At 41.9% G+C, this 123877-nt stretch overlaps 3 protein-coding genes across 4 annotated transcripts; 1 reads left to right on the forward strand and 2 right to left on the reverse strand.

Moving 5' to 3' along the window:
- Positions 1-53832: 53832 nt before the first annotated feature.
- On the reverse strand, positions 53833-56844 carry LOC146649443 (uncharacterized). Its single transcript, XM_085387231.1, has one exon. The coding sequence runs from the start codon at positions 55299-55301 to the stop codon at positions 54513-54515; it is 789 nt and encodes a 262-aa protein (XP_085243357.1). The 5' UTR covers positions 55302-56844; the 3' UTR covers positions 53833-54512.
- Positions 56845-66317: 9473 nt separating this feature from the next.
- gpx7 (glutathione peroxidase 7) lies at positions 66318-72517 on the reverse strand. Its single transcript, XM_085386602.1, has 3 exons — positions 72290-72517; positions 67539-67800; positions 66318-67346 (listed from the first exon to the last, which is right to left on the reverse strand). Exons 1-3 carry the CDS (start codon positions 72419-72421, stop codon positions 67183-67185), a joined length of 558 nt encoding a protein of 185 aa, XP_085242728.1. The 5' UTR covers positions 72422-72517; the 3' UTR covers positions 66318-67182.
- Positions 72518-75044: 2527 nt separating this feature from the next.
- tut4 (terminal uridylyl transferase 4) lies at positions 75045-116714 on the forward strand. Of its 2 annotated transcripts, XM_085387879.1 has the most exons (31): positions 75045-75181; positions 75293-75438; positions 76477-77039; positions 77131-77282; positions 78396-78512; positions 78602-78779; positions 78906-78994; positions 79082-79133; positions 79343-79412; positions 83261-83387; positions 83790-83909; positions 96886-97074; positions 97167-97341; positions 97420-97952; positions 98666-98816; positions 100247-100333; positions 105776-105879; positions 105981-106038; positions 106141-106244; positions 106356-106445; positions 107059-107172; positions 107298-107375; positions 107633-107810; positions 107899-107946; positions 109498-109580; positions 109689-109804; positions 110893-111047; positions 113761-113858; positions 114540-115104; positions 115932-116102; positions 116190-116714. In XM_085387879.1, the coding sequence occupies exons 3-31, from the start codon at positions 76556-76558 to the stop codon at positions 116276-116278; spliced, it is 4575 nt and encodes a 1524-aa protein (XP_085244005.1). In that variant the 5' UTR covers positions 75045-75181; positions 75293-75438; positions 76477-76555; the 3' UTR covers positions 116279-116714. The 2 variants fall into 2 exon arrangements, with proteins under 2 accessions (XP_085244005.1, XP_085244006.1); XM_085387880.1 differs by lacking the exon at positions 75293-75438 and having other exon boundaries at positions 75075-75181.
- Positions 116715-123877: the final 7163 nt, after the last annotated feature.

Consider the following 123877-nt stretch of genomic DNA (forward strand, 5'->3'; position numbering starts at 1 on the left):
GTAACCATTTTCCTTGAATAGCGCAAAATGGCTCCACAGCGCCCCCTACAATATTTCAAAACATCAGCCCCTGCTCTGTGTTTCATCTATGAGTCTGACACTTGGTAAGCTTATGTAAGATATCAAGATGTACAAAAAAGTCTCTTGGAGCAATATCCCAAATCCAACAGGAAGTCAGCCATTTTAAAATTAATGTGTAATTTTGATGACATTTTCCCCCCTTTTCAGGCCTCATACTTTGACGAACTCCTCCAAGGGATTTCATCATATTGAAGCATTCTTCAGTGTGTAGAATCTAAAGACCTTTGTGATGTTAAATTGCGAAGCTTTTTCCGTTCAGGGAAACGGGGTGGTCATGGCGGCACGTAGAGTTTCAATCACTCGCAAAAAGCAGTAATCTGCTGTCACTAAAAAACACAATGTCCAATCTCTCCCAAAGGTCGCAGGTGTGATGAGACTCGAGCTTGGAAATGTTTGTTATGCTATTTGTCAATAATGGTTAGAGCGCCACCTAGTGGCATGACTATAATCCTGGTTGAATAAGATGAAATGTTAGCTGGTGATTAAAAGCATGAATTCCATCAATGTGACATCACATCGGACGTGCCGGTTTGAGGTGTTGGCAGTGGCTCGACGTGCCGGGGGTGCGAGGGCCCTCATAACGCTGCTTGCAGCTTTAATTATTATTATTATTATTATTCAGGCAAAACAAGGGCCTTTTTGAGGGCCTAAACATGCTCAAAAACTCATGAAATTTTGCACACATGCCAGGTCTGGTGAAAAATTTTGTATTTTAATGGTTTTACATATGAGCACTGGGAAATGGCTCTAGAGCGCCACCTATGCCTTGTTAAATGCAGCCCTACGACCACATCGTTTGAGCTACATGTATGAAATTTGGCACACATGTGTATCATGACAAGACGAACAAAAAAGTCAGTGGGCCCATTGACGCAAACCCAACAGGAAGTCCGCCATTTGGAAGAGAAGGTGACATTTTGGCTCTAATTTTGCCATTTCCATGCCTCGAACTTTTGCGAACTCCTCCTTGGGGTTTGATTTCATAACCTTCATATTTGGTCAGTGTCAACTACACCCTTGTGCCATGTTAAATTGCGGAGCTTTTGAGTTTTCACAATACTATGAGGCCGTGGCGCCATGGCGAATTTCGATGACTCGCCATGAAAATCTTATTGCCTCTCATTTTGTCATACATTTTCTGACCTTGACCAAAGTGAACACATATGATAAGGCTCCACCCCTGAACATATTTCAACTGCCATATTTGACCTCAAGGACAGCGCCACCTAGTGGGAACAGGAAATGTCATGTTTTACACTTTGGGGTACAGTATTGTGATGGGTGACATCTGCAGCCTCATATTTCTCCAGGAAAGCCTTAAGGAGTTGGTCTTGGGGTACAGTGAAAACTGTGAGTTTTCGTGAAAGGGTGTGACCCCAGCAGCATGGCGAACTTTGATGTCTCGCCATGAAGAAACAAATTAGTATAACTCAATGAAATCCAGTCTGATCAGTACCAGACTTTACAGGCATGATATCAGACCCGCCCTGAACAGATTGATGTGCCCATTGTCAGGAATATGAAGAGCGCCACCTAGTGGGAACAGGAAATGTCATGTCTTACACTTTGTTGTACTGATTTTCACAGGTTCATCGTGGCCACCTCAAAAGCGGTGAATATCAACATCAGTCCCTCGTGATGTTTCAGTGCAAAAATTGTGACTTTAAACTGAACGGCGCACCCTGGTGGCAACGCTGTTCACCATGAAAGATGAAGTGGCTTTTGAGGGTCTTGGCAAGTTTATAGAGGCTTGAAATTTGGCACACACCTCCAATGTGATGAAGGCTTTGTTGTCATGTGATCATTTTCATTGAATAGCGCGAAATGGCTCCACAGCGCCCCCTACAATATTTCAAAACATCAGCCCCAGCTCTGTGTTTTATGTATGAGTCTGAAACCTGGTAAGCTTATAGGAGATAATAAGATGTACAAAAAAGTCTCTTGGAGCAATATCCCAAATCCAACAGGAAGTCAGCCATTTTAAAATTAATGTGTAATTTTGGCGACATTTTCCCCTCTTTTCAGGCTTCATACTTTGACGAACTCCTCCAAGGGATTTCATCAGATTGGACCGATCTGAAGTTTGTGGAATCTAAAGACCTTTGTGATGTTAAATTGCGAAGCTTTTTACATTCAGGGAAACGGGGTTGTCATGGCGGCACGTGGAGTTTCAATCACTCGCCAAAAAGCAGTAATCTGCTGTCACTCAAAAACACAATGTCCAATCTCTCCCAAACGTCGCAGGTGTGATGAGACTCGAGCTCGGAAATGTTTGTTATGCCATTTGTCAGTAATAGTTAGAGCGCCACCTAGTGGGACGACTATAATCATGGTTCAATGAGATGAAATGTTAGCTGGTGGTTAAATGCATGAATCCATCAATGTGACATCACATCGGACGTGCTGGTTTTAGGTGTTGGGCATGGCTCGACACGCCAGGGTGCGAGGGCCCTCATAACGCTGCTTGCAGCTTTAATTAGGGCCCGAGCACCGAGAGTGCGAAGGCCCTATTGTATCTGCTCCGTTTCTTATTAGGGCCCGAGCACTGAGAGTGCGAAGGCCCTATTGTATCTGCTCCGTTTCTTATTATTAGGGCCCGAGCACCGAGAGTGCGAAGGCCCTATTGTATCTGCTCCGTTTCTTATTATTATTATTATTATTATTATTATTATTATTATTATTATTATTCAGGCAAAACAAGGGCCTTTTTGAGGGCCTAAACATGCTCAAAAACTCATGAAACTTTGCACACATGCCAGGTCTGGTGAAAAATTTTGTATTTTAATGGTTTTATATATGAGCACTGGGAAATGGCTCTAGAGCGCCACCTATGCCTTGTTAAATGCAGCCCTACGACCACATCGTTTGAGCTACATGTATGAAATTTGGCACACATGTGTATCATGCCAAGACGAACAAAAAAGTCTGTGGGCCCATTGACGCAAACCCAACAGGAAGTCCGCCATTTGGAAGAGAAGGTGACATTTTGGCTCTAATTTTGCCATTTCCATGCCTCGAACTTTTGCGAACTCCTCCTTGGGGTTTGATTTCATAACCTTCATATTTGGTCAGTGTCAACTACACCCTTGTGCCATGTTAAATTGCGGAGCTTTTGAGTTTTCACAATACGGTGAGGCCGTGGCGCCATGGCGAATTTCGATGACTCGCCATGAAAATCTTATTGCCTCTCATTTTGTCATACATTTTCTGACCTTGACCAAAGAGCACACATATGATAAGGCTCCACCCCTGAACATATTTCAAGTGCCATATTTGACATAAGGGCCAGCGCCACCTAGTGGGAACAGGAAATGTCATGTTTTACACTTTGGGGTACAGTATTGTGATGGGTGACATCTGCAGCCTCATATTTCTCCAGGAAAGCCTTAAGGAGTTGGTCTTGGGGTACAGTGAAAACTGTGAGTTTTCGCGAAAGGGTGTGACCCCAGCAGCATGGCGAACTTTGATGTCTCGCCATGAAGAAACAAATTAGTATAACTCAATGAAATCCAGTCTGATCAGTACCAGACTTTACAGGCATGATGTCAGACCCGCCCTGAACAGATTGATGTGCCCATTGTCAGGAATATGAAGAGCGCCACCTAGTGGGAACAGGAAATGTCATGTCTTACACTTTGTTGTACTGATTTTCACAGGTTCATCGTGGCCACCTCAAAAGCGGTGAATATCAACATCAGTCCCTCGTGATGTTTCAGTGCAAAAATTGTGACTTTAAACTGAACGGCGCACCCTGGTGGCAACGCGGTTCAACATGAAAGATGAAGTGGCTTTTGAGGGTCTTGGAAAGTTTATAGAGGCTTGAAATTTGGCACACACCTCCAAATGGATGTAGGCTTTGTTGTCATGTGATCATTTTCATTGAATAGCGCGAAATTGCTCCACAGCGCCCCCTACAAAATTTCAAAACATCAGCCCCAGCTCTGTGTTTCATCTATGAGTCTGAAACCTGGTAAGCTTATGGAAAATATCAAGATGTACAAAAAAGTCTCTTGGAGCAATATCCCAAATCCAACAGGAAGTCAGCCATTTTAAAATTAATGTGTAATTTTGGTGGCATTTTCCCCTCTTTTCAGGCTTCATACTTTGACGAACTCCTCCAAGGGATTTCATCATATTGAACCATTCTCCAGTGTGTGGAATCTAAAGACCTTTGTGATGTTAAATTGCGAAGCTTTTTACGTTCAAGGAAACGGGGTGGTCATGGCGGCACGTGGACTTTCAATCACTCGCCAAAAAGCAGTAATATGCTGTCACTCAAAGACACAAAGTCCAATCTCTCCCAAAGGTCGCAGGCGTGATGAGACTCGAGCTCGGAAATGTTTGTTATGCCCTTTGTCTATAATGGTTAGAGCGCCACCTAGTGGGACGACTATACTCATGGTTGAACCAAATGAAATGTTAACTGGTGGTTAAATGCATGAATTCCATCAATGTGACATCAGATCGGACGTGCTGGTTTCAGGTGTTGGGCATGGCTCGACACGCCGGGGGTGCGAGGGCCCTCATAACGCTGCTTGCAGCTTTAATTAGGGCCCGAGCACTGACTGTGCGAAGGCCCTATTGTATCTGCTCTGTTTCTTATTATTAGGGCCCGAGCACTGACAGTGCGAAGGCCCTATTGTAATTGCTCTGTTTATTATTATTATTAGGGCCCGAGCACTGACAGTGCGAAGGCCCTATTGTAATTGCTCTGTTTATTATTATTATTATTATTATTATTTCGGCAAATGAATTGGCCGTTTGAGGGCCTAAACATGCTCGAAAACTCATGAAATTTTGCACACGCGTCAGGTCTGGTGAAAATTTACGTATTTTAATGTTCTCAGACATGGCCAGGGAAAATTAGCTCAGTAGCGCCACCTAGAAAAATGAAAAACGCGAGCCCCCGATATGGGTATGACCTACATGTTTGAAAGTCGGTACACCTATATAACGTTCAGAGTCGAACAAAAAAGTCTATTATGGCAATGTCCTAAACCCAACAGGAAGTCCGACATTTTGGATTGAAGGTGACATTTTGGCTCTGATTTTACCGTTTCCATGCCTCGAACTTTAACGAACTCCTCCTTGGGGTTTGATTTCATAACCTTCATATTTGGTCAGTGCCAACTACACCCTTGTGCCATGTTAAATTGCGGAGCTTTTGAGTTTTCACAATACCATGAGTCCGTGGCGCCACGGCGAATTTCGATGACTCGCCATGAAAATCTTATTGCCTCTCATTTTGTCATACATTTTCTGACCTTGACCAAAGTGAACACATATGATAAGGCTCCACCCCTGAACATATTTCAACTGCCATATTTGACATCAAGGACAGCGCCACCTAGTGGGAACAGGAAATGTCATGTTTTACACTTTGGGGTACAGTATAGTGATGGGTGACATCTGCAGCCTCAAATTTCTCCAGGAAAGCCTTAAGGAGTTGGTCTTGGGGTACAGTGAAAACTGTGAGTTTTCGCAAAAGGGTGTGACCCCAGCAGCATGGCGAACTTTGATGTCACGCCATGAAGAAACAAATTAGTATAACTCCATGAAATCCAGTCTGATTAGTACCAGACTTTACAGGCATGATGTCACACCCGCCCTGAACAGATTGATGTGCCCATTGTCGGAAATACGGACAGCGCCACCTAGTGGCAACAGGAAATGTCATGGCTTTAACTTTGTTGTACTGATTTTCACAGGTTGATCGTGGCCACCTCAAAAGCGGTGAATATCACCATCAGTCCCTCGTGATGCTTCAGTGCAAAAATTGTGACTTTAAACTGAACGGCGCACCCTAGTGGCAACGCGGTTCATCATGAAAGATGAAGTGGCTTTTGAGGGGCTTGGAAAGTTTATAGAGGCTTGAAATTTGGCACACACCTCCAAATGGATGAAGGCATTGTTGTTATGTAACCATTTTCCTTGAATAGCGCAAAATGGCTCCACAGCGCCCCCTACAATATTTCAAAACATCAGCCCCTGCTCTGTGTTTCATCTATGAGTCTGACACTTGGTAAGCTTGTGTAAGATATCAAGATGTACAAAAAAGTCTCTTGGAGCAATATCCCAAATCCAACAGGAAGTCAGCCATTTTAAAATTAATGTGTAATTTTGATGACATTTTCCCCCCTTTTCAGGCCTCATACTTTGACGATCTCCTCCAAGGGATTTCATCATATTGAAGCATTCTTCAGTGTGTAGAATCTAAAGACCTTTGTGATGTTAAATTGCGAAGCTTTTTCCGTTCAGGGAAACGGGGTGGTCATGGCGGCACGTAGAGTTTCAATCACTCGCAAAAAGCAGTAATCTGCTGTCACTAAAAACACAATGTCCAATCTCTCCCAAAGGTCGCAGGTGTGATGAGACTCGAGCTTGGAAATGTTTGTTATGCTATTTGTCAATAATGGTTAGAGCGCCACCTAGTGGCATGACTATAATCCTGGTTGAATAAGATGAAATGTTAGCTGGTGATTAAAAGCATGAAATCCATCAATGTGACATCACATCGGACGTGCCGGTTTGAGGTGTTGGCAGTGGCTCGACGTGCCGGGGGTGCGAGGGCCCTCATAACGCTGCTTGCAGCTTTAATTATTATTATTATTATTTCGGCAAATGAATTGGCCGTTTGAGGGCCTAAACATGCTCGAAAACTCATGAAATTTTGCACACGCGTCAGGTCTGGTGAAAATTTACGTATTTTAATGTTCCCAGACATGGCCAGGGAAAATTAGCTCAGTAGCGCCACCTAGAAAAATGAAAAACGCGAGCCCCCGATATGGGTATGACCTACATGTTTGAAAGTCGGCACACCTATATAACGTTCAGAGTCGAACAAAAAAGTCTATTATGGCAATGTCCTAAACCCAACAGGAAGTCCGCCATTTTGGATTGAAGGTGACATTTTGGCTCTGATTTTACCGTTTCCATGCCTCGAACTTTAACGAACTCCTCCTTGGGGTTTGATTTCATAACCTTCATATTTGGTCAGTGCCAACTACACCCTTGTGCCATGTTAAATTGCGGAGCTTTTGAGTTTTCACAATACCATGAGGCCGTGGCGCCACGGCGAATTTCGATGACTCGCCATGAAAATCTTATTGCCTCTCATTTTGTCATACATTTTCTGACCTTGACCAAAGTGAACACATATGATAAGGCTCCACCCCTGAACATATTTCAACTGCCATATTTGACATCAAGGACAGCGCCACCTAGTGGGAACAGGAAATGTCATGTTTTACACTTTGGGGTACAGTATAGTGATGGGTGACATCTGCAGCCTCAAATTTCTCCAGGAAAGCCTTAAGGAGTTGGTCTTGGGGTACAGTGAAAACTGTGGCTTTTCACGAAAGGGTGTGACCTCAGCAGCATGGCGAACTTTGATATCTCGCCATGAAGAAACAAATTAGTATAACTCCATGAAATCCAGTCTGATTAGTACCAGACTTTACAGGCATGATGTCACACCCGCCCTGAACAGATTGATGTGCCCATTGTCAGGAATATGAAGAGCGCCACCTAGTGGGAACAGGAAATGTCATGTCTTACACTTTGTTGTACTGATTTTCACAGGTTCATAGTGGCCACCTCAAAAGCGGTGAATATCACCATCAGTCCTTGATGATGCTTTAGTGCAAAAATTGTGACTTTAAACTGAACGGCGCACCCTGGTGGCAACGCTGTTCACCATGAAAAATGAAGTGGCTTTTGAGGGGCTTGGAAAGTTTATAGAGGCTTGAAATTTGGCGCACACCTCCATTGTGATGAATGCTTTGTTGTTATGTGATCATTTTTATTGAATAGCGCGAAATGGCTCCACAGCGCCCCCTACAAAATTTCAAAACCACAGCCCCAGCTCTGTGTTTTATGTATGAGTCTGAAACCTGGTAAGCTTATAGGAGATATCAAGATGTACAAAAAAGTCTCTTGGAGCAATATCCCAAATCCAACAGGAAGTCAGCCATTTTAAAATTAATGTGCAATTTTGGCAACATTTTCCCCTCTTTTCAGGCTTCATACTTTGACGAACTCCTCCAAGGGATTTCATCATATTGAACCATTCTCCAGTGTGTGGAATCTAAAGACCTTTGTGATGTTAAATTGCGAAGCTTTTTACATTCAGGGAAACGGGGTGGTCATGGCGGCACGTAGAGTTTCAGTCACTCGCCAAAAAGCACTAATCTGCTGTCACTCAAAAACACAATGTCCAATCTCTCCCAAAGCTCATAGGCGTGATGAGACTCGAGCTCGGAAATGTTTGTTATGCCATTTGTACATAATGGTTACAGCACCACCTAGTGGAATGATTAATTAATCACGGATGAATGAGTTGAAATGTTAGCTGGTGGTTAAATGCATGAATTCCATCAATGTGACATCAGATCGGACGTGCTGGTTTTAGGTGTTGGGCGTGGCTCGACGCGCCGGGGGTGCGAGGGCCCTCATAACGCTGCTTGCAGCTTTAATTATTATTATTATTCAGGCAAAACAAGGGCCTTTTTGAGGGCCTAAACATGCTCAAAAACTCATGAAATTTTGCACACATGCCAGATCTGGTGAAAAATTTTGTATTTTAATGGTTTTACATATGAGCACTGGGAAATGGCTCTACAGCGCCACCTATGCCTTGTTAAATGCAGCCCTACGACCACATCGTTTGAGCTACATGTATGAAATTTGGCACACATGTGTATCATGCCAAGACGAACAAAAAAGTCTGGGGGCCCATTGACGCAAACCCAACAGGAAGTCCGCCATTTGGAAGAGAAGGTGACATTTTGCCTCTAATTTTGCCATTTCCATGCCTCGAACTTTGACGAACTCCTCCTTGGGGTTTGATTTCATAACCTTCATATTTGGTCAGTGTCAACTACACCCTTGTGCCATGTTAAATTGCGGAGCTTTTGAGTTTTCACAATACCATGAGGCCGTGGCGCCACGGCGAATTTCGATGACTCGCCATGAAAATCTTATTGCCTCTCATTCTGTCATAGATTTTCTGACCTTGACCAAAGTGAACACATATGATAAGGCTCCACCCATGAACATATTTCAACTGCCATATTTTACATCAGGGACAGCGCCACCTAGTGGGAACAGGAAATGTCATGTTTTACACTTTGGGGTACAGTATTGTGATGGGTGACATCTGCAGCCTCAAATTTCTCCAGGAAAGCCTTAAGGAGTTGGTCTTGGGTTACAGTGAAAACTGTGACTTTTCGCAAAAGGGTGTGACCCCAGCGGCATGGCGAACTTTGATGTCACGCCATGAAGAAACAAATTAGTCTAACTCAATGAAATCCAGTCTGATCAGTACCAGACTTTACAGGCATGATGTCAGACCCACCCTGAACAGATTGATGTGCCCATTGTCGGAAATACGGACAGCGCCACCTAGTGGCAACAGGAAATGTCATGGCTTTAATTTTGTTGTACTGATTTTCACAGGTTCATCGTGGCCACCTCAAAAGCGGTGAATATCAACATCAGTCCCTCGTGATGCTTCAGTGCAAAAATTGTGACTTTAAACTGAACGGCGCACCCTGGTGGCAACGCGGTTCACCATGAAAGATGAAGTGGCTTTTGAGGGGCTTGGAAAGTTTATAGAGGCTTGAAATTTGGCACACACCTCCCAATGGATGTAGGCTTTGTTGTCATGTGATCATTTTCATTGAATAGCGCGAAATTGCTCCACAGCGCCCCCTTCAAAATTTCAAAACAACAGCCCCTGCTCTGTGTTTCATCTATGAGTCTGAAACCTGGTAAGCTTATGGAAAATATCAAGATGTACAAAAAAGTCTCTTGGAGCAATATCCCAAATCCAACAGGAAGTCAGCCATTTTAAAATTAATGTGCAATTTTGGCGACATTTTCCCCTCTTTTCAGGCTTCATACTTTGACGAACTCCTCCAAGGGATTTCATCATATTGAACCATTCTCCAGTGTGTGGAATCTAAAGACCTTTGTGATGTTAAATTGCGAAGCTTTTTACGTTCAAGGAAACGGGGTGGTCATGGCGGCACGTGGAGTTTCAATCACTCGCCAAAAAGCAGTAATATGCTGTCACTCAAAGACACAACGTCCAATCTCTCCCAAAGGTCGCAGGCGTGATGAGACTCGAGCTCGGAAATGTTTGTTATGCCCTTTGTCTATAATGGTTAGAGCGCCACCTAGTGGGACGACTATACTCATGGTTCAATGAGATGAAATGTTAGCTGGTGGTTAAATGCATGAATCCATCAATGTGACATCACATCGGACGTGCTGGTTTTAGTTGTTGGGCATGGCTCGCCACGCCAGGGTGCGAGGGCCCTCATAACGCTGCTTGCAGCTTTAATTATTATTATTATTATTCAGGCGAAACAAGGGCCTTTTTGAGGGCCTAAACATGCTCAAAAACTCATGAAATTTTGCACACATGCCAGGTCTGGTGAAAAATTTTGTATTTTAATGGTTTTACATATGAGCACTGGGAAATGGCTCTAGAGCGCCACCTATGCCTTGTTAAATGCAGCCCTACGACCACATCGTTTGAGCTACATGTATGAAATTTGGCACACATGTGTATCATGCCAAGACGAACAAAAAAGTCTGTGGGCCCATTGACGCAAACCCAACAGGAAGTCCGCCATTTGGAAGAGAAGGTGACATTTTGGCTCTAATTTTGCCATTTCCATGCCTCGAACTTTTGCGAACTCCTCCTTGGGGTTTCATTTCATAACCTTCAAATTTGGACAGTGTCAACTACACCCTTGTGCCATGTTAAATTGCGGAGCTTTTGAGTTTTCACAATACTATGAGGCCGTGGCGCCATGGCGAATTTCGATGACTCGCCATGAAAATCTTATTGCCTCTCATTTTGTCATACATGTTCCGATCTGGACCAAAGAGCACACATATGATAAGGCTCCACCCCTGAACATATTTCAACTGCCATATTTGACATCAAGGACAGCGCCACCTAGTGGGAACAGGAAATGTCATGTTTTACACTTTGGGGTACAGTATAGTGATGGGTGACATCTGCAGCCTCAAATTTCTCCAGGAAAGCCTTAAGGAGTTGGTCTTGGGTTACAGTGAAAACTGTGAGTTTTCGCGAAAGGGTGTGACCCCAGCAGCATGGCGAACTTTGATGTCACGCCATGAAGAAACAAATTAGTATAACTCAATGAAATCCAGTCTGATCAGTACCAGACTTTACAGGCATGATGTCAGACCCACCCTGAACAGATTGATGTGTCCATTGTCGGAAATACGGACAGCGCCACCTAGTGGCAACAGGAAATGTCATGGCTTTAATTTTGTTGTACTGATTTTCACAGGTTCATCGTGACCACCTCAAAAGCGGTGAATATCAACATCAGTCCCTCGTGATGCTTCAGTGCAAAAATTGTGACTTTAAACTGAACGGCGCACCCTGGTGGCAACGCGGTTCACCATGAAAGATGAAGTGGCTTTTGAGGGGCTTGGAAAGTTTATAGAGGCTTGAAATTTGGCACACACCTCCAAATGGATGTAGGCTTTGTTGTCATGTGATCATTTTCATTGAATAGCGCGAAATTGCTCCACAGCGCCCCCTACAAAATTTCAAAACAACAGCCCCTGCTCTGTGTTTCATCTATGAGTCTGAAACCTGGTAAGCTTATGGAAAATATCAAGATGTACAAAAAAGTCTCTTGGAGCAATATCCCAAATCCAACAGGAAGTCAGCCATTTTAAAATTAATGTGTAATTTTGGCGACATTTTCCCCTCTTTTCAGGCTTCATACTTTGACGAACTCCTCCAAGGGATTTCATCATATTGAACCATTCTCCAGGGTGTGGAATCTAAAGACCTTTGTGATGTTAAATTGCGAAGCTTTTTACGTTCAAGGAAACGGGGTGGTCATGGCGGCACGTGGAGTTTCAATCACTGGCCAAAAAGCAGTAATATGCTGTCACTCAAAGACACAAAGTCCAATCTCTCCCAAAGGTCGCAGGCGTGATGAGACTCGAGCTCGGAAATGTTTGTTATTCCCTTTGTCTATAATGGTTAGAGCGCCACCTAGTGGGACGACTATAATGATGACTGAATGAGATGAAATGTTAGCTGGTGGTTAAATGCATGAATTCCATCAATGTGACATCAGATCGGACGTGCTGGTTTCAGGTGTTGGGCGTGGCTCGACACGCCGGGGGTGCGAGGGCCCTCATAACGCTGCTTGCAGCTTTAATTATTAGGGCCCGAGCACTGATAGTGCGAAGGCCCTATTGTATCTGCTCTGTTTATTATTATTATTATTATTATTATTATTATTATTATTATTATTATTCCGGCAAATGAATTGGCCGTTTGAGGGCCTAAACATACTCGAAAACTCATGAAATTTTGCACACGCGTCAGGTCTGGTGAAAATTTACGTATTTTAATGTTCTCAGACATGGCCAGGGAAAATTAGCTCAGTAGCGCCACCTAGAAAAATGAAAAGCGCGAGCCCCCGGTATGGGTATGACCTACAAGTTTGAAAGTCGGTACACCTATATAACGTTCAGAGTCGAACAAAAAAGTCTATTATGGCAATGTCCTAAACCCAACAGGAAGTCCGCCATTTGGAAGAGAAGGTGACATTTTGGCTCTAATTTTGCCATTTCCATGCCTCGAACTTTAACGAACTCCTCCTTGGGATTTGGTCCTATAAACTTCAAATTTGGACAGTGTCAACTACACCCTTGTGCCATGTTAAATTGCGGAGCTTTTGAGTTTTCACAATACCATGAGGCCGTGGCGCCATGGCGAATTTCGATGACTCGCCAAGAAAATCTTATTGCCTCTCATTTTGTCATACATTTTCTGACCTTGACCAAAGAGCACACATATGATAAGGCTCCACCCCTGAACATATTTCAAGTGCCATATTTGACATAAGGGCCAGCGCCACCTAGTGGGAACAGGAAATGTCATGTTTTACACTTTGGGGTACAGTATTGTGATGGGTGACATCTGCAGCCTCATATTTCTCCAGGAAAGCCTTAAGGAGTTGGTCTTGGGGTACAGTGAAAACTGTGAGTTTTCGCGAAAGGGTGTGACCCCAGCAGCATGGCGAACTTTGATGTCTCGCCATGAAGAAACAAATTAGTATAACTCAATGAAATCCAGTCTGATCAGTACCAGACTTTACAGGCGTGATGTCAGACCCGCCCTGAACAGATTGATGTGCCCATTGTCAGGAATATGAAGAGCGCCACCTAGTGGGAACAGGAAATGTCATGTCTTACACTTTGTTGTACTGATTTTCACAGGTTCATCGTGGCCACCTCAAAAGCGGTGAATATCAACATCAGTCCCTCGTGATGTTTCAGTGCAAAAATTGTGAGTTTAAACTGAACGGCGCACCCTGGTGGCAACGCGATCCACCATGAAAGATGAAGTGGCTTTTGAGGGGCTTGGAAAGTATATAGAGGCCTTAAATTTAGCACACACCTCCAAACGGATGAAGGCTTTGTTGTCATGTGATCATTTTCATTGAATAGCGCGAAATGGCTCCACAGCGCCCCCTACAAACTTTCAAAACCACAGCCCCTGCTCTGTGTTTTATGTATGAGTCTGAAACCTGGTAAGCTTATAGGAGATATCAAGATGTACAAAAAAGTCTCTTGGAGCAATATCCCAAATCCAACAGGAAGTCAGCCATTTTAAAATTAATGTGTAATTTTGGCAACATTTTCCCATCTTTTCAGGCACCGTACTTTGACGAACTCCTCCAAGGGATTTCATCAGATTGAACCAATCTCCAGTGTGAGGAATCTAAAGACCTTTGTGATGTTAAATTGCGAAGGTTTTTACGTTCAGGGAAACGGGGTTGTCATGGCGGCACGTGGAGTTTCAATCACTCGCCAAAAAGCAGTAATCTGCTGTCACTCAAAGACACAATGTCCAATCTCTCCCAAAGCTCATAGGAGTGATGAGACTCGAGCTCAGAAATGTTTATTATGTCATTTGTACATAATGGTTAGAGCGCCACCTAGTGGAACGACTAACTAATCATGAATGAATGAGTTGAAATGTTAGCTGGTGGTTAAATGCATGAATTCCATCAATGTGACATCAGATCAGATGAGCTGGTTTTAGGTGTTGGGCGTGGCTCGACGCGCTGGGGGTGCGAGGGCCCTCATAACGCTGCTTGCAGCTTTAATTATTAGGGCCCGAGCACTGACAGTGCGAAGGCCCTATTGTAATTGCTCTGTTTATTATTATTATTAGGGCCCGAGCACTGACAGTGCGAAGGCCCTATTGTAATTGCTCCGTTTATTATTATTATTATTATTATTATTAGGGCCCGAGCACTGACAGTGCGAAGGCCCTATTGTAATTGCTCTGTTTATTATTATTATTATTATTATTTCGGCAAATGAATTGGCCGTTTGAGGGCCTAAACATGCTCGAAAACTCATGAAATTTTGCACACGCGTCAGGTCTGGTGAAAATTTACGTATTTTAATGTTCCCAGACATGGCCAGGGAAAATTAGCTCAGTAGCGCCACCTAGAAAAATGAAAAACGCGAGCCCCCGGTATGGGTATGACCTACATGTTTGAAAGTCGGTACACCTATATAACTTTCAGAGTCGAACAAAAAAGTCTATTATGGCAATGTCCTAAACCCAACAGGAAGTCCGCCATTTTGGATTGAAGGTGACATTTTGGCTCTGATTTTACCGTTTCCATGCCTCGAACTTTAACGAACTCCTCCTTGGGATTTGGTCCTATAAGCTTCAAATTTGGACAGTGTCAACTACACCCTTGTGCCATGTTAAATTGCGGAGCTTTTGAGTTTTCACAATACTATGAGGCCGTGGCGCCATGGCGAATTTCGATGACTCGCCATGAAAATCTTATTGCCTCTCATTTTGTCATACATTTTCTGACCTTGACCAAAGAGCACACATATGATAAGGCTCCACCCCTGAACATATTTCAACTGCCATATTTGACATAAGGGACAGCGCCACCTAGTGGGAACAGGAAATGTCATGTTTTACACTTTGGGGTACAGTATAGTGATGGGTGACATCTGCAGCCTCAAATTTCTCCAGAAAAGCCTTAAGGAGTTGGTCTTGGGTTACAGTGAAAACTGTGACTTTTCGCAAAAGGGTGTGACCCCAGCGGCGTGGCGAACTTTAATGTCACGCCATGAAGAAACAAATTAGTATAACTCAATGAAATCCAGTCTGATCAGTACCAGACTTTACAGGCATGATGTCAGACCCGCCCTGAACAGATTGATGTGCCCATTGTCGGAAATACGGACAGCGCCACCTAGTGGCAACAGGAAATGTCATGGCTTTAATTTTGTTGTACTGATTTTCACAGATTCATCTTGGCCACCTCAAAAGCGGTGAATATCACCATCAGTCCCTCGTGATGCTTCAGTGCAAAAATTGTGACTTTAAACTGAACGGCGCACCCTGGTGGCAACGCGGTTCACCATGAAAGATGAAGTGGCTTTTGAGGGGCTTGGAAAGTTTATAGAGGCTTGAAATTTGGCACACACCTCCAAATGGATGTAGGCTTTGTTGTCATGTGATCATTTTCATTGAATAGCGCGAAATTGCTCCACAGCGCCCCCTACAAAATTTCAAAACATCAGCCCCAGCTCTGTGTTTCATTTATGAGTCTGAAACCTGGTAAGCTTATGGAAAATATCAAGATGTACAAAAAAGTCTCTTGGAGCAATATCCCAAATCCAACAGGAAGTCAGCCATTTTAAAATTAATGTGTAATTTTGGCGACATTTTCCCCTCTTTTCAGGCTTCATACTTTGACGAACTCCTCCAAGGGATTTCATCATATTGAACCATTCTCCAGTGTGTGGAATCTAAAGACCTTTGTGATGTTAAATTGCGAAGCTTTTTACGTCCAGGGAAACGGGGTGGTTATGGTGGCACTTAGAGTTTGAATCACTCGCCAAAAAGCAGTAATCTGCTGTCACTCAAAAACACAATGTCCAATCTCTCCCAAACGTCTCAGGTGTGATGAGACTCGAGCTTGGAAGTGTTTGTTATGCCATTTGTACATAATGGTTAGAGCGCCACCTAGTGGAACGACTAACTAATCATGAATGAATGAGTTGAATTGTTAGCTGGTGGTTAAATGCATGAATTCCATCAATGTGACATCACATCGGACGTGCTGGTTTTAGGTGTTGGGCGTGGCTCGACACGCCGGGGTGCGAGGGCCCTCATAACGCTGCTTGCAGCTTTAATTAGGGCCCGAGCACTGATAGTGCGAAGGCCCTATTGTAATTGCTCTGTTTATTATTATTATTATTATTATTATTATTATTATTTCGGCAAATGAATTGGCCGTTTGAGGGCCTAAACATGCTCGAAAACTCATGAAATTTTGCACACGCGTCAGGTCTGGTGAAAATTTACGTATTTTAATGTTCTCAGACATGGCCAGGGAAAATTAGCTCAGTAGCGCCACCTAGAAAAATGAAAAACGCGACCCCCGGTATGGGTATGACCTACATGTTTGAAAGTCGGTACACCTATATAATGTTCAGAGTCGAACAAAAAAGTCTATTATGGCAATGTCCTAAACCCAACAGGAAGTCCGCCATTTTGGATTGAAGGTGACATTTTGGCTCTGATTTTACCATTTCCATGCCTCGAACTTTGACGAACTCCTCCTTGGGGTTTGATTTCATAACCTTCATATTTGGTCAGTGCCAACTACACCCTTGTGCCATGTTAAATTGCGGAGCTTTTGAGTTTTCACAATACTATGAGGCCGTGGCGCCATGGCGAATTTCGATGACTCGCCATGAAAATCTTATTGCCTCTCATTTTGTCATACATGTTCCGATCTGGACCAAAGAGCACACATATGATAAGGCTCCACCCCTGAACATATTTCAACTGCCATATTTGACATCAAGGACAGCGCCACCTAGTGGGAACAGGAAATGTCATGTTTTACACTTTGGGGTACAGTATAGTGATGGGTGACATCTGCAGCCTCAAATTTCTCCAGGAAAGCCTTAAGGAGTTGGTCTTGGGTTACAGTGAAAACTGTGACTTTTCGCAAAAGGGTGTGACCCCAGCAGCATGGCGAACTTTGATGTCACGCCATGAATAAACAAATTAGTATAACTCAATGAAATCCAGTCTGTTCAGTACCAGACTTTACAGGCATGATGGCAGACCCGCCCTGAACAGATTGATGTGCCCATTGTCGGAAATACGGACAGCGCCACCTAATGGCAACAGGAAATGTCATGGCTTTAATTTTGTTGTACTGATTTTCACAGGTTCATCGTGGCCACCTCAAAAGCGGTGAATATCAACATCAGTCCCTCGTGATGCTTCAGTGCAAAAATTGTGACTTTAAACTGAACGGCGCACCCTGGTGGCAACGCGGTTCACCATGAAAGATGAAGTGGCTTTTGAGGGGCTTGGAAAGTTTATAGAGGCTTGAAATTTGGCACACACCTCCAAATGGATGAAGGCATTGTTGTTATGTAACCATTTTCCTTGAATAGCGCAAAATGGCTCCACAGCGCCCCCTACAATATTTCAAAACATCAGCCCCTGCTCTGTGTTTCATCTATGAGTCTGACACTTGGTAAGGTTGTGTAAGATATCAAGATGTACAAAAAAGTCTCTTGGAGCAATATCCCAAATCCAACAGGAAGTCAGCCATTTTAAAATTAATGTGTAATTTTGATGACATTTTCCCCCCTTTTCAGGCCTCATACTTTGACGAACTCCTCCAAGGGATTTCATCATATTGAAGCATTCTTCAGTGTGTAGAATCTAAAGACCTTTGTGATGTTAAATTGCGAAGCTTTTTCCGTTCAGGGAAACGGGGTGGTCATGGCGGCACGTAGAGTTTCAATCACTCGCAAAAAGCAGTAATCTGCTGTCACTAAAAAACACAATGTCCAATCTCTCCCAAAGGTCGCAGGTGTGATGAGACTCGAGCTTGGAAATGTTTGTTATGCTATTTGTCAATAATGGTTAGAGCGCCACCTAGTGGCATGACTATAATCCTGGTTGAATAAGCTGAAATGTTAGCTGGTGATTAAAAGCATGAAATCCATCAATGTGACATCACATCGGACGTGCCGGTTTGAGGTGTTGGCAGTGGCTCGACGTGCCGGGGGTGCGAGGGCCCTCGTAACGCTGCTTGCAGCTTTAATTATTATTATTATTATTATTCCGGCAAATGAATTGGCCGTTTGAGGGCCTAAACATGCTCGAAAACTCATGAAATTTTGCACACGCATCAGGTCTGGTGAAAATTTACGTATTTTAATGTTCCCAGACATGGCCAGGGAAAATTAGCTCAGTAGCGCCACCTAGAAAAATGAAAAACGCGAGCCCCCGGTATGGGTATGACCTACACGTTTGAAAGTCGGTACACCTATATAACGTTCAGAGTCGAACAAAAAAGTCTATTATGGCAATGTCCTAAACCCAACAGGAAGTCCGCCATTTTGGATTGAAGGTGACATTTTGGGTCTGATTTTACCGTTTCCATGCCTTATACTTTAACGAACTCCTCCTTGGGATTTGGTCCTATAAACTTCAAATTTGGACAGTGTCAACTACACCCTTGTGCCATGTTAAATTGCGGAGCTTTTGAGTTTTCACAATACTATGAGGCCGTGGCGCCATGGCGAATTTCGATGACTCGCCATGAAAATCTTATTGCCTCTCATTCTGTCATACATGTTCCGATCTGGACCAAAGAGCACACATATGATAAGGCTCCACCCCTGAACATATTTCAACTGCCATATTTGACATCAAGGACAGCGCCACCTAGTGGGAACAGGAAATGTAATGTTTTACACTTTGGGGTACAGTATAGTGATGGGTGACATCTGCAGCCTCAAATTTCTCCAGGAAAGCCTTAAGGAGTTGGTCTTGGGTTACAGTGAAAACTGTGACTTTTCGCAAAAGGGTGTGACCCCAGCAGCATGGCGAACTTTGATGTCACGCCATGAAGAAACAAATTAGTATAACTCAATGAAATCCAGTCTGATCAGTACCAGACTTTACAGGCATGATGTCAGACCCGCCCTGAACAGATTGATGTGCCCATTGTCGGAAATACGGATAGCGCCACCTAGTGGCAACAGGAAATGTCATGGCTTTAATTTTGTTGTACTGATTTTCACAGGTTCATCTTGGCCACCTCAAAAGCGGTGAATATCACCATCAGTCCCTCGTGATGCTTCAGTGCAAAAATTGTGAGTTTAAACTGAACGGCGCACCCTGGTGGCAATGCTGTTCAACATGAAAGATGAAGTGGCTTTTGAGGGTCTTGCCAAGTTTATAGAGGCTTGAAATTTGGCACACACCTCCAAATGGATGAACGCTTTGTTGGCATGTGATCATTTTCATTGAATAGCGCGAAATTGCTCCACAGCGCCCCCTACAAAATTTCAAAACCACAGCCCCTGCTCTGTGTTCTATGTATGATTCTGAAACCTGGTAAGCTTATAGGAAATATCAAGATGTACAAAAAAGTCTCTTGGTGCAATATCCCAAATCCAACAGGAAGTCAGCCATTTTAAAATTAATGTGTAATTTTGGCAACATTTTCCCCTCTTTCCAGGCACCGTTCTTTGACGAACTCCTCCAAGGGATTTCATCATATTGAACCAATCTCCAGTGTGTGGAATCTAAAGACCTTTGTGATGTTAAATTGCGAAGCTTTTTACGTTCAGTGAAACGGGGTGGTTATGGTGGCACTTTGAGTTTGAATCACTCGCCAAAAAGCAGTAATCTGCTGTCACTCAAAAACACAATGTCCAATCTCTCCCAAACGTCTCAGGTGTGATGAGACTCGAGCTCGGAAGTGATTGTTATGCCATTTGTACATAATGGTTAGAGTGCCACCTAGTGGAACGACTAACTAATCATGAATGAATGAGTTGAAATGTTAGCTGGTGGTTAAATGCATGAATTCCATCAATGTGACATCAGATCGGACGTGCTGGTTTTAGGTGTTGGGCTTGGCTCGACGCGCCGGGGGTGCGAGGGCCCTCGTAACGCTGCTTGCAGCTTTAATTATTAGGGCCCGAGCACTGACAGTGCGAAGGCCCTATTGTAATTGCTCTGTTTATTATTATTATTATTATTAGGGCCCGAGCACTGATAGTGCGAAGGCCCTATTGTAATTGCTCTGTTTATTATTATTATTATTATTATTATTATTATTATTATTATTATTATTAGGGCCCGAGCACTGACAGTGCGAAGGCCCTATTGTAATTGCTCTGTTTATTATTATTATTATTATTATTTCGGCAAATGAATTGGCCGTTTGAGGGCCTAAACATGCTCGAAAACTCATGAAATTTTGCACACGCGTCAGGTCTGGTGAAAATTTACGTATTTTAATGTTCTCAGACATGGCCAGGGAAAATTAGCTCAGTAGCGCCACCTAGAAAAATGAAAAACGCGAGCCCCCGGTATGGGTATGACCTACATGTTTGAAAGTCGGTACACCTATATAATGTTCAGAGTCGAACAAAAAAGTCTATTATGGCAATGTCCTAAACCCAACAGGAAGTCCGCCATTTTGGATTGAAGGTGACATTTTGGCTCTGATTTTACCATTTCCATGCCTCGAACTTTGACGAACTCCTCCTTGGGGTTTGATTTCATAACCTTCATATTTGGTCAGTGCCAACTACACCCTTGTGCCATGTTAAATTGCGGAGCTTTTGAGTTTTCACAATACTATGAGGCCGTGGCGCCATGGCGAATTTCGATGACTCGCCATGAAAATCTTATTGCCTCTCATTTTGTCATACATGTTCCGATCTGGACCAAAGAGCACACATATGATAAGGCTCCACCCCTGAACATATTTCAACTGCCATATTTGACATCAAGGACAGCGCCACCTAGTGGGAACAGGAAATGTCATGTTTTACACTTTGGGGTACAGTATAGTGATGGGTGACATCTGCAGCCTCAAATTTCTCCAGGAAAGCCTTAAGGAGTTGGTCTTGGGTTACAGTGAAAACTGTGACTTTTCGCAAAAGGGTGTGACCCCAGCAGCATGGCGAACTTTGATGTCACGCCATGAATAAACAAATTAGTATAACTCAATGAAATCCAGTCTGATCAGTACCAGACTTTACAGGCATGATGGCAGACCCGCCCTGAACAGATTGATGTGCCCATTGTCGGAAATACGGACAGCGCCACCTAATGGCAACAGGAAATGTCATGGCTTTAATTTTGTTGTACTGATTTTCACAGGTTGATCGTGGCCACCTCAAAAGCGGTGAATATCAACATCAGTCCCTCGTGATGCTTCAGTGCAAAAATTGTGACTTTAAACTGAACGGCGCACCCTGGTGGCAACGCGGTTCACCATGAAAGATGAAGTGGCTTTTGAGGGGCTTGGAAAGTTTATAGAGGCTTGAAATTTGGCACACACCTCCAAATGGATGAAGGCATTGTTGTTATGTAACCATTTTCCTTGAATAGCGCAAAATGGCTCCACAGCGCCCCCTACAATATTTCAAAACATCAGCCCCTGCTCTGTGTTTCATCTATGAGTCTGACACTTGGTAAGCTTGTGTAAGATATCAAGATGTACAAAAAAGTCTCTTGGAGCAATATCCCAAATCCAACAGGAAGTCAGCCATTTTAAAATTAATGTGTAATTTTGATGACATTTTCCCCCCTTTTCAGGCCTCATACTTTGACGAACTCCTCCAAGGGATTTCATCATATTGAAGCATTCTTCAGTGTGTAGAATCTAAAGACCTTTGTGATGTTAAATTGCGAAGCTTTTTCCGTTCAGGGAAACGGGGTGGTCATGGCGGCACGTAGAGTTTCAATCACTCGCAAAAAGCAGTAATCTGCTGTCACTAAAAAACACAATGTCCAATCTCTCCCAAAGGTCGCAGGTGTGATGAGACTCGAGCTTGGAAATGTTTGTTATGCTATTTGTCAATAATGGTTAGAGCGCCACCTAGTGGCATGACTATAATCCTGGTTGAATAAGATGAAATGTTAGCTGGTGATTAAAAGCATGAATTCCATCAATGTGACATCACATCGGACGTGCCGGTTTGAGGTGTTGGCAGTGGCTCGACGTGCCGGGGGTGCGAGGGCCCTCATAACGCTGCTTGCAGCTTTAATTAGGGCCCGAGCACTGACAGTGCGAAGGCCCTATTGTAATTGCTCTGTTTATTATTATTAGGGCCCGAGCACTGACAGTGCGAAGGCCCTATTGTAATTGCTCTGTTTATTATTATTATTATTATTATTTCGGCAAATGAATCGGCCTTTTGAGGACCTAAACATGCTCGAAAACTCATGAAATTTTGCACACGCGTCAAGTCTGGTGAAAATTTACGTATTTTAATGTTCTCAGACATGGCCAGGGAAAATTAGCTCAGTAGCGCCACCTAGAAAAATGAAAAACGCGAGCCCCCGGTATGGGTATCACCTACATGTTTGAAAGTCGGTACACCTATATAACGTTCAGAGTCGAACAAAAAAGTCTATTATGGCAATGTCCTAAACCCAACAGGAAGTCCGCCATTTTGGATTGAATGTGACATTTTGGCTCTGATTTTACCGTTTCCATGCCTCGAACTTTAACGAACTCCTCCTTGGGGTTTGATTTCATAACCTTCATATTTGGTCAGTGCCAACTACACCCTTATGCCATGTTAAATTGCGGAGCTTTTGAGTTTTCACAATACCATGAGGCCGTGGCGCCACGGCGAATTTCGATGACTCGCCATGAAAATCTTATTGCCTCTCATTTTGTCATACATTTTCTGACCTTGACCAAAGTGAACACATATGATAAGGCTCCACCCCTGAACATATTTCAACTGCCATATTTGACACCAGGGACAGCGCCACCTAGTGGGAACAGGAAATGTCATGTTTTACACTTTGGGGTACAGTATAGTGATGGGTGACACCTGCAGCCTCAAATTTCTCCAGGAAAGCCTTAAGGAGTTGGTCTTGGGTTACAGTGAAAACTGTGACTTTTCGCAAAAGGGTGTGACCCCAGCAGCATGGCGAACTTTGATGTCACGCCATGAAGAAACAAATTAGTATAACTCAATGAAATCCAGTCTGTTCAGTACCAGACTTTACAGGCATGATGTCAGACCCGCCCTGAACAGATTGATGTGCCCATTGTCGGGAATACGTACAGCGCCACCTAGTGGCAACAGGAAATGTCATGGCTTTAATTTTGTTGTACTGATTTTCACAGGTTCATCGTGGCCACCTCAAAAGCGGTGAATATCAACATCAGTCCCTCGTGATGCTTCAGTGCAAAAATTGTGACTTTAAACTGAATGGCGCACCCTGGTGGCAACGCGGTTCACCATGAAAGATGAAGTGGCTTTTGAGGGACTTGGAAAGTTTATAGAGGCTTGAAATTTGGCACACACCTCCAAATGGATGTAGGCTTTGTTGTCATGTGATCATTTTCATTGAATAGCTCGAAATTGCTCCACAGCGCCCCCTACAAAATTTCAAAACAACAGCCCCTGCTCTGTGTTTCATCTATGAGTCTGAAACCTGGTAAGCTTATGGAAAATATCAAGATGTACAAAAAAGTCTCTTGGAGCAATATCCCAAATCCAACAGGAAGTCAGCCATTTTAAAATTAATGTGTAATTTTGGCGACATTTTCCCCTCTTTTCAGGCTTCATACTTTGACGAACTCCTCCAAGGGATTTCATCATATTGAACCATTCTCCAGTGTGTGGAATCTAAAGACCTTTGTGATGTTAAATTGCGAAGCTTTTTACGTTCAAGGAAACGGGGTGGTCATGGCGGCACGTGGAGTTTCAATCACTGGCCAAAAAGCAGTAATATGCTGTCACTCAAAGACACAAAGTCCAATCTCTCCCAAAGGTCGCAGGCGTGATGAGACTCGAGCTCGGAAATGTTTGTTATGCCCTTTGTCTATAATGGTTAGAGCGCCACCTAGTGGGACGACTATACTCATGGTTGAACCAAATGAAATGTTAACTGGTGGTTAAATGCATGAATTCCATCAATGTGACATCACATCGGACGTGCTGGTTTCAGGTGTTGGGCATGGCTCGACACGCCGGGGGTGCGAGGGCCCTCATAACGCTGCTTGCAGCTTTAATTATTATTATTATTATTATTCCGGCAAATGAATTGGCCGTTTGACGGCCTAAACATGCTCGAAAACTCATGAAATTTTGCACACGCGTCAGGTCTGGTGAAAATTTACGTATTTTAATGTTCTCAGACATGGCCAGGGAAAATTAGCTCAGTAGCGCCACCTAGAAAAATGAAAAAGGCGAGCCCCCGGTATGAGTATGGCCTACAAGTTTGAAAGTCGGTACACCTATATAACGTTCAGAGTCGAACAAAAAAGTCTATTATGGCAATGTCCTAAACCCAACAGGAAGTCCGCCATTTTGGATTGAAGGTGACATTTTGGCTCTGATTTTACCGTTTCCATGCCTCGAACTTTAACGAACTCCTCCTTGGGGTTTGATTTCATAACCTTCATATTTGGTCAGTGCCAACTACACCCATGTGCCATGTTAAATTGCGGAGCTTTTGAGTTTTCACAATACCATGAGGCCGTGGCGCCACGGCGAATTTCGATGACTCGCCATGAAAACCTTATTGCCTCTCATTTTGTCATACATTTTCTGACCTTGACCAAAGTGAACACATATGATAAGGCTCCACCCCTGAACATATTTCAACTGCCATATTTGACATCAAGGACAGCGCCACCTAGTGGGAACAGGAAATGTCATGTTTTACACTTTGGGGTACAGTATTGTGATGGGTGACATCTGCAGCCTCAAATTTCTCCAGGAAAGCCTTAAGGAGTTGGTCTTGGGTTACAGTGAAAACTGTGACTTTTCGCAAAAGGGTGTGACCCGAGCGGCATGGCGAACTTTGATGTCACGCCATGAAGAAACAAATTAGTCTAACTCAATGAAATCCAGTCTGATCAGTACCAGACTTTACAGGCATGATGTCAGACCCGCCCTGAACAGATTGATGTGCCCATTGTCGGAAATACGGACAGCGCCACCTAGTGGCAACAGGAAATGTCATGGCTTTAATTTTGTTGTACTGATTTTCACAGGTTCATCGTGGCCACCTCAAAAGCGGTGAATATCAACATCAGTCCCTCGTGATGCTTCAGTGCAAAAATTGTGACTTTAAACTGAACGGCGCACCCTGGTGGCAACGCGGTTCACCATGAAAGATGAAGTGGCTTTTGAGGGGCTTGGAAAGTTTATAGAGGCTTGAAATTTGGCACACACCTCCAAATGGATGTAGGCTTTCTTGGCATGTGATCATTTTCATTGAATATCCCAAAATGGCTCCACAGCGCCCCCTTCAAAATTTCAAAACCACAGCCCCTGCTCTGTGTTTTATGTATGAATCTGAAACCTGGTAAGCTTATAGGAGATATCAAGATGTACAAAAAAGTCTCTTGGAGCAATATCCCAAATCCAACAGGAAGTCAGCCATTTTAAAATTAATGTGCAATTTTGGCAACATTTTCCCCTCTTTTCAGGCACCGTGCTTTGACGTACTCCTCCAAGGGATTTCATCAGATTGAACCATTCTCCAGTGTGTGGAATCTAAAGACCTTTGTGATGTTAAATTGCGAAGCTTTTTACGTCCAGGGAAACGGGGTGGTTATGGCGGCACTTAGAGTTTGAATCACTCGCCAAAAAGCAGTAATCGGCTGTCACTCAAAAATACAATGTCCAATCTCTCCCAAACGTCTCAGGTGTGATGAGACTCGAGCTTGGAAGTGTTTGTTATGCCATTTGTACATAATGGTTAGAGCGCCACCTAGTGGAACGACTAACTAATCATGAATGAATGAGTTGAAATGTTAGCTGGTGGTTAAATGCATGAATTCCATCAATGTGACATCAGATCGGACGTGCTGGTTTTAGGTGTTGGGCGTGGCTCGACGCGCCGGGGGTGCGAGGGCCCTCATAACGCTGCTTGCAGCTTTAATTAGGGCCCGAGCACTGACAGTGCGAAGGCCCTATTGTAATTGCTCCGTTTATTATTATTATTAGGGCCCGAGCACTGACAGTGCGAAGGCCCTATTGTAATTGCTCTGTTTATTATTATTATTATTATTATTATTTCGGCAAATGAATCGGCCTTTTGAGGGCCTAAACATGCTCGAAAACTCTGGAAATTTTGCGCACGCGTCAGGTCTGGTGAAAATTTACGTATTTTAATGGTTTTACATATGAGCACTGGGAAATGGCTCTAGAGCGCCACCTATGCCTTGTTAAATGCAGCCCTACGACCACATCGTTTCAGCTACATGTATGAAATTTGGCACACATGTGTATCATGCCAAGACGAACAAAAAAGTCTGTGGGCCCATTGACGCAAACCCAACAGGAAGTCCGCCATTTTGGATTGAAGGTGACATTTTGGCTCTGATTTTACCGTTTCCATGCCTTGTACTTTAACGAACTCCTCCTTGGGATTTGGTCGTATAAGCTTCAAATTTGGACAGTGTCAACTACACCCTTGTGCCATGTTAAATTGCGGAGCTTTTGAGTTTTCACAATACTATGAGGCCGTGGCGCCATGGCGAATTTCGATGACTCGCCATGAAAATCTTATTGCCTCTCATTCTGTCATACATGTTCCAATCTGGACCAAAGAGCACACATATGATAAGGCTCCACCCCTGAACATATTTCAACTGCCATATTTGACCTCAAGGACAGCGCCACCTAGTGGGAACAGGAAATGTCATGTTTTACACTTTGGGGTACAGTATAGTGAAGGGTGACATCTGCAGCCTCAAATTTCTCCAGGAAAGCCTTAAGGAGTTGGTCTTGGGTAACAGTGAAAACTGTGAGTTTTCGCGAAAGGGTGTGACCCCAGCAGCATGGCGAACTTTGATGTCACGCCATGAAGAAACAAATTAGTATAACTCAATGAAATCCAGTCTGATCAGTACCAGACTTTACAGGCATGATGTCAGACCCGCCCTGAACAGATTGATGTGCCCATTGTCGGAAATACGGACAGCGCCACCTAGTGGCAACAGGAAATGTCATGGCTTTAATTTTGTTGTACTGATTTTCACAGGTTCATCTTGGCCACCTCAAAAGCGGTGAATATCACCATCAGTCCCTCGTGATGCTTCAGTGCAAAAATTGTGAGTTTAAACTGAACGGCGCACCCTGGTGGCAACGCTGTTCAACATGAAAGATGAAGTGGCTTTTGAGGGTCTTGGCAAGTTTATAGAGGCTTGAAATTTGGCACACACCTCCAAATGGATGAAGGCTTTGTTGGCATGTGATCATTTTCATTGAATAGCGCGAAATTGCTCCACAGCGCCCCCTACAAAATTTCAAAACCACAGCCCCTGCTCTGTGTTTTATGTATGAATCTGAAACCTGGTAGGCTTATAGGAGATATCAAGATGTACAAAAAAGTCTCTTGGAGCAATATCCCAAATCCAACAGGAAGTCAGCCATTTTAAAATTAATGTGTAATTTTGGCAACATTTTCCCCTCTTTTCAGGCTTCATACTTTGACGAACTCCTCCAAGGGATTTCATCATATTGAACCATTCTCCAGTGTGTGGAATCTAAAGACCTTTGTGATGTTAAATTGCGAAGCTTTTTACGTTCAAGGAAACGGGGTGGTCATGGCGGCACGTGGAGTTTCAATCACTCGCCAAAAAGCAGTAATATGCTGTCACTCAAAGACACAAAGTCCAATCTCTCCCAAAGGTCACAGGCGTGATGAGACTCGAGCTCGGAAATGTTTGTTATGCCCTTTGTCTATAATGGTTAGAGAGCCACCTAGTGGGACGACTATACTCATGGTTGAACCAAATGAAATGTTAACTGGTGGTTAAATGCATGAATTCCATCAATGTGACATCAGATCGGACATGCTGGTTTCAGGTGTTGGGCATGGCTCGACACGCCGGGGGTGCGAGGGCCCTCATAACGCTGCTTGCAGCTTTAATTATTATTATTATTTCGGCAAATGAATCGGCCTTTTGAGGACCTAAACATGCTCGAAAACTCATGAAATTTTGCACACGCGTCAGGTCTGGTGAAAATTTACGTATTTTAATGTTCTCAGACATGGCCAGGGAAAATTAGCTCAGTAGCGCCACCTAGAAAAATGAAAAATGCGAGCCCCCGGTATGGGTATCACCTACATGTTTGAAAGTCGGTACACCTATATAACGTTCAGAGTCGAACAAAAAAGTCTATTATGGCAATGTCCTAAACCCAACAGGAAGTCCGCCATTTTGGATTGAATGTGACATTTTGGCTCTGATTTTACCGTTTCCATGCCTCGAACTTTAACGAACTCCTCCTTGGGGTTTGATTTCATAACCTTCATATTTGGTCAGTGCCAACTACACCCTTATGCCATGTTAAATTGCGGAGCTTTTGAGTTTTCACAATACCATGAGACCGTGGCGCCATGGCGAATTTCGATGATTCGCCATGAAAATCTTATTGCCTCTCATTCTGTCATAGATTTTCTGACCTTGACCAAAGTGAACACATATGATAAGGCTCCACCCCTGAACATATTACAACTGCCATATTTTACATCAGGGACAGCGCCACCTAGTGGGAACAGGAAATGTCATGTTTTACACTTTGGGGTACAGTATTGTGATGGGTGACATCTGCAGCCTCAAATTTCTCCAGGAAAGCCTTAAGGAGTTGGTCTTGGGTTACAGTGAAAACTGTGACTTTTCGCAAAAGGGTGTGACCCCAGCGGCATGGCGAACTTTGATGTCACGCCATGAAGAAACAAATTAGTATAACTCAATGAAATCCAGTCTGATCAGTACCAGACTTTACAGGCATGATGTCAGACCCGCCCTGAACAGATTGATGTGCCCATTGTCGGGAATACGGACAGCGCCACCTAGTGGCAACAGGAAATGTCATGGCTTTAATTTTGTTGTACTGATTTTCACAGGTTCATCTTGGCCACCTCAAAAGCGGTGAATATCACCATCAGTCCCTCGTGATGCTTCAGTGCAAAAATTGTGACTTTAAACTGAACGGCGCACCCTGGTGGCAACGCGGTCCACCATGAAAGATGAAGTGGCTTTTGAGGGGCTTGGAAAGTTTATAGAGGCTTTAAATTTAGCACACACCTCCAAATGGATCAAGGCTTTGTTGTCATGTGACCATTTTCCTTGAATAGCGCAAAATGGCTCCACGGCGCCCCCTACAATATTCCAAAATATCAGCCCCTGCTCTGTGTTTTATCTATGAGTCTGAAACTTGGTAAGCTTATAGGAGATATCAAGATCTACAAAAAAGTCTCTTGGAGCAATATCCCAAATCCAACAGGAAGTCAGCCATTTTAAAATTAATGTGTAATTTTGGCGACATTTTCTCCTCTTTTCAGGCCTCATACTTTCACGAACTCCTCCAAGGGATTTCATCAGATTGAACTATTCTTCAGTGTGTCGAATCCAAAGACCTTTGTGTTGTTAAATTGCGAAGCTTTTTACGTCCAGGGAAACGGGGTGGTTATGGCGGCACGTGGAGTCTCAATCACTCGCCAAAACGCAGTAATCTGCTGTCACTCAAAATTAAAATGTCCAATATGTCCCAAAGGTCGCAGGCGTGATGAGACTCGAGCTCGGAAATGTTTGTTATGCCATTTGTCAGTAATGGTTAGAGCGCCACCTAGTGGGACGACTATAATCATGATTGAATGAGATGAAATGTTAGCTGGTGGTTGAATGCATGAATTTCATCAATGTGACACCAGATCCGAGGTGCTGGTTGTAGGTGTTGGGCGTAGCTCGACGCGATGGGGTGCGAGGGCCCTCATAACGCTGCTTGCAGCTTTAATTATTATTATTATTATTATTATTATTCCGGCAAATGAATTGGCCGTTTGAGGGCCTAAACATGCTCGAAAACTCATGAAATTTTGCACACGCGTCAGGTCTGGTGAAAATTTACGTATTTTAATGTTCTCAGACATGGCCAGGGAAAATTAGCTCAGTAGCGCCACCTAGAAAAATGAAAAACGCGAGCCCCCGGTATGGGTATGACCTACAAGTTTGAAAGTCGGTACACCTATATAACTTTCAGAGTCGAACAAAAAAGTCTATTATGGCAATGTCCTAAACCCAACAGGAAGTCCGCCATTTTGGAGTGAAGGTGACATTTTGGCTCTGATTTTACCGTTTTCATGCCTTGTACTTTAACGAACTCCTCCTTGGGATTTGGTCCTATAAACTTCAAATTTGGACAGTGTCAACTACACCCTTGTGCCATGTTAAATTGCGGAGCTTTTGAGTTTTCACAATACTATGAGGCCGTGGCACCATGGCGAATTTCAATGACTCGCCATGAAAATCTTATTGCCTCTCATTTTGTCATACATTTTCTGACCTTGACCAAAGTGAACACATATGATAAGGCTCCACCCCTGAACATATTTCAACTGCCATATTTGACATCAAGGACAGCGCCACCTAGTGGGAACAGGAAATGTCATGTTTTACACTTTGGGGTACAGTATAGTGATGGGTGACATCTGCAGCCTCAAATTTCTCCAGAAAAGCCTTAAGGAGTTGGTCTTGGGTTACAGTGAAAACTGTGACTTTTCGCAAAAGGGTGTGACCCCAGCAGCATGGCGAACTTTGATGTCACGCCATGAAGAAACAAATTAGTATAACTCAATGAAATCCAGTCTGTTCAGTACCAGACTTTACAGGCATGATGTCAGACCCGCCCTGAACAGATTGATGTGCCCATTGTCGGAAATACGGACAGCGCCACCTAGTGGCAACAGGAAATGTCATGGCTTTAATTTTGTTGTACTGATTTTCACAGGTTCATCGTGGCCACCTCAAAAGCGGTGAATATCACCATCAGTCCCTCGTGATGCTTCAGTGCAAAAATTGTGACTTTAAACTGAACGGCGCACCCTGGTGGTAACGCGGTTCACCATGAAAGATGAAGTGGCTTTTGAGGGGCTTGGAAAGTTTATAGAGGCTTGAAATTTGGCACACACCTCCAAATGGATGTAGGCTTTGTTGTCATGTGATCATTTTCATTGAATAGCGCGAAATTGCTCCACAGCGCCCCCTACAAAATTTCAAAACAACAGCCCCTGCTCTGTGTTTCATCTATGAGTCTGAAACCTGGTAAGCTTATGGAAAATATCAAGATGTACAAAAAAGTCTCTTGGAGCAATATCCCAAATCCAACAGGAAGTCAGCCATTTTAAAATTAATGTGTAATTTTGGCGACATTTTCCCCTCTTTTCAGGCTTCATACTTTGACGAACTCCTCCAAGGGATTTCATCATATTGAACCATTCTCCAGTGTGTGGAATCTAAAGACCTTTGTGATGTTAAATTGCGAAGCTTTTTACGTCCAGGGAAACGGGGTGGTTATGGCGGCACTTAGAGTTTGAATCACTCGCCAAAAAGCAGTAATCTGCTGTAACTCAAAAACACAATGTCCAATCTCTCCCAAACGTCTCAGGTGTGATGAGTTTCGAGCTTGGAAGTGTTTGTTATGCCATTTGTACATAATGGTTAGAGCGCCACCTAGTGGAACGACTAACTAATCATGAATGAATGAGTTGAAATGTTAGCTGGTGGTTAAATGCATGAATTCCATCAATGTGACATCAGATCGGAGGTGCTGGTTTTAGGTGTTGGGCGTGGCTCGACGCGCCGGGGGTGCGAGGGCCCTCATAACGCTGCTTGCAGCTTTAATTATTATTATTATTATTATTCCGGCAAATGAATTGGCCGTTTGAGGGCCTAAACATGCTCGAAAACTCATGAAATTTTGCACCCGCGTCAGGTCTGGTGAAAATTTACGTATTTTAATGTTCCCAGACATGGCCAGGGAAAATTAGCTCAGTAGCGCCACCTAGAAAAATTAAAAACACGAGCCCCCGGTATGGGTATGACCTACACGTTTGAAAGTCGGTACACCTATATAACGTTCAGAGTCGAACAAAAAAGTCTATTATGGCAATGTCCTAAACCCAACAGGAAGTCCGCCATTTTGGATTGAAGGTGACATTTTGGGTCTGATTTTACCGTTTCCATGCCTTGTACTTTAACGAACTCCTCCTTGGGATTTGGTCGTATAAGCTTCAAATTTGGACAGTGTTAACTACACCCTTGTGCCATGTTAAATTGCGGAGCTTTTGAGTTTTCACAATACTATGAGGCCGTGGCGCCATGGCGAATTTCGATGACTCGCCATGAAAATCTTATTGCCTCTCATTCTGTCATACATGTTCCAATCTGGACCAAAGAGCACACATATGATAAGGCTCCACCCCTGAACATATTTCAACTGCCATATTTGACATCAAGGACAGCACCACCTAGTGGGAACAGGAAATGTCATGTTTTACACTTTGGGGTACAGTATAGTGATGGGTGACATCTGCAGCCTCAAATTTCTCCAGGAAAGCCTTAAGGAGTTGGTCTTGGGTTACAGTGAAAACTGTGAGTTTTCGCGAAAGGGTGTGACCCCAGCAGCATGGCGAACTTTGATGTCACGCCATGAAGAAACAAATTAGTATAACTCAATGAAATCCAGTCTGATCAGTACCAGACTTTACAGGCATGATGTCACACCCGCCCTGAACAGATTGATGTGCCCATTGTCGGAAATACGGACAGCGCCACCTAGTGGCAACAGGAAATGTCATGGCTTTAATTTTGTTGTACTGATTTTCACAGGTTCATCTTGGCCACCTCAAAAGCGGTGAATATCACCATCAGTCCCTCGTGATGCTTCAGTGCAAAAATTGTGACTTTAAACTGAACGGCGCACCCTGGTGGCAACGCTGTTCACGATGAAAGATGAAGTGGCTTTTGAGGGTCTTGGCAAGTTTATAGAGGCTTGAAATTTGGCACACACCTCCAAATGGATGAAGGCTTTGTTGGCATGTGATCATTTTCATTGAATAGCGCGAAATTGCTCCACAGCGCCCCCTACAAAATTTCAAAACCACAGCCCCTGCTCTGTGTTCTATGTATGATTCTGAAACCTGGTAAGCTTATAGGAGATATCAAGATGTACAAAAAAGTCTCTTGGAGCAATATCCCAAATCCAACAGGAAGTCAGCCATTTTAATATTAATGTGTAATTTTGGCAACATTTTCCCCTCTTTCCAGGCACCGTTCTTTGACGAACTCCTCCAAGGGATTTCATCATATTGAACCAATCTCCAGTGTGTGGAATCTAAAGACCTTTGTGATGTTAAATTGCGAAGCTTTTTACGTTCAGTGAAACGGGGTGGTTATGGTGGCACTTAGAGTTTGAATCACTCGCCAAAAAGCAGTAATCTGCTGTCACTCAAAAACACAATGTCCAATCTCTCCCAAACGTCTCAGGTGTGATGAGACTCGAGCTCGGAAGTGTTTGTTATGCCATTTGTACATAATGGTTAGAGCGCCACCTAGTGGAACGACTAACTAATCATGAATGAATGAGTTGAAATGTTAGCTGGTGGTTAAATGCATGAATTCCATCAATGTGACATCAGATCGGAGGTGCTGGTTTTAGGTGTTGGGCGTGGCTCGACGCGCCGGGGGTGCGAGGGCCCTCGTAACGCTGCTTGCAGCTTTAATTATTATTATTATTATTATTCACCCCAAACAAGGGCCTTTTTGAGGGCCTAAACATGCTCAAAAACTCATGAAATTTTGCACAAATGCCAGGTCTGGTGAAAAATTTTGTATTTTAATGGTTTTACATATGAGCACTGGGAAATGGCTCTACAGCGCCACCTATGCCTTGTTAAATGCAGCCCTACGACCACATCGTTTGAGCTACATGTATGAAATTTGGCACACATGTGTATCATGCCAAGACGAACAAAAAAGTCTGTGGGCCCATTGACGCAAACCCAACAGGAAGTCCGCCATTTTGGATTGAATGTGACATTTTGGCTCTGATTTTACCGTTTCGATGCCTCGAACTTTAACGAACTCCTCCTTGGCATTTGGTCCTATAAGCTTCAAATTTGGACAGTGTCAACTACACCCTTGTGCCATGTTAAATTGCGGAGCTTTTGAGTTTTCACAATACTATGAGGCCGTGGCGCCATGGCGAATTTCGATGACTCGCCATGAAAATCTTATTGCCTCTCATTTTGTCATACATTTTCTGACCTTGACCAAAGTGAACACATATGATAAGGCTCCACCCCTGAACATATTTCAACTGCCATATTTGACATCAAGGACAGCGCCACCTAGTGGGAACAGGAAATGTCATGTTTTACACTTTGGGGTACAGTATTGTGATGGGTGACATCTGCAGCCTCAAATTTCTCCAGGAAAGCCTTAAGGAGTTGGTCTTGGGTTACAGTGAAAACTGTGACTTTTCGCCAAAGGGTGTGACCCCAGCAGCATGGCGAACTTTGATGTCACGCCATGAAGAAACAAATTAGTATAACTCAATGAAATCCAGTCTGATTAGTACCAGACTTTACAGGCATGATGTCTCACCCGCCCTGAACAGATTGATGTGCCCATTGTCAGGAATATGAAGAGCGCCACCTAGTGGGAAGAGGAAATGTCATGTCTTACACTTTGTTGTACTGATTTTCACAGGTTCATAGTGGCCACCTCAAAAGCGGTGAATATCACCATCAGTCCTTGATGATGCTTTAGTGCAAAAGTTGTGACTTTAAACTGAACGGCGCACCCTGGTGGCAACGCTGTTCACCATGAAAGATGAAGTGGCTTTTGAGGGTCTTGGCAAGTTTATAGAGGCTTGAAATTTGGCACACACCTCCAATGTGACGATGGCTTTGTTGTCATGTGATCATTTTCATTGAATATCCCAAAATGGCTCCACAGCGCCCCCTACAAAATTTCAAAACCACAGCCCCAGCTCTGTGTTTTATGTATGAATCTGAAACCTGGTAGGCTTATAGGAGATATCAAGATGTACAAAAAAGTCTCTTGGAGCAATATCCCAAATCCAACAGGAAGTCAGCCATTTTAAAATTAATGTGCAATTTTGGCAACATTTTCCCCTCTTTTCAGGCATCGTTCTTTGACGAACTCCTCCAAGGGATTTCATCAGATTGGACCGATCTGCAGTTTGTGGAATCTAAAGACCTTTGTGATGTTAAATTGCGAAGCTTTTTACGTCCAGGGAAACGGGGTGGTTATGGCGGCACTTAGAGTTTGAATCACTCGCCAAAAAGCAGTAATCTGCTGTCACTCAAAAACACAATGTCCAATCTCTCCCAAACGTCTCAGGTGTGATTAGACTCGAGCTCGGAAGTGTTTGTTATGCCATTTGTACATAATGGTTAGAGCGCCACCTAGTGGAACGACTAACTAATCATGAATGAATGAGTTGAAATGTTAGCTGGTGGTTAAATGCATGAATTCCATCAATGTGACATCAGATCGGACATGGTGGTTTTAGGTGTTGGGCGGGGCTCGACGCGCCGGGGGTGCGAGGGCCCTCATAACGCTGCTTGCAGCTTTAATTATTATTATTATTAGGGCCCGAGCACTGACAGTGCGAAGGCCCTATTGTAATTGCTCTGTTTATTATTATTATTATTATTATTATTATTTCGGCAAATGAATTGGCCGTTTGAGGGCCTAAACATGCTCGAAAACTCATGAAATTTTGCACACGCGTCAGGTCTGGTGAAAATTTACGTATTTTAATGTTCTCAGACATGGCCAGGGAAAATTAGCTCAGTAGCGCCACCTAGAAAAATGAAAAACGCGAGCCCCCGGTATGGGTATGACCTACATGTTTGAAAGTTGGTACACCTATATAACGTTCAGAGTCGAACAAAAAAGTCTATTATGGCAATGTCCTAAACCCAACAGGAAGTCAGCCATTTTGGATTGAAGGTGACATTTTGGGTCTGATTTTACCGTTTCCATGCCTTGTACTTTAACGAACTCCTCCTTGGGATTTGGTCCTATAAACTTCAAATTTGGACAGTGTCAACTACACCCTTGTGCCATGTTAAATTGCGGAGCTTTTGAGTTTTCACAATACTATGAGGCCGTGGCGCCATGGCGAATTTTGATGACTCGCCATGAAAATCTTATTGCCTCTCATTCTGTCATACATGTTCCGATCTGGACCAAAGAGCACACATATGATAAGGCTCCACCCCTGAACATATTTCAACTGCCATATTTGACATCAAGGACAGCGCCACCTAGTGGGAACAGGAAATGTCATGTTTTACACTTTGGGGTACAGTATAGTGATGGGTGACATCTGCAGCCTCAAATTTCTCCAGGAAAGCCTTAAGGAGTTGGTCTTGGGTTACAGTGAAAACTGTGACTTTTCGCAAAAGGGTGTGACCCCAGCAGCATGGCGAACTTTGATGTCACGCCATGAAGAAACAAATTAGTATAACTCAATGAAATCCAGTCTGATCAGTACCAGACTTTACAGGCATGATGTCAGACCCGCCCTGAACAGATTGATGTGCCCATTGTCGGGAATACGGACAGCGCCACCTAGTGGCAACAGGAAATGTCATGGCTTTAATTTTGTTGTACTGATTTTCACAGGTTCATCGTGGCCACCTCAAAAGCGGTGAATATCACCATCAGTCCCTCGTGATGCTTCAGTGCAAAAATTGTGACTTTAAACTGAACGCCGCACCCTGGTGGCAACGCGGTCCACCATGAAAGATGAAGTGGCTTTTGAGGGGCTTGGAAAGTATATAGAGGCTTTAAATTTAGCACACCCCTCCAAATGGATGAAGGCTTTGTTGTCATGTGATCATTTTTATTGAATAGCGCGAAATGGCTCCACAGCGCCCCCTACAAAATTTCAAAACCACAGCCCCAGCTCTGTGTTTTATGTATGAGTCTGAAACCTGGTAAGCTTATAGGAGATATCAAGATGTACAAAAAAGTCTCTTGGTGCAATATCCCAAATCCAACAGGAAGTCAGCCATTTTAAAATTAATGTGCAATTTTGGCAACATTTTCCCCTCTTTTCAGGCACCGTTCTTTGACGTACTCCTCCAAGGGATTTCATCAGATTGATGCAATCTCCTGTGTGTGGAATCTAAAGACCTTTGTGATGTTAAATTGCGAAGCTTTTTACATTCAGGGAAACGGGGTGGTCATGGCGGCACGTAGAGTTTCAATCACTCGCCAAAAAGCAGTAATCTGCTGTCACTCAAAAACACAATGTCCAATCTCTCCCAAAGCTCATAGGCGTGATGAGACTCGAGCTAGGAAATGTTTGTTATGACATTTCTACATAATGGTTAGAGCGCCACCTAGTAGAACGACTAACTAATCACGAATGAATGAATTGAAATGTTAGCTGGTGGTTAAATGCATGAATTCCATCAATGTGACATCAGATCGGACGTGCTGGTTTTAGGTGTTGGGCGTGGCTCGACGCGCCGGGGGTGCGAGGGCCCTCATAACGCTGCTTGCAGCTTTAATTAGGGCCCGAGCACTGACAGTGCGAAGGCCCTATTGTAATTGCTCCGTTTATTATTATTATTATTATTATTATTTCGGCAAATGAATCGGCCTTTTGAGGACCTAAACATGCTCGAAAACTCATGAAATTTTGCACACGCGTCAGGTCTGGTGAAAATTTACGTATTTTAATGTTCTCAGACATGGCCAGGGAAAATTAGCTCAGTAGCGCCACCTAGAAAAATGAAAAATGCGAGCCCCCGGTATGGGTATCACCTACATGTTTGAAAGTCGGTACACCTATATAACGTTCAGAGTCGAACAAAAAAGTCTATTATGGCAATGTCCTAAACCCAACAGGAAGTCCGCCATTTTGGATTGAATGTGACATTTTGGCTCTGATTTTACCGTTTCCATGCCTCGAACTTTAACGAACTCCTCCTTGGGGTTTGATTTCATAACCTTCATATTTGGTCAGTGCCAACTACACCCTTATGCCATGTTAAATTGCGGAGCTTTTGAGTTTTCACAATACCATGAGGCCGTGGCGCCATGGCGAATTTCGATGATTCGCCATGAAAATCTTATTGCCTCTCATTCTGTCATAGATTTTCTGACCTTGACCAAAGTGAACACATATGATAAGGCTCCACCCCTGAACATATTACAACTGCCATATTTTACATCAGGGACAGCGCCACCTAGTGGGAACAGGAAATGTCATGTTTTACACTTTGGGGTACAGTATTGTGATGGGTGACATCTGCAGCCTCAAATTTCTCCAGGAAAGCCTTAAGGAGTTGGTCTTGGGTTACAGTGAAAACTGTGACTTTTCGCAAAAGGGTGTGACCCCAGCGGCATGGCGAACTTTGATGTCACGCCATGAAGAAACAAATTAGTATAACTCAATGAAATCCAGTCTGATCAGTACCAGACTTTACAGGCATGATGTCAGACCCGCCCTGAACAGATTGATGTGCCCATTGTCGGGAATACGGACAGCGCCACCTAGTGGCAACAGGAAATGTCATGGCTTTAATTTTGTTGTACTGATTTTCACAGGTTCATCTTGGCCACCTCAAAAGCGGTGAATATCACCATCAGTCCCTCGTGATGCTTCAGTGCAAAAATTGTGACTTTAAACTGAACGGCGCACCCTGGTGGCAACGCGGTCCACCATGAAAGATGAAGTGGCTTTTGAGGGGCTTGGAAAGTTTATAGAGGCTTTAAATTTAGCACACACCTCCAAATGGATCAAGGCTTTGTTGTCATGTGACCATTTTCCTTGAATAGCGCAAAATGGCTCCACGGCGCCCCCTACAATATTCCAAAATATCAGCCCCTGCTCTGTGTTTTATCTATGAGTCTGAAACTTGGTAAGCTTATAGGAGATATCAAGATCTACAAAAAAGTCTCTTGGAGCAATATCCCAAATCCAACAGGAAGTCAGCCATTTTAAAATTAATGTGTAATTTTGGCGACATTTTCTCCTCTTTTCAGGCCTCATACTTTCACGAACTCCTCCAAGGGATTTCATCAGATTGAACTATTCTTCAGTGTGTCGAATCCAAAGACCTTTGTGTTGTTAAATTGCGAAGCTTTTTACGTCCAGGGAAACGGGGTGGTTATGGCGGCACGTGGAGTCTCAATCACTCGCCAAAACGCAGTAATCTGCTGTCACTCAAAATTAAAATGTCCAATATGTCCCAAAGGTCGCAGGCGTGATGAGACTCGAGCTCGGAAATGTTTGTTATGCCATTTGTCAGTAATGGTTAGAGCGCCACCTAGTGGGACGACTATAATCATGATTGAATGAGATGAAATGTTAGCTGGTGGTTGAATGCATGAATTTCATCAATGTGACACCAGATCCGAGGTGCTGGTTGTAGGTGTTGGGCGTAGCTCGACGCGATGGGGTGCGAGGGCCCTCATAACGCTGCTTGCAGCTTTAATTATTATTATTATTATTATTCAGGCAAAACAAGGGCCTTTTTGAGGGCCTAAACATGCTCAAAAACTCATGAAATTTTGCACACATGCCAGGTCTGGTGAAAAATTTTGTATTTTAATGGTTTTACATATGAGCACTGGGAAATGGCTCTACAGCGCCACCTATGCCTTGTTAAATGCAGCCCTACGATCACATCGTTTCAGCTACATGTATGAAATTTGGCACACATGTGTATCATGCCAAGACGAACAAAAAAGTCTGTGGGCCCATTGACGCAAACCCAACAGGAAGTCCGCCATTTGGAAGAGAAGGTGACATTTTGGCTCTAATTTTGCCATTTCCATGCCTTGTACTTTAACGAACTCCTCCTTGGGATTTGGTCCTATAAACTTCAAATTTGGACAGTGTCAACTACACCCTTGTGCCATGTTAAATTGCGGAGCTTTTGAGTTTTCACAATACTATGAGGCCGTGGCGCCATGGCGAATTTCGATGACTCGCCATGAAAATCTTATTGCCTCTCATTTTGTCATACATTTTCTGACCTTGACCAAAGTGAACACATATGATAAGGCTCCACCCCTAAACATATTTCAACTGCCATATTTGACATCAAGGACAGCGCCACCTTGTGGGAACAGGAAATGTCATGTTTTACACTTTGGGGTACAGTATAGTGATGGGTGCCATCTGCAGCCTCAAATTTCTCCAGAAAAGCCTTAAGGAGTTGGTCTTGGGTTACAGTGAAAACTGTGACTTTTCGCAAAAGGGTGTGACCCCAGCAGCATGGCGAACTTTGATGTCACGCCATGAAGAAACAAATTAGTATAACTCAATGAAATCCAGTCTGATCAGTACCAGACTTTACAGGCATGATGTCAGACCCGCCCTGAACAGATTGATGTGCCCATTGTCGGGAATACGGACAGCGCCACCTAGTGGGAACAGGAAATGTCATGGCTTTAATTTTGTTGTACTGATTTTCACAGGTTCATCGTGGCCACCTCAAAAGCGGTGAATATCACCATCAGTCCCTTGTGATGCTTCAGTGCAAAAATTGTGACTTTAAACTGAACGCCGCACCCTGGTGGCAACGCGGTTCACCATGAAAGATGAAGTGGCTTTTGAGGGGCTTGGAAAGTTTAAAAAGTCTTGAAATTTGGCGCACACCTCCAATGTGGTTAAGGCTTTGTTGTTATGTGATCATTTTCATTGAATATCCCAAAATGGCTCCACAGCGCCCCCTACAAAATTTCAAAATCACAGCCCCTGCTCTGTGTTTTATGTATGAGTCTGAATCCTGGTAAGCTTATAGGAGATATCAAGATGTACAAAAAAGTCTCTTGGAGCAATATCCCAAATCCAACAGGAAGTCAGCCATTTTAAAATTAATGTGCAATTTTGGCAACATTTTCCCCTCTTTTCAGGCATCGTTCTTTGACGAACTCCTCCAAGGGATTTCATCAGATTGCACTATTCTTCAGTGTGTGGAATCCAAAGACCTTTGTGTTGTTAAATTGTGAAGCTTTTTACGTTCAGGGAAACGGGGTGGTTATGGCGGCACGTAGACTCTCAATCACTTGCCAAAACGCAGTAATCTGCTGTTACTCAAAAACACAATGTCCAATCTCACCCAAAGGTCGCAGGCATAATGAGACTCGAGTTCGGAAATGTTTGTTATGCCATTTGTACATAATGGTTAGAGTGCCACCTAGTGGAACGACTAGCTAATCATGAATGAATGAGTTGAAATGTTAGCTGGTGGTTAAATGCATGAATTCCATCAATGTGACATCGATCTGACGTGCTGGTTTTAGGTGTTGGGCGTGGCTCGACGCGCCGGGGGTGCGAGGGCCCTCATAACGCTGCTTGCAGCTTTAATTATTAGGGCCCGAGCACTGACAGTGCGAAGGCCCTATTGTAATTGCTCTGTTTATTATTATTATTATTATTATTATTATTATTATTATTATTATTATTATTATTATTATTATTATTATTCCGGCAAATGAATTGGCCGTTTGAGGGCCTAAACATGCTCGAAAACTCATGAAATTTTGCACACGCGTCAGGTCTGGTGAAAATTTACGTATTTTAATGTTCTCAGACATGGCCAGGGAAAATTAGCTCAGTAGCGCCACCTAGAAAAATGAAAAACGCGAGCCCCCGGTATGGGTATGACCTACATGTTTGAAAGTCGGTACACCTATAAAATGTTCAGAGTCGAACAAAAAAGTCTATTATGGCAATGTCCTAAACCCAACAGGAAGTCCGCCATTTTGGATTGAAGGTGACATTTTGGCTCTGATTTTACCATTTCCATGCCTCGAACTTTAACGAACTCCTCCTTGGGGTTTGATTTCATAACCTTCATATTTGGTCAGTGCCAACTACACCCTTGTGCCATGTTAAATTGCGGAGCTTTTGAGTTTTCACAATACTATGAGGCCGTGGCGCCATGGCGAATTTCGATGACTCGCCATGAAAATCTTATTGCCTCTCATTTTGTCATACATTTTCTGACCTTGACCAAAGTGAACACATATGATAAGGCTCCACCCCTGAACATATTTCAACTGCCATATTTAAAATCAAGGACAGCGCCACCTAGTGGGAACAGGAAATGTCATGTTTTACACTTTGGGATACAGTATTGTGATGGGTAACATCTGCAGCCTCAAATTTCTCCAGGAAAGCCTTAAGGAGTTGGTCTTGGGTTACAGTGAAAACTGTGACTTTTCGCAAAAGGGTGTGACCCCAGCGGCATGGCGAACTTTGATATCTCGCCATGAAGAAACAAATTAGTATAACTCAATGAAATCCAGTCTGATCAGTACCAGACTTTACAGGCATGATGTCAGACCTGCCCTGAACAGATTGATGTGCCCATTGTCGGGAATACGGACAGCGCCACCTAGTGGCAACAGGAAATGTCATGGCTTTAATTTTGTTGTACTGATTTTCACAGGTTCATCGTGGCCACCTCAAAAGCGGTGAATATCACCATCAGTCCCTCGTGATGCTTCAGTGCAAAAATTGTGACTTTAAACTGAACGGCGCACCCTGGTGGCAACGCCGTCCACCATGAAAGATGAAGTGGCTTTTGAGGGGCTTGGAAAGTCTATAGAGGCTTGAAATTTGGCACACACCTCCAATGTGATGAAGGCTTTGATGTCATGTGATCATTTTCATTGAATAGCGAGAAATGGCTCCACAGCGCCCCCTACAAACTTTCAAAATATCAGCCCCAGCTCTGTGTTTTATGTATGAGTCTGAAACCTGGTAAGCTTATAGGAGATATCAAGATGTACAAAAAAGTCTCTTGGAGCAATATCCCAAATCACACAGGAAGTCAGCCATTTTAAAATTAATGTGTAATTTTGGCGACATTTTCCCCTCTTTTCAGGCTTCATACTTTGACGAACTCCTCCAAGGGATTTCATCATATTGAACCAATCTCCAGTGTGTGGAATCTAAAGACCTTTGTGATGTTAAATTGCGAAGCTTTTTACGTTCAGTGAAACGGGGTGGTTATGGTGGCACTTAGAGTTTGAATCACTCGCCAAAAAGCAGTAATCTGCTGTCACTCAAAAACACAATGTCCAATCTCTCCCAAACGTCTCAGGTGTGATGAGACTCGAGCTCGGAAGTGTTTGTTATGCCATTTGTACATAATGGTTAGAGCGCCACCTAGTGGAAGAACTAACTAATCACGAATGAATGAGTTGAAATGTTAGCTGGTGGTTAAATGCATGAATTCCATCAATGTGACATCAGATCGGAGGTGCTGGTTTTAGGTGTTGGGCGTGACTCGACGCGCCGGGGGTGCGAGGGCCCTCATAACGCTGCTTGCAGCTTTAATTATTATTATTATTCAGGCGAAACAAGGGCCTTTTTGAGGGCCTAAACATGCTCAAAAACTCATGAAATTTTGCACACATGCCAGGTCTGGTGAAAAATTTTGTATTTTAATGGTTTTACATATGAGCACTGGGAAATGGCTCTACAGCGCCACCTATGCCTTGTAAAATGCAGCCCTACGACCACATCGTTTGTGCTACATGTATGAAATTTGGCACACATGTGTATCATGCCAAGACGAACAAAAAAGTCTGTGGGCCCATTGACGCAAACCCAACAGGAAGTCCGCCATTTGGAAGAGAAGGTGACATTTTGGCTCTAATTTTGCCGTTTCCATGCCTCGAACTTTTGCGAACTCCTCCTTGGGATTTGGTCGTATAAGCTTCATCTTTGGTCAGTGTCAACTACACACCTGGGCCATGTTAAATTGCGGAGCTTTTGAGTTTTCACAATACTATGAGGCCGTGGCGCCACGGCGAATTTCGATGACTCGCCATGAAAATCTTATTGCCTCTCATTTTGTCATACATTTTCTGACCTTGACCAAAGTGAACACATATGATAAGGCTGCACCCCTGAACATATTTCAACTGCCATATTTGACACCAGGGACAGCGCCACCTAGTGGGAACAGGAAATGTCATGTTTTACACTTTGGGGTACAGTATAGTGATGGGTGACATCTGCAGCCTCAAATTTCTTCAGGAAAGCCTTAAGGAGTTGGTCTTGGGTTACAGTGAAAACTGTGAGTTTTCGCCAAAGGGTGTGACCCCAGCAGCATGGCGAACTTTGATGTCACGCCATGAAGAAACAAATTAGTATAACTCAATGAAATCCAGTCTGATCAGTACCAGACTTTACAGGCATGATGTCAGACGCGCCCTGAACAGATTGATGTGCCCATTGTCGGAAATACGGACAGCGCCACCTAGTGGCAACAGGAAATGTCATGGCTTTAATTTTGTTGTACTGATTTTCACAGGTTCATCGTGGCCACCTCAAAAGCGGTGAATATCACCATCAGTCCCTCGTGATGCTTCAGTGCAAAAATTGTGACTTTAAACTGAACGGCGCACCCTGGTGGCAACGCTGTTCACGATGAAAGATGAAGTGGCTTTTGAGGGTCTTGGCAAGTTTATAGAGGCTTGAAATTTGGCACACACCTCCAATGTGACGAAGGCTTTGTTGGCATGTGATCATTTTCATTGAATATCCCAAAATGGCTCCACAGCGCCCCCTACAAAATTTCAAAACCACAGCCCCAGCTCTGTGTTTTATGTATGAATCTGAAACCTGGTAAGCTTATAGGAGATATCAAGATGTACAAAAAAGTCTCTTGGAGCAATATCCCAAATCCAACAGGAAGTCAGCCATTTCAAAATTAATGTGCAATTTTGGCAACATTTTCCCCTCTTTTCAGGCACCCTTCTTTGACGAACTCCTCCAAGGGATTTCATCAGATTGGACCGATCTGCAGTTTGTGGAATCTAAAGACCTTTGTGATGTTAAATTGCGAAGCTTTTTACGTCCAGGGAAACGGGGTGGTTATGGCGGCACTTAGAGTTTGAATCACTCGCCAAAAAGCAGTAATCTGCTGTCACTCAAAAACACAATGTCCAATCTCTCCCAAACGTCTCAGGTGTGATGAGACTCGAGCTTGGAAGTGTTTGTTATGCCATTTGTACATAATGGTTAGAGCGCCACCTAGTGGAACGACTAACTAATCATGAATGAATGAGTTGAAATGTTAGCTGGTGGTTAAATGCATGAATTCCATCAATGTGACATCAGATCGGACGTGCTGGTTTTAGGTGTTGGGCGTGGCTCGACGCGCCGGGGGTGCGAGGGCCCTCATAACGCTGCTTGCAGCTTTAATGATTGTTATTATTATTAAATAATTAATAAAACTCAGAAAGTTGAGTGACTTTGTCTTCAAAAAGAAAAAAAAAGCCCATTTCATTTTTATTTATTGAATTATTTATTGTCATTCATCCATGTCAGTCATGTGAGGTAAGCACTGATGATGAGTACACCAATAAGTTTGTCTTTTATTTGTTGTGCTGAAAGAGCCTGTTTTTTAAATGTAAGGAGGAAAAAGTCAAGTTAGTGTTAAAATGTTGAAAAAAGTACCTGTGCAATCTTTGGAATACAGATAGTGGTTGAAATGACTAAATTATATTTGGTGTATCTAACTTTTTTCCAAATTCGCTCATATAAAATAAGAAAGAACCTTACACTATACAAATTTAGCACAATTTACAGACAATTATATTGTGTATTTCTACTGTGCTGAGAGATTTCCTTCAAATAAAAAGTATAAAGGGCAGTAAAAAGTTATTCATGTAAAACCTGAAAGATCAACACCGGAATGTACCTGAAAATAAATGTCCGTTTTCTTTCTTCAGTTTCATGACATACAATACATTGTGTATTTTGGTTTAATAGCATGTGTGTTTGTATTATTGCTGTAGATTTTATATGTTTTATATATTTTAAAGTTTTAAAGTTGATCTACAGCATTACATCTTATTTTATAATGATGTTATGTGTTAGTATCACACTATTTGTGATTAAACACATGGTGTGAACTAACGCTATGGTTACGTTATATATTGAGCATATGCCCCAATAATACAAAGAAGAAGAAACTGATATATCTATTAAGAATTATGTCACTTTTCCTGGGTCTGTTGACCCAGCGTTTTAAGTCTTAGTTTATTTGGATGTAAATGTTTATGTTTAAGTTCATTAGGTTAGCTAAGTTCATTAGGTTAGCTAAGTTCATTTGTTTATTAGATTCCACTTGTGTTTTCTACCCCTGTATTCAGTGGCGGTCTTAGCCTGTTTGGCGCCCTGGGCGAACACTCCATCTGGCATACCACACATGTCCAAAGGTCATGAGAGAGGTTGTACCTTGTCTTACTGATATATGGTATGGTAAACGCATCTGTATCTGTTTAAGTATAAGAGCCCTTTGCTTAGGTGGACCGCTGGACTCCTAGCACTAGCTTTGGGGAGTCGTTCACAGGGTCACATCTTGACCCACATTCACACACACACACACACATACATACACACACAGAGACTGATACTCTTTGTTCACATGTATGCCTGTGTAAGATGTCATATGTTAATGAACCTATGCATATTCATGTAACCACAATAAAAGGCAGTGCTACAGGGGAGCTGACCGAGAGTGACTGGGGTTCGAGTGGCAGGAACAGCGCTTGTCTCAGTCGTCTCCCTCATGCACGAGATCACACAGAGAGTTCTCCCTGCTTTTGCTAGCTGCAGTAAATTGCCTCGGCTGTTCCAGCAATAGCTTTGTGCCAACATAAACCTAACAGCCATCTCCCTGTACAACTCCTCCATCTAACACACTGTAAACACTACAATAGTTACACCCTTTTTACACACGTTCTTTTCTACTCTGTAATATTCTTGTCAATTTTCTTGATATTTATTTATAATCCCCTCTGTTAATCCTTGATATTTATAATTGAGTGATCTGGATATATTAGTGCTATTTCTTAAATGTGTAAAATCTGTAACATGATGTATTGTTTGGAGTTTAGTCTGTTACTGTTACTATTTTTACCATTTCTTCTTGGAGCAACTGTGACCCACATAATGTCCTGAGGGATTAATAAAGTATTCTGATTATGATTGTGATTGTTTCAGAATACATGACATGCCATTATCCAATGACACATCTGCTTACCTGTATCTTTTGCTCGTTTCTCCTCCTCTTCTTTTCTCTTTTTTCTAAACTGAGCACCTGGCTTTAAACTTTTCTTGTCCATCTTCCATTTTATTTTAATGTTGCACTCCAGTATGAACACCTATGCGCCAAACCACAACATAACCTAAAAAACCTACACCTTAGCTCACAGATTCACTTTGTGTAGGGTTTATTTCTGGGATTTCGGACAACCCAGAATTAAAATCATGAATACATAATGGGCTTGGATTTACAACATTATAAATGAAATGTGCTCTCTTTGGAAGCAGCAGGGCCCCCTCCCCTTTCGACAGGTTGTGTGTGAGACTTTAAATCATCAAACTGTAAATTTTAAATTGTTATTGATCCCTTTACCCCGAGTCCGAAAGTGTATATTTATTTTCTTACTCTTCTTATATTTATTGTTTGTTTACTTGCACTGCTGTAACTGGAGCCTCGTCGTCTCGTCTCTCTGGACTGTATGTAGCGGAGATGACAATAAAGTTTTTTTTTTGTTTTGTTTTTTTTTTTGTTTTTTTTTTGTTTTTTTGCCTGTCCCATTTGGTTCTTTAGCCATCAGAATTGTTGTCTGAAGACCAACAAGGATACCCAATGGATTTACTTTGCCAAATGGATCTTCGTGGCATTGCCGTATTGGTCCATTTGGTCGATCTTTGTTTTTATTATTTATTATATTTTATTTTCAGATGTTACAGATGGGACAGACATGAGTGAGGGATAGGAAAGGGAGAAAGAAAGAGGAAGGAAAGGAAAAACAGAAGGGGAGAGGGACAGTGAGAAAGGGGGGGAGAAAAAAAATAAGAATCTCCTGGATCACCTGTTGAGAGAAGAATAGAAAACAAGCAAAAAAACAAAAAAAAAACAAAGCAACATACTAAACACAACACCATCGCATTAATCTAGCTAAGTGTAAACAGCAGTAAATACTAAATATTCAATGTTGTTGTGCAGCACGCAGGACAGATGTGCTTCGAAGTAGTAGCCAAGAAAGGTGTAATTTAAGTCTACGAGCAGTGAACACCCGTGTGCATACCTGTGTGGATCAGCGTGCTTGTATTCCAAAGGTTTCTCCATGTAACGATCTGCTAGGGAGTGTGGAGGGGGCACAGCCCCGTCCTCCAGGGTATGAAGCAGGTATGGAGGAGATCAAAACTCCAGACATCCAGAGGCCCCCAGAACACAAGAGACCATAGAAGACCAACAGAGGGGCAGCCGCGCCACTGTCCCAGCAAGAGCTGAGGAGAGTCCCAGATGAGGGCTCACTCAGCTGCCGCGAAGCAGAAGCCAGAGGGAGTTGCAGTGACGCGCCCGTGAGCTCCGCCGGCAGCCAGCTGTGCCTGAGTGACCGAGCCCCAGGCCGAGAGGCCGGGGGCACCCCACCTCCGAAGTGGCCCGAGCGAGCCCCAGGTTCCAGGCCCCGATAAGCGGCCGCCAAGGAGTGAGCCGGTGTGTACCTGGACGCCCACCCCCAGACACAAAGAACCACCAACGCACCGACACCTGAGGGAGTCCGCCACCGGCAGGGGAAGTGGTGGAGAGGTGGAGATAGGCCTCCAAACCTTGGAGGGCCTGAGGTGTCCCCAGAGAGGTGGCGTCTGATACCCAACCTGACATATAGACACAGACATACAGGCACACACAGACACAAACATCCATTCCCACCCTCATGCTCTCATATGCACTTACTCCACACTCAACCAACGTGGAGACAGACATAAAGAGACGCTGTACACACGATCACACTCCCCAAGCGTACTCTACAAACCGGGTCTAGGTACCCTTGCCCCTGGAGGGGGGAACTGCACCCAGACCCAGGTGGTGTTACCCTTTTCCCTGCGGTGGGGAGAGGCAGACCGCCCCGACTCCGTAGCAGCAGGGAGGCCCCACACTCCAGACCGCAGTCGGACGGCCAACTCCTCCTAGCCCTCCCGCTCCAGCAGGCCGCAGAGAATGGGGGTGGGAGAAGACTCCAAACCTCCCTCCACCCGCTCATTGTAGTGTTGATGCATGTGTGTTCTAAGGTGCAATTAAAACCCAGGAGGGCATGGAGCTACCTGCCAAGAAGCAGCAGGTAAGCGCATAGTCCCTCCTGATAGCCCTCAATGTCTAAGTGTATTTAAAATTGAGAGGTGGGCAACGACGCCAGGGGTGAGGTGTACACCCTGATGGTAATATGGACTCCGTGATTGTGCCCACCCCCAAGATCCTATATGTATGTGTAATGAGAGTGTGAATAATGTGAATGTCTAAGTTGTGGGATAAAATTGAGGCAGAGGCAGCCGGAAGGGGACAGAGGGGGGGGGGGTTGTGGTGGAGCGGGAAGAGGGAGGCAGCTGGAGATGGGGAGGGAAGGAAGGGAGGGGCAGGTAACCCCTCCCTGGGGCCAGCTCCCCCGCTGACCCCAGTAGGCACTCCCACACTCCGCGACCCGCCAGGGAAAGAGGGCCCAGGCCCATCCAGACCGGGGCCCAGTGCAGCAGCGCCTCCCGGCCCCACAGAGCCCGGGACAGTTCACCCAACCCCACCACAGAGAAAACTGCACCCACCCCACCATCCACTCATCTTCCAGACTACATAAGACAGTAAACGCCCAGGCTGAGATCTTCCTCCACCTCTCCTGTGTCTCCCCCTCCTGCAGAGAGAGTCCCTGAAGAGAGGAAAGCTCCTGCAGATGTGACCATCTCCCCCACCAGTTGAAGAGCCCCCCAGGCGGCTCGACGCACCGGCGGCACCCTGCTCCAGGGCTGGGCCCCCATGCACCCACCCGCCCACAACCCCGGCAACACACCAACCAGGATCCAAGCCCCCGAGGCCCGGCCCGGGCCCCAGCCCGGAGACGGAGCGCCCCCACAACCTCACGCCCATCCCGGACCCACCCAGGGGCAGCCAGGCTACCAGGTCAGTAACCCACGTCCGTCAGCACAGACCCTCCCCTAGCCCCGCTGCACGCAGCCGCGAGGAAACAGTCACCTGAGAGCCAACAGAGCCCCCAACCGGACATGACCGCTACCCCGGGTTGAGCCCCCCAAGGAAGATGCCTCCGGGGAACCCCCCGACGCCCTAAGCCTGTCCCTACCCCCACACCAATCACAACAGTGAAGGCGGGACCAAACTATGACCCCCCACCCCCACTAGGTGATGGAGCTGATAAAAGGAGCCCAGAGCAATTGATCTGATGTGGTGGCAGAGGCTGTATCAAGACTAATGTAATCTAATAGATAATTTCTATATTGGTTAGAATTAAGATTATTTTTATTTTTCCAGTTCATGAGGACTGTTTTCTTGGCTATGCATAGGGCAGTGAAAACCATATGGGCTATGTTCTTTTCTGAAGTGACATTATCTAAGCTGCCCAACAAACACACTAAGGGGGAAGTTGGAATGTTACATTTCAGACACTTTGATAAGTCTTCACATATCTCGCGCCAAAACTTTTGCACTGGTGGACAGAACCAAAGAGCGTGGATGTAATTGTCTGGTGTATTGCCTTGACAGTGTGAGCAGTTGTTGGAAGATGTAAAGCCCATCTTGAACATCCGATGACCTGTATAGTGCACTCTATGTAGTATTTTGTATTGTATTAATTGCAGACTGGGATTTTTAATTAATTTAAAGGTTTTTAAGCAAATCTGAGACCAGAAGTTTTGGTCTAAGCTGACTGATAAATCTGCTTCCCACTTTGCAATAGGAAGGGATATTGATTCATCTAATTTAGAAAGTGTTCTGTATATTTTAGATAATAATTTGGGGGATTTAAGAGTAAGAAAATGTGCCGCACTTAGTGGTGTTTGTAATTCAACTTGACTGAGGTTAAATTTCTTTTTTACTATGGATTTAATTTGTTGATATTCTAAAAATCTTGTCTTGTTAATCCCATATTGTGCAACTAGTCTGTCAAATGGAATAAATTCTGTTCCCTCTAATATATGTTCTAAGTATTTAATTCCTTTACAACTCCATTCTGGGAAATTAATCATATTATTGTTTTGTAATATGTCAGGGTTATTCCAGATAGGTGTACGTTTGCATGGGATTAATGAAGACTCCGTTATTTTTAGAAACTCCCACCATGCTGTCAGAGAAAAGCTGATGTTGATACTTTTAAAGCATTCATGTCTTTTGATGTTTGAGCTAATAAATGGTAGGTCTGAAATCTCTAGATCCTTGCATAGTGCCTGTTCAACATCTAGCCAGGGCTCAACTAAGAAGGTATGTTTTAACCATTCTGAGATGAACTGAAGCCTGTTGGCTAAGAAGTATTGGTAAAAATTAGGCAGATCTAATCCTCCTCTATCCTTGGTTCTTTGTAGCGTTTTTAAGCTGATACGCGGGGGTTTATCTTTCCAAAGGAATTTGGAAATATATGAATCCAGAGATCTGAACCAATCTTGTGATGGTTTGTTAGGGATCATCAAAAATAAGTAATTTATTTTTGGCAAGATCATCATTTTTATAGTGGCGACCCTTCCCATGAGTGATATGGGTAAAGATTTCCATCTAGTCAGATCGCCTTCTACTTTCTTTAGAAGTGGGATGTGGTTTAATTTAGTTAAGTCTGAAAGCTTAGGAGAGACATTAATACCTAAATATTTAATATTTCCGGATTGCAGTGGGGCAGAGGAAGAATTATGGAAGGAGCAGTTAATGGGGAGAACTGTAGATTTTGGCCAGTTAATTGAATAATCTGAAACTCTTGAAAACCAGTTTATTAAAGTAATTACCTCTGAGAGGTTGGTTTGTGTGTTTTGTAGAAAAAGCAACACATCATCCGCATAGAGACTGATTTTATGTTCTATGTTCTTACATTTTATGCCCTTAATTGTTGTAGCCTGTCTAAATGCTGCTGCTAGAGGTTCGATAAAAATTGCAAAAAGTGAAGGGGAGAGTGGGCATCCCTGTCTGGTGCCCCTCAGGAGACAGAAGCTGGAGGATGTCTGGTCATTTGTTCTGATACGAGCTGTTGGGGAATTGTATAATATTCTTATCCAGTTTATGAAAGAGTTTCCAAAACCAAATTTGTGCAAAGTTGCGAATAAAAATTTCCAGTTAACTCTGTCAAATGCTTTTTCTGCATCTAGAGATAATATTATGGTTTCGATGTTTTTATCGTATGAGTAGTCTATTAAATTAAGTAATCTACGAGTGTTTGTTGAGGAGTGCCGACCTTTTATGAAACCAGTTTGGTCAGGATGAATTAAGAGGGGGGTCATTTTCTCTAATCTCTTTGAGAGAGCTTTGCAGATTATTTTAAGGTCTACATTTAAAAGAGAAATTGGACGATAGCTTGAGGGAAATAAAGGGTCTTTGCCTGGTTTTAGCAGGAGACTAATGTTGGCAGAATTCATATTTGGTGGTAGTCTGCCATTTTCCTCGATTTCCTGCAACATGCCGTGGAATACTGGTGCCAAAATTGTCCAGAATTCTTTGTAGAATTCTGCAGGGAAGCCGTCTGGACCTGGAGCCTTATTATTGGGCATACTTATCAGGGCTTCCTGGAGTTCACTTGGCGTCAGTGGCGAATCCAGTTCCATTGCTTGACTGTCTAGTAATTTTGGAAGAGTTACGTTGTCAAGAAACAGATCAATTTCATTTTTAGATGGGTTTATTTGTGGTGAGTATAAAGTTTCATAGAAATCCCTAAAAATGTTGTTTATTCTTCCAGGATCATATATTGTGTTCCCCGATAAATCTTTAGCAGCACATATAGTGGTTTTTTCTTTATTTATTTTTAGCTGGTTAGCTAGAAATCGACCTGATTTGTTACTGTGTTCAAAATTCTGCAAGCGTAGTCTTTGTATAAGGAATTGTGTTTTTTTTATTAATAATTTCATTTAATTCTAGTTTTGTTTTGCATATTTTGTTCAATGTTTCCTGATCTTGGTTGCACGCGTAGGCTTCTTCTAGTGATTTGATGGTTTTTTCTAATTCCTGAATATTTTTGTTTTCTTCTTTCTTTTTGTGTGATGAGAAAGAAATTATTTTACCTCTCATCACAGCTTTACCTGCTTCCCATAGAACAGAAGCAGATATTCCGGGAGTGTCATTAAAGTCTAAATATGAAGTCCATTCCTTTTTAAAATATTTAATAAAGTCTTCATCTTTAAGTAGTGATATATTAAATCTCCAGTTTTTTCTTGGCGTAGTGTTATTCTTGTGTATTAGTGTTAAGGATACGGGAGCATGATCGCTGACAGCTATAGGATGAATCTCAGTGTCTGAAATGTCACACAGCAGTGAGCTGCTGACCAAAAAATAATCCAAACGAGAGTAAGAGTGATGAACATGCGAGAAAAAAGTATATTCCTTACTGGTGGGGTGAAGAGAGCGCCATGCATCGCAAAGACCAAAGTCGCTCATATACTGATTGATTATATTTGTGGACTGCCAATTGCGCTGAGTTCCTGTTGTGTTGAGCCTATCCATGTCTTCATTTAGTCCAAGGTTGAGGTCACCGCCAAGAATGAGTGTGCAATCAAGGTGTTCAGAGAGTGCACTAAAAAAATCCGTGGAAGAATGAGGGTTCATCAACATTTGGACCATATATACTTACAATACATAGTTTTTTGTTCAATATTGATAGTTTAATAATTAGAAATCTACCCTCTGGATCTATAACTGTATCGAGTACTGTAAAATTAACATTTTTATGTATTAAAATTGCTACTCCCCGTTGTCTAGAATTATAACAGGCTGCAAACACGTTAGGAAACTCAGGTGTTTTAAGTTCGTTTAAACCTGTGACAGGTCTGTGAGTTTCTTGTAATAAAACAACATCTGCCTGTAGTTTTTTAAGCTGGTTAAATATCTTTAACCTCTTTCCTCTGGAGCCAGCTCCATTTACATTCCATGTGACAAACCTCAGCATGCCCATAATTGTGTGTGTATGTCTAATGATGTACGCTGGGTGTTTCGTTTAGACAGATGGAGAGGATGTGGAAACATCACTTGTTTGTAAATAGAAAGAGAAAAAGAAGTGTGGTGAGAGGCTCCATAAGTCTGACTATGTGTGTGAATATTCACTAATATGAACAAGCGTGGCTTGCTTATGTGTCCTGCAAGTCTGTGCGTGCTGTGAGGCTGTTGTGAATGTGCCGCCGTTGAGCTGATGTGTTTGCGTGATCGTGGTGTGAAAATATGGAGAAATAGAGGGTGTTGTTTGTAGGTGAGTGGGGAAGTGGGTGATCACAGCAGTGAAAGACAGGAGAAAGAAAGAAACCACATGAACTGTGAGCAACATCAAAAAAAAAGAAACAAAACGGAAACATTCCAATTAAAGCAATGACGGAGGGTGACGGTGTTATATCTGCTATGACATCATACTGATATTACTAGGTTAAACTCATGTTAAAGGAGAGAGTGTGAATGAATAAGAAAAGAGTGTAGCGGGTTCTTATCTGGAGTGCAGTCAATATAACCACGGTGTGGTGCCGGGGTCGCGGTAGAGCTGTCCGTCCACGTAGAGCCGGTCCACGGCGATGACAGCACGGGAGCCTTTCTGGATAAAGCTACGTCGAACTGGGAACAGGACCTTGCGTCGTTCCAGGATCTCTTTGGGGAACTGGTCGTTCACGCTGAAGTCCGTTCCTTTCAGCTCTCTGCCGCGACTCTTCACCTGTTCCTTTTGTTTGAATTGACCGAATTTGGCCACAATAGGCCGTGGTCTCCCGGTCCGCGACCGCACGCCCCCCAAGCGATGCACTCTATCGAAATCGATGTTCTTTACGATGTCCTCCGGCAGCTTCAGGTGGATTTTAATGAAGCTTTTCACCGTTGCCTCCGCGTCCTCTCCGGCAGATTCTGGAATACCAGAAAACACAAGATTATCTCTCATGCTACGGGCTTGTAGATCGATAACGGACTCTTTTATTTTTTTATTTTCAATGTTTAGCTGGGTCACGTTATCGGTGAGAGATTTAAACGACTCCCGTAGCGTGGCATTTTCAGCGGCAAGCGATTCCACCTGCTGCTGGCTGAATTCCAGGGATTCTCTCAGAGATTTAAATTCCCGGTGTAAAATCTCCACCAGGGCCAGCCTCGCATCGAAACTGGACAATCGCTTGTCGATTGACTCCAGGATGTCTGCGATGTCATTGCCGGCAGGCGATGTTGTACCGGGGGAGTCTGCCGGGCGATATCTCTTCGATGACGGCGTCTCAATTTTGGTCGGGGAGGATGTACTGTGGGCCTTCTTCATTACTAAATCTTGAAAACAGCGGTCGATGTAATCTTGGAGAGCGTCTAAACTCTCCCCGTTGTCATCCAGGGTGTTAAAGGTGATAGGACAGATGATGTTAGTTATATGACAATTGATTAGTATATTTGGTAATACTGAAGCTTGAAAAACCTTTGTTAAACTCTATGCTACCATTTGCTTTTTTTTCTCCGCCAAAATCTCCGGCGTCTGACGTCACCTACAACATGGGTCGCTTACCTTGTCCGTCACTTCCGTCACTTACCTGCGTCCCCTATTCATTCATTTTAGACTTTTGATCCCTTTACCCCGAGTCCGAAAGTGTATATTTATTTTCTTACTCTTCTTATATTTATTGTTTGTTTACTTGCACTGCTGTAACTGGAGCCTCGTCGTCTCGTCTCTCTGGACTGTATGTAGCGGAGATGACAATAAAGTTTACTTTGACTTCAGCAGCGAGCAGGCGTACCGAGGGCTCTCGTGCTCACTTTTCACATATAGAATTTAGAAAAAACATCGGTGCAAATTCTAAGTCTGTATCATAATGTCTGCTGTTTTCGTGTTCGTTGCTTTGCTTTTATTTTGTTTTATTTTGCAAGTTGGTTATTAGATGCCGCTCCTGCCAGCCGAGAATACCCCGCCGCCCTGCCCTCTCCTCCCTGTGCCGCAAACAGCAGGCGCACCTCGCAAATGGAGAGTGCCTTTACTCCCATCAAATGGGTGATAGAAAGCCAATCGGTGCCTATGCCATTCCCAAAATGCGCTGGCATGACATCGGGGCAGCATCAGTACAACCAATTTATGTTTTTGCAGATGCCCGTGATGCCGCTCCCCACCACGATGCCGATTATTATTTATCTAAACACAACAAGTTGCAGATTTTCAACACGTTCTTACGGTGGCCCCTAGAGACAAAGCACTTACAAACTCCAAAACACTTGCAAAATCCAAAACACTTGCAAAATCCAAAACACATGCAAACTCCAAAACACTTGCAAAATCCAAAACACATGCAAACTCCAAAACACTTGCAAACCCCAAAACACATGCAAATTCCAAAACACAACGGAAGTGCTCCAGGACGCTAGGGGCAGCGTTGAGCTTTTGTTACCTAGTAACTACACAAGCCAGGAAGTACCAATGACCGGATTTGGAGTGTATCCCAATTCAGGGTCTGCAGCCTTAAAGGCCGCATTTCAAGGCCGATTACGTCACAGCGAGACAACGAAGGCTGTCCCAATTCAAAGGCTGCTCGAAATGCGGCCCTCAAATGCGTCCTTAATTTCCCTGAATTTTAAGGATGGGTCGGTGTAGCCTTCATGGCCCAACATATCCCAGATTCCATAGCGCGGCGGTGGTGTGGATAATTTTGCCGAAAAAACGGCAGAAGAGTAAACTTTCAGAAGTAAGTACTGAATATTATGTCACTTATTTATGCGCAAATGTTTTTATAATGAAGAACATTAAAACATTACTGTTGGCCACATGTCGGCAAAGTTATGTGACATTAGCGACGTTTGTACTAACTTGGTTTTAAAGCCTTTACTTCAAAGTAGCTATGTTATATTGCTGCCTCTGTTCGGTGGTGTCGAGCCAAACGGACTTTAACGTGTGTTTGAACGAGCTGACGGTTCACTCGTTAAGCTGAAAGAAAGATGCTTTAATCACAGGAGTCACACATGTGTCCACTGAACCATCTGGGAACTCTTCTTGTTTTGTAATAACACAATCCTCCTTCTTTTGTGCTGTTTTGTAGCAGTGTATACACCTGAGACTGTCACCTGTCTGTCTGTCCTGCACTCTCTCTCTTTTTCTTTCTCTCTGATTGTGTAATAAAAGTATGAACATTCATTTAGAAGTTACACTTGTGTTTGAATCTTGCAGCTTATCACACATTTGATTTCCATGTGTGACAACTGCAAGTGGCCAGAGTGAGGACAGACTGAGGGACCCACTGCTGCACGTCATCTGTGAGGCTTTGCACCCCTGATGATCCACCAGGACAAACTCAGCAGTGTGTGAGGAAGAGGAGGAGGAAGAGCCAGCAGCAGCTGACAGATGGAGAGAATAGACTGTTCCCTGTTTGTGAAGGACTGCTAGGAAAGTTTAACATAACTGTCTGTGCTGAATCAGTCTTATTAGGTAATGTTCAAATAATTGTATCATTCCAGTGTTTTCAGTGTGGGAGAAAGTACTCAGGGCCTTCAAGTTACACACTATGAAAGGCAGCAACAAGTTTAATATTCAGAAACCTAAAGTATGTATCAGCAGCAGAATGGAGCTAAAAATAAATGTTTGTTCCAGTTCTATGAAGCTTTGAGTATTTTGGATTAGTAGTACTGCTATGTTTGTTGCATCATATTGCTGTAATTGTTTATATCCTTTATATATTCTGAGGTAAGTTGATCTATAGTGTTACATCATATTCTGTAAGGATGTTATGTGTATGTATACTTTCTGCCCAGTTTGACCCATTTAGCAGAAGTCAGCCTGTTTAAGGCTCTGATATCTATTCTGTATGACTTAAAGCAGTTATGACATGGTCTGATTTTCTCACCCAATAAAGGAATATTTCATATATCAGTCTACTCTTCATTTTATCAGAAACAGTTATCACAGCTTGTACATTTTCTTTTTATAAATATATGTAAGCAATGAGCCAAATTTAGTAATGCCAACACACTGAAGGAACAACATTTGTCTCTTATATATGATACACCTATATATGCACTGTCAAAGATACTTGTCTTTGAGTGAAGATTTAAGGTGAATAAGACATATAAATAACTGCAACTTGAATCTGTACTGAGGCTCAGTATTTGACACAGAGTTCATGTTCACTGCTGTAATAGCTAATAATGATTAATATAATAACTATAATATTGGCCATATTATATTTACATTACCAAAGTGATATGACTTTAGTCTCATGAACAACATCAGCTAATTGTTATTTACTAACTAATCTTAAATGACTGTTCAGTACAGAAATGAAGCCCAAAAATCATGTTTTACTGTCCTGTGGTCTCAGCCTCAGATACTTATCAAATCACACAAAGCTCTTGTAGAAACAAACAAACAAATGAACAAAATATGTTCTCCTTCATTTCTGTCAAACAAAGTTGTATGACAAGTTTCCAGCGGTTCGTATTATGGTTGCTAGGCAACCTGGGAAGCGCGACGGAGACTAGACCGTCCCATACAGACAAACTTGCCGTTTATTTTGCAAATCGAGCTCAACACTGCCCCTAGTGTCCTGGAGCACTTCCGTTGTGTTTTGAATTTTGCAAGTGTTTTGGACTTTGTACGTGTTTTGGATTTTGTACGTGTTTTGGAGTTTGTACGTGTTTTGGATTTTGTACGTGTTTTGGAGTTTGCAAGTGTTTTGGAGTTTGTACGTGCTTTGTCTCTAGGGGCCACCGTACGTTCTCACTCCCTAAGCGTAATATTTTACGCTAGGTGATTTTACACCACACGTTTTGTTTTTGTTTTGTTAAAAGCACTGACTTACCTTAATACAGATGAGTAATATAGACAGCATTGTATATGACCAATATATAAACTACATCATACATCAGATTTTTACATGTTGATTATATGAATATGTTATTTATTGCAATATTGTGAGTGACCACTAAGAGAGACTATTAACAAGGCTATAAAGTTCTACCATTTAAAGCTCAGTGACACAAAAAAAACTGAGCTACACAATGGAATACAAAGGTGTTTGAATATGAGATATGCACCAGTTTTCCTAATAATCTGGGACACTGTGATCTGTGGTATCTATGTCCGCGGGTTGGGAATGCATCCTTTAGGCTGGGGTTGAGTATTCTGTGGAACAAGTTTGCTCTGACACACCTCACTGTACTCCCTGAGATGAGCACTCTGATCATCTACTTTGTTAAAACAATGTTATGACGTCCGGTTAATAGTAATAGTGTAATTAAGTACATTTAGCCAAGTAACTGCACTTTGGTAGTAGTTTCAAACAGGCCTATATGGTATGGCATGTCATTCCATCCATCCATTGTCAATTATCTGTGTCCATATTGCAGGGGCACAAGCCTAAACCATGATGCCAGACCTCCTTCCCCATGACCTCCCTCCCCAAAGACACCTCCAGGTCTTCGCTGTGACTACCAAGATATTGTTAAATAAGTTGAGGAATATACAGTGGGGAAATAATTATTTTGGTTTGCTCACTTCCAAAGAAATGAAATGAACAGTCTCTCATTTTTATATATGTTTCATTTTAAAGGAGAGAGAATATGAACCAAAAATCCAGACGAAACACATTACATAAAAGTTATAAACTGATCTGTATGTCACTGAGTGGACCGTAGATGGATTGTGGAACAACTACAGTGATGTGGACACTGAATCTTCTGATTTATTTCTCAATCTACTTCTCTGTGTGTCCCGAGGTACTTGAACTCCTCCACCTGGGAATCATGTGCTCTGAAAAAAAGCATAAATGGGATTTTGAACTAATTACTTTCTTAATTAATTACATGTGGAAGAGTGATAATAATAATAATAATAATAATAATAATAATAATACATTTTATTTGAGGGTGCCTTTCAAAAACCTAAGGTCACCTTAGAAAAGAACAAAATTAATAAAAGAAGCAATAGTCATAAAATACATGAAATAAGTTAAAATTGCAAAAACAGAACTTGACAACAGATAAAATCAGCACTAAAGCGAATAAGCCAGTTTGAACAGATGTATTTTGAGCTGTGACTTAAATGCGGGAAGAGCGACTATATTTCTTATGGTTGGAGGAAGAGAGTTCCACAGCCGAGGAGCAGAGCAACTGAAGGCTCTGTTCCCCATAGTTGTAAGGCGTACGGACGGAACAGTAAGATGAATAGCAGATGAGGATCTGAGAGGGTGGGTAATAGTGGTGATATGGAGCAGGTCACACAAAAAGTAAGGAGCAGATTTATGGATACACTTGTACGTGAGAAGTAAGATTTTAAAGGTTATCCTGGCTTCTACAGGCAACCAGTGAAGCTGCTGAAGAACTGGGGTAATATGAGCTCTTGACAGAGTACGAGTTATAACCCGCGCTGCGAAATTTTGAAGAAGTTGGAGTTTATGAAGGGACCTTTTAGAGAGACCAAATAAGAGGGAATTGCAGTAATCAATACGGGACGTAATAAGGCTATGGACAAGGATGGCAGCAGCATGGGGAGTAAGGAAGGGACGGAGTCGGTTAATATTATATAAGTGGAAGTATGCAGACCGGGTTATATAATTAATGTGAGACTGGAATGAAAGAGTATTATCAAGTATGACACCCAAACTCTTAACCTGAGGGGAGGGATGGGTGGGAGAACTTTCAATGTTAATGGAAAAACTGTGGGATTTGGATAAGATAGAGGCTGTACCAACAAGTAAAACTTCTGTTTTATTACTGTTAAGTTTAAAGAAATTGGAGGAGAACCAGGATCTAATCTCGATAAGACAGTTTGAGAGGGAGGTAGGTGGGAGGGATGAATTGGGTTTAGAAGAAATGTAGAGCTGGGTGTCATCAGCATAACAGTGAAAATGTGTATTATATTTTCAAAATATATGACCAATAGTTAGCATGTAAATAATGAATAAAAGAGGCCCTAATACTGAACCCTGGGGCACACCAGCAGAAACAGGATGGAGACTTGAAGAGTGGGATTTAAATTGGATAAACTGAATGCGGTCTGAGAGATAGGAGGTGAACCAGGCAAGGGGGGTGTGACTAATGCCAATGGACGCTAACTGGTTTAGGAGGATATTGTGAGAAATGGTATCAAACGCTGCACTAAGATCAAGAAGGATGAGGATGGATAGGAGACCAGAATCAGCTGCCATCAGAAGGTCATTGGTAATCCTTAACAGAGCAGTTTCTGTGCTATGATTGGGGTGGAAACCAGACTTTAATTGTTCATAGAGATTATGGTTATTGAGGTGTAAGTGAAGCTGGGAGGGGAGAACTTTTTCAAGAATTTTTGAAATAAAGGGGAGATTTGATATAGGGTGAAGATTATCAAAGTTATTGGGGTCTGCACCAGGCTTTTTGGGAGTTGGAATAACAGAAGCCTTTTTCAGAGATGAAGGAACGATTCCAGTGTTGAGGGAGGAATGGATAATACTGGTTATGAGAGGCGCTAACAAGGGAATACAGGTTTTAACTAACACAGTGGGAAGAGGGTCAAGGTGACAAGTGGATGATTTAGATTTTATAATAAGACTAGATACCTCAGTTATGGAGGGAAGAGTAAAGCTTGAAAATAACTGACAGGAAGACAGTGGGGGAAACAGGAAATTAAGAAGCTCCTGCAGAGTTAAGTTGACGGTGGATATCTGAGATTTTATGGGTGAAAAAAGATAAGAGAATTACAAAACTCAGCAGAATACATATGGAAGGGGAATATGACTGGAGGTTTTGTAATTTTACTGAACAATGAAAAGAGAGACCTGTAGTTATCTTCATTAGAACTGATTAAACCAGAGTAGTTTGAGTATTTGGCTGAAACAATGCAGCCCTTAGAGAACAAAACATGATCATTATACATTTCTTTATGTATAGTAAGTCCAGTTTTCATGAATAGACGTTCGAGTTGGCGTCCTTTAGCTTTAAGATGACGCAGGTTGGGGGTAAACCATGGTGCTGAACGGGAAAATGAGACAGTTCGATGTTTAAGGGGAGCAAATATGTTAAGAAGGTTATGGAGGTTGACATTATAATGAGAAACAAGTTCATGAGGGGTTGAGGAGCTGTGGATAGATGGAAGGTCATGGATGGCAGATGAAAAAACAGCTGGGTTAATATTACTAATTTTCCTAAAAGTGATATTACGAGGAGTACAGGTTTTGAAAGTGGTTATGTTTGCATTAAAAGAAATAAACATGTGATCAGACTGGGGAATCAATGTGTCTTTACAATGTGTAGGGGTAATACCACAACAACAGAGCAAATCCAAGATATGTCCTTTAGAATGAGTAGAAAACTTTATGTACTGTAGAAGCCCAAAACTTTCCTCCTTATTTGGCTTAGGTGGCCGATATACATATACTGGTGGGGATAGATCCAGGGAGCTGTAATGCAATGTTTTCAAATGAATGGGAGAGAGGGGCAGAGACAGGGAGAACTTTCCAGTGCTTCCGGTGAATTATCGCGAGACCCCCGCCCCTCCCCGAGTTGCGAGGTTGACAGGTATAAACAAACTCAGATGGAATGGAGTTATTGAGAGAAACAAAATCATTGGGCTGTTGCCACGTTTCAGTCAGGCAAAGAAAATCCAACTTACGATCGGAGATCCTGGATGAGATGTCCCTTACCAGTGAGGGAGCGGATGTTTAATAGACTGAAGTTGATACTAGAGTTACCTTTCCTGACAGGCTGTTGTGACTGATACACAGTCACAACAGCCTGGCATCTCCTCCTCATGCTGGTTACCAGCTTGGTCACACACTGGTGTGGGTTGGCATCCCATTTTTCAACCAGCATTTGTCACAAGTCATTGAAAGTGATTGTGCTGGTCACTGTGACACAAACAACACTCACGCTGATTCCACAAGTGCACAATGAGGTTTTAGTCAGAAATGCATGTGTGACATTCCATCCACTCCACTCCTAAATTATGGGTGTAATCTGTAGTATCTAGCTCCGTGGGTTGGGAATGTATCCTCTTAATTGTGGTTGGGTATTCTGTTTCCTCTGGCACTCCTCACTGTGTTGACTCAGATAAGCACTTGAAAAATCCGAAATAGTCTCATCATTTACTTTGTTAAAACAATGTATCCTGTTAAGAGTCATTACAGTTAACGTAGGTAAGTACATCAAGTCAAGCAAATGTACTTTAGTAGTAGTTTAACTAATTTACCATTTAACTAAAGTACATACAGTTTGAACACTCACCAATAGCCAAGAGCCTTCACAGTGACACTAAAAGCGAAGTGGAGATTGGTAACTACATTCTAATGGGGAAATATCAGATCAGGTCTGTAACATCAAAATCTATGCTTTAATCTTAAAGCTATTTCATTCTCACCACACAGGGATATCATTTAGCATATTTATTTCTAAACAAACAAACATACATTCAGCCTAATGGTATAGTATTAAAAAAATAAGATTATTCTTTACATGTTTATATAAAACAGGTAATACTTGTGCCGCTTCAGATACAAAAAATTGGCACCTATAAATTTAAACATCAAATACTTGCATATATTTCAGTTTTTCAAACAGGGGGAATTTCATCTCAGGTGCCCATAATACCTACACCAACAAGTAAAATGACTGAAATAGGGACATAATTAGGAAGAGAGAGATTCGAGAATTCAGGTTAAATGAATGGCTACTTTGACCTTGAGCCACTGCTAATAGCTAAAGTGTAGCTTTTAATCATTGTCACATGTTCCGGTGCATTTAAGAACTGGCTGAACATAACTGTACCAGCCTGATTAAAATCTGCTTCAAAGTGAGTATACCCCTAAAGTAAAATGTCCAAATTGTGCCCAGTTTGTCATTTCCCTTCCAGGAGTCATGTGACACGTTAGTTTTACAAGGTCTCAGGTACAGATAAAGAACAGGTGTGTTGAATTTGATGTTATTGCTCTCACACTCTCTCACTGGTCACTGGAAGTTTATCATGCCACATCATAGGAAAGTATTCTCTGAGGATCTGATAAAAAGAATCGTTATTGTACATAAAGATAGCCTAAGCTATAAGAAAATTGCCAACACCATGAAAATGAGCTGCAGCATGGTGGTCAAGACCATACAGCAGTTTAACAGCACAGGTTCCAGTCAGAACCTAACATAACTTCGCCATGGTTGACCAAAGAAGTTGAGTGCACGTGCTTCGCATCATAGAGGTTGTCTTTTGAAAATAGATGTATGATTGCTGCCAGCATTGCTGCAGAGGTTGGAGGTGTGAAGGGTCAGCCTGTCAGTGCTCAGACCATACGCTCCGCACAATGCATCAAACGGCTGTCGTCCCAGAAGGAAGCCTCTTCTAAAGATAATGCACAAGAAAGCCCGCAAACATTTTGCTAAAGACAAGCAGACTAAGGACATGTATTACCTGTGGTCTGATGAGACCAAGATAAACTTATTTGGTTCAGATGGTGTCAAGGGTGTGTGGTGGCATCCAGGTGAGGAGTACAAAGGCAAGTGTGTCTTGCCTACAGTCAAGCATGGTGGTGGAATGTCATTGTTTGGGGCTGCAGTAACTAGCATCTTATGCTTTACCCCTTATGGTTTCTAGCAAGGATGAGCAGTTGGGTGTTGGGGAAAGCCATGTTCATTAGCTAATCGGTACAAATAAATGATTTTTGACTACAGAACTCACTATGAGCTTGAATGCTGATTAAAGTCAGTTCTGTAGTTCAAACATTAGCTCTACTGCTAATGTCTGAACATTAGCAGTAGAGCTCCACGACTGGAGAACTGGACAGGTCTTTCAGGAACTGTATTAAACTGGTTCAAAACATACTTAGAAAACAGGAAATACTTTGTATCAATAGGTAACTTCACATCTGAGCAGACAAGTATCAGATGTGGAGTTCCCCAAGGTTCCATCTTGGGACCCTTTCTGTTTAACATTTACATGCTCCCATTGGCACAGATTATAAAGAACAACAAAATAAACTATCATAGCTATGCAGATGACACACAAATATATGTCACAATGTCACCAGGAGACCAAGGCCCTGTACAGGCTCTTGGTAAATGCATCGAGGAAATTAATGACTGGTTGTGCCACAATTTTCTCCAGCTAAACAAAAACAAAACTGAGGTAATAGTCTTTGGTGCCAAAGAAAAACGATTACAGGTCACCAGAGAACTTCAATCTATACACCTAAAAACCACAAACCAGGTGAGAAATTTGGGTGTAGTGATGGATGCAGACCTAAACTTAGAAAAACACATTAAGACAATAACAAAATCAGCTTACTATTACCTCAAGAATATTTCAAGGATAAAAGATCTGATGTCTCAACAGGACCTGGAAAAACTAGTCCATGCATTCATCTTTAGTAGGCTTGATTACTGTAACAGCATCTTTACAGGTCTACCTAAAAAAATCAGTCAGACAACTACAGCTCATTCAGAACTCTGCTGCTCGAGTCCTCACTAAGACCAAAAAAGTGGACCACATCAGTCCAGCTCTGAGGTCTTTACACTGGCTGCCTGTCCATCAGAGGATAGACTTTAAAGTCCTGATGGTGGTCTATAAAGCTCTGAATGGTTTAGGACCAAAATACATCAGTGACCTCCTGACCCAGTATGAACCTTCCAGACCCCTCAGGTCATCTGGATCCGGTTTTTTATCAGTTCCCAGAGTCAGAACCAGACACGGGGAAGCTGCATTCAGCTTTTATGCTCCTTATATCTGGAACAAACTCCCAGAAAGCCTCAGATCAGCTGAAACACTCAGTTTATTTAAATCCAGGTTGAAGACTCACCTATTCTCAGCTGCATTTGAATAAAGCACCAAATCCACACTTTTAAGCTTAAATTTCAAAACTTACATTTAACTACTGATTTTATCTACTGTTCTGATTTTATCTGTTTTGATTTTATATACTGTTTTGTTTGTTTGTAAATTAGTTAGTTTGTTTGTTTGCTTGTTTTAATCAGTTTTAAATCATGCTTTTTATTTGTTTTTGTTTCTAATGTCTCTGTAAAGCACTTTGAATCACCTTGTTGTTGAATTGTGCTATACAAAAAAACTTGCCTTGCCTTGCCTTACTGCTCTAACTGCATTGAACTGAACTGAAGGATGTTTAGACCTGCAGCTGAAGATGAGGCACTGAAATGGTTTATTATGAGAAACACGGAAAGGTCACTAGGCTAATCGGTCACTAACTAACATTTCCTTATGTTAAACCCAAATAATTGTTTCAATTTAATAATTATATAGACTATCTCAGGGGTCCCCTATTAAAATAGCTGGAGGTCCACTACTTCCGCCATCCAATCAATCTGGGGTCCAAACATTTTAAATGAACCGACAAAAATATTTTTGTTCATTTTTGCTTAACATTTAATTAATAATATAGACATTTGTCTTGTAACTACTGATCAATTATTCATATGCCAATTAAATCATTTGCTGAACAGAAAAGAAGAGACCATGTACTATTTAACACTACTGGCTTGGACAACTGAAGGAACTCTAAATATAACCAGAGCAAAGCATGGGAAGAATGACAATAAGAACAATAAAATGTAAGTAGAGGAAAGAAATTACAATGAAATTGTGGAAAATTTAGTACAGATTCAAGAGAAATTAAATTTTCTGTTACAGTACACTTAAACTTAGGTGTCAGAAGGATGAAAATTTCCATAACACATTTGGGAGCTTTGAATCTTACTAAGACGATCAAGTAAAGAAGTACAGTTGTAGCTGATCAATTTGGATAAACTCCAACACCACAAACACTGAGAGAAGGTTGTGAGACTTAAATTAGCATAGGTATCATTAGAGGCCAAATACAATTTTTATTCCAGTGTGTGCTTTTTAATACTGCAAGGATTTTTAGACATGCGAGCCAAAAGTACTGACGCATTTTGGAGCCAGCTTCGTGTAGCTATTTAAGGAATGTTTGGAACCTTTCTTTGGCCTGAGGGTTGCTGCTTGATCACACCTTATATTGCCTCAATCCCCAGTGTATTTGATCTTCTATTTCCTGTAGCGCCACCTTTTTAAAAAATTATTTATAGCTACAAACAAGACCTACCACAAATCGTTTTACTTCCTTAACACAAATGAATAAGCCATGGCTTTAGTGTAATGTTACCAAAGCAGTGACTCATTTTCTGCTCAAACCTGCCACAGTTTCCCTGTGGTATTAACATTAAGTAGAGTCTTGAAGCGAAATGTGTTAAAGCTCTTCTTTCTTCTTCAAGATTATTTGCCGCACCATTTCAGCAATTTTAGGGCGAATTTCTTTGACAGAGACTTTTGGTCCCCATGCATCCACCACTTTGCCGTTAACGTCAATTAGATACTTCCAGAAATTCCAGTCAGGCTCCTTTCCAGATGCCTCTGTAAAAGATTAAATGACATAGATGTATGAATAACAGGTTCGTGTAAGCTTGTAACCTTTTAAAAAAAACATTATTTGTTTTAAGTTTTGCTTCAAAGGTTTCTATTTTTCCCCTCTCTTTTTTCTACACCGCACACGACTGCTCTCTCATAACCCCCCCCCCCCCCCCCCCCAAAGAGGCAGTTACTCACCAAGAAGGTACTTGTAGACATTGTTGGCTCCAGTGCCAACAACAGCAATTTTGCTGAACAGAGGAAAGGAGACTGCGTAGACTCTGCGCACAAAGCTGTCAATCTCCTTGTCACTGCCAGGCTCCTGCTGTCCAAATTGGTTACAGGGGAAGGCTAGCACATTGAAGTGATATGGACCAAAGTCCCGCTGGAGCTGCTGCAGTTGATTGTAGTGTTCCTCAGTGAAGCCACATTCACTAGCTACGTTTACCACCAGGGAAACCTAAAGCCACCAGAAAACACTGTAAAAACACCACAAAAGCTTTCCTAGCTTAATATGTGTCAGTATATATGTTTCTTTAAACATGCATAATTAAATGAACTACTTGCAGTTTTATTTGCATGTAGTTCACATAAAGTTGGCAACCACTGGATTGAATCACCCCACTGTACAGTATATGTTGGATCTATAAAGCTATATGTGTTAGTTAAAGGTTGCCATTGACCAATTTTACAAGGCTGCTGAGGATGACACATTCAGTGAAGAGGCCACCTGCTATAACTGAAACAGATATGGATATTTTTTCATTAATTTATGTTAAATAACGGTTACTTTCACTGAGACCATATCTGATGTAAAATTGTTTGTTTAGTTGTCTCTTTTTAGACTATTTTTGTCTTTATTGCACTGTGACAGTGAAGATGGACAGCAAAGTGGAGAAGGCACTAGGGCTGGGCGATATGACCCAAAATTCATATCTTGATATTTTTTAGCTGGATGGCGATATACAATATATATCTCGATATTTTTTTAAGCCATAAGGTAAGAACAAAAAGAGAGTTCTTAGTCAAAGCTGTGTCCCAGATGTCACACAGGCACTTTTATTAACATACAGTGTAGATGTACATGAAGAAATTACTCAAAAATAAATTATCAGCATTTATTATATAATAATGCTCCATAAATAAAAGAAAACAATGATGTTTTTGTGCATAACAAAAAGCTCACAATTGTGCAGTCAAAATGTAAACTAAAAGACGCTGAGCATAACAAAGACAGATTTCACAGCTGCTCTTTTCCCAAGTTGTACTGCGTGACTGACAGCCTGGAGTTTGAAATCTGCTTTGTAACCGTGTCTCTTAACAGGTGCCATTTATGGTGCTTATACACACACAATACGGTAATATTACGTTGAAGCACAGTACGTATCACTCCGCGAGGCTCCGGAATACGGTAGCCTACTGCTCCGACAATCCATCAAGCGGTGCAGCTCCGTAGCTTTCCAAAGTGGAACTAAAACATTTCTTGACAGATTGCTGAGCGCCGTGTACCACATAAAATCGGTTCGCGGTCAGTAGGCACAACCAGAATTCATACATACAGAAAATGAAAGGATTTTAGGCCATGCATGTCGTTAGCGCGGTTAGCTCACTAACACGTTGACGCCGTCCAGCCTCACACACGGGGCGATCCGCGGTAACTCGTTAACGGAGATTTGCCGTGTCCAGCTTGCCGTTGCCTGCAGGTGAAGCGATGGGGGAGGGGGGAGTTGTGTTCAGTGAAGGAGAGGCGAGGCCCAGTAACGTTGCAGAGAGACAAAAGTGGACGAAAGAAAGGCAAACTTGCGACTCCACGAGTATAATTATAACATAACATATACTATATCGATATAAACGATATTGTCACATCTTATATCTCGTACGAAAATATATCGATTTTTTTTTTTTTAAGTTTGATATATCGCCCAGTCCTAGAAGGCTCACAGGCCAGACAAAGACTCCCCAGCCACAGCCCTAAAACATGACTGATCTAGAGCAGCGGACCCCAACCCTTGGGCCACGGACCAGTACCGGACCATGAGTTGTTTGGTTCCGGACTTGAGGCTTGGGTGTGAATTTTTTTTATGGTTTTTTTTGGTCTTTATCATTGTTTTTTTATTGTTTTTATTGTTAACTCTGTTTCCCTGGGTGTTTTCCCGTGTGTTAAGAATTTTTTTTTTTTTTTTGGTACTGCTACTGGTTTTATTTTGTTGTATTTATCCACGACATCTTGCAGTCCGTGAAAATATTGTCGGACATAAACCATCGCGCAAAAAAGGTTGGGGACTGCTGCTCTAGAGGAGATCTGCACGGAGGAATAAGCCACAATAGCAGCAACAGTGTGTGAAAACCTTGAAGACTTGCAGAAAACATTTGGCCTCTGTCATTGCAAACAAAGGGTATGTAACAAAGTATTGAGATGAACTTTTATTATTGACCAAATACTTATTTTCCACCACAATCTGCAAAGAAATTCTTTAAAAATCAGACAATGTGATTTTCTGGATATTTTTTTCTCATTTTGTCTGTCATAGTTGAGGTATATCTATGATGAAAATTACAGGCCTCTGTCATCTTTTATATATATATACACACACACACACACACACATATTGCCCCACTGTGTACAGACAGACAGACAGGCTCCTTCTTCAAAAAAAGCAAAAGTGAAGTCTGGCCGTCCCACTGATTGACTAATTATTTGAACCACAGATAACTGTGATTTAGGCCTTTACATGTTACAGACGCCATTCACAGATACAGAGACTAATAAGTATCCTAATACACATTAATACATGTCACAGCTTCATACTTTAACTCGCAGTTAAACTACAGAAGATCATCACTGCAGAAGTATGGCTTCCTGAGAAAGCAGTGTGTAATCTTATCATCTAGTGACATCTGGTGTCAAGATAATACAATTGCAAGTCTGACATATATGACATGGGATACTGAAAATATCCACATCTCTAATAAATTAAGCTCTTTATGTGTCTGGTACCATATCTCAAAGACAGTTAATATGATTAACTTCAAACTTAGTGGGTGTAATGCTGAGAAGGTAGCGTATGGGGTCATTGGATGACTCCCATTTTTTGAATTAAAGTTACTGGTAGGGCTGCTGTTTTGGCAGTCCTTGATGCCTTTTATACAGTGGCCCTGAGAGGTCAAGAAAACACCAGCAAATAGAAATGCACCCCAAAATCACACAAAGCACAACTCTAGTTAAAATAAAACAAAACAAACAAAAAACTCGAACAAAATACAAGAAACCACAGTTACACTACAGTATGATCAAGGACTATAATCAGCATGCTGGAATCTGCGACAGTGGAGTGGGAGTTCATCCACAGAATGTGGATCTCACTGAAGAAGCAGCTGGTGTTGATTTATTAGTCACAAAGTCACAAAGTGCCGATATCTTATTTTTATAACTTAATAATAATGTGTGACACACATGCATATAGAATGAGAAGAGGGTGTGAAAAGAGTGAGGTGAGGTGAGGTAGGATGGAGGAGGGGAGACGGAAAACACAATAACCCATTAAATGAGAGTGACTCTGTTCGACTGTTTTCAACTATGGGATGTGCACAAGGACATCAAGGGAAAATGGTTCAAACAAGTCCTTGACATTATACTGCTGCAGATGTTATGTAGAAGTGCTTACCCTAATTATTAGGGTTATTTTTCTAATATTGGATGGTCTTTGCCTTGTAATATAAAGTGTCTTGAGGTGGCTTTTGTTGTGATTTAACACTATAAATACAACTGAACTGAAACTGAATATAACATTTTGAAGTGAGATGCAGTGAATAACTATCATGCTGTGCTACTGTTGTCTTCAACTGGTTCAAAGATCACCCATTTTTTGGACTCACTGAAAAAGAATGCAGGTTTAAAAGCATTTCCCACTGGCTTCACTTTTTAGACTATAGCTTTGCTTGTCTTTGGTATCCAGTACGTATTACTGAACATCTTTGAATGTCAGTGTGTGAGCAAGTGTCTTATCTTAATGGTTGTTTGTCTAATCTACAAGGCAGCACAGCAGGTCCAGCAAAGTTCTCATGTGTAATGGAACACCAGTTTTCAGTCTTGCTTTTACATTTAATTATTCCTTGCTGACATGAAATGTAAATTGGAACTTTACGTACACTCAACCCATTTAGGCACTGTACTAGTTACAGTAACTCTTCCTTAAAAAGTGCACCGCTACAGCTCTGTGGTGTACAAACTGTGTTCATTCACCTGTAGTGTGTGAAAGATTTATAGTTTAATTTGTCTGTTTGTGTTTATGGTTAAAACAAAATCCAGAGAGTCTTTCACCTTATTACAAAAAGGATATCTTTTTGAAAGATACCGTCTATAATAATCATTTAAAGCTCCATGATTAAGAATTTGGAAGCAAATAAAGTCAAAGACAGCTAAGTCAAAAAAGATGCAGTTTGTCTTATTATTATCATTTTATATAAAGGTTGTCATATGTAATATACATCATTGTTGCATTATTACGTTTATTTATTTTTATTTAGGTGTATATCAACAGTTATTGTAATAACTGGGGTAAAAACCAAACTCATGTATGTTCCGTTACCTCTGATGACGGATAGAGTGAAGATAGAGTGAAGTCTTCAGACAGATTAGGGCTAACGCGGTCTGGTGATCCGTAACTTGTTTGAATGAAATCTCAGCACTTTCTGCAGCTTCAGGGGCTGCAGGCCTGCCACGTAGGCTATCCGGGCTACGTGACGGGACATCCCCACCAGCAGCCCACAATCAAACTGATTCTCATCACTGCTGTGTTAGTTACATCTACAAACAACATTTCATGGAGAGAAGTAAAAGAAAGAAAGAAGCCAACATTCCCATGCAACATTCATTCAAGCAAAGGGCTGGCGTGCCGAGAAACTGCGCTCTAACATCTGTAGTTTAAGCTGCTGTGAGTCGTACTTACCGAACCCCGATATTTCTCCAGAGATACCAGCTTACCCCTGCTATTCACAACTTTAAAAGTATAAAAGTCTTTCTGTTTGCTTTCAGCGAGGCTGAAGAAAGTCAGTAACACTGTGAGCACTGCAGGAAACATCTTTGCAGTCAAACCACCAGCGGAACCAAGATAAACTCCTGCAGTCTTTCTCCGTCCGCCCCGCAGTCACCAGCAGTCTGCGCACCTCCTCTGCACTCAAGCTACACACAGCGATCAGCGTTTCCTGGGCAGGAAGCGCTTAACAAAAATAAAAGTCTTATTGGTCTTCGGTTGTATTCGGTATGAGCAGAAACTAGCAATTTAGCCTGTAAACTCGTGAGGAAAGTGTGTCTTGATGTCTCAGAATAACGGACCTGAGGCCCAGTTTAGGGTGCATTCCAGTTTTATTCAGGAAGGTTCCGTGAGAGCAGTGACCCAGAAGTATCTGTGTGGCGCCTTGGAGCAGTTCTAATTGTCCAAATACTACCAAATACTAAGGAAATAGTTGCTTTATCGCCACTTTTAGTATAAACTGGGATCATCCTTTATGAAAAGAGAGGAAAAAATGCCATTTCATAATTCATAGCAATGGACCATACATTCCTCCAACAAAGTTGACAAAGTGACACAGATCATTATCATTTATAGCTATATTTTACAATTCTGACTCGTGCCCAGTTGTTACCTTGCATGAAAAACACAGATTTTCATGAACTCTCGGTGTAGATCATGAACTGCGTGAACTGAGAAGTGTATTAAAAGCTCTGTAAGATTAAGGTTTGTCATATATATATATATATATATATATATATATATATATATATATATATATATATATATATATATATATATATATATATATTTACATATATGTGTGTGTGTGTGTGTGTGTGTGTGTGTGTGTGTGTGTGATTTTGTGTTTTTCTTTGTGTCAGTTGGGATAATGAATGGAGGGAATTTTATTTTAGCCACAGACATCCTGAAGTAGGATGTCTATGGCTGTGATACAATGTAGCTATTTTATTTTAGAGGCTATGGGACAGGTTTATTAAGCAAAGCAAATGACTGTGATGCTGCAATCACAGTGTGATCTATTAACAGTGTTCTTTAATTTATATATAAAGACCAGCCAGTGCATTTCAGCAATTAGTAACCAGCATTATACCAAGAGCAGCGCAAATTATTGACTCAGAAACCTGCTAACCTGATGAGGGAGGATTAGGACAAGTATGACGTAGGCCTATCAACAAAAATAATATAGCATAAGTTCAGCATTTACTCTTTAGGTGTTTCTTGCTGAAAACAGAGCAAAAATTCAGATGATTGAGAGGAGGATGAATGAGAATTTATATGTTTCTGATTCAGGGATAACTATTCTAAGGGAAATTGCTGGGCACTGTGCTTTAGGTACTTAAGTGAAGGGCAGTTATCCAGAGGAAAACTGCATTATTATATACTATTCCACCATATGAGCATGTGTCTGTGTGTAACACACATTACTTACCATCACATCCCATGCCCTCCATGCCAGAATCAGCCCTACTGAGGAAGACCTTCCCAATGGCCTTCCATCCAAAAACTAATAGTAATCCATAGCCACTCATGCAATTAACTAATAGATATATATTTAATGAATCTTTTCATGATATACCGTCACACTGTAAGTAAAGAAAGAAGGAAAGTAAGAAACGTGCATTTTCTGTGAATTAACAAAACCTTTGTTTTATAATTACAGGACAGCTATGATCTATCATCATTTTCGGTATTATTTCACATACTTACTTCTTACAATTTAAACCCAAAGAGTCATGCTGATGGATTTTGTTCATTTACTACAGCAGCTTTTCTTTATTATTTAGAAAAACTGAGATATAATGAAACTCAAATTGCACTTCTTTTCCTTATAGATCTTGGATCCAGATCTGGGATCTCCTTCCAGGTCTGGACAAGGGCATCAGCTAGACCAGGTCCTGGACAGTCTGACGTGTAACCAGGTGGAGTGAGATGGACCTAAACACAATGTGCCAGAGTTGTTCTATCGGTGTTCTATTAGGTCAGGCAAGCTTTGGTGCCTGTAAATGGAATCAATTCCTTGATCCACCAGAAACTATTTGCATACTCTTGCCATGTGATGCCAAGCACCAAGAGAAACTAAGATTCAGTGTACCAATGTAGGGTTTGACACTGGGTTCAAGGATTTCATCCAGATACCAAATAGCAGTCATTTGGTATCTGGCATGTAGAGTTCTATGTGTCCCTCCATGGATATGTCACTGACCCACTACCAAACTGATCATGCTGAATGATGCTACAAGCAACATAACACTCTTCACAGCTTCTCCAGACACTAATATATATATATATATATATATATATATATATATATATATATATATATATATATATATATATATATATATATACTGACCCACTACCAAACTGATCATGCTGAATGATGCTACAAGCAACATAACACTCTTCACAGCTTCTCCAGACACTAATATATATATATATATATATATATATATATATATATATATATATATATATATATATATATATATATATATATATATATATATATATATATATATATAGCGCTATATATATATATATATATATAGCGAGAGAGGGGGGGAGAGGGAGAGAGAGAAAGGGTGTTGTATACAAAACAAGGACCTTCCTAGTAGTACATGAACGCGGCACGAAACACGCCCCTCTTCATCATCACTGGCACTCCCACAATGCAGCGGGGTAATGTATTAACATGGCGTCAATGCTTGCTGTTTTGACCAGGGCCGTGGGATTTGAAAACATTATGTAGACCAGAACCATGGAGATAGCTAAACAATAATTTCGAATCAACTTAAGAGTTCGAAAGTAAGTCAGTGCGTGCTCTGTTGTGTTGCAATGGTTTAAGCGTCTCCTTTGTGTTTTTTATGACTTGCTGCTGTGTAGTAAGTGAGTACCAGTATTATTTATTTCCCGTAGCTAGCTCAGGCGGACGACCGGGCATCGCAGCTAACCTCAGTAACATTACGGAGAGGGCTAACAACGTACTCTGCAGAGCAAAGCAACCCCAGGAAGTAAGCGTGAAGCATTCCCATAACGTAAGACGGTACATTTAACCTTTAATGGTAAGCTTTTTAAGTTAATTCTATTTTAACGCATTTTTTTTCTCTGCCTGATGGCATCTTCCTCCCTTATTTGTTGCTCGGAAGTTTAGCTAACTGTGTGTGTTAGCTTTCGGTGTTGTGTTTAAGTTTGTTTTTCTCTAAACTGAAACACACGGAAGCCCCAGTGAGTAGTAATGTCTGCAACCCCTAACCTGTGGTTTACTGTAAAACGAAATTAATCTCCAACTGCGATAGTGGAGGTGGATTTCCAGGAACAGACCTGGGGGGAAAGCAATCAGGGTGGTAAACTGTCTATTTGGCATTTGTGTTTGATCTAAAAACGCTAGTTTGATTACGTTGGAACTACGATGCTAACTTTTGTTTGATTAATTTCGGCATTTTATAAACAAATTGGTCTGTTGCTTTATGACGAATGAAAATGATCATTAGCAGCAGTGTGGATCTCTGTGCTAAACGATTTTTGTTTTAACTGAGAATATTACAAACGAGCTTTATAAATTGTACTGTATGTGCACATCTGTCATAGTTTTTGTTTAGTGTGCTCACAAGATATTTTAGTTTGATTTCATAAAAACTTATTGATGTGCTCACTTGGTAACTTGGCTCTGGGATTTTCTGTGTTCAGCGTGGACAATGCATAATAAAAATGATCTGTTTGAACTCTAAAGACAAAGTTAAAGTTGCTCTGTAACGCCCCCCGCTCATCTTTATTACTTTTAAACAATGATAAATCCTTTAAACAAAAGAGTAAAAGGTAAAGATCTGACCCAAAATTAACTCAACACTTCCTTATTTATTTATAACTTGATTATTCACCTTTTTAATGAGTCAAAGTCAACTCTTTTAAAAAATAAAGGGAAAAAATCTGTTATTAAAAAAAAAAAGTTTTAAATAAACAATAAACTAACAATTATGAACTAAAGATTTTTCTCTAAGTTACTCATTCAAAGTTTACATATGCATTCGGCTGAATTGTTAAAACAATGCACAACACATTATTTCACTGCAGATACAATTTATTTTTTCTTCTTTTCCTAGACTTTGGGTGGCCTGCCTCCCTGGCCATCTTCAGTGTGGTGTTGACTCCACCAGGAATAAGAGCAGAAGAAACAAAGGGATGGATGAGTCCTTGACTCCAGTAAAGACAGTCAAACAGTCTCAGCTCAGAGGAGCTAAAGCTTTATCCACTGAGAAATCAAATAAAGAGACTCTTGTGCAGAGAGAGGGTCATAAGTCTGCAAGCCGCAGCAAAGAAAACAGCACGACTGCCAAGGATGAACATAATATAGGCAGCCAGGTTAGCCGTGGGCAAGGCAAGACTTCTACAGATACTCCCCAGGACAAGAGAAGAGGTCGGCCATCCAGATTGAGTAGGCTGACTGGAAGAACGGGTTCTGGGGAGAGAGGCAAAGGAAAAGGGGCAAGCTTACAGCAGCACCTGGTGCCACAGGCTTCTGAGTCCAGAACATCTCTTTCTGCAGACAGCAGCCCCTCAGCAAACAAAGAGAGCAGCTCTTCTGTAGTGCCTGTTACCCCTGACAAAGGGCTTACAGAGCAGGCTAGGAGCTCTACTAGAGCCCTGGCAAAAGAAAAATCCCAAGGTGGGTTGTAAAGCATTTTTCCTGAAATGAAGAAGTCTTCTTCATCAAATAGAGCTCCAGTAAAGTGCTTTGTGTTTGCTGTTTTTTTTAGTGTTGAAAGCCGCAACACTGATGAATCAGTCTGTGCAAGAGGGCCCAGAGGTGAGGCCCACTGTGGAGGAAGGACCTCTCACAGAGCAACAGCTGGGCCTCCGACAGGCAGAGGAGCGTCTCCGCAGAGACTACATCTACCGACTGCTGAAAGTGAGAAAACCACTCAGTATAACCTTTGTATACCAAATTTTAATAATATGTATGCAATAGGTCCAGAGTTGCTAAATTACTTGACAGTGCAATAATTTTTTTTAATTTGCATTTTTCCACATGTATAAAAATTTTAAAAAGCCACATCTTAATTAGAATGTGTTCATAACTTTATTTTTGAGATACATCGATTTTTATGATACACTTATTTTCATAAACAGCAGCACAAATGAAAATATCCAAATGGAATGGCTCTTCTGTAAATAAAGGGTTAACTAAAGCTTGAGGACATTTTGGCAGTAAGGTCTTGCCTTTACATTGGAATAAATCAGCTTACAATTTAGCTATAAAGCAGATTGCTACTGTACTATAATAATTATCTAATTGTCTAGTTAAATTAAACATGGGAAAAAATAGTAGCACACAGGCAGATCATGTGTTAAATCTCATTTTCATTTTTGGTGCTAACCTAAATGTGATCATTCTAATTAAACATTGATGCACTGATCATTGATGGCTAATCATTTCTGTCTCATATAAATGGGGAAAAAAGACTAAAAGGCTCATTCTAATAGAAAAGTCTGAGTAAACTCAAGATTGAGCTCAGTTTAAACTGGACGCATTATCGTATTTTTCTACCATTTGGACCATGGTGAAGCCCCTCAGTTCATCTAATTGGCTGCTCCTCTTTAAAATACAAATCAAACCCAAACTGTTCACTGTCTCTAAGATCATACTTAGCAAAGACGGCCTGAAACACATTCTAGAGTAGTCGGAAGGTTTTGGCTGATGGGAATTTCCTGTACATAAGCTGAGCTTATTTTTATGAAGCCCTGATAATGTTTGATATGAACATTCAGTTTTTAAACAGGATGTATAACAGGATCTGTTCGTCCTAATTTTCGCTATTTCATTCTTCTGTTACCTTGAGTCATTTTCAGAATGTGTGTTTTTGGGTTTTTTTGTACTGGGCACTTTTTTATTTTTATTTTAAATCTCCACCCAGCATGGCAAGGTGAGATCCACTGTTTAATTATAAGCTGGAGGATCCAAATAACAAATCCCCCACATGTAGAGAACATAAATTGATTGCCTATGTCTTTGTTTTTACAGCAGTCCCCTGAGTACCCAAACTACCAGTACATATGCAAGCTGTGCTCTGTGCACATTGAGAACATTCAAGGAGCACACAAACACATCAAGGAAAAGAGACACAAAAAAAACATAATGGTAAGTACTTGTGATATGCTGGTGTTTATCTGAGTGGACTGATAGGAAGATTTTAAAATAGTTTACACATTCTGCTTGTGACATGTTAGGAGAAACAAGAGGAAAACGAGCTGCGTGCCCTGCCACCTCCTTCTGCTGCTCAGCTGTGGGCTGTCAATGCCGCTGTCCTAGAAACTGCCAGGCAGCAAGGGATATCAGATGAAGACTTTGAGATTCGAAAGACAGTGGTCAGCAGGATGGAGATCATTATACAGAAACACCTCACAGGTTGTATGATGTGATCGCATCCAGTCAATTCCTTGATTTTATCTTTATTGACAGTTGGCAGTCTTTCTGTGAGAGTTATTCTGCGTAGACTATAGATCTGCCTGACGTTGATTCTTTGGTTTCCAGCTTGTTCACTCCGTCTCTATGGTTCGTGTCTTACCCGTTTTGCCTTCAAGACAAGTGATATCAACATTGATGTCACCTACCCTCCCTCAGTAAGTCTGCTGCTAATAGTTTGCAATCCATTTACTCTTAACACAAAAGCACAATGACAGCAGTGACCTTTTCTTATGTCTGTTCAGATGACACAACCTGAAGTCTTAATTCAGGTGCTGGAAATCCTCAAAAACAGTCGTAAGTTTTCTCAGTTGCATTTTATATTAAGTTGATGTGCTGGTTATTAAGCTGTATATAACTCCAGATTAGCTGAATGCTGTTTCGGGTCTCTCTCTCTCTCCCCCCCCCCCCCCCCCCCCCCCAATCTGCATTTTTTGTTTTCAATTTGGCTGAAACCCATCATTTAAAAAAACAAAACAAACAGTAATTGATTGTTTTCTCCCTAGCCGAGTTTTCTGAGGTGGAGTCAGACTTCCATGCCAAAGTACCTATCGTGTTCTGTCGGGATGTTAGCAGGTGAGCATTGGCAGGATCTCTTTTTGTCCCTCCATGTTGTATGTCTATGACACAGCATTATCTTCAGTGACAGAATAAGTTAAATGTAAGGCTAGGGAGTATAGGGCTGCTCGATTATGGCAAAAATGATAATCACGATTATTTTCACTGAAATTGAGATCTCGATTATTTGACAATATTTATTTAACCCTTTAAGACCTACTGTAGAACCAAGTCTGCCAGAGCTTATATTATTATTATTTTTTACATGTTGTAGTGCCATTTGTGGGAACATTTCAAGTTGCTATACATCAATACAACTGTTAATGCATACATATTATTAAAATATGGGCTATAAGTCCATAGTAACTACATTAATTGCAAAAAAAAGTTCAATAAACTACAAAAAAAATTGAAAATCGTTTTTGTTTTGTTTTTTTTCATATATTTCTACTTGGAGAAATTTAAGAGGTTTATCCCTCAAAAGTTTAAATACAAAAAAGTTGCAAAAAATAGTTTACAACAACAGGAAATTTATTTTGAGTGTCTTCATAGTTTTATTTTGGAGATACAGCAATTTTTATATACTGCAGGAAAAACAAAAAAACAATCCTATGATGCAAATTTGCAAAGAAAACAGCACGTGCATTAAAATAAACTATTTCCAGCAGTGCAATTCGAGTTCTAAGCATCCCAGCAACTATTCAGAAAAGTCAAACATGACTTATAAAAACACCAGTATAGGCTTTTAAGGCCTACAAGTAAAAAAACTACATTTTCCGCAAAAATGACGCCACTTCCGGTTTTGGGCAGGAAATGGCGGACATGCGAACTACCTGTTTCAATGTGCGAAGTGTTACGAACAGCTGATCGGATCGGCAAAGCCTGTTGTGGAATATTATGTTTTTGTTCCTGCAAGCGCTTTTTATGCAATTTTTATACACACAGGCTTAAATACAGTCCCGATCAAAAGTTTAAGACTACCTCAAAAATGGCAAATCATATTTTGCATGGTTGGGTCTTAACAAGGTTCCAAGTAGAGCTCCAACATGCAACAAGAAGAAATGGGAGAGAGAGATAAAAAAAACAATTTTTAGAGCATGCAATTTATTGAAAACGCTTAAACTAAAAAAGGCAGTTTTACACCTGATCAAAAGTTTAGGACCACATGCCTTTAAATGGCCAAATCTGTGCAAAAATATGGAGTCATTGTCATTGTCTGTCAGGTAGTCACTGATGGCAAAGACAAAAAAAAAATGTTCCACTTTTCTAATGTGGTCGGGTTGTTGAACTGCATAAGCAGGGTCTTTCACAGCACGCCATCGCTGCTGACGTGGGGCTCAATAAAACAGTCATTTGGAATTTCTTAAATCAGCGGTCCCCAACCTTTTTTGCGCCACGGGACCGGTTTATGCCCGACAATATTTTCATGGACCGACCTTTAAGGTGTCGCGAATAAATACAACAAAATAAAACTAGTACCGGTACCGAAAACAAGAAAATTTATTCATAACACACATGAAAAGACCAAGGAAAACAGAGTAAACGATAACAAAATAATGCTGAAAACCGATAAAAACCCTGAAAACTATACATTTCACACCTGAGCCTCAACTCTCGTGGCCCGGTACCAAACGACTCACGGACCGGTACCGGTCCGAGGCCCGGGGGTTGGGGACCGCTGTCTTAAATGATCCTGAGGATTATGGAACAAAAACATCAGGTGGAAGACCCCCCCCCCCCCAAAAAAAAAATAAAAAAAAAAATTCACCAGCAGTGAGCCTGATGATCCTGTTGGCTGTCCTTGAAGAAACTGGACGATCCTCGATCAGCGTTACTGGGGCTGCAGTCGGCACCGGCGTTACTGGTGCTGACTGGAGCCCCATAACTATCAGACGGCATCTGAGACTGAAGGGCTTCAAAAACAAAAAATGTCTTCAGGGACCTCATCTCCTTGAACGCCACAGAACTGGCCATTTGGACTTTCCAAGAGAGCACCAAACATAGAATTTTTAAAGGTGGAAGAAAGTTTAAGTGTTTGATGCGAAAAAAAAAAAATTAACCTTCATGGTCTGATGGATCCCACTTGCAATGTTTTCTATGCACCACAGTGGAGGGGGGGCCATAATGGAATGGGATGCCTTTTCCTTCAGTGGAGCAATTGAGGGTTCTGGAGGTGCAGGAATGTCAAACGGCTGTTGGCTATGTCCAGATGTTTCAGAGAGCATCTTTCGTGACTGAGGGCCCTCCTCTGTGTGGTTACGACTGGGTTTTTCAACAGGACAATGCTACAGTACACAATGCCCGCAGGACAAGGGACTTCTTCCAGGAGAATCACAGGTTTTTTGGAGGTGTGGTCCTAAACTCGAACAGCTGTAAAACATCCTGTTTGAGTTCAAGCATTGTTTTAATCTCCCAAGACCCGAACTCTTTCATGGCTTGCATTTTTAATTTTTCTTTGATATTTGGGCTGATTGTTTTTACATTCATCCGGTCCCAAAGAATTACGAGATTGTTTTTTTGTTTACCTAGTTTTATGTTTCTGAGAAAAATGAGAGCCACATTCGTTTTAAATTTTGATAGAACAGTGGCAGTATAATGTCCTCGTAAGTGGATATCAGGCCCTTGTAGAAAAAAAATTAAGTATTTTGGTCTAGACAACCCAAAATGTGATGTCCACATATGTGGATGCCAGGTCCTAGGAGGCTTAAAAAACAAATGTTTTGCTCACTCCCATTTCTTCTTGTTGAATGTTAAGGGTCTACTTGGAACCTTGTTAAGATCAAACTATACAGTAAATTACTTTTTTTTTGCTTGCTATTTTTCAAGTGGTCTTAAACTTTGGATCAGCACTGTATACACATCCAGCCCAGTAACATTTAGATAAATGTCGCTTTAACAAGTTGCACCTTGACCAGATGGTTTTGGTAGCCATCAACAAGCATCTGAGATAATTTTGACTCTATATTTGACTGTTCTCCTTGGCAGAATTGGTACCTGGCTTTTAAGCACAGCTGTAGGTAAATAAAAGCAATCCCAAATCATAAGCAATGCTTCACCGTGCCTGTGATGCACTTTTGATAGAAGTTTTTCCATTCCTCCCACCCACACTTACCTTTCAGAATTGTGTTTGTTTTTTTTTTTTTTATCAGATTGGAACACATTTTCTCTCATGCCTTTTGGAGAGTTGATGCATTTCTTTGTAAGCTGTAACCAGTTTTTTGTTTGCTTTTATCCACTTTGATGTATATGATATATCTAATGCTTTGTAAGTGGTTTTTAAAAAACAAAAAACTGACTAATACCTTTCGACCGCTAGACTTTGATGCTTTTTAGGCTCTTAGCAAACCATGACTTCTGCCGTAGCAGAAAACAGTGAAGATCGGGACAGCAGCTGAACTCTATTTGGGGTTAATCAGAGTCTCTTAATTGATGGCAGGCATGTTCCCAGGAAGTCTGTTGTAACACCTTTTGATTTATCACAGTATTAGTTTAAGGATGTGGACACTTATGCAACTAGCTTAATTTTTTTGAATATATTTTTTCCTAACAACTTTGTTTTTCAGTTGAATTGTAAAGGCTTCTAGGTCACATTAAGAATGGGAAAAGTGTATACACTGTTTATGTCCACTGTATATATTACAAAAATAAATATGAAAATTCTAAAGTAAGTTGTGAATTATCAAAATGTATTAAGTGCCCAGCCTATATAAAGCCTGTGTGTGGGAAATCACTGAGGCCTGCAGTCTGGTATTGTTTTTTGTTTTTTAATGTGACCTCTTTTTCAGATCATGAGCCAGTGAGACATTATGACAGTTAGAATTTGGTCCAGCTAATTGTCATCTTCCCCCACCTCTGTTTCTTCACAGCGGTCTGATGTGTAAAGTGAGTGCAGGAAATGATGTTGCTTGTCTTACGACCAATCATCTGGCAGCCCTGTCTAAACTGGAGCCCAGACTGATTTCACTGGTGTTGGCCTTCCGCTACTGGGCAAGGGTAAGCCTGTTTCGGACACTCAGAATGCATACACCTAATACATGTGTCCTTTGTTTAGTTCTCAGCATGTTGCAAAAGTATCTTTGTGTCATGATACTTGATAATTAATGTGTTTATGAAATGGCACAAAGGATATAGTGGATGTTTTGGATATGAAAACTGACGGACCAGAAATAATGATGATGTAATGGAAGTGGGTTTTTGTTTTTGTTTTTTTAAATCTCTTGTTAAAAGAGTTATTTTCAACCTCATTTGTGTGCAAATATAAAACTTATATGCCCAAATGGCAAACACAGATGATCTGTTGGTCTGTATGATGTATTGTTTGGACCAAATTTTGCTTTGATGTTTTGCTGAAAGCAAAAATAGATTTTTTTTTCTTTTATGTATTTATCCACACAGTTGTGTCACATTGACTGTCAGGCTGAAGGTGGCATCCCTTCATACTCCTTTGCCCTCATGGTGATCTTCTTCCTGCAGCAGAGAAAAGACCCTATCCTCCCTGTCTACCTGGGCCCCTGGGTAAGTTACTGAGAAAGGGCCACTCTGTATCTGTGCTCCTTGGCAAATAACCAACGTTAAACAAAATTATTTTTAAATCCCTTTCTTTATATTTTAGAACCTGGAATAGAGTTGGGAGATATAGTCTCAAAATTGTATCTGAGATTTCTGAGAGTATTTCCATAAAGTTTGCGACAATGAGATTTTTGAGAGTATAGGGAAAAAAAATACAGAACAATGATTGGAGCATAAAGCTTCTGAGCAGCAGCAGTTATAAGTACAAGTGAATGAAGGGCATTTACCACCTTCATCTTCAGAGAGTTACTGTCGTTAGTGACACTTTACCTATTTCAAAGTGTGAACTGTATTGACGCAGCAGCATCAGCATTATAGTGCAGTAGTAGTGATGCAATATTATACCAAGTGACACAGCATACCTCAAATATGAACACAAAGGTAACCACCGTGGCGTTTTTCAATTCAGTTCAATTCAATTTTATTTATATAGCGCCAAATCACAACAACAGTTGCCTCAAGGCGCTTTACATTGTAAGGTAGACCAAACGATAATACATCAGAGAAAAACCCAACAATCAAATGACCCCCCTATGAGCAAGCACTTTGGCGACAGTGGGAAGGAAAAACTCCCTTTTAACAGGAAGAAACCTCCGGCAGAACCAGTCTCAGGGAGGGGCGGCCATCTGCTGCGACCGGTTGGGGTGAGAGAAGGAAGACAGGAAAGAAGACATGCTGTGGAAGAGAGACAGAGGTTAATAACAGATATGATTCAATGCAGAGAGGTCTATTGACACATAGTGAGTGAAAAAGGTGACTGAAAAGGAGAAACTCAATGCATCATGGGAATCTCTCAGCAGCCTATGCCTGTTGCAGCAGAACTAAGGGAGGATTCAGGGTCACCTTATCCAGCCCAAACTATATGCTTTAGCAAAAAGGAAAGTTTTAAGCCTAATCTTAAAAGTAGAGATAGTGTCTGTCTCCCGAATCCAAACTGGAAGCTGGTTCCACAGAAGAGGGGCCTGAAAACTGAAGGCTCTGCCTCCAGCCTAGAAGTAATAGATTTTCAGTGGAAATCTTAAGTAAACATATAACTGCTTAACCTTTTAGTTAAGAACAGTTAAGAATAACTAAAGTAACTTAACTGTGTAATGCTTCAGAAGCCTGTACAGCAGTGTAATATATTAAAACTAGTGGTGCAACGGATCACGGTTGATCCGTAATCCGAACCGATCCCACTCCACGGTTCGGCACGCACGTGATCCGAAGATTCGAAAAAGAAGGAAAAAAGGTATGTGTATGGTGCGCGTGGTCAGTCTGTCAAGCGATATTTATGGTCAGCGCTAGCGGTCCAAGTGGAGGAGCAGAGGAGTTTGCGGTATTTAAGCAGCCCTTTGCTGCCCAATCCGACCGGGCTAAAGCTATTACAAAAGCTACTGGAGTGTTTAGCTGCAGACGGGAGGCCGTATTCCCTTGTGCAAAACAAGGGGTTTAAACTATGATGAACGTGCTTGAGCCACACTATGATATCCCGTTGTGCGTCCACTTCAGTGACAGGATCGTACCCAGGCATGTATGAGCAGGAAAAGTTTAACGTTATGGCTGAACTGTCCCAGGCATCTTTTGTTGCCCAACTACAAACGGGTGGACCTCCAGGTCAACGGAAAGCTACGTGACCGTTCATTATATCACAGCGGAGTGGTAGATATAAAGCCCTGTACTGCCCTATTTTGCACCTTAATTTGTTTTTATATAATTGCGTGGAATAAGTCTTGAGTTGAATGTTTTTAATAGGCAAAAAATACTTAAAAAGTTAATAGGTAAATGTTAAATTTTTTCTTTTTTTCTTTTTTGCTGATCTGAAAATTGATCCGATCCGTGACTTAAAACCGTGATCCGAACCGAACCGTGAGATTTTTGATCCGTTGCACCACTAATTAAAAGTGAAAAATGTTCAGTCTTGGGTTCAGTTTTTTAACCCGCTGTGGTAAGCGGTAAACCCACCATGTAACCACATCAACAATTTCCATCCACTGTTTGCACTCTGCAAGTGCAACTTGCAAGTAAGGTTACAAATTAGAGAACACAAATGCATAGTGTTACTAGAGCAACAACAAATTTTGACATCATATGACACTTTCACATCATGTCAAAGTAGGGCTGCTCAATTAATCGAATTTTAATCACGATTACGATCTGGGCTTTCAACGATCATTAAAAATGAATGAGCCGATTATTAGCCCCTCCCTCATTTATCTGCGACACCTTAAAGGCCGGTCCGTGAAAATATTGTCGGGCATAAACCGGTTCGTGGCGCAAAAAAGGTTGGAGACCGCTGATTAAGAGGACCCGAGGGAAGCTCGGAAAGTTATTTGGAGAGGAGAGTGACTGCCGTTGGTTGAAAAGAGAGGTAAAAAAAAAACTTCAGTGGTGTTGCACACTATTTTATATTATTTTTTAAAGTCATTATTCAATACATTGTTATTGTTAACCCTTTAAATCTGGTCAGAGCAGCACGCTCCGTTTTGCGTAACTATTTTTAAATCCCTGTAGAACCTGAACCGTGTAAGCTAGCGCAATAATTGGTTTTGCATATGAAACCAGAGGAGTTGTACTTACATCTTATGCCATCAGCTTGTCCTCGGTCACGGTTTCCTTCCACATAAAGCTTTGCAAAAATTGCATAAAAAGCGCTTGCAGGAACAAAAACATAATATTCCAGAAACACGCTTTGCCGATCCGATCAGCTGTTCGTAACACTTCCCACTTTGAAAAAGACGTCAGCGCGAACTATCACATGTCCGCCATTTCCTGGCCGAAACCGGAAGTGATGTCATTTTCGCGGAAAATGTAGTTTTTTACTTGTAGGCCTTAAAAACCTATACTGGAGTTTTTATAAGTAATGTTTGACTTTTCTGAATAGTTTCTGGGATGCTTAGAACTCGAATTGCACTGCTGGAAATAGTTTATTTTGATGCACATGCTGTTTTCTTTGCAAATTTGCATCATAGGATTGTTTTTTCGTTTTTCCTGCAGTATATATAAAAATTGGTGTATCTCCAAAATAAAACTATGAAGACACTTAAAATAAATTTCCTGTTGTTGTAAACTATTTTTTGCAACTTTTTTGTATTTAAAGTTTTGAGGGATAAGCCTCTTAAATTTCTCCAAGTAGAAATATATGTAAAAAAACAAAACAAAAACGATTTTCAATTTTTTTGTAGTTTATTGCACTTTTTTGCAATTAATGTAGTTACTATGGACTTAATGCATACATATTATTAAAATATGGGCTATAACAGTTGTATAGCAACTTGAAATGCTCCCACAAATGGCACTACAACATGTAAAAAAAATAATATAAGCTCTGGCGGACTTGGTTCTATAGTAGGTCTTAAAGGGTTAAATAAATATCGTCAAATAATCGAGATCTCAATTTCAGTGAAAATAATCGTGATTATCATTTTTGCCATAATCGAGCAGCCCTATGTCAAAGGTTTTACCAGTGGTAGCAGGGCCCAGACAGTGTAATGTTGACAGTGTCTGAGCATCTAATGGACAAAATGACCCACATTTTCTGTCTGTGTGTCTTCAGGATAGTTTGGTTAAAAAAACAATCCCACATGGCTCGAGTCTCTATTTGGAAACTAGGTGTAAATACAAGACGTTGATGGAAAATTGTATCATTCTTGTCACGAATGGACACATTGATGCAAAAGTACAACACTAAAAATATCCCGTGTTGTTGCTTAGATTATCTCATCAGACTTTTTGAGCACTATGCTGTATGCTCTGCCTGTGTAATAACGAAAACTCTTCTGATGCTGTAAATCATTAGTTTTCTTTAAAGATGCCTACCTATATTATATCTATGCATTTATCAGAAGGTAATGATAAACTCACTGTTTATGAAATGTTTAGCAGATCTTTTTTCCTGTTAGTTTTTAAAAAGATAAATTAAACAAATAAAATAGGTTTTATGAGACTTGTTGCAGTTTTCCACATGGTTACAAATGTAGATGACACAGGGTGAAGAACAGAAATGATTTCATTACAAACTTGATCTAATGTTGCTCACTGAGATTCATTGCTTTTAAATAGTGTAAGGTCTAAAAACATCCCCTGCAGAACAGGATATGAGGTGTCAATTCTAGTGGCAGTAGCTTCTCTATGTGAGTGACGGAGCTACTTGTTGTGCTGGTTGAACAAGTAATGCCACTCTAATGATGCACACCTGCTACAATGACATTGAGTAACATACAGAGGTTTTATAGCTTTTTCACACTTAAGTTGTAATCTGTCAAATTTTAATTTGATCCGGCATCCAATCACCTGAATCACCCGAGAAGCTTCTTCAGTTCTAAAAGTAAAGAAGCTTCTCGAATGAGAGGTGAAACCTCTTCAAGGAAACTTGAAGTCCAGACATTTTACTTTTCAAGCTCCTTAGACAGGAAGAAGAGTAGTTCTTATATACCCGTCAAACCAAACTGTTTGTGGATCGTTTTGTGTAAACGGAAAAACATTTCTTGGAAAGGATGTTGGTTATGAATATTTTAAAAGTATTTTTGATGCTTTAAGCACATCATCTCTATAGCTCATGTTTCCAAAACTGGGCAGCTAACAATCTAGAGTGAGAAGTGGCATGGCAGGCTAGAAAAATATACATTTACATATACATTTAATCTGCAGTTAGGTGATCTTTTAAGGCTGCAAAGCTGCCATATTTCTGCTTTGCAGCCTTAAAAGATCTTAAAAGAAAGTGTTTTTTGGGGATTTAAACATACAGTACTGTGCAAAGGTTTTAGGCCACCTTTTATTTCTTTATATTTTGCTAGGAAATTGTAAAAAGATATAGTGATTTATTAAAATGTGCAAATATACAACATTAAAAAAACCCCATAGTTCCTCTGTCTGAATTAGGTGATGAGTTTGGGGAAAAACTACAGGTTTACAATGGTTTGGTTGGTTTTCACATAGAGAAAAATTCAAGTGAACTCCGAGCCAATCAAAATGTGTCAGTCTGCTTATTAGGCAGATGTATCTGGGGTGGGAGCAATAAAAGTAATACAGGAAGAAAGTGCTGTGTGAGAAAAGTGAGAATTTACATTCATTTCACAGCTAGTTGCAAGACCTTACAGAGCTTTTACATTTATAGTAGAGATGGCACGATACCACTTTTTTATGTCCGATACCGATACCGATATCATAAATTTGGATATCTGCCGATACCGATATGAATCCGATATAGTGTTTTTTAATCAACAAAACTGTTTTTTAAATATCTTGCTGCATTTTGTAGAAGTTCATACTCAAGTTTAAAACAACAACTACACTAAAGCTATTCTGTGATACCTGTATGCAAAAAAAAATATTTCATAGTTCAGCAATACTGATCAATCTAATAAACTTGAACCACCACCCTCCCTATTCTGGTATTTTAAAGAGTACTTAGCATAAATATTAAGCAACCTAACTAATAGCGTTCCAACTCCCAGCAACAACAAAAATAAATAAATAAAAAATAGGGAACCACCCTTCACGCGCCACCTCATGATGCTTAATCGACATAATCAACCTTAATTTGATGCAGTGTGAAAAAAATGCAGAGAAATCAATTATTTTTCAAGAAATATTAAATAGATTCAACATCTTTCTTCAACAAAATTGCAGACTGCACAGATGGTACCTTCCCAAAGGAAAAAGTACTATAGCTTACTAGGGTATGTGTGTGTGTGTGTGTGTGTATACATATATATATATATATATATATATATTAGGGGTGCAACGATACACAAAATTCACGGTTCGGTTCGGTTCGATACTTTGGTGTCACGGTTCGATATTTTTTCGATACAAAAAAAATGTTCATGCCTTTTTAATTTGTCATTTATTAAAATTATAAATATATATTTTAACTCAAAAGTACAGTTTTTAAATTTAACCCTAACCCTTGTGCGTGTTTTTTATTTTGACAGCGAATGCGCACCTGCGGACCACTTATGTGCAGCCCTGGTTATTTAGCTCGTCATATTGCAGCCACAGAAATTATTTTGTCCATGAAACCATAAAGCTGCACTTTCTTTTTGCCTTATAGTCTGATTTGTCATAACTTCTCCTGCTGCTTTTACACACGCACTCACATAAGCTCAGCGATTCTCTGCGCGATCAACCTCTCACATGTTTAAGCTTGCTGCAGGAGATTTCACTTGTCATGTTTGCATAGTAAGCTAACGATTAATAAGACGATGTCAGAGGAATTGGTGCACAAATTATCATCACTCACAGATCAGTGCTGTCGCTCTCTATACACAGTTCGCACGATTGCAAAGTGAAAGCAAAAAAACAAGCGCAAATTCAAACGCGACTTCAATATGTCACATATTGACAGTGGCTCACCGATGCCAATGACATAATTACCCAGCTACATTTCTGAAAGAATGCAAAAGCATTGACATATATTTTTCCTACAATAGCCCGACGGGCAGGGCAGAGATAGATTTTGGTAGCCCGACTGAAAAAATCGCTAGCTCCGGGACGTCGGGCTAGCGATATTGCAAGCCCTGTATCTGATTGAGGAATCACTCATCTTTGGAAAAGAGAGTTTATTACAGAGAAATGGCTCTTTCCAAAATAAAAGCTATACTATCCGCTTCTTCTGGGCTATATTCTCAGCAGCATAAGGAGAATCATGTGCTAACAGCTGTCTAAATGACTCGGCTAAAGTTAGTAGCATGCTTGTTGTTTTTGTCTTTGCACTAGGATGATGTCGGCGTAAATGTGCAGTCATATTCGTTGTGTTCCCACTAGTGCTTTCAGGTTAATCTCGTTGAAATGACCTTAACGCCACAACACGGCAAATCTCCGTTAACGAGCTACCGCCGATCGCCCCGTGCATGGGGCTAGACGGCCAACACGTTAACGAGCTAACTGCGCTAACACACTAGTTCACACCAATGTAATTGAGCATTGCATGGCACATCCAACATACTGTTTTACTTTAGTCCATGACTCGCTTACCTTCAGGGTCATACGTCACATGAAAACCAAAATAATTCCAAACGCCAGATCTGAATGAGAGTGGGGGAGGTCCATGTTGCTGAGAGCTTAACTTCTGTCTCGCTAGCTTGCCCTGTGCTCTTCCTCCTGACTATGCTGTCTGTGTGGAGCGCTCAGTGGATCTGCGCTCGACAGTGCAGCCTAGGCGGAGTAGTCGAACACAGATTCACTGAGCGCTCAACACAGACAGCATCGTCAGAAGGAAAATTGATAAAATAAATTACAAATGTTGTATTGTTCGATACATATGCGTACCGAACCGAAAGCACTGTATCGAACGGTTCAATATCGATACGAATATCGTTGCACCCCTAATATATATATATATATATATATATATATATATATATATATATATATATAATATATATTAGGGGTGCAACGATACACAAAATTCACGGTTCGGTTCGGTTCGATACTTTGGTGTCACGGTTCGATATTTTTTCGATACAAAAAAATGTTCATGCCTTTTTTAATTTGTAATTTATTAAGATTATAAATATTTATTTTAACTCAAAAATACAGTTTTTAAATGAAATGTTGCTGAAACAACAAAATAATAAAAGAATAAAAGAGTTTGGAAACGAGTTTATTTCAGAGAAATGTCCTTTTCCAAAATAAAAGCTATGCTATACCCTTCTTCTGGGGTAAATTCTCAGGAGCATATTGAACATATCAGGTCCCCATAAAATGAACCACTCTCTGATGGACCTCACCTCACACACATCTTCTGGAGTGCTAGCACTTAGCTGCATATACAACAAAAACAACTTAAATAAAAATGTATTGCATAGAAAGGCCTTCCTAAATATATTTTTAAACATTTGAAATGTTCTAAAAACAAGGTATCAACCACATACAGTTCTGCATTGTTTGGGAATCCCTGACGGTATTTTCTATTCTTGGCAGAATATAAAACAAACACACCCAATCCCTGACATGAAAAAAATTTTTTAGAACCATGTTCTATAGTGTACAGAAAACACATGAAAACTTAAATCTGGTAAAGCTATACTTCACATATTTCTGTTGTGCAGACTTGGCACCATGTAAAACAAACAAACAAAAAAAACACCATGTAAAGAATAAAAAATAAATACAAATAAAAGCTATTCTATACCCTTCTTCTGGGGTATATTCTCAGCAGCATATATAACAAATCAGGTACCCATAAAATGAATCACTCTTTAATGGACCTCCCCTAACACTCATCTTCTGGAGTGCTAGCACTTAGCTGCTTATACAGCATAAACAACTTAAATAAACGGTCCTGTTAAATACAAACCAAAACATAGTTTACTCAATTTCCATGTTCTTCTTCAGAAAAATTAGGATGTCCACATGTTCTGCTGACAGTACAGATCTGCTTGCTGTGACAATGTCACCTGCTGTGGAAAACACCCTCTCACTTGGGACAGAGGTTCCAGGTACAACCAAGTAACACTGTGCCAACTTGGAAAGATGAGGGTACAAGCTGTGATGTTCCTTCCACCATCTCGGTGGGTTATCATCTGTGGGAATGCAGTCTGCTAACCTGTACAAGTTAATTTCCTCCTCTGCCACTTCGGCTGCAGACCTGGTCCTTGGCTCCTGTGAGATGAACAGTTCTCCAAACAACTCCTTCATGGCTGACTTTTTCTCTGGTGGAGATGCTGATGGTGAATCTGAAGAGTTTGCTGCTTGAGTCTCTGCGGAGGTCGCAGTTTCTGTGGTGCCTGCAGCTTGGTCCTGAGGAAATATAAACAACCAAACTGTTAATTGTATTTGTTTAAATAATATTTATAAATCAAGCAGTAGCTAAATAAAATTTCAAAAATAAAAAAAAGAATACCTACTTGTTCAATGCTCAAGACAAGTTCTGTGGTGAGTGCTCCATAGACTCTCAGCTGAGTGACATCATCAAAGTGTCGCAGGGACTTGAATCGAGGATCTAAAGCTGTGCACTTGTGTAGGTAATTCTGAAGGGCAGGATCAGCGTATCTCTTCTCCAGGTCCTCTCTGATGTTTTTTTTTTTTACATCTCTCACTGCTGGGCTGTCATCACCAGACTGCGCCATAGAGTTAAGGATGTTCATTTTAAGTGGTAGGATCATGGATGCTGTTGGAGATGACGCTTCACACATCATGACTGTCACAGTTTTTAGGGTTTTCATGACTGTAACAAGATTTTCAGCCAGTGCATGTTCTTCCTGAGTTAGATTCTGAATGTTCTTCATACTCTTCTTCACAGTATTGTCGGCCATAGCAGCATACACTGCAGCTTGCTGTTCAAGGTATCTTTCCATCATATCATGAGAGTTCCACCTAGTTGGAACATCTTGAATCAGTTTTTTTTTCACTAAGCTGCAGCAGTTGCTGTTTTTTCATAAACACATTGCATCCTGTTGTGCTTCTGTGAAAGAAGGAGACAATTCTTCTCATCTTTGCTAGGAGATGGGAAACCTTCTGCACTGCCATTCCTTTCTGAGCAGTTATATTAATTGTATGTGCAAAACATCCGATTTGTGGCCCCAGCCCAGCAGCTGTGACAGCATTAACTATGTTCTTCGCATTGTCAGTAGTTACAGATATTGTCACATTTGGTCGCACTAACTTCCAGCCTTCCACAGCTTCAGAGAGACCTTTGGCTAAGTCGTCAGTGGCGTGACTTTCGACCAGGCGTGTCTGCAAAACACAGTTTTTCATCTGCCATTCCGGATCAATGTAATGCGCGGTGACAGTGAGGTAGCTCTGTGTAGCTCTTGACGTCCAGCCGTCTGAGGTCAGAGCAACAGCGGGTGCTGCTGACACTGCCGTCTCTAATTTAGCTTTTGTCTCCTTGTACAAAGCAGGAACTGCGATATCGGTGAAATGGGTTCGTGAAGGAATACTGTAACGGGGCTCAAGTACTCTCAGCATTTCCCGAAACCCGGTGTTTTCTACAACAGAAAAGGGTCGCATGTCGACAGCAATAAAAGTTGCCCTGTCGATTTCTTTTGCCCTCTTAGAATCATGCGCTAACGGCTGTCTAAATGACTCCGACAAAGTTTGTAGCATGTGTGTTTGTTGTTGTTTTTGGCTGCCTTCACTCGTCTTTGCACTAGGGTGATGTCGGCGTAAATGTGCATTCATATTTGTTGTGTTCATGGCATGGCACATCCGACATACTGTTGTAGTTTTGTCCACAACGCGCTTACCATCAGGGTGATACTTCACACGAAAGCCAAAAAAGTTCCAAACGCCAGATTTCAATGACTGTGGAGGAGGTTCGACTTCAGGAGGCACTGAGGCAGTTGCCATGTTGCAATGAGCTTAGCTTCTGTCTCGCTAGCTTGATTGAATGCATGTGGTTGGAGCTCAGTGGATCTGTGCTCGACAGTGCAGCCTAGGCGGAGTAGTCGAACGCAGATTCACTGAGCGCTCAACACAGACAGCATCGTCAAAAGAAAAGTTGATAAAATAAATTAAAAAATATATATTGTTCGATACATATGCGTACCGAACCGAAAGCACTGTATCGAACGGTTCAATTTCGATACGAATATCGTTGCACCCCTAATATATATATATGTGTGTGTGTGTGTGTATATGTGTGTGTATATGTGTGTGTATATGTGTATGTGTGTATATGTGTATATATATATATATATATATATATATATATATATATATATATATATATATATATATATATATATATATATATATATATATATATATATATATATATATATATATTAGACTTAATAGTTACTATATACAGTAATGGACTTCTACTCATTTTGCATCAAATTAAAACTTTGGGTGTCAGATAATTATTTATTAAAAGCTAGACATTTGAGAATGAGACAAATGAGAATAAGAAAGAAAAGTATGTCTTTGTGCCCCCTTTTCCCTGTTAATGCCCTATCGGCCCCCCTGGCTAAACTTTGCTAGATCCGCCCCTGCACAGTTACCAGCGTCAGCTACTAGAAAAAGATCCTCGAGTAGAAAGTAATATTAAATAAATTCTAACAACAGCTGATCAAGCTTAAACGTGCTGCTGTTGTTCAGCCGCTGGTTTCCTCTTTCTGGTGCAAAGTGGGCCAAAAGCAAACTAGAGACATGGACTCGCTACAGAAAAGCCGATCAGCTGATCATTAAGCAGTTTCATGATTGAAGTAGCAGCAAGAAGAGGCAGTCGCTCCATATATCACTTGTTAAGCTTAACGCAGGAATGCTTTACAAACATTCAGAGATGGACTTACACACTTGCTTTACTTCTCTCGGGATAACTTTGTCGGAGATGAAATGCCGGGTTGCTAGCGAAGCTCCAAATGCTATCCAGACCACCGACAGGTCCTGCATGCCACAGCCGCTCTATCACGTGATGCATACTGCTCCGACGTGCTAACGTGATGCATACTGCTCCGACGTGCTAACGTTCTGAGGTGAGTTACGGCGTGTTGCAAGTTTTGTGAGGTGCTTTCGTGATATTTAATGGATCGGATTACATTTTTTATTTTTCTCCGATATCCGATCCAGTAATTTAGGTCCGTATCGGACCGATACGTAATATCGGATCGGTCCATCTCTAATTTATAGTGCAGAGCATTTTCCCACATTGAGAATAAACAGCATATTTTGCTACAGGACACTTTCTTAGCTCGGGCTGGGGTCACTTTCACGCCACAAACAAACCACTCAAGTTCATTTGGAACTGTAGTGAGATCACCCCCTCCAAAGTGTCTCTGTGCGGTTGCTTTGGTCGACACCCAAGTGTGATTACTGTGTTTACACCTAAACAAATACACCACACCAAGGGGAAAATGAACAGGGTTTGATTTAGGCTACGTCCACACTAATGCGTTTTCGTTTGGCCTCCTGTCCACACTGAGACGGCGTTTTCCTCAAGGAAAAACGCAGCGTTTTGAAAACGCTCTCGAAAACACATACATTTCAAAACGGAGCTGTCCCGCCGCAGTGTGGAGACTCGAAAACGCAGACTTTCTAAAACGATGACACATTTTAGTCATGTGATGCAGTCATGTGACCAATTAAACAAAGATAGCGGAGGGCATTATACAGCAGTTGTTTTCATTGCTCTCAATTTTGACAGTCCTAAAAATGATTAATATCAGCTTGTACATGCTCCAGATAGCTTTTCTTCAAATTCTTTAATTCTCACTTGCTTTGGCGCATGCGCATTATTGGAATATAAGCGTTTTGGGCCGTTTCAATGTGGACGCACAACTCTGTGAAAACGATGGAAAACGCTAGTGTGGACGCGAAGCGTTTTCAGGCGAAAACGCCGTTTTCAAATCTATCTGGGCTAGTGTGGATGTAGCCTTAAACTGACCAAACCGGTGTGAAAACATTCTAAGAGAAGCTTGCTTTGTTTTGCTACCTGTTATGATCCCACAGCACCTCAATAATGTTGGGATCTGGCTCTGTGGGGACATTCCATGACTGGCAGTGTTCCATTATGTGTTTTTCTATCTGTATGAATTGACTGCATTGGTTTTTTGTGTCATTATCATGCTGAAAATGAAATTGTTGCCAAACTCTTCCAGATGGTACTGAAATCTGACAGTATTTTTAGTGTTCATAATTCCATTAGTTTTGACAAAATTCAAACACCACTAGCTGGAATGCAGCCACAAATCATGACGGGGCCTCCGCTGTGTTTTACTGTAGACACTCCCGTGTTGACAATGATTTGAATCACAAATTTAAAAATCAGATTCATCACTCCATAAGACCACTGATTTTCAGTCAGGCTTCTGCCTTTTGACCTTCTTTGCGATGTATCAAAAGTACGACAGTAGTAAATATTAGTAAAAATATAGCTGTGATATCAGATTCTACAGGCTAAAATGGCTATTAAAAACAAGCTAGTGATCTCTTTGCTAACTGTTTTACTTTGCTTCTACTCTCTGTTATGTTTGGCTTTGCTTTTCTCCTGCAGATTGAAGGCTTTGATGTCAAACATGTGGATGAATATCATTTGACTGGAATTACAATGGACATGTATGTCCAGTGGGAGCATAGACCTCCGACCTCTACCGAAGGACGGGGAGAGAACAGAAACGAGGCCAGGGGAGAAGGCAGAGCCAAACCTCAACACCGCAATGATGCCCCTAACTCAGAGGGTTTGGTAAGATTTGTTTTACCTAACTCAGTGACAGTGTTGATACTCTCGCTTTTGCCCCTGGGCTTTGCACTAACCATAGCTGCTTTCACCTAAAGATCCGCCTAACCTTCAACGTGGGTAAAGATGTTGCGCTGGGCCAGTTATGGTTGGAGCTTTTACGTTTCTACACACTGGAATTTGCACTTGAAGAATATATCATCAGCATCCGCTTAAAGGACCTCCTCTCTAGGGAAGTGAAGAACTGGCCTCGTCGCAGGCTTGCTATCGAAGGTAAGAGATAGTTCTATTGCAAAACTCACTTTCCAAGCATAGAGAAATGGAGAAATTCATTCATTCTTATATTCCTAGATCCGTTTGCCTTGAAGAGGAACGTTGCTCGAAGCTTGAACAGCCAGATGGTCTTTGAGTACATCCAAGAGCGTTTCAGAACAGCTTACAAGTACTTTGCTTGCCCTCAGAAAAAGGGCACCGGAGGACACCAAACAAAGAAGAAAGCAAGGGCACAGGGTGTAAAATTGGAAGAAGCTGGGAAGAAAGAGCCTTCATCTACAAACAAGGATGAGAATAACATCAAAGCAGAAAAAAGCCAGAGTGTTCAAAGAGGGCACCAGGGATCAAAGGAGGACGAAGAGCCTGACAGTGATGATGAAGATGGTTCAGATCCATCCAAAGAAAGAAATGAGAGCACTTTAGACACCCGCCTCATGGACATGCTTCTCAGTGAGGGAAACACACTTTCCTCCTCCCCCAATGGCCTGCTGGACAGTGACAGGGAAGAAGAAGAGGAAGAGGAGGATAACGGAGTTTCAGAGGATGACGGGCCTGTTGCACCAGATGATCTGCACTATGTGTTTGACAAGATGATTTTCACTTGTGGAAAGGTAAATAGTAATTAATGTCATCCATCCATTGGATAAATATTTGTAAATGCCTTAGCAAGGCACAACATTTTGTATGTAATGTAGTTTGAGATAAGGCTTCTGACCTGTTTATAATAGAGATCCATTAAACTTGTTGCTGTAGTATAGAAGAAGCATCATCTTAGATGCTCATGCTACATAACTGTGTGGTTTGCGTGTTCTCCCTGTAGCTTTGTGGGTTATTTTCCACTTACTCCGGCTTCCTCAAACACATGCATGCTAAGTTAATTAGTGATTGTGAATGAGAGTGTGAGCGGTTGTCTGTCTCAGTGTTAGCCTTGTGGTAGACTTGTCCCCACCTCTTTCCCTTTGACAGCTGGGAAAGCTTCAGAATAGGATAAGAAAGTGAATGAATGGATCGGTGGATGGATGAGTTGGTGGGTCAGTAGTTTTAAATTGGTTTATTTATTTGAAAATCATGTGAATGTAATAACTTGAGAACAAGGCAATGTAGGATTTTGAAGTTGATAACGTAGGTGTGTCTACTTAGAGGCTGAGGGGTAGCACTGGCAGTTTCAAGTATTTTTAAGATTGCGACAATATGACTTGCTTCAGTATTTAGACACATTAAAGCAAACATAAGGAAATATTTTCAAGCTTTGCAATATGTGACATTCGGAACTCTTACATAACATTAAAGCTGTTCCTGGACATCGTTAATTTTCCTGTTCCAGCCTCCAACTGTCGTATGCAGCATTTGCAAACGAGATGGTCACCTGAAGGACGAGTGCCCTGAAGACTTTAAGAAAATCGAGCTGAAGCCTCTGCCCCCTATGAATGACCGCTTCAGAGAGATCCTCGATGGCCTCTGCAAACTATGTTACTGTATGTAGCGAACATTGCACTTCTAACTTGTTTCACTTTAGCATTTTCCTGCAAGGAATCATTTTGCTTGTATAGCCATTATCTTTGAGTACCGTATTTTCACGACCATAAGACGCACTGTACTAAAAGGCGCAGTCTCAGTTATGTGTGCCATTACTGTATTTAACACACACATAAGGCGCACTGGATTATAGGGCGCATACAAGTACCGTATGCGTATTTAAAAATAAAGCGGGAGCAAACCTGAGTTCGGTACCTTACTCACATTTCTATTACCGGTAATCGTCATCATCAACAACACACAAGCATCCAAGTGTGCATATTTAAAAATAAAGCAGGAGCAAAACTGAGTTTGGTACTCACATTTTTATTACCAGTAATCGTCATCATCAACAACACACAAGCATACAAGTGTGCGTATTTAAAAATAAAGCAGGAGCAAAACAAAGTTTGGTACTCACTTTTCCTTATAATCCGCTGGAAGTTTCTGCGCTACCGTAGTCCTGGTCCGGATGGAAAAATGGCACCGTTTCATAAAACGAAAGCACCAAGACGGACCTCCTTGGAAATGTTCAATGTTCATCTCTTCAGCTAGTGAAACTGCTTTTAGCCGAATGGTGACCGTCGAAACGCTTCTCCCACTCGTTCTTTGCTCGATGATCCACCGCTCGAGTCTTTCCTCCAACTCGGGCCACCTCGCCTTATGTCCGCGGAAACTCAGCTGCGTTTTCTTGACCTGCCGGAGCTTGTTTTCTGCCTTCCTCCATTTGCGAACCATCGATTCGTTAATCTTAAATTCTCTCGCGGCTGCTCGATTTCCATGTTCCTCCGCATAGCTGATGACCTTCAGTTTAAACTGTGCTTCATAAGCGTGTCTCTTTGCCATTTTCAGGGTTGTTAAAACAACGATGTTCCACATAATGCACATACCTGTCCTTTTATACAGGTATGTGCGATTGTCCGGTATATACGATCAACGCCCACACTTCACCCTTTAGCGTTCTCATGGTGTTCTCTACTACGTCCTCCTTACAACACACAGGGCGCACTGCGCTATAGGGCGCGCCGTACTTTTTGAAGAAAATCTAAGACTTTTAAGTGCGCCTTATGGTTGTGAAAATACGGTAAAATAAAAACCCATCTTCTCTTCAGCATATGGTGGGCAGCTGGCAAATACCTTATGATTATATTTGATCAAAATGTAAAGACTCTACAAAGCTTGAGGAAACATATCAAAAATTCCTTTAATACACGAGAAAACAAATGGCATCAAAAGCAGATAATTCTCATATTGTGCAGTCTGAAACCAGTATTTCAGCAGTTGTTAAAAAAGAAAAAACTTCAATAATTAAGGCATCGTTGTTTCTTTCTTTGTGTGTGTGTGTGTGTGTGTGTGTGTGTGTGTGTGTGTGTGTCATCTGCTGTGGTAGATGAATTGTCACCTACACATGCTGAACAGCAGAGGAGGGAGCAGATCCTTGCTAGCCTGGAGAGGTTTATAAGGAAGGAATACAATGGTGAGCCTGAAACAATCTACTGCAAACAAAAGTCTCAAACATTTCTCTCCATTTCCTTGGTAACTTTGCTGTGTAGTGTTACTGTGTGTTTTGCACAATTTAAGTTAAAAGCTGTCGAGCAGTTGACAAGACACAATATACTGAGGAATACATTCAATGTGAAGCGACTGTTGAGTTCCATGAACTTAATGAGTATTAGCAGATTTTGTAGAATTGATAGAAATGAGTTTAGAGAGCTCCTCCTTGAATCGCTACCTTATTGTGGTGGATGGGTTTGTGTGTCCCAGGGATCCCAGGGGCTATGTTGTCTGGGGGCTTTTGCCCCCTGGTAGGGTCTCCCATGGCAAATTGGTCCTGGGTGAGGGACCAGACAAAGAGCGATTCAGAAGAGAACATCGAGGGAACAGTTTATCCTGCCCGGGATAGGATTACCGGGGCCCCGCCCTGGAGCCAGGCCCAGGGAGGGTGCCCGAGGGCGAGCGTCTGGTGGCCGGGCCTTAGTCCATGGGGCCCGGCCGGGCACAGTCCGAAGAGGAGGCATGGGCCCATCCTCCCGCAGGCCCACCACCCGCAGGAGGCGCCATAGGGGTCGGGTGCATTGTGTGCCGGGTGGCGGCCAGGAGCGGAGGCCCTGGCGGACTGACCCCCGGCTGCCAAGACTGGCAATAGGGACATGGAATGTCACCTCTCTGGTGGGGAAGGAGCCTGAGTTAGTGCGTGAGGTTGAGAGGTACCGGCTAGATATAGTCGGGCTCACCTCTACGCATGGCTTGGGCTCTGGAACCAGTCTCCTGGAGAGGGGCTGGACTCTGTCTCAGTCTGGAGTTGCCCCTGGTGAGAGGCGGCGGGCTGGGGTGGGTATTCTAATATCTCCTCGGCTTGCTGCGGGTACGTTGGGGTTTTTCCCGGTGGACGAGAGGGTTTGTTCCCTGCGCCTTAGGGTCGGGGAACGGGTCCTGACTGTCATCTGCGCTTATGCGCCGAGTGGCAGTTCGGAGTACCCAGCCTTCTTAGAGTCCCTGGGGGGTGCTCCACCTGGAGACTCTGTTATCCTGCTGGGAGACTTCAATACTCACGTGGGTAATGACAGCGAGACCTGGAGGGGCGTGATTGGGAGGAACGGCCTCCCTGATCTGAACCCGAGCGGTGCTTTGTTCAAATTCAAATTCAAATTTTATTTGTCACGTACACAGTCATACACAGTACGATATGTAGTGAAATGCTTGGACAACTGCTCGTGACCTAAAGAAAACAAAAAAGGAAAAGGCTATGAATAAGATAGGAAATAAATATGAAAAATTAAAAAGGGTAAATTTAACTAGGAAGGAATAAAATATAAATTAAGGTTAAAAATGAAATAACTGTACAACACAAATTAGAATGAAGGGTAAATTTAACTGGGAGAATAAGATAAAATATATAAATTAAAGTTGAAAATAAAATAACTGTACAACAAAATACACAATATAGAACTATATAAGAATGTATGAAGAAATCTAAATATAAATAAATATATACACAATAACAGCAGCTGTACAAGTATTAACTGGAAATGAAGAATATAGTGACCAGTGTTGTGCAAAAACAAAGTCCAGAAAGTCCAGTGTGTGTGTAAGAACCATATGTGTGGGTCAGTACTGTGTGGTGGTGTGATTGAGAGACCGTATCGCCTGCGGGAAGAAGCTCCTCCTCAGTCTCTCTGTGTTGGTCTTCAGGGAGCGGAATCGCTTTCCTGACCTCAACAGAGAGAACAGTCTGTTGTTGGGATGGCTGAGGTCCTTCACCATCTTCCTGGCCTTGGTCCAGCACTGCCTGCTGTAGATTGAGTGCAGGTCAGGGAGCTCGGAGCGGATGGTGCGCTCAGCTGACCGCACAACCCTCTGTAGAGCTCGTCTGTCCTGCATGGTGCTGTTCCCGAACCAGGTTAAGATGGTTCCCGCCAGGATGCTCTCTATGGTGCACGAGTAAAAGTTCCTGAGCACCTTGGGGGGCAGTTGGAAGTCTCTCAAGCGTCTGAGGTGGTAGAGACGCTGTCGGGCCTTTTTCACCACGGTGTTGATGTGACAGGACCATGACAGGTCCTGCGTGATGTGAACTCCGAGGTATTTGAAGCTGTCCACTCTCTCCACTGGGCACTCGTTGATGACGGGGGTCTGGTAGTTCCTCTCCTGCTTAGTGCTGAAGTCCACTATCAGCTCCTTTGTCTTACTGACGTTTAGAAGGAGGTTGTTCCTCTGGCACCAGTTCTCCAGATTCCTAATCTCCTTCAGGTAGGCCGTCTCGTTGTTATCAGAGATCAGGCCCACCACGACGGTGTCGTCAGCAAACTTGATGATGGTGGTGGAGCTGGTAGTGGCCACACAGTCATATGTGTACAAAGAGTACAGCAGGGGCTCAGAACACACCCCTGGGGGGCTCCAGTGCTGAGAGTGGTGGAGGCTGAGACATGTCCGCCCATCCTTACTGCCTGTGGTCTGCCAGTTAGGAAGTTGGAGATCCACTGACACATAGATGAGCTGAGTCCCAGATGCTCCAGCTTGGTGGTGAGTGTGGAGGGAATTATGGTGTTAAATGCAGAGCTGTAGTCTATGAAGAGCATTTTAACATAATTCCCCCTTCTAGTGTCCAAGTGAGTGAGTGATGTGTGGAGGAGATGAGAGATGGCATCGTCTGTGGAACGATTTGGACGGTAAGCGAACTGTAGTGGGTCCATCGTGTCTGGTAGTGAAGAAATGATGAAGTCTCTGACCAGGCGTTCAAAGCACTTCATCACTACTGAGGTGAGGGCTACAGGGCGATAGTCATTGAGAGAAGCAGGGTGGGGTTTCTTCGGGACAGGAACAATGATGGACTCTTTGAAGCATGTGGGGATCACCGACTGAGATAAAGAGATGTTGAATATCTCAGTGAACACAGGAGCTTTGTTATTGGACTTCTGTGCTAATCACAGTTTGACCATAACGAACACCCTGTTCGAACATAAGAGTGTCCATAAGTGCACGTGGCACCAGGACGCTCTAGGCCGTAGGTCGATGATCGATTCTGTAATCTTATCACCAGACCTGCGACCATATGTTCTGGACACTCTGGTAAAGAGAGGGGCTGAGCTGTCAACTGATCACCACCTGGTGGTGAGTTGGATCAGGTGGCGGGGGAGGACGCTGGACAGACCTGGTGCACCTAAACGCGTAGTGAGGGTGTGCTGGGAACGTCTAGCAGAGGCCCCAGTCCGCGAGATCTTCAACGCACACCTCCGGCAGAGCTTCAACAGCATTCCGAGGGAGACTGGGGGACATTGAGTCCGAATGGACCATGTTCAGCGTCTCCATTGCCAAAGCTGTTGCATTGAGCTGCGGCCGCAAGGTGGTTGGTGCCTGCCGTGGTGGTAATCCCCGAACCAAATGGTGGACACCAGAGGTGAAGGGAGCCACCAGGCTGAAGAAGGAGTCCTATGGGGCTTGGTTAGCCTGTGGGACTCCGGAGGCAGCCGACAGGTATCGACAGGCCAAGCGGAATGCGGCTCGGGCAGTGGCTGAAGCAAAAACTCAGGTGTGGGAGGAGTTCGGAGAGGCCATGGAAAAAGACTTTTGGACTGCCTCGAAGAGATTCTGGCAAATTGTCAGGCGTCTCAGGAGGGGAAAGCGGTGCTCTACCTGCACTGTGTATAGTGCTGGTGGAGCACTGCTGACGTCGACTGAGAAAATTGTCAGGTGGTGGAAGGAATACTTCGAGGACCTCCTTAATCCCACTGACACGTCTTCCGAGGAGGAAGCAGAGTCTGGGGTTGAGGGGAATGACCCGCCAATTTCCGGGGGCGAGGTCACTGAGGCAGTTAAACAACTCCTTGGTGGCAGAGCCCCTGGTGTTGATGAGGTCCGCCCCGGGTTCCTGAAGGCTCTGGACGTTGTAGGGCTGTCCTGGTTGACACGCCTCTGCAATGTTGCGTGGAGATCAGGGGCAGTACCTGTGGACTGGCAGACCGGGGTGGTGGTCCCCATCTTTAAGAAGGGGGACCGGAGGGTGTGTTCCAACTACAGGGGGATCACACTCCTCAGCCTCCCTGGGAAAGTCTATGCCAGGGTGCTGGAAAGGAGAGTTCGTCCGCTAGTTGAACCTCGGATACAGGAGGAACAATGCGGTTTTCGTCCTGGTCGCAGAACACTGGACCAGCTCTTTATCCTCTCAAGGATACTTGAGGGTGCATGGGAGTTTGCCCAACCAGTCTACATGTGTTTTGTGGACTTGGAGAAGGCATTCGACCGTGTCCCTCGGGGTGTCCTGTGGGAGGTGTTGCGGGAGTATGGGGTGTCTGGCCCATTGCTACGGGCCATTCGATCCCTATACAACCGTTGCAAGAGCTTGGTTCGCATTGCCGGCAATAAGTCGGACTCGTTCCCGGTGGGTGATGGGCTCCGCCAGGGCTGCCCTTTGTCTCCGGTTCTGTTCATAATTTTTATGGACAGGATTTCTAGGCGCAGCCAAGTGGCAGAGGGGTTTCGCTTTGGTGGCCTCAGAATCTCATCTCTGATTTTTGCGGATGATGTGGTTCTGTTGGCTTCATCGGGTGAGGGCCTCCAGCTCGCACTGAAACGGTTCGCAGCCAAGTGTGAAGCAGCGGGAATGAGGATCAGCACCTCCAAATCTGAGGCCATGGTTCTCAGCCGGAAAAGGGTGGAGTGCCCACTCCGGGTCGGGGATGAGTTCCTGCCCCAAGTGGAGGAGTTCAAGTATCTCGGGGTCTTGTTCGCGAGTGATGGGAGAAGGGAGCCGGAGATCGACAGACTGATTGGGGCTGCAGCTGCAGTAATGCAGGCGCTGCACCGGTCCGTCGTGGTGAAGAGGGAGCTGAGTGTAAAAGCGAAGCTCTCAATTTACCGGTCGATCTACGTCCCTACCCTCACCTATGGCCACGAGCTGTGGGTAGTGACCGAAAGAACGAGATCGCGGATACAAGCGGTAGAAATGAGCTTCCTCCGAAGGGTGGCTGGCCTCTCCCTTAGAGATAGGGTGAGAAGTTCGGCCATCCGGGAGGGGCTCAGAGTAGAGCCGCTGCTGCTCCACATCGAAAGGAGCCAGCTGAGGTGGTTCGGGCATCTGACAAGGATGCCCCCTGGGCGCCTCCTGGGTGAGGTGTTCCAGGCATGTCCCACCGGGAGGAGGCCCCGGGGCAGACCCAGGACACGCTGGAGAGATTATATCTCTCGGCTGGCCTGGGAACGCCTTGGTATTCCCCCGGATAAGCTGGAGGAGGTGGCTGGGGAGAGGGAGGTCTGGGCCTCTTTGCTTAGGCTGCTGCCCCCGCGACCCGGCCCCGGATAAAGCGGATGAAGATGGATGGATGGATGGATGGAGTTTAGAGAGTACAACATCACTGTGAGAACACTTTAAAAGACTGGTGTGCCTTGTTTTGGTTTTCTTTTTAAAACGTCCATGTTTCCACAGAAAAAGCCCAGCTTTGCTTGTTTGGATCTTCCAAAAATGGCTTTGGATTCCGTGACAGTGACCTTGACATCTGCATGACTCTGGAGGGCCACGAAACTGCAGAGGTTAGCAGACAAAACATCCAGATGCACTCACTTGAATAAACACATGATCATTATTTCATATGATCAGTGTTTAATTTATTTTTTTGGATCTGTCTGAACAGAAGCTGAACTGCAAAGAAATCATTGAAGGCCTTGCAAAAGTGCTCAAGAAGCATACAGGTCAGTTAAAGTGTTCCTATTATTTCCCCCTGAATAATTTGGTAGGAGACTCCTGTCTGTGTGGAAAAACTGACTTTAATCTCATAATTTCCATCATCTCAGGTTTGAGGAACATCTTACCTATCACCACAGCTAAAGTGCCTATAGTGAAGTTTGAACACAAACAGAGTGGTTTGGAGGGGGATATCAGCCTTTATAACACACTGGTGAGTGGAAGATGCCCTCATTATGACTGTTGTCATGTAATGTTATAAGAGATGTTTTATATTGTCAAATATGTTGCATTATAAATGAATTTGGAGGATTCTTCTTTCTAGGCTCAACACAACACCAGGATGCTAGCTACATATGCGGCTCTGGATCCACGTGTGCAGTTTCTGGGATACACAATGAAGGTCTTTGCAAAGGTATGTGAAAATTGACAATCTGGGTTTGTAACCAGAGTACTCAGGCTGAGTATTCAGTAATCTACGATCCTTCTTGGGTGTTTTCAAAGAAGCACAAATTCAGTATTTGCAAGTGATCTCCCACCCCATACCAGTGGGAGTAACAGAACCAACACAGCAAGTAAATGAAAGCTGTATAAAGACTCAACAGCATTGAGGCCAGTGCATAAACAAAACCAAAAATAAGGAAGATTAAAGTGCAGTTATATAAAAGATGGTATGTATACAATGATGCTCAGTATACAAATAAACGTATATCCACCTGCATGTTTTCAAACATACATGAGCTTATTCTTCTGATGTCTGCACTTGAATTTGGGAACGGGTTTTACAACAAATGTTAGCAGGGTTTTCTTCCCAAAAAAAATTGGAAATCTCACTGCAAGCATAACACATGTATGTTAGTGTGTTTTTATTTACCTTTATTTAACGTTGAAATCAAATCTCTTTTACAAGGAAGAAAATGCAACAGAAAATACAAGATCTATAACATGATTTAGTGTGCCCTCTTACAAAAAGCCTTCACCACGAGTGTCGTCTCTTCCTGTAACTAACCCACTTTTTGTCCTCACAGCGCTGTGACATCGGTGACGCTTCCAGAGGGAGCCTCTCTTCTTATGCTTACATCCTGATGGTGCTTTACTTTCTGCAGCAGAGGCAGCCACCTGTCATTCCTGTCCTGCAGGAGGTATTTACCACTGATTAACTCAGTCAAGTGCTGTGCCTGAAACTTGAAGAGGCTTTTTTAAAAATTATTTTTGCATTGAATTTCATGAAGTAAATAGCTCTAAATGATACGTGATGTCTTTTTAGATCTTTGATGGGAATACTGTTCCTCAGCGGTTGGTAGATGGCTGGAACGCTTTCTTTTTTGATGACCTTGAGGATCTGGTGAGTTGGAAAAACAAAAGAGTTTTGCAGCTTAGCAACCACGTTAAAATGTCTTATGGCAATTATGTAGGAAAATTATTTAAAAGCATTACCTAAGTTAACTTTAGTCTCAGCGTTCCCTGGGGTGTAAAAAAACCACGTATCTCGAATAATCAGTCAAATCTAATTAAACAACACACACACACACACACACAAAAAAGCAGCAAGTACAGTTTGTCTTGTAATGACTCTGGAATTAGTTTCCTCTGTTCTCACAGCGTCGTCATCACTTAGAGAATCAGCAGAACACAGAGTCTGTGGGAGAGCTGTGGCTGGGACTTCTACGCTTTTACACTGAAGAGTTTGACTTCAAAGAGCACGTGATCAGCATTCGCCAAAGGAAACGCCTCACCACGTTTGAAAAACAGTGGACCAGCAAATGCATCGCTATTGAAGGTGCTAACATGGCTCTGCATCTCTGTAAACTTGATTTGCTTCCAGATTCACAGTTGTTTTCATCCCACTGATATGCTCTTCTTCTTAGATCCCTTTGATTTGAATCATAACCTCGGTGCTGGAGTTTCTCGTAAAAGTAAGTGCCTGCCATACCTGATACAAAAAATATCTTATTGATGCATTCTGTAGACTTTGAAAACTTGTCTTTGGTTATGATAAAGTTTCCTAAAACCTCTGTCAAGTTATGGTGTAATTTTGGTGGTTGAACAATCTTAGACAATTCTTGGGTTTTATTTCCTTTTTTCATGTCAGTTTAGCCTCCTACTGGGTTCAAACAACTCTGAAAAAATTGAGTAGCCAGTCTTACCTTGTGCTATAAAGGCTCACCCTCTACATCATTCTCATCCTCTTATTATCTTTTATGTGGATCTTAGCAGCATTTTTTTTCATTTAGTCTCCCCTTCTGCAGTTGTTGCCTGTAAAAGCAGGCAACAGTCAGCAACAGTCTTTGGACACCAATGCTCTAATATGTACACCGTGCACACATTGCTTGCAGCTTTTCATTTCCATTGTAGATTAGCCCAGAGGATGAGGCTGGTTGAATATTTGTACACCTGCACCCACACTTACAGTTGTTCACCTGTTGAAGTCATTGTACTTTGATGCTTGAAAATGAACAGAAGAAGGACAAATTGTGATGGTTTAGAGACTAGATCAAAACAGCAGGTCCTGTCAGGTTATGATAGTAATGTAAATACACACAAAATCACAGTGTAGCAGCATGTGTGGTTGCAGGACGATCTGATATCCTCGTGTTGGTGTTTTTCCCTCATCATCATAAATAATGTTGTTCCAGGTTCAACATTGCAAGTGACCAATCACCTTCTCGTGACGTCATCCGCCACCTCGAAAAAAACAAACGCCTTCAAAAAAATCTACTTCACTTGCGAGAAGAGAAACCGCCTCTGTAAGGACAATATGTATAATGCTTACTGTTTATTAAACAAAAGTATCCGGAAATTCAAAGAATTCAAGTTCCTGGATCGGCGGACCGAAGCGGTTTCTCTTCTCGCAAGTGAAATAGATTTTTTTTAAGGCGGCATTTTTCAAAGGCACAAAAGGGGGATGTCACAACAATGTGATTGGTCACTTGCAATGTTGAACCTGGAACAACATTTATTATGATGATGTGGGAACAACACCGACACGTGGATATCAGATCATCCGTGGTTGCACATCAGCAGATCAGGCAGAATGCTATTCTGATTCCCGTCCATTGTTGAAAACAAATTTAATGGGCACCAAAACCATAGACTATATGTGAAACATAAGTTTTGTCATTGTGATGTCAGCCATTGCTTTCCAGTCCTGAAGTCTCAACATTAGTGCTTATATAAAGTTGTTACTTGTGAATCCACTGTGCGTTTAGTGAAAATGAGCCGTAGCAAATAGTGCCACCTACAGTGTCAGGACACTTGTCAAAGTGGCCACACTCCATCCAAACGAATATTAAAAATAAACAAATAACCCACCGTACAGTTGTTATGAAGGGGAAATATGTAGACAAATGTCAGGATTCTATGTAAATCGATTCAGAACTGCTCTGGGCCTGGGTACGTCTGCAGAAGCTTGCTTTGAAACTGTGAAAATGCCCTGTTACTTATGCTGCCTCTCATTCCTCCACCAGTGACAAACTTCATCATGAAGGCATTTATAAATGGGAGAAAGCTGTTTGGAACTCCCTTTTATCCCGTCCCGGGCACTGAAGTGGTAGGTCATTCATGTAACACAGTTGAATGTTCAGACTTTGACTGCTGTGTGCTGTGTATCCCAGCCTAATGGTGTTTTGTGTTTTGAATGTCTTCTGTTCTGTTGCAGGAATACTTTTTTGACTCTAAGGTGCTGACAGATGGTGAATTGGCTCCTAATGACCGGTGCTGCAGGATCTGCGGAAAGATTGGACACTACATGAAGGACTGTCCAAAGAGACGCAGGTGGTCCCCTCTTAAGTCACAGAGATTTATCTCTCAGTTGGCTAGATTTCCGAGAAAAAAATCAATATGCTCAAATACGAAGAACTTCTCTCAGTTGTTTTATCTCACATCTTAAAAAATACAACTAAAGCTGTGGAGGGAACTGTCCAAAAGAATGTGATCTTGACAGCCACCCATCCACTGAGACCATTTCTCATGAGAGTTCCATGAACAATAGAATAATCAAGAGAATGGCCAGTTGTATCTCTCAGGAAAATTCCAGTTTTTTTTTTTTTGTTTTTTTTGGTAAGCAACTTCTTTTGTTCTCTACTTGTCCAGTTTCCTCAGGTTTTTTCTAATGGGTACATTGCACACCCCAGCATATGCCAAGTTTTTGGCTAACAGCATGCTGGGATTCACCTTGTTGGTGCAAACATTGTATTTGTGGTTGTCAAACTGTGTTAACTTTGGTATATTTTTGTAGGTTAAAGTAAACAAATGGGAACTAATGCTGTGTTTTGGGACAGGCCAGTATTACCAAAGTACCCAAAGGTACAATTTAAAATTGGTTCTTGTCTGTCATCTGTTATGTGTAGACATCACACTGGTTCATCCGTTGCTTTAAGCTTCTTCTTAACTGTTGACCGAGAAAGGGGCTTAACATACTAAAAAACATTTCTCTGAAAATGGTCAGGTACAAGGACAAGACCAAAGATGAGTCTCAAAGCAGCCATTGTCCTAAAACCTTTGAAAGACCTTCAGGAAGCGTGGAGACCATTGTTCAGGATACCTTACAAGAAAGGCAGGCTCACTGACAACAAAATGTAAAGAAGAGAGCGGTGGCTCAAGGCTTTTGCACAGCACTGTACAGTACAGAATATAATATCATAACTTTGGGGCCTAACATTTTTCTATTCAATCAACCAGCCATGGATGTTAAAGTACGAAGTCAGTGCACTGGACGTAAATTAATTTCAACTATCAAACTTCAGATATATATTTTCAGTCAAAGTTGTTTTTATTTGACTTGTACTAAATCTGGCATGTTTTCCATACCTTCTTGTGGTGACATGATTTTTTTTTTTTTTTTTTGAAATTTTTTTTGTCAGAATAAAAAAGAAGGAAAATGAGAAAGATGAGGACATCAAAGAGGAGGAACGAGAGCCAAAGGATCGGCGTTGCTTCCAGTGTGGGGACATGGGGCATGTACGGCGAGACTGCCCTGAATATCGTCACCTCAAACAAAGAGCTGCCGGAGCACCAGGTCAGCACAAAAAAAAGCTTCTTTTTTTCCCTTTGAAGTTGTGTATGAAAATGAATATTTGTCAGGATGGTGTTTCCGTTTTGCATAACTATTTTTAAGTCCCGGTAGAATTGCTACCACATAAGCTAGCGCAATAATTTTTTTTGCATAGGAAACCGGAGGAGTACGTACTTCTTACGCATTCAGCTTGTCCTAAGTCACGGTTTCCTTCCACATATAGCTTTGCAAAAATAGCATAAAAAGCACTTGCAGCAACAAAAGCATAGTATTCCAGAAACATGCTTTGCCGATCAGCTGTTTATAGCACTTTCTACGTTGGAAAAGACATCAGCGCGAACTATTGCATGTCTGCCATTGCCTGCCAAAATCGGAAGTGATGTCATATTTTGTGGGAAACATAGTTTTTACCTTCAGGGCCTTTAAAAGCCTATAATGGTGTTTTTAAAAGTCATGTTTGACTTTATTCTTTTCTGTATAGTTTCTGAGATGCTTAGAACTCAAATTGCACTGTTGGAAAAAGTTTAGTTTTTTTTTTTTTTTTAATTTACATAATAATATTTATTTTCGTTTTTCATGCTGTATATAAAAATTGGTGTATGGCAAAAATAACACTATGAAGACACTCAAAGTAAATTTTCTTTGGTTGGAAACTATTTTGTGCAACTTTTTTGTATTTACAGTTTTGAGGTATATACCTCTGAAATTTCTGTAACTAGAAATATGTGTTAAAAAAAAAAACAAAAAAAAAACGATTTTCCATTTTTTTTTTGTAGTTTATTGCACAGTTTTGCAATTTATGCAGTTACTATGGACTTAATGCATACATTTATAAAATTTTGGGATATAACAGTTCTATTGATGTAGAGCTGGGCGATAGAACGATAACGATATGTATCGCGATATAACTTTTACTCGATAGAGAAATTAAACTATCGCGATAGACTTCGCCGCTCTTGTCCTCTTAAAAAAAAAAAAAAAAAAAAAAAAAAAAAAGGTCAGCCAATCCAAATTAAGTAGCGCAGAGCCGAACCAATTACAGCCGCAGCGTCACGTCGCGTGACTTGTTACGTACAGCACAAGTGCCAAGCCGCACGTGTGTTTGTTTGGGAAGCAGCCAGCGGGTAATGGAGCCAGCGCTTAATGGAGGAAATGAGTGTGCCGACTAGAAAAATCAACCGAGCGTGACCGAAGAGAAAACAGATGATGGTTCCAATGCCAGAGAGATTGTCGAACGGAAGAGCCATAGAAGTTCCGTAGTGTGAAGGTATTTCGGCTATTTCAAGTCTGACAAAAAACAGAGTAGCGTGCACTGTAAATTGTGCCGAAAGCAAGTCTGGAAATACAATAAACTGGTGCATGCGTCACACCTGCGCCGCGTTATTGTTTCGGTGAAATGAATTTCTACAATACTGTTACTGTTAATTCTACTCTGCAGTGTTTACATGCTTACATATACACACAGTTACTGTCCCTCCACACATACGACTCGGTTCTGCTTCTATGCCCCAGCTTTGTTTACTTTTTCCCACCGAGGCTTCTAGACTTCTGATTGGCCAACATTTCTGCACGGTTAGGAATCTAGCGCCACCTGCTGCTTTGGCATGTTCATAGCAGCGTTTTCCTTCATTTCTGCCTTTATGTGTGGACGGGATTATTTTTTAAAACGAAAACGGAAAATCTCCGTTTTCAAAAATACCCGTGTACGTGTGGACGTAGCCTCAGTCTCTGACTGGAAGCGCTAATTCGTCATTCGGCTTTTGTCAGACTAAAGTAACTGTTAAAACTGTTTGAAAAGCTAAGCTATACAACAAGGAGAGATTGAGAATTTCCTTTTAGTTCTCAGTTTATTTGATATTGACAAAAGTTAGTCAGTTTTGTCTGTTCTTCTGTAAAACAAACTAAGATTTATTTTTAGAATTAATATTTTGTTTCTAAGTGGAATTGACAATTTAGTCTGTTTTGTTTGTTCTGTTTTGAAACTTAAACGCTTTAGCGGCTTCCTTTTGTGTAGTTTGTAATATTTGCCTTTATTTATCTGAAAAAGTCTCATGTTCCTTTAGTACATCTACCCTGTTGAACTTATTATGGGAAATAAATATTTAAATAAAAACAAGCTGCTGATTATTTCACATTTTACTTGTGAGCAACGGCACATTTAAATCTTACAAATATAGTTATTTGGCTTATATCGTGATATATATCGTTATCGCCTGAAATGAAAAAAACATATCGTGATATGAAAAAATCTCATATCGCCCAGCTCTATATTGATGTATAGCAACTTGAAATACTCCCCAAAATAGGACTACAGCATGTAAAAATATAACGATAAGCTCGGGCGGACTTGGTTCTATGGTAGGTCTTAAAGGGTTACCGGTAATATTGAAACAAACATATAAAGAAGGTAAATTATTCCCTCTAAACAAAATGTATAATTTCTAAACGTGCTAATCAGTGTTTGCGTGATTGCTCTGCCCATCAAAAAGTCATCTGCGTGAATATCATTGTTATTGGAGTGGCAGTTGTCAGTTGGGAGATTTTTACATATCGCCCAACCTTATTATGAGTCTCTTTAAAATCTTAAATATCAATGTATGTAAATGCCCTAACAATTATTGATTTTGAGTTATAATTATCAGATGTGGGACACATCAGATATTCTCTGCAGTGGGAACTCAAAAGATAGCTTATATGGCTTTTTATTCTTTTACAGCTTCTCACATGGTGCGAACTATAGTGAGCTCTCAGTCCATCCCTATTCCCCAGACAGCTGCAGACTGTCCTGGAAGGACCAGACAGGCCTCAGAATGTGTAAGTACAACAGTTAACCTTCCACACACACTACGCTTTCAAAATAATCACTGACACTGGCTAGCACAGATATGACAGAAGTTCATAAGTGATGCATATTCAACACTGAGATGTGATTTTCTTTTCTTTTCTTTTCTTTTTTTTTTTTTTTTTTGGTACCAATTCCAGTTCTGAGAACTATAAATGGCAGCATGTAACAACATGTGATCCGCTTTTCTTCAGTGTAGTTTTAGTTTTCATAATGAAGGAAGTTATTAAACTTTGCAATGTCTCTCAAACTACTGTAGGTCATAGGATCTTCTCTCACTTAAACAACTGAAAATTAAGTGCATGCTTCTGGAAAGAGATGCAAATAATTAACAGAAAATAAGTTTACTGGGCATATTTAGTTCAGTTTCATTTATACAGCGCCAAATCACAATAACAGTTGAATCAAGGCAGTTTATATTGTAGGTAAAGAACCTACAATAATCCCAATGATTACATTTTGCCATAAAAATAAAAAAGATTGTAGTTAGTGTGATTTATGAATGAATTTAAGAAAACATGGTCTAAAGAGTCGTCACTTTTATATGTGAATCCAAAAATAACGAACAAATAAAATTAGAACTTATTTGCACATCACTTGTTCAGATTGCTGATTTTTAACTTCTTCCTTTTTTCTTCCTTTCTTCCTAATAGTCTGATAGTCGTCAGACTCCACCCTACTCACCACAGCCCACTGCTGTTCCCCCAAGTTCCACCCACTCCAGTTCTACTCAGCCCTCCCACACTAAGACCAATTCTGCTGGTCCCCACAAGCAGTCTGCACATCCCCAGGTCCCGCTCTCTCTCCTTAGCTTTCCTACCTCCCACCCAGGCCAGTATCACCCAAGTGCACTCACTGCACTGGGACTTCTTCCCACCCACCAGCACCAGTCACACCAGTCCCAGGGACAGTCTACTCACCCAGTCCACCTTCCCTCCACCTCCTGGCCTATCCATGGACCAGTCCTCACCTCGTCCTCTCCCACTGCCCCCTCTCCGCCTGGCATGAAATTCGCCCTGCGTTCAGCGTCTGGGAACGGGAGTCCCACAGGTTCAGGTGGAAACCCCAGCACCATGAATCTGAATGACCCCAGCATAATCTTCGCCCAGCCGGCGGGGAGACAGCTGGGCATCAGCGGGCCAGGACGGGAAGGACACTGGCACAACCACTTGGCACAACCTGGGTCACTCATGGGCAATGGCACTGTAGTCAAGTCAGGTATTCACTGGGTGATTTGGGGTCACCATCTGTCTGTGTGGGATTCTGTCTCTATCTTTAGCTTTAAATAAAAGCATCAAACCATTTCTTATTTTATTACACAATCACCTGACTCTAGTGCTCAGGTATAGCTGCTTTAGAGTCTGCACTTTCTTTACAGAGAAAATCAAGGAATTCTTTCATTCAGAAGTAAATCTGGAGTTTTTGTTCCAGGATGATGTTTCGGATTTAGGTTGTGTATGTCTTAGGAAACTGCAGATCTCAATCACAGCTAGGAGAGGCTAAAGAAAATGGTGCAAATGTAGAGGAAATGTTACCAAACCCTCATGAGTTTGCAGTTGTCAAAAAGATTGTGCATGAGACCGAGGATTGTTTCTTGACCCTAACAATTTAAAAATGTTAGTGAAAAGAACGAGGTACACAGGAGCGACAGTCTACCCGAGCTCTGAGGCTTGTCAGTGTCAGTTTCATACACTTAGCTGTTTTAGTTTGTATTTAGTTGGGGTTTTTTTTGGTTTGTTTGGTTTTTTTTTTAATTTTCTATGATATTATTATAGTCATAAGCATTTCACAAGTTTTAATGATTTAATTTGTAAATAAATCAAATTTATGCAAGTAGTCAGCATTTTCAGTGTTGACCCTTCTGCAGTTCCCTGTGGCATGCTGATTTCAGCTTGTTAGTCTAATCCTGATTACTACCTTATGGGTGCTGCACCCACAAAACACCATTTGATTTGCAAAATCTGCACTAGGATTAAAATTCTTACCGGTACCAATTGTCTCTTTTTGACAGTTACAGAAAGATTTTTTTTCCCCTTTGTCTACAGAGTCTGGCCACCCGGCTTCATTTGTAGCTGTGAGCCAAGGCTCTCGGTTATGGGAGCACAATAAAACCCCTCAGTACACTCTGTCTCCATCCTGGCCCTACAGAATGCCCCAGAACTTCATCCAGCAGGGCAACGGAGGCTACCACCATGGTAAACCCTTTGTGGCCCAAGGTTAGATATGATGAACAGCAATGCTTTTTTATTACTTTTGGAAAAGAGACATTATTTTTCTAAGGGATTTCTTTTCTCTTTGTTTAGGTTCTATGATGCATCCGAATCCCAACTTCCCACTGGTCCCTCATGTCCGGCATCCAGTGAATCTGAATTTCATCCAACAGAAGAAGTAAACTGGCATCTTTTTTTAATCAGGCTTATGGTCAGTAAAACAACGCATAAAGCATCATTTGATCACAAGACGATTTTTAAAATGAATTTTATCATTTTTGTACAGTTTTTAAGTTTTACTTTTTGTGTCATTACATTGATTTGTGATACAAATGTCAAATATTTTAATACCCCCGTTTTTGAGGGGGTCCAAAAAAGTGTTTTTATTTTATGTGTAAAGTAAGGAGGACAAATGTAAACCTTTATTTTTATTAGCTTTATTCATACTTTGCTTGCCACAAGATGAAGGCTTTGAATAGATGTTTGTTTTAAAAACAATCTAACATGTCACCCTAAGTATGTAGTGCCAAAAGCATTGATAGCAAGAAAAAAGGGGAAAAGTCTTAAATAATAATGGAAAAAAAAGCTATAAAAAAATAAACAAAAAAGCAAACCGCTTCACTGTGTCCTGTGTGTTTATGTCTCTTACCAACACTCCAGCATAATATGTATGATCTAGTTTGCATTTGTGCTTTGGTCATTAGAACTCAGACTACAAGCAATGATGTTTGAGCAGGTTGTGACTGCATTGAGTCCATGTGGAGAACAGATGGAAGGAAATTGAATATTTCAATTTCCTTCCATCTAGGTACACTGGCTCCACTGAAAGCCCCCCAAAACGTTTGCACCCAGATGCTTAGTGGACTAGTGCACATTGTAACATTAAGATTGAGACTTCTTTTATCTTTCTAATCAGCTGCGCTGATGTTTCTTGAGATACTATAGAGAGTGGAAGCAGTAATGTGTACAACGTATATTAAAGATGCCAGTTGAAGAGATTTCTGTAGTCGAGTACAGATGTGCATTCTTTCTAATGGCAAGAAGAAAGCAATGGTGCTGTTTTCACAAATGGGAACATGGTCCTCAGTGTTTTAGAACAATTTCACAACAGCACTTTACAGCTGTTACAGTTGATTCAGTGAGCAGACCCTGCCTCTAAAGGCATGCACAACCAACCACAGCAGCACTGTGATCTAATCTAGCATTAATGTGATAAGTCCCATTTGATTTGAGATCGAACGCTGCTCTGAATCACTTTTGAAACATTAGCATTCCGAGTAGCGATTTCTTCTCTCCTTTTTGTGGTCACAGCCCTGATGCACTTCTCTGTTCTGTGTCGATATAATCTAATAGGGAGGGAGCCAAATCCTTGTAAGTTATAATACAACATGGAAAAAATAAACAAAGAAAAAGGCAAAAATTATAATTGCAATGTGTCGATCCACAGTATTCGGCTGTGGTTAATGCTCTGGTGTTTCTTTATTGTAATTTAAAATGGTTTGGATGAATTGGAGACAGATGCATAACACAGCAGGGATACATTGGGAATAAGAAGACAGTGGAAGTAAGACTCATCACAAGAAATAATAATAATGGATTGGATTTATATAGCGCTTTTCAAGGCACCCAAAGCGCTTTACAATGCCACTATTCATTCACTCTCGCATTCACACACTGGTGAAGGCAAGCTACGGTTGTAGCCACAGCTGCCCTGGGGCAGACTGACAGAAGCGAGGCTGCCATATCGCGCCATCGGCCCCTCTGGCCAACACCAGTAGGCGGTAGGGTAAAGTGTCTTGCCCAAGGACACAATGACCAGAACAGAGAGCCTGGAGATCGAACCAGCAACCTTCCGGTTACAGATGCGCTTCCCAACCCCCTGAGCCACGGTCGCCCCAGACAAGAGGCCACCAAACTAAAACCCAGACTAAGCATGAGAGCTATTTAAATTGATTTTACACACAGTGCCTCTAGGTGAATACAGCGCAGGGTCAGTGCTAAGTAAAGTGCTAACAGCATGTGCCCACCAGCTCACCCTAATCTTTACCAGAATATTCAACCTCTCACTGGATGAAGCAGCCATCCCATCCTGTCTAAAATCAGCCACAATCATCCCAGTGCCAAAGAAGTCTCCCATCACCAGCCTGAACTATTATCGCCCTGTGGCCCTCACGCCGGTAATCATGAAATGCTTTGAAAGACTAGTCCTTCAGCACACCAAGGATTACCTCCCCCCAGAATTCAACCCCCACCAGTTTGCATACCACACAAACGGGTCCACAGAAGACTCCATCGCCCTCCACTCTGTGCTGAGTGACCTAGAACAGCGGCAGAGCTATGTCCGAATGCTCTTCGTGGACTACAGCTCAGCCTTTAGTACAATCATCCCAGACATCCTCTGCTGACCTTCCAGCACTCGCCCATTGAGAGCCTGCTAACTTACTGCATCACGGTATGGTACGGAAGCTGCACTAAGGCGGATAGAGCCCTCCCCCTGCATGTTTGCACTGAGTAGGAGATGCTCTGTATCTCACTGTACAACTGTATAGTGACAATAAAGGTATTCTATTCTATTCTAAAACTTGGGTTAATTACTATAAACAGAGGAACCCAAACTGATGAAAAATGCCAAATATTTTTTTTTCAAATTACTATTATTAGTGGACAGAATGTTAAAAGAAGTTACTTTTAGTCGCTCTAAGCTGGGCATTGTGTTCTTTGGCTATTCAAAGCCATGGAACTTTAGACTTTCCAAGCAAATAATGATGGCCATACTGATGTTCTATTCAGTACATGTTACTTTATGTTCATTTTCAATTTTATGATGTTTCCATTTTTACATAATTCATCCCACATAGCAAAATTGGTATGGCCCGGATCTGTCCCACACAATGTGCTTACACATGGCCCACATACCGCAAAGAATGACGTACCTTTGGTGGCCCAGATCTGGTTTACCAGAGGTAAACCCACACATGGGCCAGCACATGGCCAGTTGCAGACACACTGCTGGCCCTGTGCTGGTCCAGAACAGTTTCAGCTCTGGCCCCAGATGTCAGCCTAATGTGTACCTTAATCAAGCCATGTAATAACAACATGTGCCGGAACATAGTAGTGCAAAAGTAACATGACGTAACTCTGTTCAGACAGTGAATAGACGGATTCTTAAATAGTGCTTTTCTACTCTCCCATTGTAAACGACCACGGCAGATCCTGGTGCACGTTCATGCTTTGCAGCATACTTTATTAACACTTTCACGGTTGCTGTACATCCGCACCCAGAGCTGCAGCTCTCCCACTGCCAGCTCAACATAATAACCACAACAACAACGCCAACCACAGGAACCAGTACAATATTTAATTCGACGGGGCGTGATTGCGGATGCCGTGCAGGTGTGTCCGCCTCCTCTGCACGGCACCGCAGGCCACGCCCCGCCACACCCATATTACTCAAAGTGCTCCATACAACACGTCACATTCACCCAATCACACACTTTCTCTAAACTGAGTGTTTGCTAACTACATTCACACTCTTGACACGCAGACTGGAGGAGCCAGGGATAAAACCACTAACCTTCTGATCAGTAGGTGACCTGCTCTACCTCCTGAGCTACAACCATCCAGTGGTAAATATGAGTAAACCCTCACTAGGTTTTGGATAAAATGTACACTCACAAACTTGTCAAACCTGCATTTGAAACGTTGGCCACCATAGCAGTATAGTATTGCAAAATGGCATTTGTATCTTCTAACTAAAATAGGAAAATAGGAACATAAATATTGCCATCATTGCCAGACCTGGCCCACATCTGGTTGACATACACCCTGCCATGATACCAGTCAGTTAGAAGTGCCAGCTTGATGCCGGAACCGGGCCAGACCTGTTTTCTATGAGCCTGGGCCATATACACCAAACCACAATCAGGCCAGATGTGGCATGCTATTACATAAACAGTATATTAATTAATTTAATATTAATTTCACAGTACTCGATATAGTTATAGATCCAGAGGGCAGATTCTTAATCATTAAACTATCTATACTTGATAAAAAGCTATGTATTGTAAGTGTATATGGTCCAAATGTTGATGATCCCTCATTCTTTCACGGTTTTTTCAGTGCACTCTCTGAACACTTAGATGGCACACTTGTTCTTGGAGGCGACCTCAACCTTGGACTAAATGAAGAAATGGATAGGCTCAATACAGCAGGAACTCAGCATAATTGGCAGTCCACAAATATAATCAAACAGACTTTGGCCTTTGCGATGCATGGCGCTCCCTTCACCCCAACAGTAAGGAATATACTTTTTTCTCACATGTTCATCACTCCTACTCTCGTCTGGATTATTTTTTGGTCAGCAGCTCATTGCTGAGTGACATTTCAGACACTGAGATTCACCCTGTAGCTGTCAGCGATCATGCTCCTGTATCTTTAACACTAATGCACAAGAATAACACTACGCCAAGTAATAACTGGAGATTTAATACATCACTGCTTAAAGATGAAGACTTTATTAAATATTTAAAAAAAGAATGGACTCTATATTTAGACTATAATGACACTCCCGGAATATCTGCCTCTGTTCTATGGGAAGCAGGGAAAGCTGTGATGAGAGGTAAAATAATTTCTTTCTCATCACATAAAAAGAAAGAAGAAAACAAAAATATTTAGGAATTAGAAAAAAAACATCAAATCACTAGAAGAAGCTTATGTGTCACACCAAGATCAGGAAACATTGAACAAAATACGCGAAACAAAACTAGAATTAAATGAGATAATTGATAAAAAAACAAAATTCTTAGTACAAAGACTACGCTTACAAAATTATGAACATGGTAATAAATCTGGTCAATTTCTAGCAAACCAGTAAAAATAAATAAAGAAAAAACAACTATATGTGCTGTTCAAGATTCATCTGGGAACACAATATATGACCCGAAACAAATAAACAACATTTTCAGGGATTTCTATAAAACGTTGTATGCACCACAAATAAACCCATCTAAAAAAGAAATTGATCAGTTTTTGGACAACATAACTCTTCCAAAATTATTGGACACTCAAGCAATGGCACTGGATTCACCACTGACACCAGGTGAACTCCAGGAAGCCCTGATAAGTATGCCCAATAATAAGGCTCCAGGTCCAGACGGCTTTCCTGCAGAATTCTACAAAGAATTCTGGACGATTCTAGCACTATTTTTTTACAGAACGTTGTTGGAAATCAAAGAAAGGGGCAGACTTCCATCAAATATGAATTCTGCAAACATTAATCTCCTGCTAAAACCAGGCAAAGACCCTGTATATCCCTCAAGCTATCGTCCAATATCCCTTATAAATGTAGACCTTAAAATAATCTGCAAAGAGATTAGAGAAAATAACCCCCCTCTTAATTCGTCCTGACCAAACTGGTTTCATAAAAGGTAGGCACTCATCAACAAATACACGTAGATTACTTAATTTGATAGACTACTCATGCAGTTAAAAACATCGAAACTACAATATTTTCCAAATTCCTTTGGAAAGATAAACCCCCACGTATAAGCTTAAAAACACTACAAAAGACCAAGGATAGAGGAGGATTAGAACTACCTAAGTTTCAGCACTACTTCTTAGCCAACAGGCTTCAATTTATCTCAGGATGGCTAAAACATACCCTCTTAGACGAACCTTGGCTAAATGTAGAACAAGCACTTTGCAATAATCTAGAGATTTCAGATCTACCATTTATCAGCTCAAACATCCAACAACATGAATGCTTCAAAAGCATCAACATCAGCTTCTCTCTGACAGCATGGTGGGAGTTTCTAAAATTGACGGAGTCTTCATTAATCCCATGCAAACGTACGCCTATCTGGAACAACCCTGACATATTACAAAACAATAATATGATAAACTTTCCATATTGGAGTGGTAAAGGAATCAAATACTTAGAACATATATTAGAAGGAACAAAATTTATTCCATTAGACAGACTAGTTCCACAATATGGGGATCAACAAGAAAAGATTTTTAGAATATCAACAAATTAAATCCATAGTAAAAAAGAAATTTAAACCGGGTCAAGTCGAACTACAAACACCACCAAGTGTGGTACAATTTCTTACTCTTAAAACCCCCAAATTACTTTCCAAAATATACAGCAGCGGTGCTGCTGAACTGGGCCCCGGTCCGGATGGGCCTGGGCCCCCTTTCCCTGGCGGGTTGCAGAGTGTAGGGGTGCCTACTGGGGTCAGCGGTGGAGCTGGCCCCAGGGAGGGGTCACTTGCCCCTCCCTTCCTTCCCTCCCCATCTCCAGCTGCCTCCCTCTTCCCGCTCCACCACAATCACCCACACATGCAGGGCCTTGGGGTAAAGGTGTGTCACCAGGGTGCAGGGGAGGCATCCTCCCCTCTGTCCCCTTCTGGCTGCCTGTGCGTCAATTTTATCCCACAACTTAGACATTCACATTACTCACACTCTCATAACACATACATATAGGATCTTGGGGGTGGGCACGATACACAGACTCCAAATTACCATCAGGGTGTACAACCTCACCCCTGGCGTCGTTGCCCACCTCTCAATTTTAAATACACGTAGACATTGAGGGCTAGCAGGAGGGGCTATGCGCTTACCTGCTGCTCTCTGGCAGGTAGCTCCATGCCCTCCTGGGTTTTAAATGCACCTTAGAACACACATGCATCAACACTACATATGGGCTAGGAGGAGGAGTTGGCTGTCCGATTGGGGTCTGGAGTGTGGGGCCTCCCTGCTGCTGCTGAGTCGGGGTGGTCTGCTTCTCTCCACACCAGGGGAAAGGGTAACACCACCTGGGTCTGGGTGCAGTTTGAAAAAAGTAATCAGTAACTAATTACTGATTACTTCCCCCAAAAAGTAATCCCGTTACTTTACTGATTACTTATTTTCAAAAGTAATTAATTACTTAGTTACTTTTTAAAAACACGATTTACAACCTGAATAGGTAATAAAGCAATAGATCTTTCAGCCCAATTCTACTTTTTCTGCATAATCCATCATACAAAATGTAATCAAATGGAAAAGTCTCTTTTTTTTAAACTTGTTTTATCAGTTTTAATCTTTTAACTTTATGCATCAAGCAAAAATTAAATTATATGCTCCATTCTCTGACAGGAAGAAATTAGTTTAACATTTAAATCTATTTTCTGCAAATTCCAGCACATAAAATAAAATATTTTTTGTGTTTACACTCAGTCTTTCAAATAGATGCAAGTAAAACACAGCAGAAAATAAATAAAGTCACAGACTAGCGGTCCTTTTGCTCTATTTTCACCTGTATAGCAGGAGTGGCGTAGGCGGAGGTGTGCGTGGTGCAGGTGTGCCGCAGTCAATGGAAGAATCCGCGAGTTTCTCTGTGAATTTCCCATTACGTCGTAGCGCACTCGGTGCTTGCTCGGAAGTTTAGGGGTTTTTTTCGCTGTAAAAAGAAGTTTTCTTCCCACGCACAACGGACACTAATGTTTTTGTCACTTTTTATGGAATCAAACTCAAAGTAAGATCAGTACTTCCACGCTTTAAACGCTGCACGCTCATACTCTCTCCCGCACTCGATATATGATCCACTGTTGATCTGCACACAGCTGTTGTCACGAACGTCGCACTCGCTTACATCATTGTCATGAGACATTCTCGCAAAAAAATCACGGTTTTAGTAACGCAGTAATGCAGCGTTCCTACGGGAAAGTAACGGTAATCTAATTACCGTTTTCGCGATAGTAATCCCTTACTTTACTCGTTACTTTTAAAAAGTAATCAGA

Source organism: Rhamphochromis longiceps, linkage group LG17 (genome assembly GCF_057381845.1).
Source record: "Rhamphochromis longiceps isolate RC_006_pf linkage group LG17, R_longiceps_female_GT1.1, whole genome shotgun sequence".
In the NCBI taxonomy this organism is placed as follows: Eukaryota; Metazoa; Chordata; class Actinopteri; order Cichliformes; family Cichlidae; genus Rhamphochromis; species Rhamphochromis longiceps.

Bases quoted from the DNA above. Each gene is read 5' to 3' on its own strand.
- gpx7 (XM_085386602.1), bottom strand. From the start codon at position 72,421: ATGTTTCCTGCAGTGCTCACAGTGTTACTGACTTTCTTCAGCCTCGCT. The intron at 67,801-72,289 runs GTAAGTACGACT...TGGTGGCTTTAG, and splicing joins TGGAGAAATATCGGGGTTCG to GTTTCCCTGGTGGTAAACGT. The intron at 67,347-67,538 runs GTGAGTAACTGC...AATCTTTTACAG, and splicing joins TGTCTACAAGTACCTTCTTG to AGGCATCTGGAAAGGAGCCT.
- LOC146649443 (XM_085387231.1), bottom strand. From the start codon at position 55,301: ATGAAGAAGGCCCACAGTACATCCTCCCCGACCAAAATTGAGACGCCG.
- tut4 (XM_085387879.1), top strand. From the start codon at position 76,556: ATGGATGAGTCCTTGACTCCAGTAAAGACAGTCAAACAGTCTCAGCTC. The intron at 77,040-77,130 runs GTGGGTTGTAAA...TGTTTTTTTTAG, and splicing joins GGCAAAAGAAAAATCCCAAG to TGTTGAAAGCCGCAACACTG. The intron at 83,910-96,885 runs GTAAGTTACTGA...TTTCTCCTGCAG, and splicing joins CTGTCTACCTGGGCCCCTGG to ATTGAAGGCTTTGATGTCAA.